This window comes from Hevea brasiliensis, chromosome 18 (genome assembly GCF_030052815.1).
Source record: "Hevea brasiliensis isolate MT/VB/25A 57/8 chromosome 18, ASM3005281v1, whole genome shotgun sequence".
Classification (NCBI taxonomy): domain Eukaryota; kingdom Viridiplantae; phylum Streptophyta; class Magnoliopsida; order Malpighiales; family Euphorbiaceae; genus Hevea; species Hevea brasiliensis.
Genome location: NC_079510.1, coordinates 46,790,881 through 46,922,735, shown reverse-complemented (window position 1 = coordinate 46,922,735; position 131,855 = coordinate 46,790,881). Strand labels below are relative to the sequence as shown.

At 32.8% G+C, this 131,855-nt stretch overlaps 17 protein-coding genes, 1 long non-coding RNA gene and 1 pseudogene across 26 annotated transcripts; 8 read left to right on the top strand and 11 right to left on the bottom strand.

Annotated features, from left to right (window-relative positions):
* Positions 1–7,524: 7,524 nt before the first annotated feature.
* Positions 7,525–15,240, top strand: LOC110635784 (probable leucine-rich repeat receptor-like serine/threonine-protein kinase At3g14840; annotated as a pseudogene).
* Positions 15,241–16,000: 760 nt separating this feature from the next.
* LOC110633293 (probable leucine-rich repeat receptor-like serine/threonine-protein kinase At3g14840) lies at positions 16,001–24,568 on the top strand. The gene is made up of 25 exons (XM_058140805.1): positions 16,001–16,109; positions 16,545–16,685; positions 16,810–16,987; positions 17,308–17,379; positions 17,485–17,553; positions 17,622–17,693; positions 17,794–17,865; positions 17,964–18,035; positions 18,155–18,226; positions 18,322–18,393; positions 18,511–18,582; positions 18,691–18,768; positions 18,983–19,054; positions 19,473–19,538; positions 20,339–20,404; positions 20,495–20,530; positions 20,700–20,740; positions 20,930–21,306; positions 21,374–21,569; positions 21,778–21,924; positions 22,622–22,740; positions 22,859–23,069; positions 23,203–23,440; positions 23,608–23,758; positions 23,981–24,568. The coding sequence occupies exons 2-25, from the start codon at positions 16,553–16,555 to the stop codon at positions 24,305–24,307; spliced, it is 3,009 nt and encodes a 1,002-aa protein (XP_057996788.1). The 5' UTR covers positions 16,001–16,109; positions 16,545–16,552; the 3' UTR covers positions 24,308–24,568.
* LOC131175950 (uncharacterized) lies at positions 24,546–27,627 on the bottom strand. Of its 9 annotated transcripts, XR_009146054.1 has the most exons (4): positions 26,381–27,612; positions 25,893–26,292; positions 25,749–25,796; positions 24,546–25,465 (listed from the first exon to the last, which is right to left on the bottom strand). It is a non-coding gene; the product is annotated as an uncharacterized LOC131175950 (long non-coding RNA). The 9 variants fall into 9 exon arrangements; XR_009146052.1 differs by having other exon boundaries at positions 24,546–26,292; positions 26,381–26,478; positions 27,289–27,627; XR_009146056.1 differs by having other exon boundaries at positions 24,546–26,292; positions 26,381–26,478; positions 27,434–27,627.
* Positions 27,628–31,513: 3,886 nt separating this feature from the next.
* On the bottom strand, positions 31,514–36,432 carry LOC110661134 (probable LRR receptor-like serine/threonine-protein kinase At1g53430). The gene is given in 11 exon segments (XM_058140809.1): positions 31,514–32,130; positions 32,406–32,556; positions 32,725–32,962; positions 33,050–33,272; positions 33,488–33,609; positions 33,751–33,888; positions 33,993–34,185; positions 34,259–34,629; positions 35,656–35,691; positions 35,810–35,872; positions 36,262–36,432. Coding segments are annotated over 8 exon segments (1,515 nt in total). The 5' UTR covers positions 34,487–34,629; positions 35,656–35,691; positions 35,810–35,872; positions 36,262–36,432; the 3' UTR covers positions 31,514–31,908.
* A 3,248-nt stretch (positions 36,433–39,680) lies between these two features.
* Positions 39,681–41,137, bottom strand: LOC131168995 (LRR receptor-like serine/threonine-protein kinase ER2). Its single transcript, XM_058140588.1, has 6 exons — positions 41,049–41,137; positions 40,436–40,507; positions 40,236–40,307; positions 40,070–40,141; positions 39,912–39,983; positions 39,681–39,756 (listed from the first exon to the last, which is right to left on the bottom strand). Exons 1-6 carry the CDS (start codon positions 41,135–41,137, stop codon positions 39,681–39,683), a joined length of 453 nt encoding a protein of 150 aa, XP_057996571.1.
* Positions 41,138–45,812: 4,675 nt separating this feature from the next.
* LOC110661135 (probable LRR receptor-like serine/threonine-protein kinase At1g53430) lies at positions 45,813–50,519 on the bottom strand. The gene is made up of 13 exons (XM_058140792.1): positions 50,261–50,519; positions 50,024–50,092; positions 49,569–49,631; positions 49,420–49,455; positions 49,276–49,328; positions 48,522–48,892; positions 48,256–48,448; positions 48,020–48,157; positions 47,764–47,885; positions 47,365–47,575; positions 47,026–47,263; positions 46,710–46,860; positions 45,813–46,401 (listed from the first exon to the last, which is right to left on the bottom strand). Exons 1-13 carry the CDS (start codon positions 50,377–50,379, stop codon positions 45,991–45,993), a joined length of 2,175 nt encoding a protein of 724 aa, XP_057996775.1. The 5' UTR covers positions 50,380–50,519; the 3' UTR covers positions 45,813–45,990.
* Positions 50,520–50,688: 169 nt separating this feature from the next.
* On the bottom strand, positions 50,689–54,380 carry LOC131175898 (probable leucine-rich repeat receptor-like protein kinase At1g35710). Its single transcript, XM_058140587.1, has 10 exons — positions 54,292–54,380; positions 53,679–53,750; positions 53,502–53,573; positions 53,332–53,403; positions 53,161–53,232; positions 52,755–52,826; positions 52,597–52,668; positions 52,444–52,512; positions 52,274–52,357; positions 50,689–50,761 (listed from the first exon to the last, which is right to left on the bottom strand). The coding sequence occupies exons 1-10, from the start codon at positions 54,378–54,380 to the stop codon at positions 50,689–50,691; spliced, it is 747 nt and encodes a 248-aa protein (XP_057996570.1).
* Positions 54,381–57,359: 2,979 nt separating this feature from the next.
* LOC110661136 (MACPF domain-containing protein CAD1) lies at positions 57,360–63,428 on the top strand. The gene is made up of 6 exons (XM_021819701.2): positions 57,360–57,951; positions 59,927–60,165; positions 60,594–60,789; positions 61,031–61,214; positions 61,657–61,811; positions 62,546–63,428. Exons 1-6 carry the CDS (start codon positions 57,691–57,693, stop codon positions 63,188–63,190), a joined length of 1,680 nt encoding a protein of 559 aa, XP_021675393.1. The 5' UTR covers positions 57,360–57,690; the 3' UTR covers positions 63,191–63,428.
* A 2,898-nt stretch (positions 63,429–66,326) lies between these two features.
* LOC110661150 (protein NRT1/ PTR FAMILY 4.5-like) lies at positions 66,327–68,597 on the top strand. The gene is made up of 5 exons (XM_058141004.1): positions 66,327–66,429; positions 66,556–66,773; positions 66,897–67,340; positions 67,471–67,598; positions 67,695–68,597. The coding sequence occupies exons 1-5, from the start codon at positions 66,327–66,329 to the stop codon at positions 68,578–68,580; spliced, it is 1,779 nt and encodes a 592-aa protein (XP_057996987.1). The 3' UTR covers positions 68,581–68,597.
* Positions 68,598–69,057: 460 nt separating this feature from the next.
* LOC110661091 (oil body-associated protein 2A-like) lies at positions 69,058–70,104 on the top strand. The gene is made up of 4 exons (XM_021819619.2): positions 69,058–69,427; positions 69,511–69,593; positions 69,680–69,794; positions 69,871–70,104. Exons 1-4 carry the CDS (start codon positions 69,100–69,102, stop codon positions 70,098–70,100), a joined length of 756 nt encoding a protein of 251 aa, XP_021675311.2. The 5' UTR covers positions 69,058–69,099; the 3' UTR covers positions 70,101–70,104.
* Positions 70,105–70,918: 814 nt separating this feature from the next.
* LOC110661138 (cyclic phosphodiesterase) lies at positions 70,919–73,152 on the top strand. Its single transcript, XM_021819703.2, has 3 exons — positions 70,919–71,609; positions 71,749–71,803; positions 72,779–73,152. Exons 1-3 carry the CDS (start codon positions 71,196–71,198, stop codon positions 72,982–72,984), a joined length of 675 nt encoding a protein of 224 aa, XP_021675395.2. The 5' UTR covers positions 70,919–71,195; the 3' UTR covers positions 72,985–73,152.
* A 1,020-nt stretch (positions 73,153–74,172) lies between these two features.
* On the top strand, positions 74,173–82,512 carry LOC110661137 (integrin-linked protein kinase 1). Its single transcript, XM_021819702.2, has 13 exons — positions 74,173–74,344; positions 74,969–75,279; positions 75,674–75,748; positions 75,855–75,950; positions 76,895–76,980; positions 77,071–77,191; positions 78,056–78,135; positions 78,884–78,943; positions 79,094–79,200; positions 79,355–79,440; positions 80,258–80,379; positions 81,581–81,692; positions 82,160–82,512. Exons 1-13 carry the CDS (start codon positions 74,311–74,313, stop codon positions 82,259–82,261), a joined length of 1,392 nt encoding a protein of 463 aa, XP_021675394.2. The 5' UTR covers positions 74,173–74,310; the 3' UTR covers positions 82,262–82,512.
* A 9,642-nt stretch (positions 82,513–92,154) lies between these two features.
* LOC110651606 (floral homeotic protein AGAMOUS) lies at positions 92,155–99,824 on the top strand. Its single transcript, XM_021806980.2, has 9 exons — positions 92,155–92,449; positions 92,850–93,094; positions 97,173–97,254; positions 98,337–98,398; positions 98,602–98,701; positions 98,834–98,875; positions 99,078–99,119; positions 99,219–99,385; positions 99,488–99,824. The coding sequence occupies exons 1-9, from the start codon at positions 92,255–92,257 to the stop codon at positions 99,489–99,491; spliced, it is 939 nt and encodes a 312-aa protein (XP_021662672.2). The 5' UTR covers positions 92,155–92,254; the 3' UTR covers positions 99,492–99,824.
* Positions 99,825–100,064: 240 nt separating this feature from the next.
* On the bottom strand, positions 100,065–101,832 carry LOC110651605 (GDSL esterase/lipase At1g29670-like). Its single transcript, XM_058140810.1, has 5 exons — positions 101,424–101,832; positions 101,186–101,310; positions 100,852–101,097; positions 100,423–100,669; positions 100,065–100,305 (listed from the first exon to the last, which is right to left on the bottom strand). Exons 1-5 carry the CDS (start codon positions 101,674–101,676, stop codon positions 100,127–100,129), a joined length of 1,050 nt encoding a protein of 349 aa, XP_057996793.1. The 5' UTR covers positions 101,677–101,832; the 3' UTR covers positions 100,065–100,126.
* A 1,024-nt stretch (positions 101,833–102,856) lies between these two features.
* LOC110651604 (GDSL esterase/lipase At5g45670-like) lies at positions 102,857–106,171 on the bottom strand. The gene is made up of 4 exons (XM_058140586.1): positions 105,853–106,171; positions 105,656–105,779; positions 104,649–104,928; positions 102,857–103,328 (listed from the first exon to the last, which is right to left on the bottom strand). The coding sequence occupies exons 1-4, from the start codon at positions 106,100–106,102 to the stop codon at positions 103,068–103,070; spliced, it is 915 nt and encodes a 304-aa protein (XP_057996569.1). The 5' UTR covers positions 106,103–106,171; the 3' UTR covers positions 102,857–103,067.
* Positions 106,172–110,670: 4,499 nt separating this feature from the next.
* LOC110646697 (GDSL esterase/lipase At5g45670-like) lies at positions 110,671–112,582 on the bottom strand. Its single transcript, XM_021800223.2, has 5 exons — positions 112,149–112,582; positions 111,809–111,933; positions 111,473–111,718; positions 111,123–111,369; positions 110,671–111,021 (listed from the first exon to the last, which is right to left on the bottom strand). Exons 1-5 carry the CDS (start codon positions 112,405–112,407, stop codon positions 110,783–110,785), a joined length of 1,116 nt encoding a protein of 371 aa, XP_021655915.2. The 5' UTR covers positions 112,408–112,582; the 3' UTR covers positions 110,671–110,782.
* Positions 112,583–114,834: 2,252 nt separating this feature from the next.
* LOC110646700 (GDSL esterase/lipase At5g45670-like) lies at positions 114,835–116,925 on the bottom strand. Its single transcript, XM_021800225.2, has 5 exons — positions 116,385–116,925; positions 116,149–116,276; positions 115,783–116,037; positions 115,357–115,597; positions 114,835–115,233 (listed from the first exon to the last, which is right to left on the bottom strand). The coding sequence occupies exons 1-5, from the start codon at positions 116,641–116,643 to the stop codon at positions 115,022–115,024; spliced, it is 1,095 nt and encodes a 364-aa protein (XP_021655917.2). The 5' UTR covers positions 116,644–116,925; the 3' UTR covers positions 114,835–115,021.
* Positions 116,926–118,223: 1,298 nt separating this feature from the next.
* LOC110646701 (GDSL esterase/lipase At1g29670) lies at positions 118,224–120,148 on the bottom strand. The gene is made up of 5 exons (XM_021800226.2): positions 119,774–120,148; positions 119,539–119,666; positions 119,202–119,450; positions 118,782–119,022; positions 118,224–118,654 (listed from the first exon to the last, which is right to left on the bottom strand). The coding sequence occupies exons 1-5, from the start codon at positions 120,033–120,035 to the stop codon at positions 118,443–118,445; spliced, it is 1,092 nt and encodes a 363-aa protein (XP_021655918.2). The 5' UTR covers positions 120,036–120,148; the 3' UTR covers positions 118,224–118,442.
* An 861-nt stretch (positions 120,149–121,009) lies between these two features.
* Positions 121,010–122,982, bottom strand: LOC110646698 (GDSL esterase/lipase At5g45670). The gene is made up of 5 exons (XM_058141257.1): positions 122,620–122,982; positions 122,399–122,523; positions 122,045–122,290; positions 121,698–121,953; positions 121,010–121,567 (listed from the first exon to the last, which is right to left on the bottom strand). Exons 1-5 carry the CDS (start codon positions 122,873–122,875, stop codon positions 121,344–121,346), a joined length of 1,107 nt encoding a protein of 368 aa, XP_057997240.1. The 5' UTR covers positions 122,876–122,982; the 3' UTR covers positions 121,010–121,343.
* Between the last annotated feature and the right edge of the window lie 8,873 nt (positions 122,983–131,855).

Genomic DNA, 131,855 nt, shown 5'->3' with positions numbered 1-131,855 from the left:
TTATGGCATCCGACAGTACAATGGATGGAGCTTGTATGAGTATTGGGAGATATTTAAAAAGTTGTGTGCAAGCTGTTCCCATCATCAAATAAGTGAGCAGCTTTTGATTCAGTATTTCTATGAGGGACTTCTACCAATGGACCGCAATATGATAGATGCTGCTAGTGGAGGAGCTTTGGTTGACAAGACACCAGAAGAGGTAAGGAGGCTGATTGCTAACATGGCAGCAAATTCTCAACAGTTTGGAATGAGAATGGATCAGACACCTATGAAGGTTAATGAGGTAAGTACATCTAACCTTGAGAAACAAATTTCTAATTTAACTTCTTTGGTGAGGCAGTTGGCTGTAGGGAATGTGCAACCTGTTAAGGCATGTGAAATTTGTTCGGGTTCGGGTAATGCTACTGATATGTGTCCTGCGTTACAAGAGGATGAATCAATGCAACATGTTAATGCAGTAGGAAATTATGGACAACCACAACACAGGTATGATCCCTTTTCCAATACTTATAATCCAGGATGGCGAGATCATCCCAATCTGAGTTATGGGAATCAACCGATGCAAAACCAATACCAGCAGCAGAGACAAGTGAATCTACCACCTCCACCTCCCTCAAATCAAGGTATGTCACTTGATGAAATTGTTAAGGCTTTGGCTAGTAATACCCAACAGTTTCAATAAGAGACCAGAAATAGCATTCAAAACATAGAGAGGCAGATTGGTTAGTTAGCCTCATCTGTGAGTAAGCTGGAAGCTCAAGGTTCTGGAAAGCTTCCATCACAAACAGTCATGAATCCTAGAGAAAATGCAAATGCGATACTGTTGCGGAGTGGGAAAGAAATTGATAATCAGACTCAACATAAGCCAATAAAAAAGAAAAAGCAAGGAGCAAAAGAGTCTGAAGTTCTTGAAGTTGAGGTAAATACTGAACCTAACTTGAATAAGGTTAATAATTCTGTTCTTCCTCCATTCCCATGCAGGTTGGCTAAAAATAAGAAAGAAGAACAAGAGAAAGAAATTTTGGAGACTTTCAGAAAGGTGGAGGTGAATATACCTTTACTTGATGCGATCAAACAAGTTCCCAAGTATGCTAAATTCCTTAAGGAACTATGCACTACAAAGCGCAAGTTGAGGAATAATGAGAAGATCAGAGTGGGGGAAAATGTGTCAACATTAATTCAGCAAAAATTACCCCCTAAGTGTAAGGATCTAGGTTCATTTTCTATTTCCTGCAGAATAGGTGATTCTAAATTTGAATATGCAATGACAGATTTAGGAGCATCTATTAATGTTATGTCAAATTCAGTTTTTCAAACTTTAAATTTAGGTCCTTTGAAAGAAACCAGTGTCATTATTCAATTAGCTGATTATTCTAATGCTTACCTGTTGGGAGTAGCGAGGATGTGTTGGTGCAGGTTGGAGGATTGATTTTTCCTGCAGATTTTTACATTCTGAATATGGAGGATGATAGTGCTCTCTCATCAAATTCAGCTTTGATTTTGTTTGGAAGACCTTTCCTAAAAACTGCCAAGATAAAAATTGATGTGGATGAGGGTACCTTAACTATGGAGTTTGATGGAGAGACTATCAAATTTAATATCTTTGATGTCATGAAGTATCCTGCTGATGATCATTCTATCTTTTCTATTAATATTGTTGATACATTTGTACAGGATGTTTTTGAGGATGAGTTAGAAAGAAAATCACATTTGCATGAATTAGAGAAAATTCGCCTTAAGGCTTATAAAAATTCTAGGATCTGTAAAGAAAAGACAAAGGCATTTCATGATAAAATAAGGAAGCAGTTTGTGGTTGGACAAAAAGTTTTATTGTATAATTCCAGATTGAAGCTGATGCATGGTAAGTTGCGTTCTCGTTGGATTGGACCCTTTGTTGTTACTAATGTGTTTCCTTATGGTATAGTTGAAATTCAAAGTTTAGGAACTAATAAGGTGTTCAAGGTCAACGGTCATAGACTCAAGCCATTTTTATGAAGGGTTTCAGGAGCATACAGTGGAGGAGCTCAAATTGAGTAACCCAATTTATGTGGACTAATGAGCTTTGCCATGTCGAGCTAACGACAATAAACAAAAGCGCTTCTTGGGAGGCAACCCATGGGTGGCTTGTTAGCCACAATCAGATTTGTTTTCTTTTCCTTATTTTATTTTATTTTTCTAGCATTTTTTTTCTTTTTTTTTTTTGCAATTGGGCTTTACATTGGGGACAATGTAAGTTTTAAGTGTGGGGGAGGAGAAATTTGTTGCTGCAATCTTTTTAATTGTTAAGAAAAAAAAATAATAAAAAATAATAATAATAAAAATAAATAAATAAATAAATTTGTTCTTAATAAGCTTGATTCATGATTCTATATTAACTCTCGGAGAGAAGTGCTTTGTCCTTGAAATGAATTTTCTATTTTAGATTGAATTTTTGAGATTTTAAGCAAGGTAATAGTAACTTTAATGATGAATTTTCCTTCTTCTCCATATCATAGAGCAAATTTTTTTTTCTGCATAAATCATTTAGGCTTGATTTAATGGTGAAATGATTAGTTATGTGAGCTTTAAACTAGTGTCATGCATATTTCAGAACTTTGTTTAATCTATCATAGCACTTTATAATATGTAGATGCATAAATTGGGGGAAATAAAATGTTAAACTTGAAAATTGCTCCGCTATTTTAGTTAAGCAAACTAACTAGGGATCTTCATGAACCCCATGTCGATTCTCAGGCCAAAAGCTAGCTAGGATATGAGCAAGGTACTTTTCTGAAGGTGACGGTTGAAAAAAAAGAAGTAACTGTGACAAGAGAGAAGTACCAAATTCAAATATATATATAAAAAAAGGGGCATTTCTATCTCCCCTAAGATTTGCAAAGAGCTATAATTATTGTGCCTTGATAAATTAGCCTTGTGTTTTGGTGTGTATTAACTTAAAATTTTATAGAACTTTAATTGTGTGAGCTTAATTGATTTCAAGCCTTTTGGTTTGTGTTGGAAAATTGTTGATATATTGGTATGGTGTTGATGGAATTTATTATGATGGTTATTACCTTACTTGCCTCTTCTTTCAAACTTTTAATATTTTAGAGAATGTTGTGATAGGGCGAAGTTAAGGAACTTCTAAGTGGAGTTGATTGAGAATTTAAGTCATACTTGAGGACAAGCATGGAATAAATGTGGGGGAATTTGATAAGTGCATAATTTATTAATTTTACTCCCATCACATTTAGTGTATTTAGTGTGTTTTTATGTTTAATTCAGTTGGTTAAAATATATTTATCATTTAGACATATTTTTAGATAGTTGTGGAATAATTGTGTTAAATGGAGAAATTTTCAGCATTTGACATTTGCTGTATTTTTTAGATGTTTCTAAAGTTGTAGGTCTCCAAATTGAGTGCTGTTTAATCCATTGAAAAGCTAAGATAGAGCACTTCAAATGATAAAGACGGACCAAAGCCCAAATCAGTCTCCAAGGTTGATAAAATGAGCTATGGATCTATTGCAAAAGCCCAGACTCGATGGGTCACAACTAGTTTCAGTATTTATTTTGTATCTGGAGTTTCAGACGTCCAAATAAAGCAAGGCTAAGCCCAATTGAACCTTAAGAGCCACCTCTACAACTTCTATGAAGGGCTGGATGAGAGATGAGGCCATTTTAATTGTCAAAAATGGCAATGAAGTCGTCATAATGGCCCGAACCGTCTGACTGAATCAGTCCCAGTTTTTGGACCATAACTTGGGCTGTAGACCTTGGATTTGGGTCCATGAGTACCCGTTGGAAAGCTAAGAAATAGGGCTACAACTTTCCCGAAGAGGGCAGAAGCAGATTCAGAAAGTAAGTCACTAAAAATCTGCCTTGATTCCAAAAACGTGAATGCAGGCTGAAAATCTGCATCTTGAATTTTAAAACTTTTCCTAGTTTGGTTTAGTTCCTATCTTTGGGATAAGGTTTTTTTAGTGTAAATATGTCTTTGGGCAGCAGCTAAGAGATCTCAATTCAGACCTTCGTTCTCTATTATTTTTTTAGATTTCTTTTTTATTTTTCTTTATTTTTCTGTAAGCCATGAACATGAGTGGCTAAGTTTTTAATTCAGTTCAAGGGATTCAAGTTTTTATGTTTGATTTGTGAGATCAGGTTCTTAATTTAATTTATGTCTTTTTGAATATCTATTGTTTTCTAATTTAATTGTTTTAATCTGTTGAATGATTTGCTAAAAAGGCCTATTAGTTAATTATTTGATTTGATCAATTGCTAGTTTATCTTCATAATCCGTAATTGTTGTGTAAGATTGAACATTAGTAGTAATTAGGTTTTATTGATTATGATCCAAGTTTTTGATAATAACCTAAGGAAACAATATGATAGATTAAATGATTTATGCTTCATAAATTGTTGTTCAGCTTAACTACTTCCTTTTCTTAAAGCAGTTATTAATTTGATGAGGATTGCTTAATACCAACGCAGTTAATAATTAGAGTCAATAAGAGTGCTGGGCTCGAATTGATGAGTATAGGGAAGTCAGAGGTTTACCTCGCTATTTGGTAAATCTACGTTAAGTATTCAATAAGAGATAATTGTATTTCTTTTGTCTATGATCAAATCAATGCATTGGAATGCGAATTACCTTGGACTGAAGTTTATTTAAATTGAGATTTTCATGTTTAGTTTTTTAATTTTTTATTTCTTCTGATTTTGTGTTACAAACCCCCCACCCTCCCCCCCCCCCCCAATCTTTGTTTCTTTCGTTTTCCATTACACACAAGTGCACGAAATTTAATAATTCAATCTCTAGGGTTCGACCTGGATTTACCATTTGCTGCAGAAAATATTTTATTACTGGTAATTTCAGTTAATTTTATTTCTGGTGAATTCGACACCCACCACTCCTTCATACATATTTTTCAACACTTTTATGTACCTAATAAATACTCTCTTTTATTCTAACACTCTCCATAAGACATCTCTTGGAACATTATCATAAGCATTCTCTAAATCGATAAAAATCATATGTAGATCTTTCTTCGCATCTCTATATTTCTCCATCAAGCTTCTAATGAGAAAGATCGCTTCTATAGTTGGACGACCGGGCATGAAACCAAATTGATTGAGAGAGATAGAAGTGTCATAACGTACTCGATGTTATACAACTCTCTCTCACAACTTCATAGTATGGCTCATGAGTTTAATTCTTCTATAGTTAGAGCAATTCTTTATGTCTCTCTTATTTTTAAAAATAGGTACTAAAATACTTCTTTTCCATTCATCAGACATTTTCTTTTAGTTTAGAATCTTATTAAACAATTTAGTTAACCATGCGACTCCCACATCTCTCAAACACTTATATACTTCGATTGGTATTTCATCGGGTCCACAAGCTTTACCCACTTTCATTCTCTTAAGTACTTCCTTTACTTTTGAAGATCTAATCCTTCGAGTATAATTCACATTATTTTCTATTGCTTTACAGTTTATATTCACGCTATTACCACTTTGACTATTATTAAAAAGATCATCAAAATAATTTTTTCATCATTCTTTAACGTCCTCATCTTTCACCAACACTTTTCCTTCTTCATCCTTAATGCACCCAACTTGATTGAAATATTGACATTTATTTTCTCTCCTCCTTGCTAATCTATAAATATTTTATTTCCTTCTTTAATTCCAAGTTTCTTATATAACTTTTTAAAGGCCTGTGCTCTTACTTGACTAATTACTTTTTTTGCCTCCTTCTTTGCTATCTTGTACTGTTCATAAATCTTATTATTATTACACTTAGGTAATTTCTTATACCATTCCCTCTTTCTCTTCAATGACTTTTGTACTTCCTTATTCTACCACCATCTCTCTTTTGAGAGAGGTCCATGTCCTCTAGACTCTCCAAGTATTTTTCTAGCTACTTCTCTAATCTTTGATGCCATCTGTATCCACATACCATTGGCCTCCACATCCAGCTTCCATGCTTTGGACTCAAAAAGGTCATTTTTGAAAGTCACTTGCTTTACTCCTTTGAACTCCCACCACTTTGTTCGAGCTATAATATTTCTTATAACCTTACTTGAATTGTTCCTAAACTTGACATCCAAAACCACTAACCAATGTTGACTTGTTAAAGCCTATCCCAGAATAACCTTGTTATCCTTACATATAGCTCTATTTGTCTTTCTGGTTAAGAGGAAGTCAATTTGGCTTCTATATTATCCATTTTTGAAAGTCACTAAATGCGACTCCCTTTTTACAAAATAGATATTTGCTAGTACTAAGTCCTACGTTTTGGCAAAATCTAGATGCTTTTCCTCTCCTTATTTCGGCTACTAAAATCAAAACCTCCATAAACATTCTCATAATTTTGCCTATCACTTCCTACATGTCCATTCAAATCTCCATCGATTAGAACATTCTCTTCATTCGGTATGCTTTGTATTAGATCATCCATATTTTTTCAAAACCTTTGTTTACTCTCACTATCTAATCCTATTTGTAGAGCATAAGCGCTAACTATATTTATTGTTTCTCTTTCTAGTATTAGCTTTACTAGTATAATTCTATCTACTACTTTTTTCACGGCTATTATGACATCTTTTAATATCCTGTCAATTATTATGTCCACTCCGTTTTTGTTCCTTTCCTTTTCTGTAAACCACAGTTTGTATCATGAATTACCCACTTCCTTACTTTTCTCTCCTACTAATTTAGTCTCCCGAATACAAGCAATATTCACCCTTCTTTTTTGCAAAGTATCCACAAGCTCTATTAATTTTTTTGCAAATGATCCAACATTCTAAATACTAACCCTGATTCTCCTCCTATCCCGTTCCTTCCTAATTGATCTCCTTCTATGATATCTTCTATTGTTCTTTATGCCTATCTTGTATTCTGTTTCATTATCTATTTTACTATCTGTTCTATGAATTAACTTCTTTATTTACACCCATCCATGATATAGAAATCGTTGCTCATTTAACACCACACCCGAGCGTCAGCATAGCGCGTCACTTTCGGTGAACGCTTTACACTCTTGTATATTTCTCATAACACTCTGATTCTGATGTAGCATGTTGTACGTAGAAGACGCCCTAATGTTTATATCTTAAGAATTCATATCATGAGACAAAATTTTTACATTGATTGTCACCTACCGCAACTCTTTTCTTTATCCGGGCTTGGGACTGTCTACTTAGGCGGAGTTATTAAAATTATTTTTAAAATTGTGAATATTTTAAATTTATATTTTAATAAATAAATTATATAAAAAAATAAAATTATTTTATTAATTTATTATATTTTCACCAATATTAATTAATTTTTAAAAATAATTTTCAAATTTATTTTAAAAAAAATTGCCACTCGGAATTGCAAGTCTGCTTTTGTATCGTTCTTGATTTAAGAATGGAGTGATAAATGAAAATGAGCTGCTGTGGGAGAATCTGTTTCCCTTTTCTCAAGGGAATTGAAAGTCGTCTTCTTGATCATTCTTAAGGGTTCCCTCTTGATCATTCATGGGTTCATCTTTGGTTCATGTACCGCGGACATGCAGTGGAAGCCCTGAAAAAGGTAGCCGAAGAGTTGGGCAAACAAGACTGGAACTTCAGTGTAGACCCTTGCAGTAATGACCCAAGCTGGAACACATCAGTGCCAGAGGAATCATTATACAGCAATACTCTCGTTTGCAATTGCTTTGATGGCAGTCTATGCCATGTTATTAGCATGTAAGTTGCCCTCTTTGCTTATCAACAACATTTGGAACTCAAATTCCTGTTTCATCATTTGCGAGAAAGCTTAGCACAAGTTAATTTGGAATTTAAAGGTCCTGGATTTCTTGTATTTCAGATTTCTCAAAGGGCAAGATCTTGCTGGAGTGCTGCCTAGGGCTATTGTGAAACTACCTTACCTCCAGAATCTGCAATGAGTGCTTCCAATTACTTTTTTCTTTTGCTATTCAATTTAGGTAAAAAATATTTCATGTGCTTTGCAGTGTTCTGACTTGTAATTAACTTACTGGAAGTATACCACCAGAATGGGCGTCTACAAAGTTGAAATATCTGTAAGAAACTTTTGTTGTTTCATATGGAGGGTTGCTTAGGAGATACTCTCTCTTAATTAATAATATGTATACTGGCAGGTCCGTTTCTGTGAACCGCTTGGCAGGAGGAATTCCAAGTTACTTGGGAAATATCACTACGCTTGTATTCTTGTAACCATGTTCTTCTGTCTGCCTATCTTTTCTTATACTTTTTATAAGAAAATAAAATTGCTTGAATTTTTTTGGATTAGTGATAACCCTGGGAGAGATTTTATATTCAGGAGCATTGAAAACAATATGTTTTATGGAACAGTTCCTTCTGAGCTTGGAAAATTAGTTAATTTGATGAATCTGTTAGCCCCTTAAACCTTCTCTTATAGAAATCATTCAATTATTGGAACAATAAAGTATGTGGCATTAATTTGTTCCTCTTCCTTTTGTGTGTGTGCTCTTGCTGATTACAGCAATCTTAATGCCAACAATCTCACCGGAGAGTTACCTTTGAATCTTACTGCTATGACCAAATTACAGTAACTGTAAGTCTTTGTAACATTCTGTTGTGCTGATAGTAATTCCTTTACCAAATTAATCCTTTTCATGCTTTGTGAATTTTGATCTTCTTTCTGTATTGGTTCATATGCAGTAGGATTAGCAGTAACAACTTCACTGGAAAGATGCCCAGTTTTATTCAGAGCTGGAAATACCTTAAGAGATTGTATACGCCTTTCCCTATCACAATTTTAATTTTTAAATCTACAGTACATTGAATTTCAGGAGGAACCTAAATCCATTTTCAATGATGTTGTTAACAGAGATATCCAAGGAAGTGGTCTTGAAGGGCCTATTCCTTCTAACATTTCCAGCTTGAATCACTTAGTTGAACTGCAAGTGCTATTTTAAGTCTTTAGTTCTTCCTTGCCAAGTATATTTATGTGCTTTTTTAGTTAATAATTGCATATCTGATAATTATGTGTCTATGATTATGTATTGTGTAGACGTATTAGTGACTTGTACGGAGAGGATTCAGAGTTTCCACAGTTAGCAAGCATGACAACCATTATGTATTCGTGAGTCATTCTCAGTATGATCCCTTAAAATCAGTAGACTTTGCACTGTAGAGTTGAGCTTACATTGAATATAATTTTTGTCACAGGATGTTGAGGAACTGCAATATATCTGGAACTCTCCCAGGCTATGTAACACAAATGTCAAAACTTAAAGTTTTGTAATCTGTTGTTCCCTTATCTCTCATTTCTTAAATTCCTCTGCTTCTACATGAATATATTAATTCCTGCGATATATGGTTGACCCACCCTCTGGTTGTATTATTATTAGCAATCTATATTCCTCCGAGACAACTTTTTGTCAATGATGACTTCTATGTTGTCCTTCTTAACCAATGACGATGCAGAGGTGTTCTTGCAGAATCTCAGTTTCAATAGGTTGGGTGGAAATCTTCCAAAAATTAATATTAAAAATCTACCAAAGTTGGAGAACATGTAAGCATTCTCAATTCATGATGATGGCTACCTAGTGTGTATCATTGTGCATATGGGGCCTTTTCAATGATATTGATTCTGTATATATTGCAAAGCAAACTGATTAAATATCTAATAGTTTGAGTCCTTGGTGTGAGATTACAAGCCGAATACTTAAGCTTAGCTACCCCTTTGGAGCCAATATGGTAAACCACACAGTTACAATTTGTAACTTAAGTTTACCATTAGATGGGCCAAACCCCTCCATTGCCATCAGCCTGAAACAACAAGCTATGACATTATCACATGTTAAAATTGCTTCCTACTCCTTACTGTATCCATACTAATTAAACATTCTTTTGCAATGCTATATGTATTTAATAAAAGATGCTGCTCATTGGTTATTTGGTTAGGTATCTGACAAGCAACTGGCTATCTGGACCCATCCCATACTGGATAAAAAGCAGAAATACTTGCATGTATGTTTGTTTTCTTATATCCTGCATCAATTTTGCACAAAAAATTTCCGTTGATTTATTATTTTGAAATTCTGTCTCATATATATATGTATAGCCAATTTGTGTGTACTGTGTAAGTCCCTGATTGGTTAGAGATTCATCTCTATTGACTTAGTTGCAAATTCCATTCCACCATCTGGAATGGTAGAACTGATCTCTTTGTGCTGATGACTTCAGTTTACTCTTGATCTATACATCGGGGGAAATAGATATAGGTGTTCTTAGTTTTAACTTATGAGTTCTTAGGCTTAACATTCATTATTTAACTCTTTTGTCTGATGTCAGTCACTAGTATGCTTCAACTGATTCATTTCAACTTGGCTGAAAATCCAGCAAGGCTTAGCTTGGACTAGATGTTGGATTACCTGTAATTAACCATTTTGTAGTTTCTGGGATGGTACAAACTTCAGAAAAATCATATTAGCACATTCTTGATAAATTAATAACTTTTGCCTTTTGAAAAATCATATTAACAGCATAGACAACTATTAAATTAACTTACAGTCCTAGATGAAGAAGATTTGTGTTTAGCTGTATCTGAAGTCTGAGCAATGATTCTTTCTTTGCAGTAGTAACATTTTTAGCAAAAATATTCTAACATATACTTGGATTTTGGTTTTCCAAGCTATAAAACACATTGGTTTTTTTATGCAGTGTGATAGATATTTCTTACAATAATTTTACTCAAAATTCTGTGGTACATACTTGTAGAGAAACGCTGTGAGAGCAACTCATTCTTTTTCCTCCCCCATCTTTCCTTTGCTGGAAGAATGTTGCTTCCCTCTTCTAAATTATAAAATTTGACTTCTTTGGTTGGTCAGGAACTTGTTCAAAAGCTCCTCAAGGGGGAGCAACTTGTGAGCTTCAATTTAACTAGATTTCTAGGATAGTCAACATATATTTTTAAATTTTTATTTTGTCTCTTTCCTTTACTTTGGCTTCACATAATTAAGCTGATATTGTTTCATGTAACAACTGTCCAGAAATGCCATGGAGTACCTGGAAAACTATGCTTGTTCAAAAGGTTGCTATACTTTTCATCAATCAAAGTTCATGATGTATGGCTGAATTATTTTCTAAGCTTCAAAGAAATGACAGGAAAAGAAAACTACAGTTTCATTAAGGATAATTAACAGCATATGCTACGGAAAATTTCATTTTTATCTTTTGTTATGTTCAGTCATATTTTGTCATCATTAACATATCAGTATTATTGTTCAGTCCGAACTTCGGTGTTTATAAATTGTGATGGAGAAGCAACTTCCATTGGAAGCATCACCTATGAAGAAGATGACATGATCGGAGGTGCAGCAAAATATTTCCCTGAGAGAGACAGCTGGCACGTTAGTACCATCAGACATTTTTGGGATGTTGACCATGAAGTACTGTCCGCAAATGACTACATAGCACAAAATGTATCGAATCTCACAAGTAACAAACTCCAAATTGTACATGAAAGCATGCCTCTCTCCTCTCTCACTCACATATCGTGTGTGTTGTCTAGTTAATGGGAATTACAATGTGAGGCTTCACTTTGCAGAGATAGTTATCAGGGACAACAGTTCCTTCCACAGTCTAGGCAGACAGATATTTGATGTTTATATTCAGGTAATCAACCTCATGTTATTTGCTCTGGTTGTAATAGAAGGTGTTTTCATTAAATGACTATGTTTTACGATAAACTCGAGTTGAAGGATTTTGAAATAAAAAAGGAAGCACAAGGGGTGAACAAGGTGTTCATTCGGGAATTTAAAGCATTTGTTAAGGATGGAACTTTAGAGATCCACTTTCGTTGGGCTGGGAAGGGGACGACTGCTGCCCCAAAGAAAGGAACATACGGTCCTCTCATATCTGCCATTGATGTGGAATCTGGCAAGTTATACCTCTTATATTTTTTATTTTTAAGTTGTCTTAAATGGTCTATAAAGTATATCCATATATCATATTAAGGTTAAGTGTTAATATTTAATAATCCACATACTCATGTCCACCTTTTCTTTTGGCGTATATAAGATCATATGCTGCAAGCTGACAATCACTGAACATTCCTCTTTTTTTTTTTTTCTAATTTTTCACAGAATTCAAGATCAGAAGGAAAAAATTTGTTTTGCCTGGAGTTGGAGCTGCAGTTTTTCTATTGTTCTTCCTTTTCTGTTTTGCAGGAACCATTTGGTGGAAAGGTTATACATGCGGAAAGATGTTAAAGGACCAAGGTACTCTATATTTTCTGCATCAATGTGCAAAAATGTCTGTAATTGATGACTATATTATAGCATGAGGTAGCAGCATCTTATTTTCATATGCCTAGAATGAATGAAACATAAATTTTTTCCTTGCTGTCTTGCAATTCTATGTTTTACATTGTCATGTGTTCCGAAATGGCTGCCACATTAGCAACTGTAGGAATGTAAAAAATGGGTTCCCATTTTTCCAATATATTTTTGGCCACTTCTAAATTACAATGGTGGCTCAAATGGCCATAATGCAATTGAGTTCATTGCCGGTATTGCTGTCATTGTTGGAAACATTTTTTTATTACTAAAGAATAAATTTTATTAAGGGAAGGAAGGAGATTATAAAATGTAAGAAGTTATCCTTGTAAGCTAAATGATGCACCAGAACAAAAACCAAAATCAAATAACAATTCCTTCTAGTCATGCTGAACAATACTTGAAGTCACCCATCCATAAGCCCCCAAAACTGCACTGTAAATTTTTAAATGGCTGAACCAAAGATTGCAGATATTTAACAAATGTCTAAAACCAATCCTCTAAGTCATCAGGAAGAATTGGACATATTTCATTTGTGAATTCTATGTAATGTTTTGTTTATTACTATTGCATGTGATGACACTACCAATAAGTCATATGACAAGAGATGGGCTTCAAAATCTTCAACCAAGATTAGGGTTCTTAAAGCTATTCAAGATTACAAGCTGTTTTTCTTTCTTCCTTTTCTCTTTTTCTATTACAAATCTTTGTTCCTTGTACAGAAGCAGAAGAGTTAGATCTGCAAACAGGTATTTTCTCCTTCAGACAAATTGAAACTGCCACTAACAACTTCAACAGCAAACAAGATTGGGGAAGGCAGTATTGGATTTGTATGCAAAGTACAGTACAATTTTTTTTTTTTCCATTTATTTAAAATTCTTTGTATACTTGTGAAAGATTGGGTAAGGCGGTTTTGGATTTGTATCTTCTTTTCTATTCTTTCCTCACATGTCCTAACCTAAGCAAGATTGAATTCGTTTGCGATTATGATTTGGTTGAGTTGAGTTCTGTTGCATTGTCCTAAATAATGAAATATTGAATTAACACATAGATTTACTTTATATTCTTATTGCAGGGAATATTATCAGATGGAACTATAGTTGCAGTTAAGCAGCGTTCTTCTGAATCAAATCAGGGAAATCGAGAATTTTTGAATGAAGTAGGCATGATTTCTGCTTTACAGCACCCAAATCTTGTTAGATTGTATGGTTGCTGTGTTGAAGGGAGTCCATTATTGTTGGTATATGAGTACATGGAAAACAATAGCCTTGCGCATGTCTTGTTTAGTAAGTCTCCTGTTAAGTCCTTCAAATACATCAAGAAGCCTAAGAAACATTATAAATGACATATAGTAAGAACTAGGGTGTTGATTGGGTTATTTGTATTTGACTATAGGTGAAAAAGAAGGCCAACTGACATTGGACTGGCCTACAAGGCACAAGATTTGTGTTGGCATAGCAAAAGGTCTGGCTTTCCTGCATGAAGAATCCCCTCTAAAAGTTGGTCATATAGACATCAAAACTACTAACATACTGCTTGATAAGGACATGAATCCTAAGATTTCTGATTTTGGTTTGGCTAAGCTTGATGAAAAGGAGAACACCCACATCAGCACAAGAGTTGCTGGAACCATGTGAGCTCACATTTCTTCTTTTTCTCTATTTAATTTTTGAGTTCTCTTCATTCTAGGTCAACTAACTTCTGTTGCATAATTTTGGTGGTAGATTCTCATTTTTTTCTCCTTTGCTTTTCAAATTTGTTTGTAGAGCACAAAATGCAATATCATATATGTGTTAGGCGTAACTCATAAGCTCTTGAAAGTGAGTCAGATCATTTCATTGTTCAAGTATTATCAGTTACCGTATTGAACAAAAGCACCTCTTTTCCTCTCATTCCCTGGTGTGTTGGACTTATTACTAGATTGTAGTCAATCTATGATGGCATATGCTAAAGTCTTCAAATTATTAAATCGTTGCAGTGGATATATGGCACCAGAATATGCATTATGGTTCTCTTAACCTAGAAGGCAGATGTTTACAGATTTGGAGTTGTTGCATTGGAAACTGTTGCTGGAAAGAACAATATGAAACATCGACCTGATGAAATTTTGTATGCCTTGTAGACTGGGTAAGATTTACAGTCACATTTTTCAGATGGATGTGAAGAAAGCTGCATTTTTGGAGAACATGCTTCTTCAAAATAAGTATCTGTTTGTTTCAATAAAAATCCAAATACTTTACTCATAATTTCGAGTCATGCTAAACATCTCCAAAAAGCTATTTGCTGATATCAATCTTTAAATAATCTAGATTTTATCTGTTAAGAAATGTGATGAAGCAATTGTATATGATGTTAAAATTCTAATAAAGTTTTTCTTGCTAGGTGACCAATTTCTTTTTTTATGGTTTCAGGCGCATGTTTTACAACACAATGGAAATCTACTAGAACTGATTGATCCAAGATTGGAGTCTAACTTTGACAAGGAAGAAGCAATTAGAATGATAAAGGTAGCATTGCTGTGCACTAATCCTTCATCTTCGCATAGGCCTACCATGTCTGCTGTAGTAAGTACGCTTGAAGGCCGGGCTGCTGTTGATGGATTGGTTATGGAGCCAAGTTTGTGCAGTGATGAAATGATGCTTAATTCCTTAACAAACCAACATGATCAAATTTTGCTCCACTATTCATGCGAAACTCAATCCCTCATTTATTCATCAGATAATATACAGATTGGTTCATCATCTACATCTGGATAGGATCTTTATCCATTCAAGTTGTGAAAACACAAAATGACAGGATGATTCTCAACTGTGTAAAAAAAGTAATCATCTTGCTATAAAACACATGATGTTGTTTCCGGTTGATTGTATTTATTCACTATATTTCAGTCTCAGGCTTTTTGAGGAAGAAAACTAAATGGAAGCTAATGTTTCATTGTTGTTATACATGATATGAGTAGATAAAACCCCTCTCCATAATCTTGCTTGAGGCTCAAAATTTTAACTTGCACCCTTGTTTCTTGATAGTTCTTGATGAAAATTCTGAAAGAGGTTTTCAATAGACTGAATTGAAGTTCAATATTTCATCAAAAGCATATTAGAAGGGGAACGAAAAGGAAAAGTTAACTTTGATGTAATCTGTTAAAAAAGAAAGTAAATAATTATTATTTAAAAAAAAAAACCTCTCGTAAGCATTAGTTAAACCACGACTTACCATTTGACCACGTGGAAAAATTCACCCTTAATTGGAAGATAAGTTAGCACTGTATCTGAACCGAACCTTGTTAATAGGAAAATTCACACGTTGTGCAGGTATTATTTAAATTTTTTAAATTATTATTATATAAAATTTTAAAGTTTATTTTAGTTTTTATTATAATTTTAATTATTTATATTTATTACTTAGTGTGAGTTATTATTTGAGAAAAATTAACTAAAATAACATTTTAGTTTGATATATAACGTAATATTAAATAATAGATAACTAAAAACTCATATTAATTATTGATAATGAGATTAATAATTTTTAATTAATATATAAATATTAATTATTATTAACAATAAAAATAAACTAAAAGTCCCTAATTTGGAAAAGGTTGATATTTTATTTTATAACTCATTTGATTCATCCAAATAGTAATAATATATTGGAATGTTTAGTATGTATTTGGACATCAATGAGATTTCCGCGTGTTTCGACTTTTACTTGAGCAGGAAAAGAGTCAGTATCTGAGGTGTTCGTTGTTGGTATTCGGTGGAAAAGCTACTGGCCCGGAGCTCCTTGTATCGCAGATGAAGCGACCTTGTTTTGAAAGGTCAAATTTCTACAGATTCTTGTTTCTTTAATTTAAAGTTTTATTAGGTGTTAAAGAAAACACAATGTTACTTGCAATGCGGATTGAATATATACATATAAAACGGATTGGCCCCATCTTACGGCTAAGCTCAAACTGGTTACGTAATATACATGCATGGGTCATGGGCCCATGGCCATGTGGTTGCAGGTTTTAAGCGTTGCTCTGCCAATTGTTTTTTGAGTTTTGAGGATAACGCAATGGGATTTTAGTCTGAAGAAGAGTAATTTTAAACGACTCTGGTAAGTAAATAAAGCATCACATGATGAATCCTAAAAGATACATACAGCTTTGTAATAAATAAATAAATAAATAAAAATCGTGAGCTCTTCCATGTACTCAAGAGTCGAGAAGAGTAGCCATAGCCCATTATAATACAGAGCCTTGGCATTGCAGCTAATTGAATGAAGAAGATGGCAGGAATTCGTCAACTTTTAGAGACCGTGAGTGGGTCAACTATAATTCTACTGCTGGTTCTCATGGCCACTGGATCAATCAAAGTTAAAGCACAAGCAGGGCATCTTCCTCCCGAGGAGGGTATCTCTCTCTTCTTCTTCTTCGTCTTCTTTTGCTTCTTCCCATTCCCTACGTACCCAGAAAAATGAAAAGATAATTTTGATCCTGAAAGTAAAGAAAGTAACGAGCTTGATGTGTGTTGTAGTGGAAGCTCTACGAGAAGTAGCAACTCAATTGGGCAAAAAGGATTGGAACTTTAAAGTAGATCCTTGTAGTAATGACACAAATTGGGTGACACCACAATCGAACGATATGCCTTATTACAGCAATAGTGTAATTTGCAATTGTTCCTATATAGGAGGTGAATGCCATGTTGAAAGCATGTAAGGTCCCTTCTTAGCTTGGACAATCCATTTTCTTATCGTTGTAAATAAACCAACGTCGTTTATTTCTATTTTATGATTTGAAAACTAGCTTAGCACAAGTTAATTTCAGAGCATTGGCTTAATAATTTGTAATAATATGGTATTTGATAGAAAGCTTGAAAGAGTATTCTGCAGCTGTTGTTAGATAAGTTATTTATTTATTTTGTTTGGGGGGAGGGGGGGGTGTCATTTCACTGTGCAATTGATAGACAATACTAAGTTTTGAAATTTCTTGCAATTAATTTTGGAATTCATAGACTTTGAAATCTTTGTGATAGACTTCTCAAAGCGCAAGATCTTGCTGGTGTGCTGCCTCGTGCCATTGTAAAATTACCTTACCTCAAGAAACTGTAAGAAAATTTTCCTAATTTCTTTCCCTTTGTATACATCATGTAACCACCTGAAAATGTACTGAAAGCTTCAATTCATTTACTAATATTTCATTTGTTTTACAGTGATCTCACTCGTAACTACCTTAGTGGTAATATACCAAGTGAATGGGCTTCTACAAAGTTGGAATTTCTGTAAGTCAATGTTAGGATAGCTCTTGAATGCCCATTCACACTGAATTAATAGAATGTGTAAGCTGCAGGTCCCTTTCTGTTAACCGCTTGACAGGACAAATCCCAAGCTATCTAGGAAACATTATTACACTTAAAGCCTTGTATGATAGCTCTATCCATTTCTCTTTTATCATTTTTTAGTGTAAATTTGTTTACTATATTTGATTAGCCTGTGATAATCTTGAGGGAGAATTTATTCAGGAGCATTGAGAACAATATGTTTTCAGGAACTGTTACCCCTCAGCTTGGAAACTTGGTTAACTTGGAGATTCTGTTAGTCCCCTTAACCTTTCCAGTCAGAAAAATTCTCTGATTTTAATTAAAAAAAAAATAGAGTGTATTGACATTGATTTTTTTCCCTTTTCTTGCAGTTATCTAAGTGCAAACAATCTGACTGGAAATTTACCTATGTCTCTCGCTAATTTGACCAAACTAACAGAGCTGTAAATCCTTGTAACATTTGACAATATTTCTTTGATCTTAGCTTTGGATTTTATTTGTCAAATTAATATCTGTAGGTTTGGTATTTTTTAATCTAGTTTTTGCGTTGGTTAAAATGCAGTAGGATTAGCAGCAACAACTTCAGCGGAAAAATACCAAGTTTTATTCAAAGCTGGAAAAATCTTCAAAAATTGTATGTACTTTTTCTGTCTCAAATTATTAATACATGCCTGCCCTTTTCCCCCTCCAAGGGGAAATCTAAATCAATTTTGAATGGTATGCTAACAGAGAGATCCAAGCTAGTGGTTTTGAAGGCCCTATTCCTTCTAGCATTTCTGCTTTGAACAATTTAACCGAACTGTAAGTTATGCCTTTCAAGTCAATTACTCTTACAGTCTTACTTAAACTCACTTCCTTGTGTGCACTTGAAAATTTGAAAATTGCATATCTGCCAATTATGTCTTATTCTGTATGTAGAAGAATTAGTGACTTACATGGAGAAGGTTCAGAGTTTCCACATTTAGAGAACATGACAGAGATTATGTTGCTGTAAGCCATTATTAGCATTGATGGATGATTTAAAATCATAATATTTTCCATTGCAGTTTATGTGTAATTTTTTTTTTTTTTTTGAGAATGATGTGAAGATAATTTAAGTTGCAGGATGTTGAGGAATTGTAGTATATATGGATCTATCCCACTGTATATTGGAGCAAGGCCAAACCTGAAAATTTTGTAATATTTTGTTCCCTTGCCTGTCTTCTTCTTCTTCTTTTTCTTCTTCTTTTTCTTCTCTTTTTTTCTTTTTTCTCTCTGCTTCTACTAGAAAATTGAAATATTGAGATAGTTGGAGTTATACATCCTTTAGATTACAATTAACTAATTATTTTCCCAGCAATTACTGTAATGGTGACATCTGCACTTTGTTTTTTTTTTTTTTTTAAATCAGAGATCTCAGCTTCAACAAATTGGAAGGAAATCTTTCAAGAGATCTTGAAGGTCTAACAGAATTGGAGAATGTGTAAGTATCTAGGTTAATGATGGTAGATGACATATCTTTTAGTGCATGGATATCCTTCTCTGTCGATAATTGCTTTAAACTCTGTGAAAACTATTTGAGTAGGCAGCCTTACAAGTTTCGCATCAAAATTTAATACTGTTAGATAGCCACCACACTTATCTAGCCCTTTGGAATTTTACTTTTCCAAAGATTTTGAAATAGTAATGATGCTTGAAGAGAAGTTGAGTAGCATTCTTCTTTTTCCTGATATAAGAGGAAAAAACCATATGATGCTAACACTTTGGAGAGCATGAGTTTCCATTTACTCCCTTGACAGTCAGCAATTGCCTTTTAAGCTGAATCTTAATCCTGCTTTCCAATCCTGCTTTCCACCAAATTGAAATGATAACAAAATGACATGATGCTGCTTAATGAACAGGTATCTGACAAGCAACTTGCTTTCTGGACCCATCCCAGACTGGCTCAAGAATGGAGATACTCATGCGTACGTGTGTTTATTTAAATCTGTTTTTTTTTTTTTGAAGATACTTGATTATGTTTTTTATTATTTTGTCCTATGGAAACATTTTTTTTTGTTATGCATGCATGGTTATAAAAATACAAGCACAAATGTGTGCGTGTGCAAATTTCTAATTTGAATAAAGATTTGCCTCTTTAGGCCCAGTTGCAGATTCCACTCTGCCATATAGAATATGGGGGAAATTATTTTATTTTACTTACAATTTCACTTTGCTTCTTGCTTTATTTTGGAAATTTAGATGTGTGTTCAAATTTGACTTTTGTTGCTTAGTTCTTTTTCTTTAATAGTAATGTCAAGCATTGAACTAACAATTGGCCTGGTGGTTCAAGTGCCTCAAGCCAAGTGCTTGAGAACCATGAAGTCTTGGGATCAAATCCCTTAGCTAGGGCCAGTAATTTCCTTATGGATGAGGGGGCTTTTTTCTTGTTGATCTAGCAAGATGGGGTTTAGGGAGTGGAAGGCTACCCCCCATGATGTGGCCTGTTTCTTAAATGCCACCCAAAGTTGAGGCAAGGTCTGGGTCAGATGTATGATTAGCCTGACTGATCACAATGGAATTGCAAGATTCAAAAAATCATACATATTGATGGGCTACTGATAATTAAATTTAATTCAAAGAAGTTAAGGATTTCTTCTTCTTCTGGTGATAGAAGAATGTAAAGATTTTTTGTACATAAGCATATGAACATAATAGTTGCTTATTGTAATTTTCTTTTAACTCTACATTGTAAAGGTATTAAAAGAAGTTTAATGTTTGTGTGCAGTGAAATAGACCTTTCTTGCAATAATTTTTCAGAAAGCTCATTGCCAACTACTTGTCGAGATACACTGTAAGAACATCTTTTTCCTGGTCTTTTCTTTGCTTAAAAATGTCAGTTTACTTCATACTTCTGAACTAAATCTTTTTGTTGATCCATTAGAAATTTGTTTAAAAGCACTTCAGGAGGGAACAACTCGTAAGATTCTGCTTTGCTAAACTTTTAAAGATAAAATCAAACCCCCCTCCCCCTCCTCTCCCCCACCCACCCACCCACCCCCCCCCCCCCCAACAAAACTACTCCTCCTCTTTACTTTTTCTTTCGCCTTTTAATAATAGCTGATAATTCTTTCTCATACAATTTTCAGAAAAGCTGTCGAGTGCCTGGAAAACTTTGCTTGTTCAGAAGGTAGTCATTTTTTAATCAAAATACATGGTACATCCTCCAATTATTTTTGAGGCCTTCCTCTTTGGATTTCACGTCGAAGAATGGAACCAAAAGAAAAAAATAATAACGTATTTTTGTTACTTCATCCTTATCACTTTTTTATAGTTGTTCATATCTAATCACTATTAATTTGTTGCAATCACTGTATAGACAGATATTCATTACATATAAATTGTGGTGGAGGTGCAACCACTGTTGGAGGCATCAGCTATGAAGCAGATGAAGAGTCAGGAGCCGCAGCAAAATATGTTCCCACTAGGGAGAGTTGGGAAATTAGTAATACAGGACATTTCTGGGATAAAAATAGATCTGCAAGTGACTATATGGCACAAAATTTTTCCATCCTCAGTATGAAGAATTCTGAATTGTACAAAAGAGCACGTCTCTCTCCTCTCTCCCTTAGATACTATGTGCGTTGTTTAGTGAATGGGAATTACAATGTGAAGCTTCACTTTGCAGAGATAGTACTCAGGGATAATAGCTCCTATTACAGTCTAGGGAGACGGATATTTGATGTTTATATCCAGGTAATCAATTTCATTTATGTGCTTTATCTGTAACAGAAGATGATATGATTAAATTTGTATATTGTAGGAAAATCTTGTGTTGAAGGATTTTGATATTGTAAAGGAAGCAGGAGGGGTAGATAAGGTGATCATTCCAAATTTTAAAGCAGTTGTTAAGGATGGAACCATAGAGATCCACTTTCATTGGGCTGGGAAGGGGACAACAGCTGTCCCAAGAAGAGGAACATATGGTCCTCTAATATCTGCAATCAGTGTGGAATCAGGCAAGTTGTACCTCTTATATTTAAGAATTTTGTGTTATCTTGTATGACACATCAGCTAGAATGACATACAGAACATGCATATAGATATATTGTAGGTAGTAAAACTTTTATTATTATTGCATTGTTTATATGCACATGGTTGTGTGGACTTGTGTACATATAGTGCAATCTGACTATCACTGTCTTGCTTTTCTCTAATTTTGCACAGAATTCAAGCCTCCCATTCCTGGTGGAGGCAAAAGGAAGAAATTCATTGTGGCTGGAGCTGTAGTTTTGCCTTTGTTCCTCATTCTCATTGTTGTAGGCATTCTTTGGTGGAAAGGTTTTTTGGGAGGCAAGGCAGTGAAAGAACAAGGTATTAAATATAAACTAAGTGAAGAATTTCATGTTCAATCACGATACATTGCAATAACTTATGACATTCTATTGCTATATAATCTTGAAATCGATACTACATTGTTGCTTCCCTAAAATTATTTGTAAAGAAAAGAAATGCATACCTTTTTTCTCCTGGTAAAGAATTGGGCTACTGGCAAACTGAAAGTACAACCACAAAAACAACTGTATTATGGTTAAAAATGGAAGCCCTTCTCTAATTTATTCTATTCATCATACCTGATCATAATGATGACCGTTTCAGCTGAATCAGTCATCAGGTGAATATCAGATCATTGCCAGCAACAGACCGCTTTAAAACTTTTAAATAAAATATGATGACAGAATTTTCAGAGATTGAGCAAATATCCAAAGAAGGTCCTCAAAACCATTTAAGTTTCAAGATTTTCCACATTCTAGCCATTTTGAAGTTGCAAAATTGTACTTATATTGAAGTGTTGAGAAAAAGAAAATCCGAATCCAAATCCTATCCTTTTTGTTTGCTGTTTCTCTGTTTCACATGATATGATTTTCAAGAAGAGATATGGTAAGAAATGAATAGAAAATCTTGTAGCAAGTCATGTTTTTGTCTCTTACTTCCCTTCCATTATTTTACTTCTATTTCCTAATTCTTAAAGAAATTACTGTTCAACTCGGTAGCCTTGTTATTTGTACAGAACTTTTAGGTTTAGATCTGCAAACTGGTATCTTCACCTTCAGACAAATTAAAGCTGCTACTAACAACTTTGATCCTGCTAACAAGATTGGACAAGGTGGCTTTGGATGTGTCTACAAAGTAGAGTACAACTCTTCAAAAATTATTATCTTTATATTTTACTTTTCTTTTATTTTGTATATGTTCTTAAAAAGTGAAATATAAACTGAAACAGTACTATTCTTTTTTCTTACTGCAGGGAACACTATCAGATGGTACTATAGTTGCTGTTAAGCAGCTTTCTTCCAAATCAAAGCAGGGACATCGAGAATTTTTGAATGAAATAGGCATGATTTCTGCTTTGCAACACCCAAATCTTGTTAGATTGTATGGATCTTGTGTTGAAGGGAATCAGTTATTGTTGGTATATGAATACATGGAAAATAATAGCCTTGCACATGCTTTGTTCGGTAAGCTCACTGTTCCAATCTTCAATATGTAGTTTGTCCAACTTAATCAAGAAACAAAAGGAACACTTTAAATACCATGTGGTAAGGATTAAGGCAGTGTGTTTTATTGATAGCTTATGTACATTGGTCATAGGCAAAGAGGAAAGCCAGTTGAAATTGGACTGGCCTACAAGGCAAAGGGTTTGTGTTGGCATAGCAAAAGGTTTGGCTTTTCTGCATGAAGAATCTGCTTTGAAAATTGTTCATAGAGACATCAAAGCTGCTAACATACTCCTTGATAGGGACCTAAACCCTAAGATTTCTGATTTTGGTTTGGCCAAGCTTGATGAAGAAGAGAATACTCACATCAGCACCAGAGTTGCAGGAACTATGTGAGCTGCCGTTTGTTATTTCTATTTTTTTTTTCATCCATTTACTAATCTTTGTTATGTACCAATGTCTTAGTAATACTTCCTACCCACTTGAGAGAGAAGGAGATTGGCCTCAGGGTTTTATTTTTATTGCTTTTTTTTTATACAAATTACATTTTATTGTGCAGAGGTTACATGGCACCAGAATATGCACTATGGGGCTACTTAACCCATAAGGCAGATGTATACAGTTTTGGGATTGTTGCATTGGAAATTGTTGTGGGGAAAAGCAACATGAAATACCGACCAGATGAAAATTTTGTTTGTCTCCTTGATTGGGTAAGATCTCTGGCATGTTATTTTGATTTTGATGCATGCAATAGAAAACCATACTTGCAGCTGCTGTAAAATAAATCTGTTTTCTTCAAAAGAATATGAATAACTTTATTATACATGTGTCATTCTTTCCATAACCTAAATCTTTCCTCCAAAAACAAGAGAGAAGTTTTTTTGAACTTTTTCTTGTCAGGTGTGCTAATTTATTCTTTCTGGTTATTTCAGGCTCTTGTTTTACAACAAAAGGGAGACCTAATGGAGCTGGTTGATCCAAGATTGGGGTCCAAGTTCAACAAGGAAGAAGCAGTCAGAATGATAAAAGTGGCATTATCATGCACTATTACTTCACCTGCACTTAGGCCTACAATGTCTGAAGTAGCAAACATGCTTGAAGGCCGAGCTCCTGTTCCTGAATTGGTTGTGACTCCAGGTATGTACGGTGAACAATTGGAATTTGGAGGCATAAGGAGCAAGTTTGATCCAAATTCGCTTCATAGTTCAAGCAAAACTCAGTCTCTCATTCATTCATCAGATGCACCATGGACTGCCTAATCTTCTACATCTGGCCAGGATCTTAATCCATTTAATCCTGATTCGCAGTAATTTTTAACTTCATCCTGCTGTCAACTTTCATGGTGCGTAAGATTTTGGATTTCATATGAATACTATAATTTATGTAAGTGGATAATTTACAATCTAACACGTGCTATCTGACGTCAATTTGTATAACCACCCAACAGTCAAATGTTAGTAATAACACTGATGCTTGTCTTTGTATACTCAATAAAAATAAAGATTATAAATTTCTGAGAATATTCCATTGAAATAAGTTTATATGCGAAGTAAAATCAGACATTTGTACATGATAAGGTTTGGCAAAATTTATACATAAAAATAAGAATTTAAAAACCTAGAGGTAGTATACTTGTATAGAAAGGAAACGTAAAACATTTTGGGGCAGATTCTAGAACATGAAGTGGGCAGCTAAAGTTCCTTAGCTGGTGAACTCTCAGCCTTGTCAGTAATAATCTCGGGAGAGTAATCAGCAGAGATATTATGCACTTCTCACAGGGTTTGATGCCTCTTCTCTGGAGAAGCTCCCAGTAGAGCGCATGGAAAATGAGCAGCTAGCAACGGCCTAGGCAAGGGCAAAACCATCAGTTGAATAAGGAGCATGGATTGGAGCAGAATTTAGTTGACTTCGCCCTGGATAATCTTTTCAACTTCAGACATGGTAGTCCTCAGTGTAGGAGATGGGCTAGGAAAGTATTAGCAGTTTTAAGTGAAAGCAGCTCAATTGTGCTCACCAAATCAGGTGGGTAAACAAAGGTTCATTACGTGGTTCTTGCTATTCTGGTGATGACTTGTGTTTTCTCTCCTTCATAAAGCTTAGCAAATCCAAAATCAGATCTCTTTGCATTGAAATCCTTGTCAAGAAGAATGTTAGTTGTCTTGATATCCCTATGAACAACTTTTAGCATGCAATCCTCATGAAGATAAACCAATCCCTTCGCCATTCCATGGCAAATTTTAACTCTAGTTGTCCAATTAAGTTTACATCTCAGCTCCTCCGAACCTGTTCATTGTACAACATGAGTTACCATTTTGTTATTAGTTTCAAAGAATTTTCATGCAGAAGCCAAGTGAAGGTAGCTTTTATATGCCGGAAACTGAAAAACCCTCCAGGCAATGACTCAATATCTTTCCGTTCTGCATCAAAACATAAATGAAACAAGTAAGGAATGTGTCAAAATAATGAAGTATGTCAGCGGATCATGAGCTGAGATATTTTGCAGGATCAATTTCATCTCTGTTAGGTACAAGATTTACTGATCCAACAAGAGCAACTTTACCCAAAGTCGACAATATCTTGAAAGGCTTTCTAGGTTTAGGAACAGAACCAAAAGAAACAAAACAATGCATGGCGTCAATATATGTGGACATGAGGAGAGGAACACTAGCTGTAACACGATAAAGGAGGGAGAGAAACTACCAGGATGTACTGATATAAGAGGACCAGTTCAACTTTGTGTCCTTATTCCTATAGTAACAATCAGGCTATAAGCATATATAAGTACAGCCACTGAGCAACTTTTTCTTTCCTTTTTTGTTTTTGGGTGGACGCAGAGGCAATTACCTGAATGATCACATCAAAAAGTCGCTTCCCTCTGATTCTGTGACCTGCTTCTTCCTTCATCGCTATTTCAGCAAAATGAAGGGTTAAGGATATTGAAGCAACGTGTGCTGTCCTATACAAAACAGGAGCTTCAAATGGTATATTGACTGTATTAGTTCGTGAACTTTTGTATCCAGTCATTACGCTGTCATACTATTGTATCCCCAATTGCTTTCATCATTTATATGGAAAGTTGAAGTTCCTTCTTCATGTGTATCAGGCTCATAAGTATCTCATTGTATTTCTATCCTTTTACCACCATAATTTATGAACAGATCTGCAATTAAATTTGTTATCAATAGTGTCTCGTGGCTTACCCTTTTATTGACCATCGTCACAACTGAAATCATAAGCAAAAGCCCTTTTGAAAGAGAAATTAGGTTATCGATATAATACTTGAATCCTAAAAAAGTAATATAAGATAAAGGTTAATAAAAAAGAACACATACAGAGAAATTGAGCTACGACTTCTTTAGGTTTGCCTTACAATCTGGATGTGGGGTTCAGTTGTGAGGGTAATTCTGTGAAATTATTCTTGGAGAAATCTCTGAGCAAAAACACAGTGGAAACCATCAAAGTAGTTAATATCATTAGTCAAATTAACGAGAAAAACCATCTGTCTTAAATTCTGGAAACATTTTCCACTCTTGAGATTTGTAGAACTCTAATCAATAAATATTGTAAAAATACTTCATCTATTAAAAACTGACATGATTATGAAAATTCCAATGAGAATTCATATGCAATCATGGGATAAAATATGCAGTTTAAGAAGAACAAAGCAATCTTACCGGTTGCAACCACACTGGTTTAGGATTAAGACTATTTTGGGTCCAAAGCAACATAGTAATGGATGAGCATTTGGAAAGAACAATGTAAGCAAGTTTTGGGGCAGCAAAGAGGCAAAAGCTGCTAATACTCATGATGCCACATAATATGTAAAAATTTGTGAAGTTCTGGTATGAGAACTGCTCCCAAGAAACTTACTTGACTCTAACCCACTAACCCGAATGACAAAGAAATAAAGAAACAGAGGAAGGAAAAGAGACTAGCACATTAGCTTCTGTTAAGTCTGCAACCCATACAAGAAGCAATCCATTAAGCTTATTTCCTGTCAGATATCTGAATGGGTAAATTTAAAAAAAATCAGCAGCATGTATAAATTGATCATTTGAAAAAAAAAAGTATTTAATGTTTTTCAGGTGCATATAAACCAAAAAATTAAAATTAAACAAAATATTGGCTCTAAAATGTCTGGCTGAAATTATTCTATGGAAAGCATTTTGAGCTGAAAGGAGTAGATGCTTAGCATGAAATTTTCAGTGATGTATATATGAAGAAAGTCGACTTCTCTTACAGGTTTTTAAGGTTGTTGCAATGATGGAACAATGGGAATAAGAAACCTTCTCCTCTATGGATTCCTAGCAAATCAGCAATAATTGCTAGCCAGTCAATACAATTGGAAATCATGGGTTAGAAAAAGAAATTCTTCATTTTAATACCTGAAGTTGAGAAATATGTGCTTCATAAAGGTTAGGAAAATATTAAAATTCCTCAAGGTTTACTAAGAAGGCGATAGTATCAGGAACAGGCCCTTCAAATTTGTTCTCATTGGGTTTGCTGCAGACGTCAAAATTTCTGTGTGAATTTTTCAGATTAGAGTAATAACTATTGAGTAAGTTTTTAGAGAACAATTCAAAAAGAAAAGGAACAAAGGCTTGTAAGGTATCTGTAATTGCTTCCACTGTCCAATAAATGGGTCCCACTTTATTGAAAAGGAACAATTCAATAATTTTTTTTTACCACGTTATTTATTGTTTTAAAAAAATTTTTTTTATTTATCCTTATTTATTGTTATTTTTAATGTATTTATGTCTTTGTAATATCTTTTTATATTCTAATGATACTATAATATTAGAAGCATTTTAGTTAATTATTAATATTTTTTATAAAAATAATACTATTCAATCATTTTTTTTAATTTTTATGTAAAATTTTAATATTAATTACTAATAATAATAATAATAAGACTAATAAATTTTATTTAAAAAATTTATTCTCCTACCTAAAAAGTCACATATTAATTAGTAGTAACAATAAAATTAATAAATTTTATTTAATATATACATATTAATGTTATTAATAATAAATAAGTAATTATTTATTTATTATATACATATTAATTATTATTATTGATAAAATTGTATTTTTTTTATAATTATAATTAATAAATATAGATATATATTAATTTCATTTAAATTTTAATAACAATAAGTACAACTAATAAATTTTATTTTATATGTTAATTATAATTAATATATTAATAAATTTTATTTATTAGAAATGATAAAAATGTATTTTTTTTCCAATTATAATTCATAAATGTAGATATATATTAATTTTATTTAAATGTTTAAGTTAAGTATTAAGAAACTAAAAAGTCACACATTAATTAGTGATAATACTAACACTAATAAATTTTATTTAATATATGCATATTAATTCTTATTAATAATAAAAATAAATAAAAATATTAAACATCAAGAAATTAAAAAGTCATATTAAATAATTGCAATAATAAAATAAGAGTAAAATTAACAAATGAAAAAAAAAATTGAGTTCTGCTTGTTATCTTTAGATTAAGTTATTTTGGAGATCAATTTTATTATATTTATTAAATGGTCATAGATTATGTACTAGAATACTTGGGCTAGAAAATTGTTGAACCAACAAATAGAAGAACTTATTGATATAAGAAAATGGTAATATGTGATGGAAAATAAGTAAATTACTATAGGCTCATTGATCCCCAAAAAATTGTCAATCCCCAAAAAAATACACATAAACATATAACTAAATAACATAAAATTGATAATGCTGCATGGACAAGAAACATAGAACTAATTAACAAAAACATTTGCAAAGAACACTTTAATGAGCAATAAACTTACAATTATTAAATAAATATTATAAAATTAATAATAATGTTTTATTATAATTAATATTTTATATATGTTATGAATAATTATTAAAAAAAATTTTAAAAAATTATTTATTAAAAATTTAGTTAATTTTTATTATGTAAATACTTTTTTCAAAAATAATTTAGATTTTTCATTAAACTTTTAATAATGATATTTAATTATTTGTAATAAAAAATACATAAAACTAACATTTTACAATAATAAATTTATTCGTACCAATGGTAAATAAATGTTAATATGTTAAATTATATAACACAATAATTTTATATATATATATATATATATATATATATATATATATATATATATATATATATATATATATATATATATACTTCTTATTGTCTAATAATAATAACAATATTATCATCAAAAGACAATTTAATAATTAAGTTAACATATCAATATAATAAACTATTAATATCATTAATTATTCATATTCAAAATGAAAGCGGCTGAAGTCAAGAATTTTTAATTTTTTTCAAATTAATATAATCTAATCTAAATTAATAAAATAAATAATTTTGAATGGTTAATTGTATATATATATATATATATATATATATATATATATATAAAAGAATTGCTCAATAAGATATTGGCTTGCTGGCACAAATTAAAAGTCTTGGTCCCAGCACCTCATATCACAATTGTCTTTTTTAATTAAAGCAACTCAGTTGGAAAATTGGTTTAGATAAAGCCAGGCTGACTTGTTAGTCGATTATTTAGCCGGATCCACCAGTTCAACTCCGATTTGCAGCAACAAGGATTTCATATAAAAACTGAATTGATCACTGATCCCATTCCGATTAAACCGATTGAATCAACTGGTCTAATTCGGTTTTCACAACAATGAATTGTACATTTCAGTTACTCTGCAAAGTGTATGGCTTTGGAAAGTACAGTTACACCCCAAGATTTTCTCTAATTGCAGCCCTTACTAGAGAATTCATCACTTCCATCATTGTCCAAGTTCAAGCACAGACCATGAGCAATGATGTTGAGGGTTCCCACTGATGAAACGCAATATTTATGTAAAAAGGTAAATATACGAAGAAACAAGATTAATAAAAAGAAATATGCATGCTTTTCAATGAGGAAGTGTTGGAAATATTACCATTATCCTGGTGAAGATATGAAACTTGAGTTGTGTAGGCACATATTAGCTCAGGAACCAAAGCCAAAATAAGCAGCAACAAGACGATATAAGCCAACCTTTCTAAACATTTGTGTTCCCCCATATCTCTCTCCTTTTACGTTTGAACTCTTTGCAAATTGCAATCGTTTAGCATTCTTATATCTGAGCCATGCATATATCTATATACGCATTTAGTGACGGTTTCAAGAGAGCTTTTTACATTGCTTAAAATGGGATTGGTGTGATTAACCAATTGAATGATGAAGAGAGCCGTAAGTGTGATTAAGAATTAAAATAACTATGTATGTCTTTATGTAATTGAGGCTATAAGGTCATATTTCTAATCAATGTCCTGCTACTCAATTTGGCAACCAACACAGGATTTGGAGTTTAGAGTAAGGGTGGCCACGGTTCAGGAACTGTCGGTTACGGTTTCTGAACCGCCGGTTTAGGTTCAATGAAATCATGAACCTGAACCAAACCGTCAGGGGACGGTTTGGAAGACGGTTCCTGAATCGCCGGTTCCGGTTTGAGCTTCGGTTTAAAATGGTTTGAAGGACAATTCGAAAAAGAACGGTTCAAAACAGTTTGGAGGACGATTTGAAAGCGATTTAGGGATGGTTTAAGGGTAGTTTAGACAAAAAAAAATTAGAGAAAAATTTTATTAATTCAAAATTTAAGTTACATTTGTAAAAATATTTTAATTTTTCTTAGAAATCTTTCAATGAAAATAAAATAAGAAAAAAAATAAAGAAAATAATTTATCTTTAAGAAAAATTTAATAAATAAAAACTTGACCATGATTAAAAAGTTAGAGATGAAATTAATTTTTTTTAAAAAAATTAACAAAAAGTGTATGAACTTAATTTTTCGTATATATCCCTTTAGGATTTAGAGGAATAAAAATTTCTAGTTCTATTACTTGCCTTTTTTTAAAAATTATATAATAATTGATAATTAAAATTATAAAAGAGAAAAAAAAAATTAAAATAAAGGGTATTGAAAATTTTATTGAGGATTTAAAGTAATAACAAAGTAATTGAGTTAGTATTAAAAATTTCAGTAAGTATATAAAATAATAAAGTAAGAAAATTGAGAGAGTATTGGAAATAAAAATGAGTGTAGAAAATAATTATTTAGAGAATTTGTAAAAAATTGAAAAAATATTAAGAATTAAAGAAAATGCAGAGAATAATTGTGTAGAGAATTAATGATATATATAAATGAATTAGGAGTGATTGAATTTTTTTATATTTAAATCGCCGCTTCGAAATCGTCGATTCAATCCGGTTCGGAACTGCCGGTTCACGATTCTTAAAAAATATAAGCCTGATCCAAACCGCATAAGGACAGTTTTGGTCCGGTTCAAAACCAGTTTCAGTTTTGACAGGTTTTGGTCCGATTTTGACCGAACCGGTTCCGGTTCGGCTCCGATTTAAAACCAGACCGTGGCCGCCCCTAGTTTAGAGGACTTCACTTCTACTCGATTCTTCAACAACAGCTGCATTTTTTGTTTGGTTTTTATTTCAGCAACCATGTGAATACACATTAAGAAAATCCAGGAAATGGAAATACATATTAAAGCAAGCCAACAACAGCGATCTCACAATGAAGCTGGCAAGTGCAGTAGTTCAAACACCACGAGCCTGACAACCTTGGAGACTAAGACGATAACTTAACCAGTCTATCTGTCTTCTCTAACATCCCTGAAGAACAATCTTCATAAATTCCGTACTCATCTCCATCTCTGCTCACAACATCATAAGTGACAGCATTTGATGTCTTTCATGTAGAATTGTTGCCGGATCCAATGCGGGGAGTGAGGCTAGATACAGCCTTAGCCATTGCAAAATCATCAGTCGAAGCATCGAACTCGGAATGAAGGAGCGTTAATTATCTTGCTTTGGCCTTCAAGAACTTTTACCACTTCAGACATGGTTGGCCTCAGTGTAGGGGATGGATTAGTGCACAGCATTGCCAGGTCTAAGATGATCATTGCTTGTTTCACTGAGTAATCATACCCCAAGACTGGATCAACTAGCGACAATAGTTCACCCTTTTCTTGCAAAACATAAGCCTGAATTAAAAATAAAAATAAAAAAGTGTTTAGTTATTGCTTTGGCAATGCAGAGGCAGTCAAATCAAGAGTCTAACATCTAATCAATAAACTGACATTCTACATGTATCTTTTGAATTGATTCAAAATAAATGAAAGGAAACAGTCAGACTAGAAGCAATTCAGACGCAGAAAACAAGTTATACATAACAGTATGCTTTTACATCCACGTTTATGCTATAATCTTCAGTTGTTCCTCAATGCCAGATGCTACAGAATTTGCAAAGATTACTTACCAAATCAAGTAGATAGACACTCTCATCGTTTGGCCTGTAACTGGTGCTATTCCTCCCACTCATAACCTCAAGTGCAACCACTCCGAAGCTGTAAACATCTGTTTTATTTGTTAAATAGCCCCACATGGCATACTCTGGAGCCATGTATCCTCTGCAGAAATAGCAGATGCAATTGAGAAAAATTATCCATACAATCCCAGAATTCATATTCTCAAGGGGGAAAAACTTTCTAAAATTGGAAAAGAAAGAGCCTCACAACCAATGCATAATTTTCCTATCAAGTAACATTTAATTTAAATAAGGAACAAGGATCTTTTACGTCGTTCCAGCAATTCTAGTGATAACATGTGTCTTCTCTGCTTCATAGAGTTTAGCAAGTCCAAAGTCTGATATTTTTGCATTGAGATCCTTGTCAAGCAGCACATTTGTGGGTTTGATATCTCTATGGACAACCTTCAGCTTAGATTCTTCATGGAGAAAAGCCAGTCCCTTAGCTATACCAAGGCAGATTTTGAACCTAATTGGCCAGTTGAGTTTCAACCTTAGCTCCTCTGAACCTGCACATATGACAACCGATTCTTTGAATCTTTTATATTCAACTTAAGGATATAAGAGTTATTTATTTTCTGCGTGGCATTCAAAGCCTTATTATACTTACCAAATAACACGTGCAAGGGAATTATTTTCCATGTACTCATAGACGAGCAAGAGTTGGTTATCTTCTGCGCAACAACCCAATAGCTTAACAAGATTTGGATGTTGCAATGCAAAAATAGTTCCCACTTCATTTACAAACTCACGAGTGCCTTGCTTTGATTTTGATGACAGTTGTTTGACTGCTATTGCCGTCCCATTTGGAAGTACACCCTGCAATTCGATAGTACACAACATTTAAAAGGAAGCCATCATCAAATGCATGATCAATTTGTCCATCTATTGGTGCAAGTAATTTGGAGGTGATTATATGTAAACAATATAATAGATAGTAGTAAAAGCATTAGTAATTTCAAAACAAGCATACCTAGCACCTAAGATCGCACAAAGGCAAATAGTAGTAAAGGCATATATGTAATAACAAAGACCTTATATACAGATCCAAAACCTCCTTCACCAATCTTGTTCACAGGATTGAAGTTCTGGGTGGCAGCTTTTATTTGCCGGAAGTTCAAAGAAACTCCTGGTTGTAGTTCAAGACCTTTTAGTTCTGTGTCATAATATCAACCATCAAACACAAATTCATCATTAAAATGATGTCATAACTCATAACTAATAGGAAGGAAATCACTGAGGCCTACAGATATCATGACAAGCAAAACCAACTCCATCTATAATTGGATGTTCTCACCTTTGCTATGCAAATCTTTTCCACCAAGAAAGCCTTGTTTACGCATGAAAACTAAAATTAATAGTGGGAGAAGCAATGCAGATCCTATGAGAGCAGCAATAATCATTGGGGATAATTTTGTCCTGGGTTTTCTAGGAACTAAACAAGAGATTTAGCATGATGTCAGACAGAAAGAGAGAACAAAATCAAACCATAGTTGGTAGCATAAAGAAATATCAAATATATCGAGGCACCTATCGTACCAGGAAAAACAGAAATAGCAGATATAAGAGGACCACAATATTCCGTTGGAGTACGAATTGAGCCCTTGCCAGTCCAATACAAGTGGATCTCCAGTCGATGGTTCCTCACAGTAGCAATGAAGTCCAAAGTTACATTTTTATTCACACCCATAGCAGATTCTCTAATATTGAAACTTTCAAATACCTTCTTGCCCTATCAAATTTTCAGGTTCCATTAATGCAGTTCTATGTTACTAGCACATTAAACATATGAATATGATGCTCACCTGAATTGCCACATCAAACAAACGCTTCCCCTTGCTACTAGGATCTTTATTTTCTCCATACATAATCTCTGCAAAGTGAAGTTTCACTATGTATTTGTCATTTTTCATACAAAAACCATAATACTTCAGGGAGATAGGTGAAACACGAGCTGTCTTATATAGAGGTGCATAATCACTGGGAATTCCACATGATTTTTTCAGAATGTACTGTTCATGGCCTGTGTCCATAAAAATCCCTTCACTACTGTAACCCCAACTTGTATCATCACTTAAAAAGAACGTTGATCCTCCATCAGGTTGTGTATCAGCTTGATAATGAACTCCATTAATTAGCACCCCCTCACCGCCACAGTTTATATACAAGTGATCATCTGCATGCACTTCTTTTAGTTAAAAACTTAAGATATAATCTCAGATGACAGATCTTCATCTTAATACAACTCAACTCAACTCAACTAAGCCTTTATCCCAAAAATTTGGGGTCAGCTATATGGATTCGTTTTTTCCACTCTGAACGATTTTGGGTTAAATCCTCAGAAATGTGTAATGCTTCTAAGTCATGCTGTACTACTCTCCTCCAAGTCAATTTAGGTCTACCCCTTTTTTTCTTTCTATCCTCTAGCCTAATGTGCTCTACTTGTCTAACTGGAGCCTCCGTATGTCTACGCTTCACATGACCAAACCACCTCAATCTCCCTTCTCTCAACTTATCTTCAATTGGCACCACTCCTACCTTTTCTCTAATACTTTCATTACGGACTTTATCTAGTCTAGTATGGCCACTCATCCACCTTAACATTCTCATCTCTGCAACTCTTATCTTAGATGCATACGACTCTTTCAGTGCCCAACACTCACTACCATATAGCATAGCCGGTCGTATGGCTGTACGGTAAAATTTTCCTTTTAATTTATTGGGAATCTTACGATCACAGATCTTCATCTTAATAATGAAACAAAATCATGAAAATAAAGCAGGTTACTAAAGAACCCCTCAACATCATGGCTTAAAGTATTGAGAAGATTTCCTCTTTCAATATCAATGAAACAAAAGATGCTAGGTTCTCCAGTGTCAAAACTGAGAAAGAATATATAAAAATATTGATACAAAATTAATATGATCATTTATAAGTTGTAGTCCTTTCTGAATTAGAGCACTGCTTTTTTCTTTTTTAGATTTGAAGGGGTGAATGTCACATGAAGCTAGAACAAGGAGTGAACCTGACAAAACAAACAATCCAGCAGATAAATAATGAACTCACTCAATGAATTTTCAGTGGGGCAATAGTAGTCAACTCTCTGCCATGCCGTGCTCCTAGAGAAAAACAATGGCACCGAAAATAATTAAACATTTTATAGGAATGAAATCAATTGGTAGAGTTAGAGGAAAAACTTACAGATTTGCTGTTTCAGCACAGCATGCAAAAGAGTTCCTGACAAACATATGAACTACAACACGTCATTATGTAACTAATACAAGAATAAAGTTAAATTAGTGATAGAGGTGAAGATATAGCACAAAGGGTAGCGTCATTGACATGTGTCTCTTACACATTTGGGGCTATGCCTTCTGGTTGTATGGATACGCTTGTAAAATTATTTTCTGAGATGTCCCTGAAATATAATCATAAAATTGGCAAGAAATATTTCAAACAGTAACCCTGAAAATTTTGAAGGTATGAAAGTTTCATTAAAAAAACGAAGTTGGAAATCAATTCTTAGTCATCTTTGTCTGAAATTATGGTCCTTGCCTCCTTGGTATTCATTATTGATGATTTAAGAAGTGTCTTCCCAAAAATTTTCACATTATTCAAGGCGTAATGGGTCATATTAGGAAATGTAGCTCTTGTAACCATTCCATAATAGCAAGGCATATTATTTTCTCAAAACCCTTCTGAAAACATTAAGAAATTGTAAAATCAATGGAGTACTAGTGTAGTGGTGTACAACACTCCACATTAAGAAACAGTAGCTACGAGAAAAGTATGAATACGAAGACATACGCATGTAAGGTTTTTGAACCAGCGAGCCATGTGGGGATTGATCCATTAAGCTTATTTCCTTTAAGGTACCTGAACACAAACACACAAAGATAATGTAAAAACTCATCAGTCGAACCAGGCTTCCCGAGTATTTGTTAAGTGGGGGGGGGGAGGGGGTGGGGGTTTCCACCAACGTAATGAAGACAAATTTGAGGTCTCTTCTAAAAATTAGATAAGAAATTATAGCTGCCTTGCGTAAACAGAAAAATTCCAGCATCATCAGCCACTGGCACTTCGCCTGCGCCACCACTTCCAGTATCACGCTCACAGTCACATCACCTCTTATCTACATTATCCATTCCATTAGCCTTCAAATCGCACCACTGTTGTCTCATCTCAAACACCACATTTTCCGCCACCACGGACGGCACCGACCACCCGCCTCCACCATACACAGGGTGATAGCGAGCTGGATTGGGTTCATTTGTTTTCCTTATTTATGTAACAATTTAAGCTACAATGAAGCAACGTCGTTGAACTTAGCAACTTAAAAATGAAATCCGTCCCTTGTTTTCTAATTTGTTGTATGGAACCGCTTATTATTCAAGGGGTGTTTGGTTTGCTTGTTAGGTTCAGTTGATAGTTAATAGACACTTAAATAGATAAATTATGGTGTTTGATAAGCTTAAAAAATAGAAATGACGGTGATGCAAGAATCGATATAATACCCATCAATTGCAGTTTGTATCATTTCTATCTTTAGAAATGTTTCATCACCGATAGCTGATCTGGTTTTATTTTTTATTTTGATCATATTATCCTTTTTTATTTAACTTGAAAATTAATATTATTAATATTTTTATTTTTTTATTTATAATTTTAATATTTTAATTAATATATTTTAATTTGTTAAAATATTTTTTTATTAATAACATAAAATATAAAATATTTATTTATATCTAAAAATTTAAAATTAATTATAAATTTTTCTATTAACAATAATAATTATTTTATTATTTTATCTATATTTTTAAAATTATTTAATTATCTTAAAAAAATAATTATTTTTTTATTTCAATAATAAAATAAATGATATAATATAAAAGATTAATAATTATATATTTATTTAAATAATATAATATATTAATTTAATAATTATATATTTAATTTAATAATAAAATAAATAATATAATGTAATAAATTTATAATTTTATATTTATTTAAATAATAAAATAAATTATATGATATATACCCTTATTAGTCATTTCACGTGTCAACAGCAACAGCTAAATATAATTTTACCAAACACTTAATATAAAACAGCTATCATCAGCTATCAGCTAACCGCTATCAGTTATATTCAATAGTTAATTCAAACAGGCCCTTAATCTTCTACGCTATAATTTAATCTCTAAAATTTATTTAAATTTATAATTTAAATTTTATAAATTTTAAATTAAATAATATAATTTTTCATTTTTTAATAAATTTATAAGTTAATCTTTTAATCATAATTTCAATTAAATTATTTTTAATTTTAATAAAAATAATTAAAATATCATTAACTCTAATTTTAATTTAAAAATATTTTAGACTATAATTTTTACTTTATAAACAATTTATTTTAAAAAATTTAGTGAAACATACAACTTAATTCCTAAAATTTTAATACTTAATAATTTAATTTTTAACATTTAATAGTTGCCATTAAAATTATTATTAATTCTTTATTAAATTAAAAAAATAATCAAAATATTTTTAACTTTATTTTTAGTTAAAAAATAATTTAGTTCTGATTCTTTTTTATTAACAATTTGTGTCCAAATTTATTTTTATTTTTCATTTTTCATTTTTTATATGTAAATTTATAACATAATATAATATATGAAAATATAACAAAAATAAAATTTTATAAAATTATAAATACTTATTTATAAATAATTGTAATATTTAAACATTAAATTGTAAAATATGTGGATGATTTTATATTTAATCTAAAATTTTAATATCCTTAAAATAATTAATATATAATTTTAATAATTATAATCGACATTTAAAATTTTTTAATTTAATGACACACATATTTTAAAAATATAAGAACTAAATCATTAGTAAAATAAAATCCTAGATACTAAATTATCTATAAAAAAAATTTTAATGACTAAATTATTTTCATATTTAAAATAGAGTATTTTGATAATTTTTATTAAAATTAAAAATAACTAACAAAAATTCTAATGGCAAAGAGTAACTTGTAGGTTTATTAAAATATTAGATATTAAATTATTTAATTTTAAAATTATAAATACTAAATTATAATTTACCTTTTTTCTTTGTTTTATTCCATCAAACAATCAATCAAAATTGGAGTACATGAGGAACAGCTTCCTTACAAGTATTGTAGGCTTCGACAGTCTATCAAGGTTGGGATTTCACCACTCAAATTGTTGAAACTCAAGTCCCTATTAACATAAACAAGAACTAAATTCAAAGGGATGGAAATTTAAAACAAAAAATAGAAAATTATGCAAGATAATGTTATAAGCGTAGAGCATATTCATAAATTTATGTTTGACCAGCAGAAGACTAAAATTAAAAGTTTTATTTTTTATTTCTGAAATTGAGGGTTGGAGATCAAACTGAAGGTTATTATTTTTTTTAAGAAAATGCAGTTCTGAATCAGACCAGTTTAAAAAGAGAGAAACAAAAATTTGGTCAAATAATTTTTACAAATATGTAGTGTGCACTTTTGTTGATAGAAGCAGAGGTAAACAAGGTTAAGTACTGTGGGAATTGATCTTACATATAATATAGGGATTTCATTTGACTAAGAAATTTAGGGATTGGACCGATCAGTGAACAATTCCTCAACGTCCTGTGGCAAGAAATTATACTTGGGATGAAGGCATTGTATGTTGACAACGATAAGGATATGGGAATGCATGTCAGAACACTCACATCCATTCCAAATATGTCATTCCTGATATATCTGGGAATGGGAATCCTCTTCCTTCACTGCTTCCTGTTAAGTCAGAAACATGCCTGGACCAAACCAAAATAATGAGACATATAGCCTGAGATATGGCTTGCTATGCAGGAAGAATGGGAGGCAGGTAAAAATTTTACAGCACAGAAAGGTTTAAAGATGAGAGTGCCTCAGGGAAAGGCCCTTCAAAACTGTTTCCTATCAGTCCCCTGCAAATCACCAATACTCCCAAGCAATTAGCACAGCAGTTAGATCTTTATGTTGTTTAGAAAGCTAGAATTATAGCTGCTTACAGATACTTGAGATTCTCCCACTTAGCAATGTAATCAGGTATCCTGCCGGAGAAGTTGTTTCCGAAAATGAATCTGCAAGAAGAAAGTTCAATCTCAAGTAATTAGAATTTGGAGAAATAATATCTCTGTGGCAAAAAAAAAAAAAAAAAGAAATCTGCAACTTACAGGTTGACCATCTTCCTTAAAGCTGCTAAGCTTTGAGGCAATTCACCAATGAAATTGTTGTTAATCAACCACCTAAAAATTATTCACAACCACTCCGGGTTATTACTAAATAAAGCTTGTGATGAAAGAAATGCAATATTAAACGTTGGAGTTTTTTTTTTTTTTTTTTTTTTTTTTCCATACGTCTTCCCTAAAGTTGGTCCACGATCATCTTGGAGAAGACTTACAAGTATTCAAGGTTTATAAGGTGTCCTAGCTCGTAGGGGAGAACACCTGAGAGCTGATTGTCAGACAAATCCCTGCAGAAAAATAAATCAACTTTTATTACAATATAATCAAGCTTATCTGTATATACTTATACATAGATATAAAAAAATATATATACAGTTGGACCAGGCTTGTAAGGTTCCCAAGTTGTGGTGGAATTCCTCCTGATAGCAAGTTGTTGTTCAGGAACCTAGAAAAGAAACTTGTTAAAAACACTGGAAATTAAATATTACTCTTTTTATTTCTTGTAAACAAGACGAATTTTGGTTAATCTGAGACTTAACAGAAGTTGGAGAGATGGAAGGGAATCCAATGCTGTTGGAATTGAGCCATTGAACCAGTTGCCTGAAAGATCTCTGCGGAAGGTGGAAAAAAAAAAAAAAACTGTGCATAAATTCTTCTAATTGGAAAAAAAAAATGTACACAATTAAGTAGGAAATTAGAATAGTTGATGACATAAGATATTGAATGGTTTTAGACTTACAATTCGCTTAAAGACTTCATTTCACCAAGAAAAGTTGGTATTGGTCCTTCCAGTTTGTTGTCGTTGATGTAACTGTATCAAATACTAATTATTATTAACATAATTATATACTAATTAATGCCATTGAATCATATATATTTAACATGATAATATATTTTTTAAAATACTTTTAATCAAACAAAAATTATAGCTAAATCTTTATAACATATTGACAATAATAACATTATTTAATAAAACAAAATTTTAAAAGTGACTTTATCAATATAAATTGAAATTGTATGATCATATATATATATGATGAAATTTAATTATGAGTGAAATTAACTGAAAGAAATGCTTACAAATATAAAAGCCGAGATAGGTTTCTCAATGAAGTGGGAATGTTACCATGAAGCTCATTTTTGCTTAGGTCTCTGCAGATGAATTTCCAAAAAAATACATATATTAATTATGTATCATGATTAACTATTATATATAATTAACAATCTAATCTTGTTATTTAATTTTCCATCAAAGCAAATCTGTGAGTGTGCGTAATATTCAGAATTATGTTTTTTTTTAAGGGAAAAAATACAAAGAAAAGATAATTAAAATGATAAAAAAAAGTCCTTACAGTGTTGTTAAGTACTGAAGATTGGCTGTTTCAGGTGGGATTCCGCCCCTCAAACGCTGACCAGAAAAATCACTGCAGCTCAAAGCCATTGTTCATCAGAATAAGACTAGTCCCTTCTTTTTTTAAAAAAAAAATGGCTAATAATATACATACACACTTTGCATAAAGAATACACATTTTTTTTTTATATAAAATCACCATAATTTTATTAAAATATATTAAATTTTATATCTCATAGTAAGATTTGTTCTTAGTTTTTTCTTTAAATCTGATATTGATTTTCTTCAAGAGGAGAGAGTCAAAGAATTTTTTTTTTTTTTACAGCATATTAATTTGTTAAAATCCTCTCTTCAAATTAAGGCAATTTAACTAATATTAGAGTAATTTTGAATTATGAAGACTCAATTCAATTTACCCAATTAATCATAAAAAGAAAAAAAAAGAAAAAACCCCTCCCCAATTCTAAAAATATGTAGCTTTAATTAATGTAACTTAAATTGTAATAATAAGGTTAAAAAGATAATATATTTCTGTCACACGACACACAGTTTGATAGCATCTGCATTTAACTTCATTTGAGCGTTGGCTTAGTGGATTGAAGCAGCTTGTGCGTGAGAAACCTTGATTTGCCATGCGTAGACCACGAGCCATCCACTGCCACAAATACAAACACACTTTATTATACACCTTTTATATATATATATAAATATATAGAAAATTATTTTTTTAAATATACTAATTAGAGAGTGTTAAAAAATAATTAAAAATTAAATTTGATCAGTTTTAGTTATAAGAACACTAAAATAACAAAACAATTTTTTCTAAATTGTTTTTCTCAACAGCATCAAAAATAGTACTTTTATTCAAAAAAACAGTTTCAGACTCTGAAACTCAATACCAAAGATAGCAAAATTAGAAAATCTCTTTTTCTTCAAATAAGAGAATTTCTCTTTTTGTGGTTGGAATTTTGGGGCTGGGAAAGAGTGCAGAAACTGATTATTACCATCACTCTGGAGCAAAAAACTAGTTGGTGCTTGACCAAATGAGAACACAGAATTATGAATCCAAAGCAGCAAGAAAGAAAGAAAGATAAATAGCATCCCCATCACTACAACTTTTTCAACCTATCTCCTAAGATCTCTACTGTTAGTTCTCAGGATTTCTAATCTTTCATCCTTATAAAGGTGAAAAAATTTGACAGGAATTTAATAAAATATGTACCTTCAATGGGACAAAATCTTTAAATATGAATAAATTGGTAATGTGATTGGGTCTTAGTGTATTATATGGGTCTAGCAACAAATCAGATTACTGCAATTTGCTCTCATGCTCATTAAAACAGTCTATTTCCATTATATTAATTGGGGGTGAATAAAATTCGATTATAATAAAAAAAATTAAATTGATTTAATTTAATATATACATATTAAAATTAATTATTATTAATGGTAAAATGTATCTTTTTTGCAATTATAATTTGTATATATATATATATATATATATATATATATATATATATATATATATATATATATATATATAGTTAACGATAAATAAGCCATTAAAATGAAAATAAGAAAATTATTCTCCTAAAAATCACATATTAATTAATAGTAATAATAAGACTCATAAATTTTATTTAATATATATATATATTAAAATTAATATAAATAATAAAAATGTTAAATATTAAAAATTAAAAAATTATATTAAAAAGTGATAATAATAATAATAATAATAAATAAATTTAATAAATTAAAATTTTAATAAAATATCACTTGTTACCTTTAAATAAACTTTTTTTTAGAGCAACAAATATAGATATATAGATGTTCTCAAGGCATAAATTCCTTTCTTCTCGCGAGTCGCTCATCTCCATGATCCTCGCAAAAAATACGGGTCGAAGATAAATTCCGTAACAATTATCAATGGCATGTAATTTTTGAATTAAGGATCTTGTATTTCTTTAATTTCAATTGAATTTTTCCAAAAAAACAAAAAAAAAAACCAAATGATCGATTGCCACTTCAAATTTCTTCTGTTTGCTATTTTATTTATTTGAGCATGTTTTTATATTGAGTGTTACTAAAATGATTAATTATACTTTAAAAATTTAAGTATGTGGAATGAGTTATATGCCTTTAGATAATCTATTATACAATTTTTAACAAAACCCTTTTCTCTAACTTTTTTTTTTATAAGCAAAAACAAGGATTGGTGAATGGCTAAGTGATTCAAATGCGCGAGCCATATTACCCATTAGTGGACATCTGAAACCGACGCCACCTCCAACCCATTATATCTCTAATTAACTATTATTATTGTTTTCTTTATAATTAAAAGATCCTATTATCAAACTGTAATGAATTGATATATGAAATTATGTATCATCCATAGATAATATCTAATCTTAATAGTAATATCACTTCATTCACATATAGAAAACAAATCTTAATGGGTAACACCAAAACTTGGCTAATGATTCCAAGGAGGAATAAAGATTGGCCAATACTTCATCAACTACATATGTCTGTTTGAGATTGTTGTTCTAATATAATTTTTAGAAAAATATTATTTTAGATATTATTAATAAAAATATTTCCAAAATTAGATAATTAATGTTGTATTTAGTGATGATTAGTTAAGTCTGAATAAACTCATTTCACACTTCAGGAACTCTTATCTCACCCATTTATTTCAAGTTTGTGATAGGGATAAATAATAACAAGAAACATAAGGGGCAGCAGAGTCTTCCACTTACACACATTTTATAGTGCTGCATCATCATTTCCCTATTTCCCATCCAGAGTCTACTATTCATATCTTGTATGTGGAAAATATTTTATCATTTTGCTTCAAGTTTAGTGAATTTTTGACCTCCTGTCTACTTAGGTGAGATAAAGGTGAGCATTATTCATTTTGAATTGAATAAATTAAATCGAATTGCTTTAATTTAGTAATTTAATTCGATTTTTAAGTTAATTCAGTTCGGTTTTATATTATAAAAATTTCATTTATTTCGGTTCGATTTGATTTTAAAGAGAAAAAATCAATTAAACCGAACCGAATTGAATAGTTTTATTGATTTTTGAATTGATTTATTTTTATAGAGAATTTATAAATTATATGTAATTATATATATATAAATTGCTTAATTTTATTGATTAATGGTTATTAGGTACAAACTAAGGTCAAAATCATACCAAATAACTTGAAAATCAAGTCTAAATTAAAAAATAATAAAAAATCAAAACTGATCTATTTGAACCGAGCTGAACCGAAATAGAGGGATTCAGTTCGATTCAATTTTTCATCCATTTTGGTTCGGTTCGATTTCTAAAATATGCAATTCGTCTTAATTTTATTAGGTTCGGTTCGATTTGAACCGAATACTCACCCTGGTAAGATCCATTTCAGAACCCAATATCCTCAATGAGGTTTAATTCTGAAGTAGACCCAAGAATCTAATGTTCCAATTCGATCAGGTTGGGCTCTGCCTATACAGCTTTGAGCCCCCGAAAGAACATAGCTATTTTCCCCTTCTTCAATAACTGGTTGAATGTGCAGAATTTAGTGAGAAATAGAAGGAAATGGAGCGAACCCAATAGTGGAAATTCAACCTCTTCATCTATAGCACACTATTAAGATAATACTCTTGAGTAGGGATGGCTACTAGGCCTGTTTGGACTCGACATTAGTGGTGTCTGTTCAAGGTTGAAGGGGATACACACCGGACCACAAGGTTTCATCTGTTCAAATATTGTAGTCTGATTTTGATTCGATTTAGTTTTAGTTAAATCTAATGACTGAATTTTATTCAAAACTTTTTAATTTTTGAAAAAGAAAAAATCTAGTTTTTGATTGAAACCAAACCAAAATGAATCGGATGGCTTTGATCTGATTCAAGACTGGTCAATTTGATTGGTTTCAATCTGAATTAGACCAGTCTAGTTTTGAACCAAACAATGGCCAGGTCTACTCCCAAGTAATCATGGCCACAATCTGACTTGAAATTGAAATAAAATCGAGTCAGCCAAAAATTAAATTGAATTTGATCAAAATCGAGATTGGAATGAACTCCTTGGTCTGACCTCAACTAACCCAAACTTTTAAATCAAAATCAGACCAGAGGGACCAGACATGATAAATTCTTCTTGTTCGGCGTTTGGTGCACGCTCGGGATAGGACAAGAGGGGTGTTCTTGTCTCTCGTGTCCCAAAAGAAATTAGTGGTGGGTAAAAATAGCAACGAGTCAGATTTTTGTGGATGCTTGATCTGTTTGAATTTTAATAGGATGGGTTTGGGTGGTATTAATTGAGTTTAGGATAGGTTCAGATTTAAAATTTAGCACCTGTGACAGATTCGGATTGGATTCGAGTTTTACATATTGAGTATCTGCTATCCAAATTCATTAATATAAATATTTAATTAAATATAAAATATATATTTTTATAGTAATATTTATAAATTTTTATATATTTTATTTCATATAAAATAAAATTAAAATATTTTATAAAATTATTAAATTTTAAAATATAAATTATTAATAAAAATTATTTTTTGATTATTAATTAAAAATTATAAAATTAATCATGTTCAGATATTTACTAAGTAATAATAATCACGTTTGAAATAAATTCGAATTTTGAGAATATTAATCAGATTCGGATAAGGTAATTTTAACAGGCGGACAAGCTTGTCCCCCGTTTCTCTTTGGCAACCAACACAGTATTTGGAGTTCAGACGACTTCTTCTACTCGAGTCTTCAACAACAGCGGCATTTTTTGTTTGATTTATTGCAACAATTATGTCGGTACACATTAAGAAAATCCAGGAAATTGAAAAACATACTAAACCAAGCCAACAACATCGATTTCACACGTCCTATGCGAAGCTAGCAAGTGCAGTAGTTCAAACACCAAGAGCCTGATAACCTTGGAGACTAAGATGATAACTTAACCAGGCTATCTGTCTTCTCTAACATCTCTGAAGAACAATCTTCATAAATTCCGTACTCATCTTCATCTCTGCTCACAACATCATAAGTGACAGCATTTGATGTCTTCCCTGTAGAATTGCTGCCTGATCGAATGCGGGGAATGAGGCTAGCCACAGCCTTAGCCATTGCAAAATCATCAGTCGAGTATGGAACATGGAATGAGGGAGCCTTTATCTTGCTCTTGCCTTCGAGAACCTTTACCACTTCAGACATGGTCGGCCTCAGTGTAGGGGATGGATTAGTGCATACCATTGCTAGGTCTAAGATCATCAACGCTTGTTTCACTGAGTAGTCATAGCCCAACATTGGATCAACTAGTGATAATAGTTCACCCTTTTCTTGCAAAACATAAGCCTGAATTTAAAAAGAAAAGTTTAGTTGATTAATTTGGCAATGCAGAGGCAGTCAAATCAAGTGTCTAATATCTAATCAGTAAACTGACGTTCTACATGTAACTTTTGAATTGATTCAAAATAAACGCAAGGAAACTGTTGGTCTAGAAGCATTTCAGAAGCAGAAGACGAGTTATGTATAACACTGTTTTTTCATACTCGTTATGCTATAATCTTCAGTTGCTCCTCAATACCGATGCTACAGAATTTGTAAAGATTTTTTTTTTTTTTTTTTTTTTTGATAAGAGAGAATTTGCAAAGATTACTTACCAAATCAAGTAGATAGACACTCTCATCGTTTGGCCTGTAACTGGTGCCATTTTTCCCACTCACAATCTCTAGTGCAACCACCCCAAAACTATAAACATCTGCTTTATTTGTTAAATAGCCCCGCATGGCATACTCTGGAGCCATGTATCCTCTGTAAAAATAGCAGATGTTATTGAGAAAAATTATCCATACAATCCCAGCATTCATATTCTCAAGGGGAAAAAACTTTCTAAAAACTGGAAAAGAAATTGACTCATAACCAAAGCATAATTTTCCTATCAAGTAACATTTATTTTAAGGAAAAAGGATCCTTTACGTTGTTCCAGCAATTCTAGTGATAACATGTGTCTTCTCTGCTTCGTAGAGTTTAGCAAGTCCGAAGTCCGATATTTTTGCGTTAAGATCTTTGTCAAGCAGCACATTTGTGGGCTTGATATCTCTATGGACAACCTTCAGCTTAGATTCTTCATGAAGAAAAGCCAGACCCTTGGCTATACCAAGGCAGATTTTGAACCTAATTGGCCAGTTGAGTTTCAACCTTATCTTCTCTGAACCTGCACGTATGACATAACCATTTCTTTTAATAATTTATATTCAACTTAAGGATATGTAACAGTTATTTTATGATTGGCATTGAAAGGCTCATTCTAATTACCAAATAACGCATGTGCAAGGGAATTATTTTCCATGTACTCATAGACCAGCAAGAGTTGGTTATCTTCTGTGCAACATCCCAATAGCTTTACAAGATTTGGATGTTGCAATGCAAAAATAGTTCCCACTTCATTTACAAACTCACGAGTGCCTTGCTTTGATTTTGATGACAGTTGTTTCACTGCTATTGCTGTCCCATTTGGAAGCACACCCTGCAATTCAATAGTGCAAGACATTTAAATGGAAGCCATCATTCAATACACACTCAAATTTGTCCGTATGTTGATGCAAGTAATTTGCAGGTGATCATATGCAAATACCGTAATAGATAGCAGCAAAAGCATCACTATTTCAAAACTAGCATATCTAGCGCCTAAGATCCCACAAAGGTTTGTATTACCTTATATACAGATCCAAAACCTCCTTCACCAATCTTGTTCACAGGATTGAAGTTCCGGGTGGCAGCTTTTATTTGCCGGAAGTTGAAAGAACCTCCTGGCTGTAGTTCAAGACCTTTTAGTTCTGTGTCACAATATCAACCATAAAACAGAAATTCATCATTAAAATGACGTCATAACTAGTGGGAAAGCAATCACTGAGGCTTACAGATATCATGACAAGCCAAACCAACTCCATCTATAATTGGATGTTCTCACCTTTGTTATGCAATTCTTTTCCGCCAAGAATGCCTAGTTTACATATGAAAACTAAAAGCAATAGTGGGAGAAGGAATGCAGATCCTACGAGCGCAGCAATACTCATTGGTGATAATTTTGTGCTGGGTTTCCTAGGAACTAAAGAAAGATTTAGCATGATGTCAGAGAGAAAAATAGAGAATAAAATCAAACCATAGTTGGTAGCACAAGGAAATATATCGAGACACCTATTGTACCAGGAAAAACTGAAATAGCAGATATAAGAGGACCATAATATTCCATTGGGTTACGAATTGAGCCCTTGCCAGTCCAATAAAAGTGGATCTCCAGTTGATGGTTCCTCACAGTAGCAATGAAGTCCAAAGATACACTTTTATTCACACCCATAGCAGCTTCTCTAATATTGAAATTTTCAAGTACCTTCTTGCCCTATCAAATTTTGAGGTTCCATTAATGCAATTCTATGTTAGTAGCACATTAAATATATGAATATGAAGCTCACCTGAATTGCCACATCAAACAAACGCTTCCCCTTGCTGCTGGGATCTTTATTTTCTGAATACATAATCTCTGCAAAGTGAAGTTTCACTATGTATTTGTCATTTTTCATACAAAAACCATAATACTTCAGGGAGATAGGTGAAACACGAGCTGTCTTATATAACGGTGCATCATCACTGGGAATTCCACATGATTTTTCCACAGTGTACTGGTCATGGTTTGCATCAATAAAAATCCCCTGACTACTGTAACCCCAACTTTTATCATCACTTAAAAAGAAGGTTGATCCTCCATCAGGTTGTGTATCAGCTTGATACTGAACTCCATTAATTAGCACCCTCTCACCGCCACAGTTAATATACAATTGATCATCTGCAATGCACTTCTTTTAGTTAAAAATTTAAGATATAATCTCAGATCTTCATCTTAATAAGGAAACAAAATCATGAAAATAATGCAGGTTACTGAAGAACCCCTCCACATAATAGCTTAAAGTATTGTGAAGACTTCCTTTTTAAATCTTTATATCAATGAAACAAAAGATGCTAGATTCTCCCCCTCAAGTGTCAAAACTGAGACAGAATTCAAATATTGATACAAAAATAATATGACCATTTATATGTTGCAACCCTTGCTGAATTAGAGCACTTCTTCTTTGCCTTTTAGATTTAAAAGGGTGAATATGTCACATGAAGCTATAATAGGGGGTGAAGATGACAAAACAAACACTCCCAGCAGATAGCTAATGAACTCACTCAATGATTTATCAGTGGGGCAATAGTAGTCACTTCTCTGCCATGCCATGCTCCTAGAGAAAAACAATGGCAACCAAAATAACTAAACATTTTATAGGAATGAATCAATTGATAAAGGTAGAGGAAGCAAACTGAAAGGCTTACAGATTTGCTGTTTCAGCACAGCATGCAAAAGAGTTCCTGACAAACAAACGAACTACAACAAGTCATTATGTAACTAATAGAAGATCTTAGTTAAATTAATGATAGAGGTGATAGCACAATGGCTAGTATCATTGACATGTTTCTCTTACACATTTAGGGCTTTGCCTCCCAGTTGTACAGGTACAGTTGTAAAATTATTTTCTGAAATATCCCTGAAATAAATTCATAAAATTGAGAAGAAATATTTCAAACAATAACCCTGAAAGTTTCAAGGTATCAAATGCTTTGCTTCCTCTAGCCTTTAATGGAAAAAGTAGGAAATCAATTTTTAGTCATCTTGATATAAAATATGGTCCTTGCCTCCTTGGTAACAACAATAAGAGAATAATAATCCTTTAATATCTATTATTGGTCATTTAAGAAGTGAACTGCCTAAACTTAAAATTTTCACATTATTCAAGGAGTATATGAGTCATATTAGGAAGTGCAGCTTATTTTCTCATAACCTGTTTGATAAAATCAATGGAGCACTAGTGCAGTGGCGTACAACAGTGCACATTAAGAACCAGTAGCCCCGAAGAAAAAGTATAATACGAAGACATACGCATATGAGGTTTTTGAACCAGCAAGCCATCCGGGGACTGATCCATTAAGCTTATTTGCTTTAAGGTACCTGAACACAAACACACATACAGAGAGATAATGTATAAACTCATTAGTCTAACCAGGCTTCCCAAGAATTTGTGGTGGAAAAATAACTTTTTTTCACCAATCTAACAGCGATGAAGACGAATTTGAGGTCTCTTCTAAAAATTAGATAAGAAATTTATAGCAGCCTTGCCTAAACTGAAAAATTCCATCATCATCAGCCACTGGAAGCCACTGGAACTTCGCCTGCGCCACCGCTTCCAATATCACGCTCACAGTCACATCACCTCTTATATACATTATCCATTCCATTAGCCCTCAAATCGCACCACTTTTGTTTCATCTCAAACATCACATCTTCCGCCACCACGGATGGCACTGACCACCCGCCTCCACCATACACAGGGTGAAAGCGAGCTCAAATGGGTTCATTTGTTTTCGTTATTTTTCTAACAATTTAAGCTACAGTGCAGCGACGTCGGTTCACTTGCCATCTTAAAAATAAACCCGTCCTTTGTTTTCTATTTTGTTGTATTATTTCAGCAGTTTTTTTTCTTTAATTTATTCCATCAAACGATCAATCAAAATTGAAGTATTAGGAATATATGAGGAGCAGCTTCCTTACAAGTATTGTAGGTTTCGAGAGTCCATGAAGGCTGGAATTTCACCACTCAAATTGTTGAAACTCAAGTCCCTGTTAACATAAACAAGAATCAAGATCAATAGGATGAAATCATTGAAGTCATATTAAACTCCGCACAATTTGAAAAAAAAAAAAAAACAAGTCTTTTGACGATAGAACCACCAAATATAAGTTAATATATCTATATAAAGTATGAAAATATTGCAAAGAGAATACTATGTTATATTTTATCACATGGTTAACCTGTGATATTATATTATCACGGAATATTATATATTATATATAAATTATAAATTATTTAATAATTATTTTATTAAACTATTATTATAAAGTAACTTATAATATATTAATATATATTAATTATATATATTTACATCTATATTATATATGGATGAATTGTATTTATTTTTATTTTGAAACCTTTATTAAAAAGTTTGAGAAATAAAAGTAATAAAAATAAAATTTAATATAATTAATAAAAATTTAAAATATTATATTATTTTTATATATCAAAATTAAAAAAATATATATAAATTAAAATTATTAATAACTATGTGCATTAGTAAGGGCAATTATCGTCTGACATATGATATTCTCTTTTATAGTATTATCACGTAGCATTTTTTATTATATATAAGTTATAAATTTTTTTAATAATTATTTTATTAATATTATAATAAGTAGTCATTATTATTATTATTATTATTAGATAACTTATAATATATTAACATATTATAATATATTAACATATATTAATTACATATATTTATATTTATATTTATATCGATAGATTTTAATTATTTCTATATTATGAAATCTTTACTAAAAAGTTTGAGAGATAAAAGTAATAAAAATAAAATTTAAAATAGTTAATAAAAAAATTTTTAAATATTATATTATTTTTATATTAAAATTAAAAATATATAAATTAAAATCATTAATAGCCACGTATATTAGTATAAACAATTCTTTAATAATATTATATACATAGAGTATACTCATAAAGTTATATTTTGCTAGCAGTCGACTTGAGTCGAAACAATTGATTCTGATCTCTGAAATTGAAGGTTTGAGATCAAACTGTTGAATTTCTCGAATTTTGATTGAGTTTGGGTTCCAATTTGATTTAAGTCAATATGGTTTTTTTTTTTTTTTTTTAAATACAGATTTGAATCAGACCAATTTAAAAGAGAGAATAATTTTGGTCGAATTGGGTCATAGAACTCCAATTTCAATTCCAAATTAAACTTGATCGATTTCAGTCTGAATCGAAACTAGACCGGTTAGTCTACATAAACCCATCTAATAATTTTTACAAATACAAAGAGCGTATGTATATATGTAGTGTGCACTTGTGTCGCTAGAAGTAGAGGTAAACAAGGTTAAGTAGTGTACGAATTGATCTTACATATAATACAGGGATTTCATTTGACTAAGAAATTTAGGGATTGGACCGATCAGTGAACAATTCCTCAACGTCCTGTAGCAAGAAATTATATTTGCGATGAAGGCATTGTATGTTAACAACGATATGGATATGGAAATGCACGTATGAACACTCACATCCATTCCAAAGATGTCATTCCTGATATATCTGGGAATAGGAAACCTCCTCCTTCACTGCTTCCTGTTAAGTCAGAAACATGCCTGGACCAAACCAAAATAATGAGACATATAGCCTGAGATATGACTTGCTATATGCAAGAACAATGGGAGGAAGGTAAAAATTTTACAGCTCAGAAAGGTTTAAAGATGAGAGTGCATCAGGGAAAGGCCCTTCAAAACTGTTTCCTATCAGTCCCCTGCAAATCACCAATACTTCCAAGCAATTAGCCCAGCAGTTAGATCTTTATGTTGTTTAGAAAGCTAGAATTATAGCTGCTTACAGATACTTGAGATTCTCCCACTTAGCAATGTAATCAGGTATCCTGCCAGAGAAGCTGTTTCCGAAAATGAATCTGCAAGAAGAAAGTTCAATCTCAAGTAACTAGAATTTGGAGAAATAATATCTCTCTGGCAAAAAAAGATGAAATTTGAAACTTACAGGTTGACCATCTTCCTTAAAGCTGCTAAGCTTTGTGGCAATTCACCAATGAAATTATTGTTAATCAACCACCTAAAAATAATTCGCAACCACTCTTGAGTTAACACAATCACAATGTCACTTCAATTGTCTAAACTGCACATATAGATTTATATAATCAAATGATATTCAGCAAGTTCAAGTTCAATGCAGTTGATTAATTCGAAGACTCTACGGTTAACATTTTTTTAATTGAAATTCAAGTTTAAGTTCAATTCTAAAACGACTTAAATATCATCAAATAATGTTTAAAGGTAAAGATATGAAATTGGTAAAACAATATTGGAGATCTATTCCCATTTCTCTCTTCTCTCTTTGGTTTTTTTGTCCCTAAAGTTTGTCCATGATCGTCTTCAGAAGGACTTACAAGTATTTAAGGTTTTTAAGGTGTCCTAGCTCTTGGGGGAGAACACCTGAGAGCTGATTGTCAGACAAATCCCTACGTAAGACAAAATCAATTTTTATTACAATATAATCAAACTTATCTACATATATTTATATTTATGATATATTGGCAAGTTAAAAAAAAAAAATATACAGTTGGACAAGGCTTGTAAGGTTCCCAAGTTGTGGTGGAATTCCTCCTGATAATAAGTTGTTGTGCAGGAACCTAGAAAACAACTTGTTAAAAACACTGGAAATTAAATATTACTTTTTTTTTTAAATTTCTGGTAAACAAAACGAATTTAGGTTAATTTGAGACTTAACAGAAGTTGGAGAGATGGAAGGGAACCCAATGCTGGCGGAATTGAGCCAGTGAACCAGTTACCTCCAAGATCTCTGTGGAAAGTGGCGAAAAATGAAAAGGAAATTAAAGCAGAGATAAGAAACTGAAAAAAAAAAAATGTGCAGTAACACATAAGATATTGAATGGTTTAGACTTACAGTTCGTTTAAAGACTTCATTTCACCAAGAAAAGTTGGTATTGGTCCTTCCAGTTTGTTGTCGTTGATGTAACTGTATCAAATACTAATTATTATTAACATAATTATATACTAATTAATGCCATTGAATCATATATATTTAACATGATAATATATTTTTTAAAAATACTTTTAATCAAACAAAAATTATAGCTAAATCTTTATAACATATTGACAATAATAACATTATTTAATAAAACAAAATTTTGAAAGTAATTTTATCAATATAAATTGAAATTCTATGATCATATGTACATGATGAAATTTAATTATGAGTGAAATTAATTAAAAGAAAATGCTTACAAATATAAAAGCCGAGATAGATTTCTCAATGAAGTGGGAATGTTACCATGAAGCTCATTTTTGCTTAGGTCTCTGCAGATGAATGTCCAAAAAAATACATATATTAATTATGTATCATGATTAACTATTATATATAATTAACAATCTAATCTTGTTATTTAATTTTCCATCAAAGCAACTCTGTGAGTGTGTGTAATATTCAGAATTATGTTTTTTTTTTAAGGGAAAAAATACAAAGAAACGATAATTAAAATGATTAAAAAAGTCCTTACAGTTTTGTTAAGTACTGAAGATTGGCTGTTTCAGGTGGGATTCCGCCCCTCAAATGCTGATCAGAAAAATCACTGCAGCTCAAAACCATTGTTTATAAGAATAAATAAAACATTTATTAAGAATTCATTATTTATATTTAATAAGGGATTGAAAAAATAGAATTCAAATTAACTCTAATAAATAAATAATATGTTTTTAATCACTGAATTAAGTTATTAATATTACTTAAATTGTAATAATAAGGTTAAAAGAATAATACATTTGTGTCACACGACACACAGTTTCATTGCATGTGCAATTAATTTTAGCTGAAGAGCGTTGGTTTGGCGGCTTGAAGCAGCTTGCGCGCGAGAAAACTTGATTTACCATGCGCAGACCACGAGCCATGGCATTGAGAGCATCCACTGCCACAAATACAAACACACTTTATTATATATATATATATATATGCCAAAATTAATAATTCGCTAAACGATTAAAAAAAAAAATCAGAATTCAATTCTAATATCTTCATATGAAAACTTTAACGGTAAGTACTAATTTAAAATTAGTAATTTATGAGAAGATAACAAGTAGCTTAATAAAAGAAAATAAATGAATTAAGAGATTTGACATCGTAATAATTCAATTAATGGATATAAGTCGATCTTTTGTTCATGTAGCTCAAATAGTCTTTATTGGTATTATAAGTTTATCTTTTAAAATAGTGAGTTTCTTAGTTTGAGTAATAGACTTAAGTAAGGAATTTAAAATCGAAATAATTCTATTTAAAACTAACATTGGTTTAAAATCGATTAAGATCAAATTAACTAAAATTATCTTTAAACAAACTAAAAATATGACTAAAATCGATCAATTCAACTCTACCTCAAAACTTGGTTAAAATAAATTTTAAAAATCAATTATTTTATTTAATCAAAATTGAAATGAATTGGAATTGAACCGAAATTAGAGATCCTATACTCTAATTAACTAAGTTTACCTTCAAAGTCATATATATTCAATTAAGTTACATAACAAAATTAACATGCATAAGATAACAACAATATTGTGTTTTTTTTCCTTATAATATAGAAATTTCTCTTCTTTTGTGGTTGGAATTTTGGGGCAGGGAAAGAGAGTGTAGAAATTGATTATTACCATCACTCTGGGATAAAAAACTAGTTGGTGCTTGACCAAATGAGAACACAGAATTATGAATCCCAAGCAGCAAGAAAGAAAGAAAGACAAGTAACATCCCCATCACAACTTTGCCACCTATCTTCCAAGATCCGTACTGTTAATTCTAGGATTTCTAATCTTTCATCCTTATAAAGGTGAAAAAATTGACAGGAATTTAATAAAATATGAACCAATTGGTAATGTGAATTGGGTACTAGTGTGTTGACTGTAATTTGGGTCAAGCAACAAATCAGATTAATGGAATTAGCTCTAATGATGATCAAAACAACTTGTTTCACTTGCATCATATTGATAAAGATTGGATTAGCCATAATGACTCTGCAGAAAACCCTTTTCTCTGACATTTTCTTTGCAAGAACAAGATTGATGAAGGGCTAAGTGATTCAATGTGTGAGACACATTACCCCTTAGTGGACATCTAAAGTGGCAACCACCACCAACCCTTTCTTTCCCACTTTAGATATGAGTGGACTTCTAAAGTGGAAGCCGCCACACTTTAGACATTAATATAATATGCCTTTTTTAAATCCTCCACCTTAACACTACCCTAATTAAAATTTTGCTATCCAATGAATTCCCTTTACTACATTTCATTGGTTTCCACTTCACGTTTACACAAAATTCATAGTGCTGCATCATCATTACCAATTTCACATCCAAAGTCCAAAGTTTTTATCTTGTTTATGGAGAATATTGCACCATTTTGCTTCAAGTTTGATGACTTTCCAATTACCATGTCAATGTTTTGACCTTAGGTGAGATTTCGGAACTCAATATCCTTTAATTCTGAAGTAGACCCAAGAGTCTCTGGTTCTTTATGGGCCTGGCTCTGTAATGTTCCAATTTGACGAGATTGGGCGCTGTCTATACAGCTTTGAGCCCCCAAAAGAACATAGCTATTTTCCCCTTCTTCAATAACAAGACCGTGTTGTGCTATCTTCCAGGCCAATGCCCATGTCCATTTCAGGCAAACTAAAGAAAGTGGAGCTTTGTAGTTTGTTGGGAGTTCAATTAGCCCAACCCAAATGGCTTTGAATCCTGTACAACTGTGCATCCAGCATGGGATCCCTTTTTTGACACTATTACCAAAGTGTCCAGGGCTCTCCAAATAATAATAACATTTTTTTCTTTTATATAATTTTTATATTTATTATGGTTTTAAAAGTTACAACTCCAACTCTCGTAATGCAGTAATTCATTACGATTCAAGCATTATGAGTCGAAAGAATCTAAATAGTATATTGACCTACTAAATTATTTATCTATATATATATATATAGAAATTTCATTAATTCATGTACCATGAAATTTATATTTATAATTTATAAGTTACTTCAGCCTATTCTTTCACATACACGTGATATTTTAAAAATTTTAATTGATTTTAAAGTGTTTTTAAGTAAAATTAAATTTTAATTAATAAGAAAATAAATTTATTATTTTTACCAATTCGACTGATCATATTAAGTCTTATATAAATAATTAACTAATAAATTGTTGAATTTAATTTTATAACTTGCACACCAAAGACCAATTAAAAAGAAAAATCTATTTATCAATTAAATTTAATCTAATTTGAATTAAAAAAAATTAAGAGGCTTTTCTTTTTTCTTTTTTTTTTGGTTTATGATAGAAGTTACAAAAGAAATTATTTATTTATTTATTTATGTATTTAAATTTAATTAAAATTCATATTAAAGATTTAAAGTTGTAGTGATGATTTCAACACAACCAGCTTATTGATAAGAGGGAGAGAAATTTAAAGTTGCAGTGATGATTTCAAACTTTGTAACTTTAAACGACTTCGTACTACAGGTAAAAGGGATGAATTTTAAAAGAGGGAGAGAAAGTAGTGGGAAAGGGTTGGATGGATGGATTGGAAGGATGACCAGTCAACTTAGAATCGTCTCTCTCTTACACCAACATTACACACAGAATAAGCAACGCGCTTTTGGAACATTATTAGAGTCAAACTACAAGAACAAGAACACCATCGGCTCTACAACAATATTAAGAACAAACCTCACCAACTCCAAAGTCCAAATTGCCCTACCGGTGAGCCATTGAATCAAATTATTACCAAAAGCAAGAATCACCAATCAGGAAAAATAGAGAAATTTCTCATTTCTTTTTCCTCTTAACTTCCTGGAAACAAATCACAGAAATGAGATACTAGAAAACCCTCCTGGATTATTGAAGAAAGAAAGAGGAGCAAGATGAGCTTCAGCTCTGATGCTTTGACCACTACTCTCTCCAACTCAATCCAGGCTTTGGGTCGTGGGTTTGATGTCACATCTGATATACGGCTTTTGTATTGCAAGGGAGCTCCTGGGTCCAGGTTGGTGCATATTGATGAAGAGCATACCAGGGATCTAGTTGTCTCTGATGGGTTTTTGCTGCCCAATGTTTCTGTTGATATTGATTGCTCTAAAGGCCATAGGCACATTGAAAGAATTCCTGTTTGCAGCTTCCATGAGGTAGTTCTTATTTTCTCAATCTGTTTCCTTTAAAATCATTATCTAGGTATGCTTTTTTTTTTTTTTTTTTTTTTTTGGTGTATTGGGTTTGTTTGGCTGTTTCTTCTCTTCGTTGGTCGGTCGCTAATATAATTATGCTCCGGGTTGTGAAGATTCATTCCTAAGTTGTTTGTCTCGGATGCTCTTGAAGGCGGATTTTCCTTCTGTTAATTATAGGGATTTTCTTTTTTCTAAAACTGCAGCAATAAGCTGTTCTATATTTTGCTAGTTGGCAATTTCGATGCGGCAAATGAAGGACGGGAATTAATGAAAAAAATATATTTGTTATATTGAATTTCTTTTTATTTATTTTTCTTGTCCTTTAAGCTCCCTGCTGTATTGAACTTAATTGGATAGTGTTAAATGCATACTGAAAGATAAAATTTTTAGAGCATTTGGCAATTGAAGTTTTATCATTTTAACATGGATGGTCCTACCGTAATGGACCAAAGCAGCAGCACCTTAAGTTTCTTTGGATGCAATTAAATCTCTATATTTTAACAGGGATTTGTTATAACATCTTCAATTTAGTTTGGTGAACTGATTTTTAGAAGAAAATAATTGCTGAGTGTGTTTGATGTTGCCATTTCTATATGGTGGAACCTAATGGCTGACTACATCGGTGAAGCAAAGAAGTGCTATGGCTAAATTTGAGCCTCCCACATTACATTGTTATTTGTGTGAATTACGTTTCATTCTGAAACAGAAACAAAGTAAATGACGCAAAGCATCTGATAGGTGCATTTTTGTTATACGAAACCATAAGACCTTAAGATTAATTGGACTTAAAGATGAAGGCTTTGGCTGAGGATAATAAGTGGAGATGGATTTATTGTTTGAGAAAGACAGATTAGGGATTAAGGCAACCCAGGGTGATTCTTTAGAGTGTTAAAATGTTTATATTTTCTGTTTCTTTAGTATCATCTATTTCCAGTCTGAGTCTGGCTTTAATCTTCTCAGGTTTTATCATCTGTTGGAATTTCTGGTAGTATAATACCTGAAAATTTGTGGGTAACAGCACTAGTTATGAGTTATCCTCGTGTGCACTATTGGGAGTTTGTTCCTAGTACTACTTTAGTAGGATCCAAATAAATCCTTCCCGTGAAGAGATTTTGAGTTTGGGAGTAATGCTTTGTTGAGTTGAAGATTGAAGAATTTCAAGTTTAAAATTAGAAGCAGACAGCAATGTGTATTAATCAGTATAACTGTGTTGTCTAACCAAAAATTCTGATTTGGCTATTAGAAATGATCAAGCCAGGCAAGAATATAGATAATACAACTGCATAAATATAATAGACATATGTATGGATGATGCATCTCTATAGAGAATTGCTTCCTCATTAGTTGGCCATTGTCTCTGTTTTTATTTATTTATTTATTTTTTGGGGTGGGGCGTAGAGGAGCCATTAATGTTAGTATCAGTATAACAGTGTTGTCTAACCAAAAATTCTGATTTGGCTACTACAAATGATCAAGCCAGGCAAGAATATAGATAATACAACTGCATAAATTTAATGGACATATGTATGGATGACACATCTATATAGAGAATTGTTTCCTCATGGTTGGCCATTGTCTCTGTTTTCATTTATTTATTTATTTATTTTTTGTGGTGGGGCGTAGAGGAGCCATTTATCACAAAATGGGTGAATGTTAGTATTTGTTTCTAGATTTTTCCCTTAGCGAACCCTACTCTGGGGGAACCAAAACTTTGTTGTAGAAGTTGGACTTCTGTCTCAGTGTCTCTACTTATCTATAAATAAATTTCTTTTATTTTCTGGATCAAATAGCATGTTCTTTTTTACATTGTTTTATATGTTATATTGGCTTACTTTCTTCTATTTGCAGCAAAGATTTCTGGTTTTCTGCTATTTGTAGTTAAATTATTATTACATCGATTTTAGTGTTAACAGAAGCTTATTTCTTGAAATTTCAGATGGCAGGAAGATTCAATGAGAAATCAGGTATATCAGGACATATTCCACTTGGAAGCTTTAATGGCATGTTCAATTTCACTGGTTCTTGGCAAGTTGATGCAGCAGCAACAAAATCCCTTGCAATGGTTGGGCATTTCATTCCTCTATATAAAGTTCAATTAGCAAAATTGAATTTAGTTTTGCATGAGGAAATCAAGCGGGCTGTTCCATACTCCTGGGATCCTGCATCCTTGGCAAGGTAAACACGTTATCGAGCCACAAATTCTATAATGCATAGTTGTAACTTGGAGCCATTTATAGTTTCTTTTGATGTTTCTTCATTTGAATTAGAAATCAAGAAGCTCCATAGTATATTTGCGTCAAAAATCATTAATATTTGGAGAAAAAGTCACCCTGCTTTTGAAGTTGCCAAATTATGATATCTTTTACTTTCTTATTAATTGATATTAAACAGAATGAAATACAAATTGGGTAGGTTTGTATGGGTGGTTTTTGTGGTGCTCAAATAAATGTTGAGTTCTTGATTCCAGTATAGAGTGTCCCTATGACTTGTGTCCATATGCATGTCAAGGAATTTTCTGATAAAATTCCTAGAGAAACTTGAAGATTTTGACAGCATCACCTTTCTGATTGACAATTGCATTTTTTTTTTTGCCTCCCTTTCAGTTTCATTGAAAGCTATGGTACACATATTGTCACATCTGCAACAATTGGTGGAAGAGATGTTGTCTACATAAGGCAGCACCAGTCATCTTCTTTGCTAGTGTCAGACATTGAGAGCTATGTAAAAGACATCACAGATCAAAGGTTTCAGGACTCAAGAAGTCAACCAAGTGCTGGCCCCTTAAAATACAAGGACAAGGTTATTATCATGGCATTGCTTATTTAATTTTGTTCAATCAAGAATTCAAGATACTATTTTTTCTAACGCTTGAAAATTTTTGTTGGTTTTTAAAAAAATTTTTTTTGATAGAATGCAATATTATTGCATTTTTCCTTGTTAAATGTTTTCTCTTTCATTTGCTTCCTGTTTCCTTTGATAAATAAATAATTTTCTGTTCTAAATTGTGAGAAATCAGTAAAAATTGAATTCACTGTTGTAGGATGTAACAGTCATTTTTAGAAGGAGAGGAGGTGATGATCTTGAGCAGAGTCATGCCAAGTGGGCAGAAACTGTGCAGTTGGCGCCAGATGTTATTAATATGACTTTTACACCAATCATTTCTCTGCTTGAAGGAGTGCCTGGCTTAAAGCATTTAGCAAGAGCAATTGACTTGTACTTGGAGTGTAAGTTCTCATTTAAAATTTTGGTTTTGTCTCTATGCTAATGAATTTGATTCAATTTGTAATCTACTGTTTCAGTCAAGGATCACAGAAACTGTGATGCAGTTTTTCAGTAGTATTCTGGATATAAAATGTTTATTTTTCTTACAAACAAGCGATGAGCATGAAAAATTACTTCACAAAAAATATTTTTTTACTTTCATGAGATATCTGTAATTTTTCATAAAGTCAGATTCAAGTACTTCATGCCTATGGCTGCCTTGTTGCTGTTGCCAGCATCTCTTAATCAAGTGATTTGTGAGGAAAGTTTGAACAAGGCCTAACATTATTTCAGCTATAGATGGCTTATTGTAAATAACTTTTTATATGGAATCTTTTACAATTTATTTTCATTTTAAATTTGACTATATTGGTTATTGAATTATCATATATTTTTTTTTGCCAGACAAGCCACCCATAGAGGATTTGCAATATTTCTTGGATTTCCAAATTGCTCGGGTTTGGGCTCCAGAGCAGAACAACCTTCAAAGAAAGGAGCCTGTTTGCCAATCCCTTCAGTTCAGCTTGATGGGCCCCAAGCTCTATATCAGCCCAGATCAGGTAATTTTTTGCAGTTGTAAAACCTTCATAGATGCTGATAGAAATTAATGCCTAAAGATTTGTCTCCCTTATGTTTCTAAAAGGAAATAAATGATGGAAATGTAAAAATTGAAAGAGAAAATAAAGAGTTGGTGCACGATGAATTGAAAGCAGCAGCAAAATGGGATGCAAATTTAGTTCTTTTCACCTTCACATTCTTATTCTGGGAAATGTTGCTTTCATAAAAAAGGTACTTGAATTTGTATGCTAGTAAGAGTAACGTTCGTATTCAAACAAAAAATGACCACCAGAAGGAAACCATGGTGAATAACTTACATAGGAAGGCAGATTTTAAAAACAGTAATTTCAACTTGTATGTCTTTTGAAATGTACATAAGAATGAAGAATTATCACTTGAATGATGACAATCAGAGTGAAAAGCCTTAAAGTGAAAGCTTCAACTATTGTACGAGTCACCTCTTATGCCAGTACTTGACAAGTAGCATTGATGGAGTAACATCATCTAGCAACTGTTTCAGGATTTGAGTTAAAATGTGAAAAATGTGTATCCTGTGAATAATTTTTCATAAAAAAATTCCTCAGTGTACATCATATTCCTTCCTATCTAGTGGAAATTTCTCGTTTGAAGCTTCCATGAATTCCTTTTGCTAGAACCTGTCAGCAAAAACATAACATCACATCAATCTCTCTTAATGGGGTTATAAGCCTAATTCATATCATGTATGGTATTGCAGGTAACTGTTGGCCGTAAGCCAGTTACTGGCCTTAGACTTAGCCTAGAAGGCATTAAGCAAAACAGACTCTCCATCCATTTGCAACATCTTGTGTCTCTTCCCAAAATTCTTCAGCCACATTGGGATGCACACATAGCTATAGGTGCACCCAAGTGGAAAGGTCCTGAGGAGCAAGACAGCCGTTGGTTTGAACCCATCAAGTGGAAGAACTTCTCCCATGTAAGCACTGCACCAATAGAGTACACTGATACTTCCATTGGAGATCTCTCTGGTGTTCACATTGTCACTGGTGCTCAGCTTGGTGTTTGGGATTTTGGAGCCAAAAATGTGTTGCATCTCAAACTCCTCTTCTCAAAAGTTCCAGGTTGTACAATAAGGCGCTCTGTATGGGACCATAGTCCTTCCAATCCTTATGCACAACAACCCAATGGGGCATCATCATCAGTTTCAAATGAGAAGGCATCCAGTGATAAGAAGGAAGATGGTTCAAGCCATGTTGGGAAACTGGCAAAAATAGTTGATGTAAGCGAAATGTCAAAGGGACCACAAGATATTCCAGGCCATTGGTTGGTAACAGGAGCGAAGCTTGGGGTGGACAAGGGGAGGATTGTTTTGCGTGTGAAGTATTCCTTATTGAATTATTGACAGATTGTTTCTATATTTTTAGGGTTACCCTTTTTCTACATGTAAGCATAGTCAGGCATTCTTTGCACAGGCATCCTAGTTCTTTTGTTTCTCTGTACATTATGTTCTTTTTGTTTGTTGGTTTTAGTCCTTATAGCTGATAGTCACATCATCAAGTATTTTCTGGATTTTTTTGATATATTTATTTATTAAAAGAGAGGGTTTTGTTGTTCAATAATAATACTCATTTTAGTCTGCATGTAAGCGATTTTCCGAACTGTTTCATGAATGATGGATTCCATCTCCAGCAAGTTTATACCAGTTTCAACTTTTCCAATAGCCAACTTCAAACCGTGGGAAACTGTTATCCAATGACGAGTATATTTGTCTCTTACAGGAGGGTTGAGGAGGAATTTAAGTTTGGAATCTAGAAATTGTAGTTTGTTTGTCTAAAAGTATTCTATATAAATATAATTTTTTTTCTGCAGTGCTAAGCAAGGGGAAAGAGAAGTCCTAATTAACCAATTTCAGTTGTCATATAATCACTTGAGCCGGCCACACAGGCCAGTGGACAAACTGTTCCCTCAATCCTCAACAGAAACTAGTAAAACACTTCACTGACCTAGGAGCAGTAACAAAAGTGGGGTTTGTTTCCCCACAGTGCGAATGTTCGCTATATGCAGGAATTAACAACCGTCTGATCTAGTACATCTGCCTTGATCGGATGGTTTTCAATTCGTGCGGCCATGCCGAATAAGCTTCCTTTAAAGTATTAACCATCCAAATGCAGAGTAGTGCACTTAAATGTGAACCCTTTGCACGTCTAAATCAAGGGTTCTGACTGCATTCCATCTTATTTTTCCTTAACAACAGCTAGAAGTATTCATTATAACTCAATATTTCCTTAACAACAGCTAGAAGTATTCATTATAACTCAATATTGGAGCCTGGATGGAATGTGCAAGTTGCACTTTTTTAGTGGCAAAATAATGTCTTTGACATGACATTTGCATAATAATAAAGGAGGTTGTGACTCTTTCCTTCATTCCATGAGCATTTACCTTGCATATAAACACTCGTTGCTAACATGTCTACCGGTGGCCGAAGAAACAGGCAAATACTCTTGTCCAAGAAAGTAAAGACAGGATTAACTATTGGCGCCGTTTTGGACTATTTTCCAATTTTTTGGTGATTGTTTTAGTGCTCTTTTTATAAAGGTCTCTAATAAAAAAGAAGTTCAACTTAACTCTACTTCTGTTGATTATATGCATAATTCTCTGATGTCTCAAAATATGTCCAAAAGGGGGATGAATTGGACTTTAAAATAATTTTTCGGTTCTTGTTCAAAATCTTTAAAAAATTACAACTTGGTTCAACCTAATTTTCTACTATAAAATATGTGCAATATTACTCAATTGATAAGTTGATACAAAGTTGGCTCATAAGCATCAGTATATTGATCTAACAGGATATATTGACATTCAATAAGAATTTCAGTAATCTGAATAAAATCACAGCACAACAAACAGAGCAGTAAATAAATATATCAGTTGACAGCAGATTTAGCAGTAGTCAAATTATATCAGATATCAGCAGATTCAACAGTAAACAGAATTTCTCAGTTTGTAGCAGTGTTGACAAAAAATAATATTAATTTTTAACTCAGCAAAAAATACTTCAATCCAGAAATAAAAATGCATAAATTTAAAGAGTAAGAGTTGAGAGAATTGAGCACTGAATTTTTATAGTGGTTCGGTTCAACTAGCTTACATCCACTCTCTCAAAGATTCCACTTTGAGTCTTCATTCCACTATTCTTCTCTTTTAAAGGTAAGAGACAAAAGCCCTTTACAAATCTTCTCACTAAAGCTTTTACAACTAGCTTTACACTTCTATTAAGTGTTATCCCAAACACTTTTCACAATCAAACTTCAATAAATGCTTGAATGACCTCTCATAAATGCTAAGAAGTGTTTAAAACTCAATCTCACTCAGTACAATAGAATCTATAAAGAAGAGATGAGTAGGTAAGCCAATGATGAGCAATAAAACCAATTTAGAGCACTTTGAATGAAAGCTTTAATGATCTTAAAAGGTTAGGAACAGTAGAGAGATTTTTATTAAGTGCAAAATGGTCAAGAGTAAGTGTATTTATAGCTTTGGATCATTTCTGACCGTTTAAGAACTTATTTGAATGTTACAATTTCAAGTTTTAAGAAAATAACCGTTATTTTGTCATTTCTGCGATATTGTGCAGAGTTGAGTCAGTTAGCAAATCAGTTAGCATACCAGACTTAGTAGCAAACTAGTTAGCATATCAGGAAAGTTTTTTTGCATAACTTTGAAAACTTTAAGACTTTACACTAAATCATAATCAAATACTTTTAGGCCATTGATGATATTTTGAAAACTTAGGATAAACAAAAATTGAGAGATTAAAAATAAGTACTCCTCAATTCTTTTCACAAGCAATCCTAAAAGTTAAAACTAACTTCTATACTAACTTCTATACTGCATGTACTTTCAAATTTGATCTTCAATGCAGCTTTGGAAGGTAAAATTTTCTTCCTTTATCTCCTTTGATTCATCCTGTGTTATAAAAAATTTCATTCTTTCTTTAAAAGCATAAATCCATCATGAATTCCTTGAGTTTTTTTCTTTGTTCTTTGAGAAGCACAATACTTAAAACAAGATTAGTTTGATTCTAGTTGAGTTTTGTTATCATCAAAATCTATACTCCTTTGAGCTCATGGGGTCAACATTCTCATCTCATTATAGTCATTTTGACATTGTCTTCAGTATCTAGATTTGTATCAGTCGGCAATAATCAAAAGAAAATGGAGTCACAATCAAACAAGTAGAGGCTGTCACTGTAGTTCCCAAGAAGTGGTCAAAAACCACTTTTTAGGTAACATATGCAATTTAATACCTTCTATATATTGTACACATATCTACTGATGAATATGGTTCTACCTATTGGGTTATATACCAATCTATTCTCCATTGCTACTCGTGTAAAAGGCAACCAGAGCAAACAGAGAAAGCACCCGTGTATCCAGCCATGGTAATTGGCTCTTTGATATCATGTATCTTGCAACTTTGCTTCATGTGCATTTTTTTTCTCATTACTTATTATCATTATTATTGTTATTATTGGTATGCAGGAGAAACTTGAGCTTTCTGATGGAAAATTGGATTGGAAGGGAAGACAAGCTACAAAGTATAAGCATGGAGGAATGAAGACTTCTTTCCTCATACTTGGCATGTATCTAGGCTTTGTTAACTATGAGTTTTTACTATCTAATAGAATTTTAAATTTCTTTAGAAAACTAATCACCTAAGTAAGTGAGAAACTGAGAATTTGGTTTGGATTGGTTTGGTTTGCAGGCACGTTTTGTTTCGAACAGATGGCAACTGTTGCACTTGCAGTGAACTTGGTAACATACTTCAATGGAGTAATGCACTTTGAAATAGCAGATGCAGCCAATCAGCTGACCAACTTAATGGGAGCTAGCTACATCCTCTCTATTCTGGTGGCTTTTTTTGCGGACACTTATATTGGCAGATGGAAGGCTGTTATGATTTCAGGATGCATTGAGTTCATGGTAAACATGTTACTAATTAATTCATTATCAAAGAATCAACAGTGAAAAGCAAAATTTTGACACTAACTAAATGGAATAAACAAATAGAAAAATTATTAATTAAAAGAAAATGTTATCATCCAGGGACTAGTTCTGCTAGCAATTCAAGCTCATTTTCCCAAGCTCAAACCACCCCTATGTAATGTCTTCGAGCAAAATTCTCACTGCGAGAAAATTGGAGGTAGCAATGCTTTGCTTCTCTTTGTAGCTCTCTACTTGCTTGCTCTTGGAACTTCAGGGTTCAAAGCTGCTTTGCCATCGCATGGCGCTGATCAATTCGATGAAAAAGACCCGAAAGAGGCCAGGCAAATGTCCAGCTTCTTCAACTTTCTCTTGCTTTCAGTGTGCATTGGTGCTGCAATTAGCATAACACTTCTCGTGTGGGTTCAAGACAAGAGAGGATGGGATTGGGGCTTTGGAATCAGTGCTCTTGTTTTATTCTTGGCATTGGTCTTATTTTTCGCTGGATTGCCAATGTATCGTATACAAGTCGTCCAAGGATCTAGTGCCATCACTGAAATTATACAGGTTTGCACCAATTGCTAATTATCAGCCATCAATGGGTAGTACCGCAATGCAGACTTTCTGCAATTTTGAGCTCTGAGGAAGCTATAGTTTAAATAAATGAACAATATTTCCTGGCTTAATTTTCTTGCAGGTGTATGTTGCAGCCATCCTTAATCGAAAACTTCAACTTCCTGAGGACTCTTCAGAACTCCATGAGATTGACAACGACAAGGAAGCTGCTTTAGAAGCAGAATTTCAACCTCACACAGATACTTTCAGGTCAAATATAATTGTTCACTACTGAATATATTTGATCAGTGGGCAAAGAAGTAGAAGCATATTTATCTGAAAAGTGAATATCTATTTTGCGTTCAGGTTCCTTGACAAAGCAGCCATAATCCAAACAACATCTACAGGGAAGGATGGGAGAGCAGAAGCTCCAAGTCCCTGGAAACTCTGCAGGGTCACCCAAGTAGAAAATTCAAAAACCATTCTTGGAATGCTACCAGTCTTCTGTTGCACCATTATTATGACTCTTTGCCTAGCTCAGCTCCAAACCTTCTCCATCCAACAAGGTCTATCCATGGACACTGGCATCACCAAGTCTTTTGACATTCCACCAGCTTCATTACCAATCATTCCATTTATTTTCATGATCGTCTTAATCCCATTGTACGATCGCATATTCGTACCATTTGCACGTAAGATCACAGGACATCCCACAGGCATAACTCACCTTCAACGTATAGGGGTTGGCCTAATCCTCTCTTCTTTATCCATGGCAGCCGCAGCAATTATGGAAGGGAAACGAAAAAAAGTGGCCAGAGACCACAACATGTTAGATGCAATCCCTGTGATGCAGCCATTGCCCATTAGTACCTTCTGGTTGTCAATTCAATATCTCATTTTTGGCATTGCAGACATGTTCACCTACGTTGGGCTTCTTGAATTTTTCTACTCACAGGCACCAAAAGGGATTAAGTCTATCTCTACTTGCTTTCTTTGGAGTTCCATGGCACTTGGATATTTTTTCAGCACCATGTTGGTTAAGATAGTGAACATTGCAACCGAGGGAAGTACTAATAGTGGAGGCTGGTTGGCAGGCAATAATATTAACCGGAATCATTTGAATCTCTTTTACTGGTTGTTATCTGCTTTGAGCTTGATCAATTTCTGTAGTTATTTAATTGTTGCTAAGAGGTACAAGTACAGGCCTCAGAACTCTGCGCATGTGGGTTCAGGTGAGAACAGTGAGGGCTAAGAATTACCTCAATTGTAACTAGCCACTCAATTAAGCATGTATTTTGTTTAAAATTAAAAGAAATTATATATTTCTGTAGTTTTTTTTAATTCCATGGAGGTTCAACACATCTACAATAATTAATACGTTATAGAACGAGAAATAATGACTGATCTTAAAAGAGCTCATTTGAAAATTGTGAGAAAGTCGAATTCTAGAGTATAAAATTTCTAATCAATTCTAAAAAGAAAAGAAGATATATAAATATAGATGAAGTAAATTTTTATAGATCATCTCGTCTGATAAAAATTAATTAAATTAGCTCTAATTAGTAATAAAAATTAATTTTAATGTGGTCTGACTAACTATGTAGCTCAACCTAAGCCTTGAAAATTCTGATGCTATTGCTAGCCCATCTGTCTATGAACTTCACCGGTCACAGCCAAGGCACCCTACCGTGCATGCCAACGTGCTCTGCCCACGAACCCTCCACGCCTCTCCTTCCTTCTGTCTTGCCTTTTTTAAGGACCACACCACCGCATGTCATACAAATCCATACCACAAATTTGCACAATTTTGATGGCTTCCAGCTACAAATCACCGGCCCCAACACCTATCCATGGCGGGAATCAGTCGATCCCGCCAGCGAAGCCAATGTCGATAGAGCAGCACATTCTGGACAAGGGCGCACAGATATTGCAGTCTTTGAAGCCAATAAAGCAGATGAGCCAGCATGTTTGCACCTTCGCTACATATAGCCATGACATGTCTCGCCAGATAGAGACCCACCACTATGTCGCTAGGATCAACCAGGATTTCCTTCAGTGTGCTGTTTATTATACTGATGACTCTAATGGCCGTCTTATAGGTATCTTAATTTTTCACTTTGTTTTCTTTAAGTATAGTACTGTGGTTATGTTTTGTGTTTCATCCCCCTCAGCCCATATGCAGGAGTGGAATATATAGTGTCAGATAAGGCATTTGAAAGCTTGCCACCTGAAGAGCAGAAACTCTGGTACTACCATGCTTATGAGGTTCAACCTCCTCCTTCTTCTTCTTGTTGATGGGTTGCTAAGTTAAAAATAAGCTACCTTTTTAAAAAATGGGATGCATGGTGCAGGTCAAATCAGGCCTCTTAGTTCATCCCAAGTTTCCAGAAATGTTGGTGAAACCAGAACTCGAAAATTTGGCCAAGACCTACGGAAAGTTTTGGTGCACATGGCAGATTGATAGAGGTAAGCACTTCTATTGAAATAGTTGGGAGTATCTTCTTTTTTTTTTTCTGAAAAAAAGGAAAAATCGTTGTTGCAGGTGATATGCTTCCATTGGGTGCACCTGCACTGATGATGTCTCCTCAAGATGTGAACATGGGCATGGTGTCCCAGGAGCTAGTTGAAAAAAGGGCTACAAAGCAATCGATGGTTGAAATTGCAGAGCCAGGCTGGATAAATCCTCAGGCTGACTACTGGAAGCAGCATGGGATAGGTTTTGCCATTGACATTGAGAAGACTGAAATAAAATTGATGGCACCTTCTCCCTGATATAGCTCGTCTGGTAAACAGAAATTATAAATACAGCTTCTTTGTTATTAAATTTTAAATGCTGAAATAAAAGTACTATTTTAAATATTATTAAAAAAATAATTTAAAAAAATAATTTTATTATTTTAATTTTTTTATAATTAAAATTTATTAAATTTAATTTTTTAATTATTTTTTAATACTTTTAACTAGTATATTTAAAAAATAATTTTTTCAATAACAATGCTAAAAGCATAGGTAGTGCTCTTACAATATATTTGAAATGGTGAAAAATATAGAAAAAATTATGATAAAAAAAAAGTTGAAAAATATAATGTAAGATCCACGAATAATTTTCTCTCTCATTCAGAGAAAAATGAGTGAAAATGAATAAAACTATATTTATAACTGTAATTATAAATTTTAATTGCAAATGATAAGGATAAAATACTTTTTTCTCTTTTATTTTTATTTGTAATATCTAAATAAATAAAGGAAAATAATTTTTTTCTTTACTTTTTTTATTTTTTTCTTTATTTTTTTTTTATTTTTTTACTATAAAATTTAGTCATTAAGCCTCTATTGAATTTAAAAATAAATCATAGACAAATTAATAGTTATTCATTTTCCATTCCAATGACAGGAATGAATATTGAGATTTCTGGCGTAATCACTTGATGCTAAATAATTACGGCCAACAGGAGATTCAATTATTATATATAATAGATATATTCTATTTTTAATTATTAATATAAAATTTTCAAATTAATAATTATAATATGATTTTTTTTTTCAAATAATTATACTATGATTATATTACAAAGTTTATCCAACGACAGGATCATGTGCGCCTCACTCACACTTTAGTAAATTCCCTATCTTAACAGTAAGCAGTCCAGCATATGCCTTTGCATGTGCCATATGCGATCTTCTCGATTGATCCTCAAGAACACTCGATCTCTTATCTGTAACCCATCATCTTCAACTCCATAATTGCATCCCATCTCCAAAAACTTCATTAAAAAAATCCCACCCCCTTTGTTTTGAATATTTTAACTCTTCACCAAACAATGGAGTCTTTATTTCCTCCCATGATTTCTTTTCCCATCTCCATGAATGTTTCTGTCCATCAGTTTCATTAAATTCTTGGCCTTTCTGGGACTCCTAGGTTTCTCTCTCTTCCTCTGCTCTATTCTCATGGAAATCCCCGAGGGAACGGGAACCGTACCGGCAACAACTGAGGTTCAACTTGCCCAAAAGCACGTTTATTCGTTGTGGGCGGTTCCACCGGATGACGTTGCGGAGAGGCTCAAGAAATTAATGGACGGTCTGAGATCGGAGTTCGGTGGTCCCCAGTTCGAGCCCCATGTAACTGTTGTGGGGGCCATTAGTTTAACGGAGCATGATGCTTTGGAGAAGTTTCGATCTGCTTGTGATGGGCTTAAGGCTTATACTGCCACGGTCGATCGAGTGGCCACTGGGACTTTCTTTTATCAGTGCGTTTATTTGCTCATCCATCCAGCGTCCGAGGTCATCTTCTTGAAAAAGAATTCGTGTAGCTTTAATGGGTTTCCATTAGATTCTTGCAGTTTTTGAAAAAAATTGGTCTTTCGATGAAAAAGTTTGAATACCCATATGTTAAATTGGAGTGGATTTCGTGTTATTTCAGGTCGTGGGAGCTAGTGCACACTGTACTGGGCATTTTGGGTACAAGAGTTCTGCTCGTAAGTTTGTCTTCTCTCTGTTTCAAATATTTTGTCTTTTTCTTTTTCTTTTTCTTCTGCTCAAAAATATTTGTGTCTTCATCCATGACAATTATTCACTCACTAGAGGGGATATGCTTGGGCGTTTCTGAGATTGAGCATATATTCATTGATTTTTCGAATAGCATCTTTGTTAATTATTGACAATAGGCCTAAATTTTCAAGCTTTGATGTTAAAACACTATTCTGTATGAAGACAATTATGTAAGAATATGCAGTGATCTGTGAAGTTTCTTGATAATTGTGAAGCTATGGAGTATGTTGAGTAATTCTTCCAAGCTCGGTAAAGGGCTTGTAAGTTGTAGACAAAAAAAAGTACTAATTGGCATTTAGGATTTAGCTGTGAATTGCTCTGTAATTCTAAAATCCTTCAATATATTCAATAGATTGAGCCTCTGCATGCTTAAATTGGAGAGAGTGCTTATAATTTAAAACTTATTCGTTAAGTAAGGAGCATGGGTTAAAGATATGAAGGCCATAATAAATCATGTTTCTTGAAATGCAGTAATGGTGAAACTGTTGGGATATTTTAAATGGGCAACCTTTTTCTTGTCTGTTGGTTGACTCTTGATTTTTGTTTACAATTTGACAGCAATTACACAGCTGCTGTAATAGAAGGAATATAAATACTCTAAACTCAGAACTCTGTTTTTAGCTCATTTACTAGAGTGCCATGAACATTTGTAGAGATCCTGTCATATTGAGTTTGCTTAGTATTTGGAGAACTGTAGTTGGTAAAGTTGCTCCTTTAATTTATAAAATTTATGCAGAAGTTGGTCCCAATTGCTGGGAACTATGATCCCTCGTTGATAATTAAAATTTGGTTTCCATTTTGAATTTTTGACTTGTTGCGGTTAACTTGAACCAATTAGTTTCATTTTAATATGTCTGGAATTCTCCAAGTTTTCGTAATGCATATCTTGTATAATATTGCAGCCTACATGCCTCATCTTAGTCTCCTATATGGAGATCTAACAGCTGATGATAAGAAAAAGGCTCAAGAAAAGGCCAATATTCTTGACGAGAGCATCAATGGCCTGAGCTTCCGGATAAGCCGCCTTGCACTGTGGAAAACAGACACTGAGGACAATTCCTTGAAGTCGTGGGAGAAGATTACAGAATGTACCCTCAGTCCCAACTAGTTCCCCTTCTATTTTAATGATTTTAATTTGCAATGCTCAATCCGTATTTTATGTTCGACGGTATACCAGTAATTGTTAGTGTTATTATTGCAAAAAATACAACCATATGCACTTGCAGAGGTTTGTAATTAAATTCACATAAAGGAATTCTCTGTTTAGACTTTAGAATGTGGTTTGCCATAGGCAGCTTCTGGTGAAGTACAACCTTAAAATACAACCATATGCACTTGCAGAGGTTTGTAATTAAATTCACATAAAGGAATTCTCTGTTTAGACTTTAGAATGTGGTTTGCCATAGGCAGCTTCTGGTGAAGTACAACCTTATGTTTCTGTGGTTGCAGTGTTGTGACCCTAAGTACCATCTAAACCTAGATATGTTACAAGCGCGGTGATGTCCTTTGTGGTACATGGGTTGGGGTTCTGTTCCAAGTTCTCGAGTCCCCTGCCAATGCCAGTTTGATGATTTTAACAAGATCAGTCTTGGATGTTCCCTGCAATGAGCCAAAGAGCGCCAGTGACTTTCCTTGCCGGACATGGGGAGGGATTCAGTTCTGAGTGCCCTGCCACTGCCAATATGGTGGTTTTCACCGAATCAGTGTTGGATGGAGTTAGGGCGCCCTTCCGGACTTGTTTAGAGCCGGACTGTGCAGTTAGAGATGGATTGTTGTGAAATGTAATTATACTTATATTATGATCCCATCATTGACAACAGACATGGACAAATCAACATTGAAGAAAATGGATGCCAACATTGACCAAATCAAAAATGAGCGAAGGGTTCATTAACCTTGCTACAATTGACACATTCTTGATGTGCTCATCCAATTTGGTTTCCCTAGCCGTTCCTCTCTGACATGCAAGTGGATAAGGACATTGAGGGAAAGGTGGCTGTAAACTCTCAAATCTAGCTGGCATTATTATACCGAAAAACGTGAGTTAAAATTTTCCATCCATCATGATTGAAATAGCCTGCGTTTACTAGTCTTACCTCAATAAATAATGACTAAGCTGGGGGCCTGCTGCTAATCTCATGCAAAGTCAATTTCTCATAATAAACCATATTTAGTTCTCGATACACCATAATTTCTATTTTCTCCTCGGTGCATAAATTGCCACACAGATTAAAAATCGGCGTCGTTTTCCTTCTCCACCTTACCTTCTACTTGCTGACATGGACCCCACTTAACAGATCACCCATCCTGGAAGATCTGCATCGTTAAAAAAGCTTACTACAGCTTTTCCATCTCTCTTACAACCGAAGGAAGAGGAAAAAAAAATCCTCGCGTGCCGCTGTTTAATGCTGCTGCGCACGTTAGTCAACCTCCAATGAGTCCTGGGTCCTGGCCTTCCGCACGCGCTTGTATGGAACTTGTGATTTCTACATTCTGAAACCAAAAATTTTCAACGTCTGCCATGCCATGACCTGTTAGCCAATATGAAAATTGAAACTTCAGAAACACACTCCCCTTCCCGTGGAATTTTCGTTTCAATTCCTTTATCTCTCTCTCTCTCTCTCTTCTTGTATCAATCTCTGTTTAGATATTAAATTTGAGGGTTTCTTGATTCTGAATTCAGTGTTTTCAGTTCTAAAGTTTTCAGCTTTGAACTTTCAAATGCAAAAACAAGTCTTTCCTAAATAACCGTACGAGTTTCTAGCCCAACCAAAAAAAATCTCCTTCAAGTATCAATTTGGGGTTTTAGGCGTTAATTACATTTCGTTTGAATCATTTACAGGGTTTAAGCTTCTCATTTTGCTGCATATTCTCGATTCTCTTGAGACGTTTGCAAATCAAGAATCCAAAGACCAAAAAGTTCCTTTTTTTTTTTTTAAGAAAGAAAAAGGACGAGTTCATGGTTCTGGTTTTTTTAGATTGCGATCGTATATTCTGATCGAAGATTTTTATCATTTTGGCTGAAAAAACAAGAAATTGGAAATAAAAAATTTTCTTTTTTTTAATCTTTTGGTGGATTTTTGAAATGGAAGGGAAGAGCTCAGTGAGGTTCACTCTTGGGAAGCAATCATCTTTAGCGCCAGACAGCCACCAGAAGGATTCAGGCACAGAACCGGAAGAATTGGAAGAGATCGAACCTGGTGTGCGGCTAATGTATTCGGCCAATGAGGGCAATTTGGATGGGATTCGTGAACTCTTGGATTCGGGCATTGATGTTAATTTCCGTGACATCGATAACCGGACTGCGCTTCATGTTGCTGCTTGCCAAGGCAATGCGGACGTGGTTGCTCTGTTGCTCGATAACGGGGCCCAGGTTGACACCAAAGACCGATGGGGGAGCACGGTAAGAACTCGTAACCTAAAAGTTTGCTTCTTCCACGATACATTATGGTAGTATTTTAGTATCGTTCTGGATTGAGTTATTTGAGTTTGATGATGGCATTTTGAGTAATATTTTCTACCATCTTGTATTGTTGGTACTTGTACTTTTAGGATTTCTTGGAGGAGGATTTTTTTTTTTTTTATAGTAGTTTCTAGAACTCTGAAAAGAAGGGAAAAAGTGAAGCAATGTTCTGAAGAATTTTGTGTCTATTATATTTTGAGGAAGTCTGTGTCTGGTGCCCTCTGCTGCACAATATGCACAAACATATAATGTCACATTTAGTGATATCTGTTTTACTTGGCAAACATTGCAGTCTTTATTCATTTTCATAACAATCTCATATTTGCTTAAACAGCCTCTCGCTGATGCTATATACTATAAAAACCATGAAGTGATCAAACTTTTGGAGAAACATGGTGCAAAGCGTCCGGTATGTCTTGAATTTTGTTTCTAACATTTCATGCATCAGTATACATACTGACCTTCTGTGTCTATGTGTCTAACTGTCAATGCCATGCCTTTGTTAATTTACTCAGATGGCTCCCATGCACGTCAATCATGCCCGTGAAGTCCCAGAATATGAAATTAATCCTGCTGAGCTTGATTTTACTAACAGTGTAGAAATAACTAAGGTAATTTATCGTCTGTTTTTCTTTTGGCAGAGCTAGTGCCTCTTTATATTTAATCCTATTTAATTCCTATAAGGCAAGTGTTCTAGTTCGACAAGAATAAATGTAATGTTAAATCACTAAGACGAATACGAGATTTCTGATAGTTTTGCTAAATATGAATCATATTTAGCAAAAGTAACAAAACAGATATATCATGGTAATATCCTTCCTACGGTTAAGTTGCACTGGCTCTGTTTTGTAAATAGTAAATCATGGTTTTGCAAACATATGTTGTGTTCAACCACAGAAAAGATGTATTCTCTCTTCTTCAAAATTTTCATGTCTTCTCTTGTTTTCCATTGTGCACAGGACTCTTTAGTATGATCAGATTACAACTGTAGGTTAATGGGTTTTGGCAAATTAATATCTGATCTTTTTCTGGGATGTTCAAATGAATGAATTTATAAGTTTAGGACTCTTAAAGTTGAGGCTTCTAAAGGCTTAAATTATGAGATCTTTTTTCTTCTGCTTCTTTCTTTCCCCTTTTTTTTTCTTTATTAAACTTACTATTGGTGGTGGAAGCAGTGGCTTTGAACTTGGTAGTAGTTAACTAGCAGCAACAGGGATCTGGTTTTGGTATTGGTGATTATGGCAGAGGTAATGTTGTTGGTGGTGTACTTCTGCTGCTGGTGATGGTTCAGCAGTGATTGTGATGATGACAGCAGCAGTTAATCTGGCATATCAAGCATCTATCTCCCCCATTTTAAGAACTGGGAGTCCTAATTTAAGTTTTAATGCTTTAGAATTCCATATTATCTGATATGTGAAACCCTGCGGATATTATTAACACTTTAACATCTTTCCTTGTGAAACCTCCTTTAATTTGATGAATATGCTACTTCGGCTTTTCTAGTCATGTTGGGTGCATTTTGTCTCATTTCAAGTGAAACGCATAAACGTTATAGGGAACCTTTCGTATAGCATCATGGCGTGGAATTCAAGTTGCTGTTAAAAGGCTTGGGGAGGATGTGATTTCTGATGAGGAGAAAGTGTGAGTTATATATAGACTGCATTTTTGTACTCTCATTATTTTCTTTTTGTACTTTTGTGCTCTTAATTAAAGTTTTTAACTTCTTCTCAGGAAAGCATTCGGAGATGAGCTTGCTTTGCTTCAGAAGATACGACATCCAAATGTGGTCCAATTTCTGGGAGCTGTTACCCAAAGTAGTCCTATGATGATTGTGACAGAATATCTACCCAAGGTTTTTTTTTTTTTTTTTTTTTTTTTTTGTCCTTGCTTCACTATCACTGTTTGTTGGAGCTATGATGTTGCTACTGTTAAACTGTTCTCATATAGTGCTTTCTGTTTGTGGTTAGTTATCACTTCAATACCTGTTAATGTGGTTTGGGTTGGTATCATTTCTTGTCTTTCCATTCTTACCGTTATTTTTTAGTATGGGGGAGGGGGAATACATTAGTGAGATTTGAACCCTGGCGCCCACTGTTACTTTTATTAGTTGATGATGATAGATCTGTTCTCCTGAGGAGTTGTTCTATAAAGTCCAATTGTCTTTCCCTGGATGAATACAATTTCTTAAATTTAAATAAAAGCATCAATTGTCCATCTTTTTGAAAATATTCGTGTCCTGTGTGATAGAAGATTTCTTACTCTGATTTTCTTTATAACAAAGGGTGCCAATATAAATTCTAGTCTGGTTTGAATTAGAAGCTTTAGAGATTATGTAACATAAAGCATAGGCACTTCCTATCCAACCTGGATGAATATGATTTTCTTAAACATAATAAAAAGCATTAACTGTCTGTCTTTCGGAAAATATCTACATCCTATTTGACAGAAAGTGGCTTACACTGTTTTCTTTGTAACAAAGGATACCAATATGCTTCTGCTTGAAAATTTGTTGTCACAATTTGTTCTTTTGCATGGTTAATGATGAAACTAATTTCCTGAAATCATAGGGTCAGCTGTACCTGTTGCATTATTCTTCATGCCATTTGTACCGAGAGGATCTTTGGAATAAAAATACCATTTTTTTTTAAATTTACTTGATGCTTGCTGAGTAAATTTCGGCATTTGAAAACTCTTTGTTTTTCTATTAATGTTACAGGGAGATCTTTGTGCATTCTTGAAAAGAAAAGGAGCATTGAGAATAGGAACAGCTGTGAGGTTTGCACTTGATATCGCAAGGTATTCAGTTGTATTTGTTTCAAAATTGGGTATTTTATTTCTAGTTGTGTATTAGTTAGTTCTAAGTACTTTTCAAAAATACAATTTAATTGCCTTTCTTTCCTCCTTTTCCTTTTGAAACTTGGATATTTTGTAGGAAATTTCTATTAATTTAATGATGCTGTGAGAAGCACTAGGCTTTGAATTACATCTCGCCTTTCAGCCAAATGTTAGGGAAAATGGATGCTATATTCAAGTTTAAAATTCTTGAATGTGTCTTTTATAGTGGTTGAGAGATGGTACAACACTCAACCTACAAGAAATTATTAGTTACTTTATACATGATTCAGTTGATGGGTATGAACATGTACCTGAAAGATCTTATATTGTGCCAATCTGGTTTTAGCTTGGTTGTCTGCTTGTATCCTTTAAAGGTTGGTGAGTCTTAGATTTGAGTCCCCCATGAGTCCCCCATCTAGCAATATGGTGAGAGTTTTCACCTTTTTGGTGAGAGTTATGAAAGGGGACGTTTACCTCAAGTTATATAGCCCATAGGCCCCATACCATGTTATGGCCCACCATTAGGTCTCCTTCTGGCTGAAGAAAAAGAAAGATCTTATATGGTAGTTCATATATTTTCAGAACACTATCTGCAAGAAAAAGGAGATCATTCTTCAGTTCATGGACCTGAACATGTTTTATCTTATATTAGTTGCTTGAAACCCAGTCTAGCTTGAAAGACCATTAATATGTCTGGAGTTTTTTGCAGGGGATTGAATTATTTACATGAGAACAAACCACCAATAATTCACCGTGATCTCGAGCCTTCGTGAGTTTCCTTGTTCATTTTTTGTTTGTTTTATCTGATTTGTGCTTATATATACATATGCTAAGACTACAGTTAAGTTCCAGTCAAAAATCATTGGCTTCCTCAATTTTCTGAAATTGTCTTTTATGTTGATTACGAGCAAGATAACAGAAATATATTGCGGGATGATTCTGGACATCTCAAAGTTGCAGATTTTGGAGTTAGTAAGTTGCTTACAGTAAAAGAAGACAAGCCTCTACTTTGTCAAGATGCTTCTTGTGAGTGCTCCTTATCATTATAGTCCTCATATTGCCATTAAGTTGAGGTCTTTTTCCAATATTTGTGGTATCCTGCTGTTTATCCTTGCTTCTGTTGATTGATATGCAATGTGATAAAATATTGTAATTAATTTCTTTGGTTTGTCATTGACAGGTCGATATGTGGCCCCAGAGGTTTTCCGAAATGAAGAATATGACACCAAAGTTGATGTCTTTTCCTTTGCTTTAATTTTACAAGAGGTAATGGTTTCTCCTTCTTCAATACCAAGAATAACTCTGAAATGGTTGGCTAGTACATCTAGGGGTGAGCATTTGGTTCAAACCGAACCGAATCGAATTAAATTATGAAAATTGAATTATATATTTTAGAAATCAAACCGAACCGAAATGGATGAAAAACTGAATCGAACAGAACCAATTTGTTTCGGTTCGGTTCGGTTCAAACCGATCAGTTTTGATTTTTGATTGATTTTTTAATTTAGACTTGATTTTCAAGTTATTTGGTCTAATTTTGATTTTGGTTTGAACCTAATAACCATTAATCAATGAAATTAAACAATTTATATATATATATATATATATATATATAATTAAATATAATTCATAAATTCCCCATAAAAATAAATCAATTTAAAAATCGATTCGGTTCGATTTGAATATATAAAATTACTATTCGGTTTGGTTTAACTGATTTTTTTTAAAACCGAACCGAACCGAAATAACTGAAATTTTTATAATATAAAACCGAACCGAACCGAACCAAACCAACCAATTGAATTTTAAAACCGAATCGATTGAACCGAATTGATTCGGTTCGGTTTGGTTTTTCGGTTTGAACCAAAATTTGCTCACCCCTAAGTACATCTTAGGACATGCATCTCCTCTTATGAAAAGTGTGCTTGCTTAGTTTTATTGAAATAGGATAGCAAAATGTCTTGTGTCTAAGAATAACTCAGAAGCATTTAGATGGAACCTGACTTGGTTTTATAGACCTACTTGGATTCATAGTTTTTATCCCACGACTGTTGAGTGGTATTTTTAACATACTTTATATCAGTTGATTGAAGGCTGTCCGCCATTTTCTGCAAAGCAAGCAGCTGAAGTTCCAAAATCATATGCTGCAAAAGAGCGCCCGCCATTTAGAGCTCCAACAAAGCACTATTCCCATGGACTGAAAGAGTATGTCCTCTGCCTATCTTGGTAGTTTATTTTGTTTGAGATTTTATATTTTCTTTTTTTTTTTAATATCCAGAAATGATACTTGAAAATGGTAAAAGCTGCTTGTGTTCTATGTGCACTTGATAGCATTGACGCTCTAAATAACTTTAAGCGACAGCTTTTTTACTTGTAGAGCAAGGGGAGCAGTTAGCATATGACAGGTCCTTGGATGTTGCAATTCCTCTCCCTTTCTCAACTGCTTTATAATTAATCAGGAAAGGAAGCACATAAATAGCAACTAGTATCCAAAGCAATTGAAAAGGAACCTACTTAGTTTTTCCATTGCTTTCAACATTTGTGAAGAAACAAAGGAAAAATGGAAATTACTCTTTTGACCACCTAAGATTGGATCTTCAGTTAATGTCGCTTTGGCAACAAAAGGGTTGTGGTGGAAAGTAATTGAGTCCATATTGGTTAAATCAAATGGATTAATCTTAATTTTACAGTTTGTCTTAGCCTTGTTCATGGTTATTGAACTTATCAATTACTTCCAATGTGGTTATTGAACTTCAATTTTTATCATAAAATCACTCAACTGGGACCTTTGTTTCATTAAGGTCACTATTACCGAAATGTTATAAAGTTAACCAACTTTTTTTTATGCACCAAGTGAGAAAGTCCTTCAGTCTACTCTTAATTGCAAAAGTATTTAAATGAAAAAATAGAAAAAGCATTCATTCTGTTATCATCATATCATATACAAAATTCTACCAAAATTTAGCGATAGTGACCTCATTGAAACTAAATTAAAAATTATTTTTATTGATAAAATTTGAAGTTTATTGACTGCTAAAACTAGAGATAAATTCAAGGACCATGGGTGAAATTAAGCCCTTGAAATTATTTTGATGGTCTCACATGCACTGAACTGACTTAAAATTAGGGATAGTTTAACTCATGATTTTCATGAATCAAACCAAACCCTAAGCAAACAATTCAAACCCGTAAATGTATCATTCATCAAAGTAATCCACCACAAAAATATACACTATCCGGTTTATCAAATATCACAAACCTTGTTTGCTTTTGTCACTGGTCTCTTGTCAGAAAATTAAATGGTTAGCAGTTTCCCAATTTCATTGATTCTTGGTTCATCTGTCAAATTCACAATGATTTTGGGAATTATAGAGAAGTATAATCTTTAATTTGTCTATGTTCGCAGGTTGATTCAGGAGTGCTGGAATGAGAATCCAGCTAAGCGACCAACTTTCAGGCAAATAATAACAAGACTGGAGTCTATTTATAACAGTGTTGGTCATAAGAGGCGTTGGAAGGTCTCTCTCTCTCTCTCTCTCTCTCTCTCTCTCTCTCTCTCTCTATAATGTGTGAGGGTGTGTGAGTGACATTATACTTAACTGAGTCATTCTATTTTTCATGTTCAACTTCGAACCTTTTCTTTCTCCCTGCTTCTGAGTATCTTCTTGGCATGCACACACATCCATATCTGAGATGATATGTTGATCATCCTAACTGTGTTTGGATTTGTTCACGTGATGAACCCAATCTGTTGTTTGCATTGAAACAATCCGTAATGTCTTGAACTGATTTCTTTGGAGTCAACAGATGGCCATTCTCATCATTCATTCATGTTTTTTCTTCAGTTGTGTTTCCTGGTTCAATGATGAATGAATTCCTTGAAATGATAACTTGGACCTTCCGTTGTTCAAACTTTCATTCTTTGGATATTATTTGGCCCTTTTAAAATGATTTATTTTCTCTCTGTGCATTGTAACTTGTGCAGGTCAGACCATTAAAATGCTTTCAGAATCTGGAGGCCATGTTGAAGAAAGATCTTAGTTTGAGTGGCCACAGTCGTTCTTCACGATCGACCAACAATGCATGAGGCAAGGATTAGTTTTTCTAGTTAGCTTATCTGCATGAAGAGATTGTTCCTTCCTGTATGGTAGTAAAAAAGGATTCTTCTTTAGTTCAGATCATAGCTTTCTTCTGTGTAATTCCACCTGTTATCGAATGTGAATTCTTCCAAGTACGTTAACTTTCCCATTTAATTTATGGGTTAGGAATCATGTTGCATACGAGATGTGTATCTTCAATAACATTATGCGTGTAATAAGAATCTGTATTGTTCTATCAGTCAGGTCTGCTAAGTTCTTTCTGGCATGGTTCAGCAGAGTGATGGTTTGTACTATTTTTTTTTTCGTTGAGAAAAAGAAAGAAATTCGCTCGATTTTTCTTTTTAGTTTTGGAAATTCTACTGGGATTTGAGTTTATATTAATATTATTGGTAGGCATTTGCTCAATGGGCTACTAGCCTAACATAGTGAGAAATCTACAGCTGAAATCTGCTCTTTCCATGCTATCAAAAAGCAGTAATAATGGCAAGTCTTTGCTTTGGCCGACATTTTGATGGAAAATGACAATTCAAGCTCTGAATTGCTCTAGAGATTTGACGATTCATGGTATATCTCACATTAACCATATCTTATTTTCTCAATGAACATTTTTATCTTATGTGCATTTACATGATGACCATAAAGCATAAAAAAAAATAATAAAAAAAAAAACCATTGATATCTAACAAAATAGTGGAATTATGTGGGAGAACATTTTCTTGTATGTGGATTATTCCATCCAATATAATGATAAACAATACAAATTGAACTTAATTAAAACCATTTGTGTAAAATAAACATTGCATCCTTTTAGCAGAAGAAAGAAACCTTTTCCAAACAACTTCTAATATCTTTATGGTATATAAAAAAGTTATGATGTAGCAACTGGCATAATGCAGTGACAGCTGCATATACGTTAAAATCAAGAGGTTTGGTGGTTAATTTGGTGAGATGACTTTGTTTCATTCTGGTTTTGTCTTTGCTTATGAGTGCAATGTGAGGAGGCAATGGGTTATCCAATGATTCTTCTCTTAAAGTGCCACCTCGAGTTCAGTATTAGGTCCCTTTCTATGGGGTTGAGTTAAATTGATGAAGTTAATCGGTGACCCTAGACTTTAGGCCTAAAAGACTATAACCATCATACTCAGAAAACTCTATTTTTTATAAATAAAATAAAAATTAAAAAATTATATTATTTTCCTCTGTAATAAAAAAAATAATAATAAATAAGGTAATGATATTGTATTTATGTGGACCCTACTAATATAATATGTGAGGTGCTATAAGTAGGAAGAAATCAAAGGCTCTCAATACCTTAAAAACAAAGTAGAACATCAAATAAGAAACTGCAAATGATAATGAAGAAACCTTATAAGCCTAGAAAGTGAAACTTTGATAGAAAAGAAGAGCCGATATTTGATGGTTTTGGGCCAGGCATGGTCTGGTAAAAAAGATAAATGTGGAGGATAGGAGGTGGTTTGTTTTAGCAGTAATTGCCAGGGCCTACATAGCAATAGCGTTGACGCATTTTGAGTTAAATACATAACTGTAGGACGCCAGAAATATTAGGACCTTTGTTAGGATCTTGTTTGGCTCAAATGAATCACTTTTTTGGAAACTTTACTTCTTAGAAATAAGTTATCTGGTTTAGAGTAAATAACTTATTTCTTAGGAATTGAAAAAAAATTTAATATTTAACTTTTTAGGAAGTCAATACTCTTTCGATCAAATAAATAATTTTTTTTTTTTTACATTTTAGGAATTTGAAATTCTCTCACTCATACTCAACCAAACAAGGCCTAGGAATTTGCCTTAAAAGTTAGCACTAGGCGGCCCTTATTCAAGTAGGACTAGTACTTGCTTATGGGATTTTTGTTAAGGTACACTTTGTGCTTGTTTCGCATTGCGTTTAAATAGTTAAAACTGTTTTTCTGAATAAAAGTACTATTTTAGATACTTTAAAAAAAATTAATTTAGAAAAAATTATTTTATTATTTTATTATTCTTATAATTAAAATTTATTAAATTTAATTTTAAATTATTTTTTAATACTTTTTAATTATTATATTAAAAAAATAATTTTTTCAACAGCAGTTTCAACAATAATGTCAAATTGACTATTTATTACTCAAATTCATCTAAAATAAATGTTTCTTTTATAACAATAATAATTCAATTGATTACTTTTAGATGTTCTAGAATTGGCAAATTTATATTTATTTTTTTAATAGAAATGATAATTTCAAAAAAGTGTAACTTTTATGAGTTTAACTTTATATAAGAATGAGAATGGTAGCTTTTAGGTTAAATATTTGCATCGTATTCAATATTTCAATTATATGTAAATCTTAATTAATTATGTATTACTTAATCTCGATATAAATATTTATCGTTAAGTTTATTTTATATAAGATTGAACTTATATTATAAGTGAAACACTACATTAGCTAAAAAGTTTAAGCAAGTAGATCTTTATTTTTTTTATTTCCTCCATGAATGGACCTTCAATCTTTCTATAAATAGATGCTCACAATTTGGTTACACCTTTTCCTGTTAAGATAAGTTAAAGTCAACTATTATCTAATTCTCACTTTGATCACATAAAGGTTGCCTGAGATTTAGTGAAAATTTGAACAAAGTTGATTGTATTTTAATTGAGATTTGAACTTAAAACCACAAAATTAAAGAAAATCTCAATATTACTTGTTTCAATAACCCACTTACACATTAGCATCCAAGTGGTGGAAGAGATGGAGAGAAAGGGGTTAGTGAAGGTTAGACTCCTTGCTTCTATGTCCATGTCCACACCATATGTGACAAGCTACTTGCATCGTATTTGCTATCCAAGCAAGTTAGAGTTCTAAAAATTTACAAGAAAAAAAAAACCATGAAGAATTATTATATGGCCATCTAAAATAGTGGAATCCAGCTCCATCCATGTAAAGAGAAAGAACATATCAGTGAAATTCCCAATTTAGAAAGTTCCAAATGTGCAAGGAAAATTTGCTGCCTTGTTATTTTGTGTAGACATAAAGGGAAGGCAGATGAGACAAGGCAATGCACAAATTCTACCAAAAAAATTAAGAAAAAACATATCAAATTAAAGTCTCCTCCCCATCAACCTAAAATGTAATTACAAAGGAGTTCCCAACTTGTATATGATCATGTTCATTAGAAGCTCATACGTAAACCATATTTATGTATCATATTTGGAATTTTTGGATCAAAGTAGAATATCCAAGGTTAGGCACTTGCAGCCTTTTATTGATTAAATATAGAAATTTTTTAAAATTCAATCATTATATGTATAACGATTTTATTATGACCATTGATAATAGTGAATTCATGTGAGTCTCATCATAATAATCAATAATCAGAGTGTTTATTTTCAAAATTTGAAAATCCCTGTGAAATACGCTTAAGTTTGTATTCTAGTTTTAACCTTAGATTATTGGCAACGTTAATTAAAAATGGAAGCATACACATGCGGATTTGGGACATGTCACACGTGCACATATACTTAATTTAGACTAAAATTTAAACTTTAATTGGTCTCTATTTGTGCATCAAAATAAAGTGTTATTCTTGTAACTGCCAATGTTGTGTCATTTTGTTTCATCTATTTGCTTTTACTTTTGTTGCATATGCTTAGGTTGTAAAGTTTACTTATTATTGCAAAACCATGAAGCTAGTGCGTATAGCTGCCTCTAAAACATATAATTTACTACTTTTTTTTTTCTAAAGTTAGTGATGCATTTCATTAAACAACAAAGGCCAGAGCCCTACATACATAAGAATGTCCATGGCCAAAACAGAACAAACCTAGCTAAAAAAAAAATTAGCCCAAACCCATTACAAGGAAAACCCTACCCCTGACCCAAATCTAAACTTGAAGCCTCTGACCCAGTAGAAGCCTCGCCACCAAGAAACACGCTAGAGGAAACTTAGGCGAGAAACAGAGCAACCATTAGGCTAATGCCAACGGGAAAAAATGCCGATTGAAGCATTGCTAGAGGACCATTTATGATTGACAAAGCCTTAGAGGAGGTCCCCCAGAACTAGAACCCCAGAACTTCAAGAAAGAGCCAGAACCCAACCAAAACAAAGCACAACCATGGAAACCACAACCATCAAACTACTGGAACCAAAGGAAACAAAGGATCCCTTTCTTGGAAGGCCAGGAAAGAAACTTGACTAAAAAATACTCCCAAGCTCCAGTAGTATTTTGGATTTGTTTTCGATGATACAAGAAGAGAAGAGAGCAGAGCTCTTAGATGTGGGTTAGTAAACACACAAGGTGTCAATAGGGACCCTGAGTTACCATCTTCTCCTAACATGTAACAAATAAGTTCGCACCCATAAGACAGATCTACCAATCCTACATGCAAAGCCACAAAACCAAAGAACCAAAGAAAATCGGGAACACTGGAGCTCCAGCGAAACCCTCTTCCATTTTTCACCGGCTATGCTCCAACCAAAACACTATTTATAGACTACTTGGAGTGGAGAGGGAACCCATGAACGGGGTAGAAGGAGGAATGGCCCCCCCCGGGCCTGGAGGGGCAAGGGCAAATCGCCTACTGCGGCGAAAAACGAGGGTCAAGTACCCTAGGAGAAAAAAAAAAAACCAGAGAACTCTTCTTGAACCACGCTTCCTCTAAGATCAGAAACGTTTGTTTGTGTGAAAATGGGAGTTTCATATGAAGCTCAAGTGCATAGTTGTATTTTATTGATAGACATAAACCCAACTTGCCGTTAAGGGCTTTAATCAACTACAAAAGCATTAATGAAAGCTTAAACACTTCTTCACGTTCTTTAATCTTTAGTCAATTCACCCAATTAAACTTTGGATTCTCTCTTTGTTTTGTTGCTCATAATCTGCAAATTAAATCAGTGGATGCAAAAAAAAAAAAAAAATGGAGAATTAAGAAAAAAAATTTTTTTTTGTATTAATTTGAAAAGAATACATTATGGATTCATATATGGAAAATTAGTTACAACAGTTTGATGATTTTTTATTTGAAAAATATATAAATGATATGAATATTATTATTTTTTTCTTCATGTGTATATGATTGAATTTCTGATTTACCGCATTGTAATAAGGAATTATATTAGCCAATTGGGCAGGAAAACATCAATTTTACTATGATTCCATCTGGGCTTGGTCTACATGTAATAATTACTTGTAGTTAGCATGAACCAAATCTTGTCGATCGAATGCTGCCACTCCTGTGGACCAATCAATTGCAGTAGACTTCAAAACTGCATAGTTGGAAAAACAAAATGCATTACTATATCAACTACACTACCTTCCACATAAATCACCGAAAATTCTTCTGAATTCATTGCATGTTTTTATATAATAAGTCTATTTGATGTTGTTTCACATAAAACACCGAAAATTCTTCTGAATTCATTACATTTATTTGTAAAATAAGTCTATTTGATATTCTTTCACTTTTAAAATGTAAGAAGTATGAAGATTTTAAGTTCGAATTTTTTCATTTACCTATTCTAAGATTATTCACTTTTATGATGATAAATAGAAATGATTACCTCACATTGTGTAGTCTATTTGTTATATCCAGATCATGGTATTTTTATTGAATTAAAAAAAAAATAATAAATACCCATTAATAAAAATCCAACTAATTAGTTGGCAAATAAAATTAAGAAAATCATTGCGAAAAGTAGTGAAAATTATACAAGAACATAAAATTTAAACTTCAGTTAAAAAAGAAAAAGATGATATATACATATACAGTCCAGTAGTCATTAATTAATTCCGTCTCTTCAATTTTGTTGAAAAAAAAAAACTATTATTAGATCTATAAACCTAGAAAAAAAAATTGTTTGATCTCTCAATTCAAATCCTTAGCTTCCAAAAATGAAATTATTAGAAATTCAAGTCCAACCTTATAAAACTCATGAATAACAAGTCACAAAATATATCTCAAAATTTGTTAGTATGCAATGTAAGATAAGAACTCAAGAAGAATTTTTGTTAGTAGAAATAAGAGTGAAAGGTGAAAAGTAATAAATGAGTGGGTTTAGAGGAGGGGATAAAAAAATGAAGTGATGGGAAGGTTAGATTGCGACCTTATATAATGGCATTTATTGCATTAGGTCTTGCATTGAAGACAAGCAGCTTTCAGAAGGTCCAATAGGAAAATGAATAATGTTGGCCTTATGTATACAAAGTGGTCCCAAAGACAAAGAATATCATATGTACTTGCGTTCAGATTTTCTGGGAGATCAATCAGCTATGAGTTTCAATTAATATTCTCCCGTAAGAAAATTTTGTTTTACCTTCTTAGTGCATATTAACTTGATAAGTAAGTTGATAATTACCTGAGATAACCCTAAGTAATTAATCAAAGAACCTAATTTCCTCATTTAGCTAAACACAAGGAAGCTGTTGTTTTGGACTTTCAAATGGTTGAGTTTATTCTAGCGAAATGCAACCAAATTAAGCATCATTATAAGGTTGAAAACATTGTGCATCTAAATTTAGAGCAATGATTCCAATCAAATTCATTAATATTTTTTTTTTTCCAATTTTTAGAAATTCTTAAAAATGAATAGGATTGTTTGTCATCTACTACGTACAAAGCAGACACTCGACTATTAGATTATCAACCTAATAGCAATCGAATTTACTTGTCTTCACCACAAGATGAATGCTCAGAATTCATTTCTTGTTCATGATTTAGGTTACATAATAATTCAAAGCTTCTCAATTTACAAGACTCAAAGTGCAAGCTAATGATCACAAAGCAACTTCCTTGGCATACGTATGTGCTGAAATTGGAGCAATATATATGCATATGTATAAGATGATGATGATAATGATAACTAGTTGCTCTCAATGTGGTCCTTGTAATTGATATGGAGAAGATTTTCTGATAGTGTGAACTGTGAAAAGACTTTGACCTAAATAATTACCAGGGCCTCCCTATTTTAAAAGCAAGCTTTATTTTAGACTGAAGCCATGAATAGAAGAGCATTCAATAGTTTCCAAAAAGGTCCATGCTTACAATTATAGGGGAAGAAAGGAAGTATGAAAATCACCTATAGAGATTGAAATTTCATTGAAAGCTCTGAAAAGATCCGTGTTTCTAAGCCAGAGGGGATTGAAAGAAACACGCATGAACACAAGAAAAATGGCCCAACCATAGAAATTGAAATTTCCAAGAAAGTTGATGATAAAGAATTTTGAGTAACAAGAATTAGAAAATTTGTGCTTGCTAGCTTTTTCAAACTGCATTAAGTTTATTACATAAAATTAAGATGAAATTGATGTCATTAAGGGACGTTAATCAGTTTAATTAGCCATCTAATTTGAACACATTTACTACAATGTCATATTCATCAAGATCTTTCCATCATCAGAGAAATAATAAAGTTGGACTGAGCTGGTAAAACTAGACATAGTAATTAATTAACTATAATGTTATAATGGAAAGATACACTAGCTAATAATTAACCCTAATTAAGTGTTTCTGTGACTTTTCAATACCTAATTTTCTTTTCTCCTTCGTATTGTGATTTTGCGTTTTAGCGACTCATGTACTCAGTTGTCAAACTCAGAAAGGATTAATTGCAATTTGTCCCTTTTCAACAGAAAAAAAAATGATTTTATTCAATTAATTAGAATTTGACTCTAAATATTTAACTCAAAATAACTGATTTAAATTATTTTTAATAGTTGAGTCTAGTTTATAAATTCTTTTAATTTTTCCCTTGGGATATATAATAGTCACAAAATAATATATAAAATAAATTATTTTATTAAAAAAAATACTTTTCATAGACAAATTATTTCTTACAAAATAATTTATAAAATGATTGAGTATTTGCACCATAGTATATAAATAATATTAGGGCTTAAAATTATTGCGCATCGCATTAGAAAGCTCCTCTAAATCAATGTGATTAACTATTTGCACCATACTAAATACATAATATTAGGGGGTTAAAAATTATTAAGCTGTTTTGAGGTGGATGTTTCGATTTGGGTTTTTTTTTTTTTTTTTTTTTGGGCTTTTCTCCTCTTGTTCCTTTTCCCTGTATCTTTTCCTCTTATTCAGCAATAAAACTCTTCCTAAAAGCAAATAATAATAATAATAATAATAATAATAATAATAATAATAATAATAATAATAATAATAAATTGCATGAAATAGAATAAAAAAAAAAGGAAATAGAATCGAAGGCGAGATTAATTTGCATGAATGAATTAAGTGAACCAAGGGATGAAAAGGGTAATTTGCGAGCAAATAGAGGATAGGTAGTGGCAGGAGAACATGGAAGATGCCGTTGGGTGTCCATACAAAGACACTATACATTTTGAGGGGTAAAGAATGACTTGTCAAGGCAGAGTAGGAATTGGACAATTGACACATGTCCTCTACAATGAAAAGAAACGTATTCTTAGGTGCAACTAGGTAAGGTAAACCACACTTAATGTCTTTCTTGATCATCATTTCGGAGTTAAGAAGAGATCGATCGATTGACGAGTTCATTAATTCGAAGAAGAATGCTCAAATATGAGCAGAAGCACTGTTTGTGTCAAATCATGTCAAAGAAAAGAGGTTAAGAGTGGGATTGGCATTTGCAGAGATGGAGGGTTAGATATCACATGCTAGTCACCCTCACCTTTTCTCATAACCCTATCTGGAAACAGATAATAGTTGAATAATGTGAAAAAGCTACCCCTCCAAATCTTGTAAAGGAATATATATATGAAATCAATTAAATTATATATTCAAGGGTTAGAATTGGGGATGGGCGGATAGCATTTAATCTGTAATTTGTGGGTAATGGCATATGATAATTAATTAATATCAATTGTTGCATTATTCTAATCAAATTTAGGCCGGATACTTATGGAATGACATCTAAATAATAATGGGTCTCATAAAATTTAATTTTTTCTATATATTAAAAATAATTTTTTTCTTTTTAAATTATAATTGCCTTTTTATACTCAGTCATCATTTTAAGATTAGTTTCTCATTTCATGTATTAATCTAATACGAAACAATTAAGGCAGAATATAATTTCTCGATTGGATCAATTTGAATTAACTTATTGTTGGCATGATTTTACGATTATAGACTAATCATAATTATAAATGTTCAATACAAATTTATGCATATTTTATGTCAAAAGCAAAATATTTGATTAGCCATTCTAATGAATTAATGCTTTCGAAATAACTACATTTTCAAAAAAAAAAATCAGAGAAAAAAAATCTATTTAATTTATCAAATAAAGACAATATATATTCTCTTGGCTATTAAACATTGACAAATTTTTGTAATTTAAATTAATGAAAATATATAATGATCCCATCTATGTGTGGAAATATTAAAAAAACTTAAAGGAAAAAAAATAAAAAAATTAATAAAAAAAAGGAAAGAAAGAGAAAATTCTTACCTACATTTAGAGATATAACTTAATTTATACATTTAATTAATAAAAGATCAACACATTCCAAATTTAAATAAGAATTATCATAATTTTTTTAGAAAAATTATGATAATTATAAATAATATGCTAATTACTTATTAGATGAATGTAACCAAGAACAAAAAAGAAAGACTTGAAAAGAAAAATGAGAAACTTTCTAATTAATCACCTTTCATTTATAATAAAATTTGTGTTTTTTTTATTAGCGATAATAAAAATTGCGTTGCCCGTTCAACTCCCTTTCTGCTTTCTCTCTCTCTCTTGTGAGAAAGAGATGGAGAAAAAATATAATGGATGGTTATTGCTTGGAATTTGATTCCCAAATTTAGCCTCCTCTCTTTTATTTCTTCTTCAATATATATACACCACTCAACAAAAAAAATAAATAAAATAAATAAATAAAAATAAAAATTAAACAAGACAAGAAAAAATTGAAAGAGAGAGAGATACACAGAGATATAGTAAAGTAGCTAGGAAGAAGTATATATTGTGGTAGATAATAATGGATGAAGGGTCGTTTTTTCCTTTATAAATGCCCACCTCCTAGCACCCGCTTGCTTCCATTTTGTGCATCTCTCCAACTCAGATTTTTAGAAACTAAGAACAGAGAAACCCACAAGCCAAAAGAAACAAAGAACCCTTTGTTTCTCTCCTCAATTAGCATCTCTACCCATCACTTCATTTATTTAATTCCTCCCAAGGTTAGTTTTTCAAAACATTGAGACACAACTCTCATAATCTCTCTGCTTTGCTTCACTTCTTTGGGATCATATATATAAAAATATTTTTTTCACATTTCAAAACCCGGGATTCAACCATTGTAATTAATTGAATGCTTTGTACTTCATCACTCACAAGTTACAAGAAATGAAATTTGAACATTTTTCTTTGCTTCTTTCACTAGCTCTTCTCAAACCCTAGGTTGAACAAAACAGCAAATGAAGTTTCTGATCACTGAAAATCCACAAGAAATTTGTGCTATTTCTTGAACTTCACAGTGATCAAAAGAATATATATGTGCGTGTGTGTGTTAAATATTTTATCGATTATAGTTATTATTTTTGCTTCATTTTGTATCAGTAATTTTTGATTCTGTGTTAGGATCAGCTAGCAGCTGCCATGGCATACCAGAGCGAGTCCAGGGAGACTTCACCCCAGAGGAAAATGGGTAGGGGTAAGATCGAGATCAAGCGGATCGAAAACACCACAAATCGTCAAGTTACTTTCTGCAAAAGGCGCAACGGTCTGCTCAAGAAAGCTTATGAATTATCTGTTCTTTGTGATGCTGAGGTTGCTCTTATCGTCTTCTCTAGCCGTGGCCGCCTCTATGAGTATGCCAACAATAGGTATATACAGCTTCATACACCTTAATCTCTCGATCTTAATTTCTTAAAGGGAGTTCATTGTGTTTTTCTTTAATTACTATCTTTGTTCCAAAAAAAATTTTCCTTTTTCTTTCTTTATTTTTTTATTCTTTATATATATATATATATATATATATATATATATATATATATATATATATAATTAATTGGTTTTTTAAATGAGTTGGAATTTTTTAAGGAGGAAAAATGGATAACTGATGTTAAGAATTTTCATTTTTCTTCTGAACTAGATCTTTGGATGGATTTCAAGTAAAAGAACATAATCATTGTTTGTGTTGCAGTTGTTGATTGAGTTTCTCTATAATTAATCAAGATTCAATTGTCTTTCTTTCTTCTGTTTTAGTTTTTTTTCCCATTCTATGAAATTTATATTTTTTATTAAAAATTTTTCCTTTTTATGATATAAACTTTTAATTTTTGTGATCTTGGTATGGTAGATTCATAGATCTGGGGCAATAGATAGAAATAGAAGAATTGTAAAAGTGTGGTAATGGGAGTAGAAACAAGTATAGGTTTGGAATGTAAGCAGGTCTGTGAGATCAGCATCTTCTCTCCTCCATTGTTGTTAAATTCTGTTTCATTTCTCTTTTCTTCTTCCATTATTCCTCTTGCGCTTTCCCTCTATCTATTGAGTGTCATCTACAAGGCTAAAGAGAAGGCCTATGCCAAAAGCTGTTATCTTCCCATTAGTCCAAAACCTTCTAAATCCCTTGACACATCCTTAATAACACGTCAGCTGCACATCAAGCAAGCAGAAGTACAATGTCAAAGTTAATGAAAGAAAATTGTCAAGGAAACCAAACAAACAATAAGCAGGTTAGGGTTTCAAAACCCAAATGGGTTTCTTCTGAAAACATGTTAAACGTCCCTTTTCAAACCAATCACAACCAAATCAGGTGATCCCCAAGCACTCCCAAATTAGGGTTTTTTATTTTTCCCCAATCCACACGAAATTTCCCCAAATCGGAGTTTGCACCCGCGTGGGAAAAGCGAAAAAAGAAAAAGAAAAAAAAAGCCTCATCATAGTCAAACGTAGGGCTTTAAGCTACTATGCAGGACTATCAAAATTGTACCTAGGCATTAGCGTAAATCCTTTAATCAAACAAGAAGATCACTCCGCAACTAATCTAAAGTCATTTAAATCTCACATGGGTTTTTCACCTATCGTGTTTTCAACTTGGTTACTGGTATAGTAACTGGTTAGGGTTTATGTTAATCAAGATCAATACTTGTTGCTGCTGTGCAGTTTTGTCCTAACCACAGAATCTTTGGTCGCGTCACACACGATTTTTCTGTTCTTGAATACTGACAAAAGGGTTTGTGTGTCATGATTCCCTGCTACTGAACCCTAATATTTATCTTCAAATGGATCAAAAATGAAATAATCACATGCCCATTTCTTCATCGTCTTCTTCTTAGATCTCTCTCTCTCTCTCTCTCTCTCTCCCCCCATTTCTCACTGATCTTGGTTAAATTCTTTCACATAGTGAAAGATATAGACGGGCCAATGAGAATGGGTAAACTTAAGTCATGATGATGCCACTGTTGGAAACTTGGGATTTTAGTGAGTGCTTTGCATTTGTTCAAGATCTTTGCATAGATATAATTATGCAACTTCTTTTGAAGAGAGAGAGAGAGAGAGAGAGAGAGAGAGAGAGAGAGACTGTTCTGAAGGACAACGTACGACGACTGGGAGCCAATGGGAGAGTTCTTACATTCTATCTTCTTTCATGCAATGGGAAGCGTACATCTATAGCTCCTGCCATTGGCCGGCTCTGCTGCTCAGTTTCAGAAAGAAAAAGTCTGATTAATCAATATTAGATAAATATGAAACAGAATTCCACGCTTCTTCTCTTTTTTGTTTTCACTTAATCGAGGTGGGCAATAGACTTATCGTTTAGGGTATTATCCATTGTGTAATGGATTTGTGACACGTGGTAGATATTTGACCCTAAAAGTGGCCTAGCCAATCGCATTATAGGACACAATGCCAGCGTGGCAGAGACGGCCAATCAGTAGCTCGAGGAAGTTAAGGTATCAGCAAAACAAAAGAAAAATGGGTCTTGTTGTATGACTTGACATTGACATATTATATGGGCATTCACTGCTACTATTATGGCAATATTTTATTTTATCAATTAAGACTGAGTAATCAATCAGTCTGGTTCCCTCATTTTGCTTTTAGGTTTAGCGTTTCGTGTGAGGATGAGTTTTTGTTTTTTTTCTTTTTCTTTTTCTTTTCTTTCTTTATAAGCGTGTGAGGATGAGTTAGCTAGAGAGTTGGATTGATTTGACTGTTTAAACAGTTAATTTTAGCTTGAAACTAGTTGAATTTATGTTTTTTTTTTTATTTGGATTGGGCTTATAACAAATTCAAAATATAAAATTTATAGTGAAAATTACTTATTAAATATATAAATCTCACATATTTGTATTTTAAATTCACGATGAATTAAATTTAAATAAAAATTTCTCGTCACTATAACGCAACCGGTTATATTATCTTAATTATTTATAGAAGAATTATTAAGCCTAAGAGCTAGACTTTCCACAAGTTTCTTAAGTTTCTCTTTAATCAATCTCTATACATCCTAAAAGATTGAAAAAATTGAGTTATTAATTATTGAGGATTACTATATAACCGAAAAAAAAAAGTACTTAGATATAGTTTATTATGACTTGAGATATAAATATATGAATGTTCTTTATTTTACATATGGTGTTTTACTATGTATATTGTGCATTGAATTCACGATGAAGTAGATTTATACAAGAATTTTTCATAGTAATTTTACAATAATTATTGCTTACTAATGGAGAGATAAATTAATTAAGGTTCACCATTTTTTTTTCTCTTTTTTCTTTTTTTTTTTAAAAATTTGAATGAATATATTGAATTTTTCACTAGCTCAAATTAGGGGCAATCTCTCCATTTAAGAGTTATTATAAAGGATATGAATTCATTTTTTGAGATAAAAGAACCATATATAAAGCAGTAATTTAATAAGTGAGATGACAAGTATTATTAGGATCATGTTGCTTAATATGTATTAAACAAAGATTCAGATCAAAGAAGCAAAATAAACAAAAATAGAAATCCACCACTTGTGGATTGGTAATAATACTTTAATGGGAAAAAACAAACATCAAATATAAACTAGAATAAAAAAAAAATTATCATTATGCTTTAAAAAAATGAATATTGGGAGGTTCAATGGGTTTAAGCTACACAATAGGATAAACTTTTCCCCATCTTCCAATCCTATTAAACTTTAATAATTCTATCAATTTTTAAGCAAACTGAATTTTATTTAAAGAAAGAGAGAAACAAGGAACAAGGGTGGTAGATGTTATATTCAAACTAAAATTTTCAACTCCTCACAAAATGTAGGTTAAAACTAAACTATATGCTTAATTGGTAAAAAATAAAATTCTGCACAATTTCTATATAAAATATAAGCTTGATTTCATAAGAAATTTATATAATGCTATGACCAGTTTGGTATAAAAATTAACTATACTATAAATAATTTTTGGGCAAATTTAAGAAGAAAATTTTTTGTTTTTTAAAAAAGTATTAGCAATGAAATGAGAAAAAAAAAAAGAGAGAAATATATTTATCATTGACTAATGGCAATTTGATGGAAATTCTATTTTAGGACTAATGATATGTAAGCATTTAAAAAATTATAAGAACCTAATTGTAAAAGGAAAAAAATTTTAGGATTTCTCCACTCCCCCTCCCCCCTCCTTTTTTTTTTTTTTTTTTTTTTTATAAGCACATATCCCTTCTTTTAATGCAAAAACACTGAAAAAAATTAATTATTGGAAATTTATAAAATGGAAACCAGGTTAGTAATCTTCTAATTTTCTATTACTAAAATATATCATGCAAGTGCTTTCCCCATTTTGCACAATTTTGTGATGAAGTTATAAATCATGCAATTTAGTAGTGTTTAGCATTTTCACTTACATATGCTTCCCCAACATGAAAATGGACATTTCATGACATTTTATGATTTTCATATTCTGATTGCAGTGTTAAATCTACAATTGAGAAGTACAAGAAGGCATGTGCAGATTCATCCAATACTGGATCTGTTTCTGAAGCTAATGCTCAGGTACAATTAGATCATTTTTTATGTTCATGAGGTTGTTATCTATTTTCTTATTTTAAGCTTCACTTCTAGCAATGAAAATTATCCCATTGGAATTTTTCTAAAGCATTATATTTCTCCACTGAGCCTTCAGAATGGCATCCGTACATAGCTCTCCTAATTAAGTGCGCCATTTTAGGAAAACGTTCAGTTTGTTAGTGATATGGAATACATATTATTAAGCAGAAGAAGATTAAGTTGTTCCTCAAACCAAATTTTTACTTAACATCTCTAGTCCTAGTTTTCGTTGTATTAATTAGGTTTATTGATCTTGGATTAATACTGTGCTTAAAAAGCTTAATGAAATGTTAGCTTAAATGTATTAATACTATATTGCAAAAGGTTTACAGTAAGTCTCATGTTGTTTGATGGAAGAGTGAAGCAAAATTTAATTGATTAAGAAGGCTAGAATAAATAAATTCCAACCATGGAGGATGCTATATTTCCAAATATTATCCATTACTAGAAAGAAATATTAAAAAAATAACAAAATACATTTTGTTGGATTCCTAATTCATACTTTGTAATGATAGTAGCTGTTATTTTACAAGGCTTAAATTTTTGAATATATTTTCATAGACCCGAATTATAATCCAATCAGAAAGTTTCACCTTGTGACCTAATTGAAATAAAAAGTATGCTCTATAGTAGCGGAGAGCGCAATATGAACTAGTATAAACTAATATTATTTTGTCCTTTGTGGTATATTTGGAAAACACATTAGGGTAAGAGTTTGATAGTTTTGAGTGATTATATTTTACTCACTCTTTCTCTGGTCTTATCTGTGAGCGTAAATCTTACGGTCGAATTACATAAATATTGTATTATTCTCTTTCTCCTTTCAATATTGTGTGATTGTGCGATTGAGTGTGCCTTAAATTTGTATTCCTGCTATAACAATATCTTCAAATTATGATCTTGTGAAGGTGTGAATCATTATATACTATTTACCAATGCAACTATATTCTCATATGGTTTTATGAATCTCTTTTCTTAATTATTAATGGGATATTTAACGTGCCATTGGTTTTGGAGTTATATTTCAGTACTATCAGCAAGAAGCTGCCAAGCTGCGTGGGCAAATAAGCAATTTGCAGAAGTCAAACAGGTAAATTTAAATTTTCTTAACCAATAATTGTTTCCTTGTATGTACATTGAAATAATTGTTAAGCGCCTAGTGAGATTTGAACTTGACCTCTTGATGGTGATATCCAACTTTTTCTCTTGAATTGTTCCTTGGGAATTCTTAAGCAATAATTTCTTTATTTGGACTTCTGCTTTATTATATTCTTTGAACAATTATATTTTCAGGCATATGCTGGGTGAGTCGCTAGGAGCCTTAACAGTGAAAGAACTTAAGAGCTTGGAGATACGACTAGAAAAAGGAATCAGTAGAATTCGGTCCAAAAAGGTACTTAATTCATCCACTATTGATATGATACATGTTTGATGAAGAAAAAATATATTCGCTCTTTGTTGCTATCTCTTGTATAACCAGTAACCCAAATTTTTCTCTTTTTTCCCTCTTTAAAATATCTTCCAGAATGAGCTGCTGTTTGCAGAAATCGAGTATATGCAGAAAAGGGTATACTCCTTCTGTTCTTATTCCGTTGAATATCTATGATCAAGATATTTTTTTTTTAGTTGGGATGGCTATTGTGGATATGGAGTTTCCCAACAAAATTGCTCTTTATCAACCAAAATTGCACCAGAAAACTTTTTGGTTTGTAATTTATATGTACATTCTTTGCAATTGATTCTTCAAATAAAAAAAATCCCAAATGCAGGAAATTGATTTGCACAACAATAACCAGATTCTCCGAGCCAAGGTCGAACTGTACCTCTCTCTCTCTCTTCTTTATTATCATTTGTTTTTTGTGGGTCAAGTTGTCGAATGGCTATTAAATGGATTCTTACAAATGCTGCAGATTGCTGAGAACGAAAGGAAGCAGCAGAACATGAATTTGATGCCAGGTGGAGGTAACTATGAGATCATGCAATCTCAACCATTCGATAACAGGAACTATTTTCAAGTGAATGCATTACAACCCGCTAATCATTATCCACACCAAGACCAGATGTCCCTTCAGTTAGTGTGAGAATTAATCATCCTTGTATATTATCATCAATCAATATTTACTTCCTTCACCTAAGCAAATGTAATGATATATAATATATCACCTATGTTTATGTGCAGTTAATATGCTTCCAGGGGATCCTTTAATTCTATTTTTCTATGGAGATATCAGGTATATATTTCACCTGCTGAAAGCTGCAATTATGCCCAAATTTTCTATCAGAAATCAACTTTGTTGGCTAATTAGCACTATATATCCCACCATGCATAATTGGCCTTGTGTAATCCAACTCAAAACCTATTAGTATTGTTGTAAGAGAAGGATTTAATTTCTTTTCTGCATGTTTAAAACTTAGATTCTATGACTAGTTTCATTAACTTATTTTAATTTCTTGTCTCTTATGCAATATATATATATCTGGTATCTTCTTCTTGTAATATTAATTCATTTGTGGTACCATTTGTGTTGTGTCATATTTCAATTAGCTAGAAAGTGAAGTTAAAGAAGGACAACAAGAAAATGATAGTTAAATAATTCATCATATATATATATATATATATATATATATATATATATATATATATATATATATATATGGACTAGAGTGGCAGACAACTTTGAATATGAAATGAACCAATGAAGTAAATAATTGAAAATGTGATGTGTGTGTATATATATATATATATAATTTGTGAAGTTCTTTCCCACGGCAACAGCTGAAATAGGTGTTGAACATCTATAGAGCTGGTTCATACGCTTCAAAGGATTTTCTTCAGAGCTAGATATGATATTTCTGCAGTGAACTTGTTTGCGATTTCACTAGGGTGGAAAGCATCCCAGAACAAGTGCAAGTTCCTTAGTTCACATGGAGCTTCGTAAGGAACGCACAGACCATACTCATTGACCTTACAGCAACCGTCGATTTTAATCTGGAAAGCTGAAACACAGAGAAAAATAAAAAACAAAAATAGTTAACTCAACAATTCCATAGCCATTAAAACCCAAATGTACTTTAAAGATATATATAGAGAATTTTTATGCACAGTTGCTCTACCAGGAGAAGCAGCATATTCTGACACAATTCCATAAGTGTTCAAGTAGACAAATTTTGCCCCAGTTAGATTACTGTTGAGCTGATCTACCAGTAATTTAAGCCGATTATTGAAGAGATTAACTGCCTGGTTCATCGAGTCCACGCATAAGGAACCGTCTGTGTCATAAGAAGCAGTAGCTCCTGGTGTGCAGCCTATAGGACCAATTCCAGTCAAGGCCGCCTTTCTTGCTCCAGAATCGTACAAAGTCTAAACACGTAACAATACACATATATAAATAAATTATATATAGAAATATATTTGGGACACGCGTGCTAAAGTAATTTGTAAAGTTGTGATATCTAAAATCAAATCCTATTAGAGCTCAATTAACCAAAAAAAAAAGATATATATAAGAAGCAATTTATACAGATAATTATATTACTACTAACCATGATTTGTTGAGAATACTGTTCCATAAGAACTTCTGCATATTGCTCCGGAGTGTATTGGCTGCTTGTATTGTAAAACTGGGGCAAGAAATAGTTATTAATGTAGTCGTTACTTCCAATTACAACCGAATAGAAGCACTTGTTTAGGTACTCTGTAGCTGAATCTTTGCTTCCTAGCAAGTCAACTATGTGGGATATGGTGACTTGGTGATTCTGCAACTGGGTGTTCAAGTCGATGTTTACACCCTACACAACAGAAACATGTATATTTTTCAGTTGCAAGTGTAAACGGATATACAAATGCATCTATATATCAATAAAACAAAAATTTTACCAATTGCTTGCCAGTTTCGCTTCGAATTCCTGCTGAACCGGATGCATAGTTTACACCTTTGAGTATTTCTGAGCCCTTAGCACTTAGAAATGATGGAATGAAGTTATCAAAGCCCAAAAGTTCACCTGCACATGCACGTAAGTAGCAAGAAAAATTTTCATTTAATTAGCTACACTTGGAATTTGGATCAAAATTAAACATAGATGACGAGAAATTGTTCAAGAACTACTTGTTTTACCAATTACATCAGCAGTGGTTCTGCCATTACAAAACCTTCCGGTCGGACCCTCCGGGAAGTCAATCCCGTACGGTGGATAATTGACTTTAGCGTTGGTTGCAAGATTGTTATTATTGCCACTATCCACCAAGGAGTCTCCAAAAATGAAATAACAAGGCACCTGTGGTTCTCCATTAGCACAATATTGCTTCAAGCTTGCTACAGCAAACAGAAAAATGCCCAACAAATGGAGAGAAGTCCTATGTCTGGCCATCGAGAAAAATAAAATTTTAACACCAAAAAAGGAAAAGGTAGGTGAAAAAGCAAATATGAGCAAAATAGAAATGGTTATTGGTGGCTTGAGCAAGCTGAAACTATATATAAGAAAAAAAAATAATTAATCGAAGCTAAAAGAGGAAAGAGGGTATAGAAAAAGAAGATGGTTGATAATGCAAATATAAAATTGTTGTTGACATTCATCAAAGATTTATAAAGAGAATGATGAGATCTGACCAGGAGATATTAAAATTATTAATAATTAATTGTTCTTTGCGTGTATGCTCTTTGATCAACAAAGTATATGCATTGACCAAACAATAAATTTATATTTTTACATTTTCTTTTTGTTACGAATTCCTATGGACCAATTCATCGCAAAAAGGCTTAATTACCAAATAATTAATAAGGCAATGCCCATGTTGAGCACGGGATTGTTATTAATTGTTATTAGAATTAATTTAAAAAAAAAAAAGCAAGCTTCTTTTCAAACTCAGAAGGCCCCTTTATTCAGATTAATTTTAAAGCAAAATAATTTAGGTCGGTGGGAGAAAAGGCAAGTTCAATTCAAAGCTTTTGATCATGATCAATTTGCAGGTTATGAGTATGAATATATATATATATATATGTGTGTGTGCAATTAAATTATTTAAAAACTATATTTTGACTGAAGCCAATTAGGACATATTCCAAATGATTTACTTAACTAATTATAATTTAGTTTACTTGGCCACTAACTAGCATTATCCTAGGCGACAAGCTGGGCAGTGACAAATATTTATGTTATAATAATAGATTTTTTAAGAGCAATATTATATACATCCATGTTCCATTAACCCAAGTAAGCGTACGTTGTTGGCTGCCGTGTATGTGTATCTCTAGGGTTCTCTCTATGATGACCACCTGCTTTGCTCTGATAATCTTTGCAATCAATGAGAATGAATAAAATTAAATACACGTTATTCTCATTTCCTTGAGAGGTACCGATATCTTATTCTATGTTATAGCTGTGAGAAACAGTGCATGCGTATCAAATGCACTGCTCGGAACGTATTGAATAGAATATAATTATCTAACTGACTCATTTGTAAAAGAAAATTACTGCATAAATGATAAATTAGAACCCAAATGCATTATTAAACCAATATATGAAATACATTATTACAAAGCTTCTCTGCTTATTCCCACTTTCTCTTACAATTAGATGATGAGATCCACTAATCATAACAGCAAACATCAAACACATAAAACATCAGATAAAATAAAAAATAAATAAATAAAACACTTAAAACATGAACCGGTGAGAAATCCTGGAATAACGATGACAACAGAAACAGAGTACTTTCCAGCAATTCTTGAAGTAAATTTCCTTCACTTGGAGGCTTCAACTTATAGATTAAGCAGGACTAAATTGTGGATATCAAATGGATAAGCATCGGAAGGTTCCAATGCACTATAAGAGCTTTCCGCGATGAATTTGTTGACAGCTTCTGTTGGATGGAAAGAATCCCAGAATGCATACTCTGTTCTGTTCTTGCATGGAATTTGGTTTGCAATACACTGACCGTCACTTGCAACTGTGCAACACCCAGAACTCGTATCCTTAAAATCTGCACCGAAACTCAAAATATGATATAGGGTGTAAACATAATTTTTATTTTAATTAATTTTATTAGTTTTTATCAATTTTGAGCCATTTATATTTAATTTTTATCTTTATTAGTAATCATATTAATGTTTTAGTTTTAAGTTTGACTTTATTGATTTTATTGTCCTAGATAAAAAATGGCCCATAATTAAAGAAAATTTTGCAAGGAAATAATTGAGGTTATTTGGTGAATTTCTAAAGTTGAATTTTTATGTTCAAGCTGTGAAAGAGGAGTCAAATCACACCAGGAGCATGAGACTCACGGCTGATTGAAGAAAAATGAAGGAAAATGCATGGTTATTAGATCATATGAGGATTCACACCCTTGGCATGAAATGCAACTTCACGCACACCGCGTGAATCATGGAAAATATCTCATAACGAGCTAGAATGCGTTTTGGAGAGAGAGGGACAAATAAGAACCGTTTCTTGGAGGTCTCTAACAGTTGGACACACCATTTTTCACCCCCCAAAAGCCCCAAATACTCTCTATAATCCATCTTGGAGGAGAAAATCAAGCTTTGGAGTGGTTTTCTTGAAGATTTGGCTTTTGAAGGGGGAATTCCACCATCTAGAGTTTCTCCTTTTCTCTGCTTTTTCTTTTGATAGAAACCCATTTTTGTTTGATGATATTTGATTTAGATTTTATAGAGTTTGATTTTGTTTTTGTTAATATGAGTGGCTAAATATTTTAGCTAGAGTTTTTTATGTAACTTGACCAAGTGATTTATCAATTTTGGTTTATTTTCTCTATTTTAGCAATTAATGGTTGTTTTTATTTTAATGCTTTTGAGTGTTTGATATTATGTTTGAATGATCTTTGATCCATGACTTGGCTAGGAAGCATTTTATGAATCTTGTTAGAACAACCATTAACATAGTTATTTAGCTAAGAGCGGAAACTAAGGCTAATTACTATGAGGTATTTTGATAACTTGGGTTTTTAATGCTTTAGCTAATTAAATAATTCTTATTGGTTAATTAAGTAAAATTGCTTAATGGGTCAAGTGAAGTCAAAATCTCTAACCCTCTTTTAATTAATTTTAAAATTTTATCTTTTTCTTATTTGTTAATTTTTCATTAAGATTAATTTTAGTTTAATTGTAGTTAATCTTAGCTTAAGTTATTATAATTTCTTTCAATTAAATTATTCGATCATTTAGATATTAGTAAAATTGACATAAATTTTGATAATTAAAAATGATCCCTGCGAGTTGATACTGATCAACTCACTCTTTATTGCTTATAGGAATCCATACACTTGCAAACTAATATCAAAATATAAGAGTCAAGAGAGGCATGAGTATTGCCTATGTGATGTGATTATAATTAAAGTTAACATAATTTAAAGGTGGCTTACCAAGAAGAGAAGAATCTGCACCAACTGCATAGTAGTTTATGTATATGAATTTCGCATCTGTTAGATTAGAATTCAGCTCCTCAACAACCGATTTCAGCTTCTTATTGAAAAGCAGGGATGCTTCCTCCATAATTTCCACACAAATAGACCCATTTGTGCCATATTTTTCAACTGCATTCGGTGTACATCCTATTAGCCCCAGCCCAAACAATGCAATTTTTCGTGCTCCATAATCGTGCAAACTCTAAAATTTCGTTGAAAAGAAATTCACTGCAAATTAAAAGAAAGGCCAAATCAAAATGTGCATAATTAAAACTTGAAGCTAACGGGCAAATTTATGGTGAATTTAAAATATAATATGTACAATAAAATACATATATTTCAGAATAAATCAGGTATAAATTTTTTAGAAATTTAAAATACCCATTACCCTACATTAAAATTTTTCCTTCTTGAAGAAAAGAAAAGCGCAATTGTAACCATTAGTTGCTGCGCGCACTGTTGAATAAGAGGTTGAGCGAACTGTTCCAGGGTACACTCTTGACTTGTATTGTAATACTCAGGCAAGAAGTAGATGTTAATATAATCGTTGTTGCAATTCCAACAGTTCATAAGCACCGGCTCAGATACCACTCAGTTGCCCACTTTGTTCCCAATATGTCAGCCAAACGCAAGATAGTGGTTTGGTGATTTTCTAACGGCTTCTCTAAGGGTATACGCTCACCTTGCATTCAGTACACCATTTTTTCAGTTGGTTTAGCAGGAAATTGGCCTTGTTTACTTTCTAGGAAGTCACTTCCAAGTAACTTACTTACTGGGAAGTGAAGGAAATTGCTTCCTTCACTTCCCAGAAAGTTGAGATAAAATGCGAGATAGATTTTCACATTTCAGAACTTGAAATTCCCTGAAAGTTACCCCAGCCAAACAAGACTTGAGAGTTTAGATAAGTGAAAAAAAAAAAATGATTACCAACTGCTCCCAGTCTCATTTCGAATTCCTGCTGACCCTGATGCATAATTCACTCCAAAGAGTATATCTGTGCCATAGGCAGTTGCAAAAGATGGAATAAAGTTTTCGAAGCCCAAAAGTTCAGCTGTACCAATAAGAAAATATGGCTATTCAGTGATATTGGAGTCGTGGTTGATATATAGGGATGAGATTATTACCAATTACATCGATAGTGGCGCGACCATTGGTGAACCTTCCTGTCGGGCCATAAAGATAATCAATCCCATATGGTGAATAATTGACTTTAGCTAGGGTATCAAGGAAATTATTATTGCCATTGTCCGCCAACGAGTCTCCAAAAATGAAATGGCAATGCACCTGTTGATTCCCATCTGCAATTTGTTGCAAAACCTGCACCATGAACAAAGCTACCACCCACCACAATGACTTACTAATCTCAACCCCCATTGGGCATAGAATTATATGACCTACTAGGCAGAAACAGATGATTGTAAGTGATGAGGTTATTATGATCACTCGAGAGGTTTTGGTGGGTTGTTTTAGGTGATAGAATGTAAGTGTGCACACACACACACATATATATATATATATATATATATATATATATATATATATATATATAGTGATGGCTAGCTAGGGACCTAGTGTTAGAGATAGCAATTGTTTTTTATTTTAACACAACTTGTCTCGTCCCTAATCAATTTTTTTTGATCCCGAGTTGGTTCTTATATAGTGCGAGAGGTAGAGATAGGGAGAGGGTCTTTTTGTCTCAAACCTCTAAAATTAATATATTATTATTTTTATTAAAAAATTAATTTATTTTTATATATTGACATACTTAAATATTGTATTTATATATATATATTTGTCAAGCTTACATTCATGGTTGGAACCAGAAATTTATGATTGGGGACAAAAATAAATATTAAAAAGAAACTGAATGAAATCTTGGGATTTAAAATAAAATAAAACATATTATAAGATATTAAAATTAAATAATATAAAAAAATAAATAAAATTTACATAAAAATGCATATACAAAAATAAAAATAAAAATATTGAAGGATAAATAGTAATTTTTTTAAAAAAAAAGACACTAAAAACTTATAAATAAAATATTAAATTTTAAAAATTTTAGAAGCAAATAATAATTTTTTTTAAGATGTATTAAATTTTGTAGGAAAATTTTTAATTTCAAAAACTTGGGTTGGGGCCGGGGCGGGGCATGATGACTCCTCAAACACACATATTGTTGCATCCCTATTTATATCTCTAACTTATAATTTATTTTTTTAATAAATAAATTTAAATTGTATCATGATAAGTTGAAATTAAAAATAAAAAGAAAAAATAAAATTCTCGAAGAAAACGTGCCCACCCCAATTTCGATCTACAGAATAAAAGGTGAGGAGTCATATCCCTGTTCCCAACCACCCCAATCAGTAGCCAGCTATTTTAGCAAGAGAGAAAGTGGTGATGGTTGAGTTCACTCATATACCAAGTGGGACACCTCGTGTGAATTCAGATGAATGAGTTGCAGTGATGATGGTGGGGCAGATGGCAACAAGGTACACGTATGTAAAGATCTGTCCTAATCTAGCTTGAAATCAAAATAGAACAGTTTCAATTTAGAATTAAAATTGAATCAAAACTATTTAAAATTAAATTGATTAAATTTGATCCTAAATTGCATTAAATCAATTGGTTCGGTATCGGGCTAAAACTAAATTTAAAAAATAAAAAATTAAGAATAGTGTATTGGTTGATTTTGGCTGGACAATTATGGCATGGCCATCCTTTTCTAACAAAATCAAAAGAGAATAGTGTATTTTTGTAAGTTGGGAAATTATTTAATGGACTTCTTGCATATCAAAATATGAAGATTAATTACACCAATATGAATGGAAAGAGGCATTTCCTTCTTTTTTTTAAAAAAAAATTAAACATAAAAAAAAAATTTTAATCTTGAAATTAAATTTAATGTCAAATAGGCTTTAATGATAAAAAGAATGATGATAGTAATTTTGAATATCTTATATGATTTAATTTTATTAGAATGATTTTAAGTAATGTATAATAAAATTTAAGATAGATTTAAATTTAAAAAATAATATTTATATCAAATTTGAGTATTACATATTAAATATTTATTATTTAAAATTTTTTATATAAATAATTAATTTTATAATAATATTTATAAAAAACATGTATATGATATTTTAAATAAACAAAATTTAAACATTTTATAGAAATATTAATTTTAAAATATAAAATATTATAACAAAATATTTTTTATAAAAATATTAATTAAAATATATAAAATTAAATAAATTAAATATTAAGTAAATATAATTTGAAATAAATTTTAATAAGTTAGGATATTAAAAATATTAACTTACTCTACCGGACACTACCGATCACCGTCTCAATAATTAAGAACCGTACGCTCCATTATCGAAACCTTAATTTCAACATGGGAAGTGGGCAGATGAAAAGGGCTGGCTATTACAGTTATTATTGAAAAAATTATTTTTAGATATATTAATTTAACGGTATTAAAAAATTATTTAAAATTAAATTTAATAAATTTTAAATATAAAAATATAAAAATAATAATATAATTTTTTAAAATTATTTTTTTAATAATACTTAAAATAATATTTTCATTTAAAAAAATAATTTTTCACCTTCAAAAGCCAGGCAGTGGCGCCTGACAGGCAGTCTCTGATTCTGGTAGTCTAATCTTTAGGTCAGGTTTGCTGGCAAGCGAGCTGTGGCTCTGTGGGCTGCGCTGTTTTTAATTATTTTGGATCTTTTTGAGCCTAATAAAGGGCGCTTTCATCAAATTAGGCACAGAAATCCATGAAAAAAAAACAGTGAAATTTGCCGCCAATATGAAAGCCAGCCTTACCAAATACTATAAATCTACGTATTTTTGTTGGCAGTAATTAGGGTGGTAATAATTTGAATATTTACAGGTATTTGATACATTTTGATAAGGTATATTTTGAATTGATTTAAATTTAAAAATTAATATCTATAATAAATTTAAATTTTATATATTAAATATCTGTTATTTTAAGTAATTTATATAAATAATTAATTAAATATAAAATATATATTTTTATAAGAATATTTATAAATTTAAATATTTATATATTAAATAAATAAAATTTAAATGTTTAATATAATTATTAAATTTTAAAATATAAATTATTAAAAAATATTTTTTATATAAAATATTAATTAAAACATATAAAATTAAATAGATTTGAGTATCTTTCACAGAATAATAATCAAGTTTAAATGAATTTAAATAATTAAAAATGAATTTTAATTAAATTTAAAATAAAATAAAATAATAAAAATATTAATTGAGTTTAAATTTAAGTAAAATAATTTTTATAAGTATCTATTCTCATATCTAATTTAACATAAATTCAAAATTAATATGTATAATAGGATATATTTATTAAATATATTAATATTATATATTTATATTTTAAATTCATAATAAATAAACCTAATTAAAAATTTTTAACAAACCTACCTGCTAAGGCATGACCGTAAATTTAAAGAGCAAGAATAGTAAGAAACTGTAAACGAATGACAACTATATATGCACAGTAAAAAACGTACTTCATCACCGTGCCTTTTAATTGAACTCAGCTCATTAAAATTGAATCAAAATTAAATTAAAATTAATGAAATTAGAATTTAATAGAATCATATTTAATCAGATTAAAATCAAATTGATTTTGATAATTCAGTTAGATTTCATATAAAAAAGGAAATTTTCTCTTCATATTAATATATATATATATATATATATATATATTGAATTCGATTGGGCTAAATTAAAATAATTAAATTTAAACTGAAATAAAATTAAAACTAAATCAAAATTAAAACTGAAATCAAAAGGAATCACATTAGATCTCGAATCTCCCATTTTTATGACCTAAACCACACCCGTGTATACTCAAGTTTCATCTCACTTATTTTTATCATTTCCCCTTTCATTTATTCCTAATAAATTAAATTTAGTTTTTAGCGAGAAAAAAAAAAATCAATCTTTTTACATCATTTTCCATCTTTTAGAAAATGCTTCCATAGGCATAAGTATTTTTGTTTTCATATATTAAAATCAAATTTAAACCAATGAGATTAGAGTAATCTCCAAACTGTAATGATTTCAATTCGTTTTTGATAGATTTGATATCAGTTTGAAAACAGTTTTTGGTCCACATGATACTTTCTAGAATTGTCAATTGTTTCTTTTAAAAAATAAAATATATTTATTTAAATTAGACTAAAACTAATGATTCAATTTGTCAATTTCAATTTAATTCAATAAGGTTGGATCATCTCCATATTGTAATGATTTCGATTTAGTTTTTGATAGATTTGATATTGAAAATGGTTTGGTCCACATGATACTTTCTAAAATTGTCACTTATTTTTTTTAGAAAAAAAGAAAATATTCTTGTTTGAATTAGACTGAAATTAATGGTTCAAATTATCAATTTTAATTTGATTTCAATTCACAATTAAGAGAAAAATTGAAATTAACCCTTCCATAATTTCAATTTAAACCCTTAAGCCATTGATCCAAACGAATTACAAATTTATTTTGACCTAGCTCAGAATCTGAACGGGTCCCTGACCTCAATAGGGGATGATTAAGTATTTATTTTATGTCGGGGCAACAACAAAGGTCTTCAAATCATCGAGTGTGACATATATATTTATCACCTGCCAAAGCCAAAATCATGGTAGCATAGTCTGTGTGTTACATTTCTCTGTGGGGCTTAAAATGCTATAATGGGAATCACATGATATTTGATGAACTGGATTGCCCTGGCTGTAGGTCAAAAATGATTTTTCATGTTTCTGCATGAAGAAATAAAATCTTTTACACATTTATAGTAGTATCAGCCACACAAGAAATCCATCTTGTCGAATGCATTCCTGCATCGTTTTAACAAAGAGACAAATTGAAAACTTCCAATCACTAAAAGGTTGATCGTCTTAGTTATTTGGTAATTAATATAAAATGAAATAAATACAAGTATTGTGAAATTCTGATGGACAAAAATTTACAATTATTAAAGGAAAAACCATCATTTAAATGGCTTTAGCAGTTGCGAGATCAAGCAGAGCTAAACTGCGGACATCAATTGGATAACAGTCAGAACGAGCCTCAGCAATGTAAGTTCTGGTTGCAGTAATTACGTTCATAGATTCAGTGGGATGGAAGTTGTCCCAGAAAATATATTCTGACCTTGTGGCACAGGGTTTTGATTGTGGAACACATTGACCATTTTCTGTTACTTCACAGCAGCCTTGATAGAAGTACCTGAAACCTACATATTTCACGCACATTAATTAATTAAATCTAATTTAACAAAGCTATATACATGGAGAAGGAAAAAATAAATTGACAGGAGCTTGAAACTACATGTACCAGCTGCAATAGGGTCCTGAATTATCATCCCAGTGCTATTGACATATACGAATTTCCCATCAGTTAGGTTTTTATTGAATCGATCTACCAGAGCTACAAGCTCATTGTTGAAGAAATTAATTGCTTTGTTCATGTCGACTACACAAACTGTGGCATTGGTGCTATATAAACGAATTGCTTGTGGGACGCAGCCTATGTTCCCCAATCCAGGCAAGATAAATTTTCTTGCTCCATTTTTGTACAAAGTCTGAAATATACATAATTAAAAAAAAAAAATGAAAGATTGAACTCATGGGCACGTCTGCTCTATTTTCCAAGGGGAAAATACATTTAAAAATTTTCAAACTAACCATTATTTGCTCGGAATACTGGGCCACAAGAGCTTGGGCATATGCCTGAGGAGTAAAGGATTTGCTTGTTGGGTAACGTTCAGGCAAGAAATAATTGTTAAGATAATCATTACTGCCCATTCCAACGTAATATAAGCACTGGTTTAATCGGGTTTGAGTCGTTTTATTATCCCCTATTATGCCAGCCATGCGTGAGATTGTTAACTGGTGATGTTGTAATTGCTTGTTCATGGGGATATTCTCACCCTGCAAATTAAGAACGTTTAATTTATACTTTAATTAAAACTTTAGATGCCTCTCAATTTTTTAAACTTGTGCATATAGAAGAATCGTTACCAGATGACTACCCGTCTCGTCGCGAATCCCTGCTGATCCTGATGCATAATTCACACCTTGGAGAAGGATCGGACCACTAGCAGTTGCGTAGGGTGGAATGTGATGATCAAAACTCAGTTTTTCAGCTGTTATATATATTAATTAGCATCATAATTATAAGACTGCTATCTAAACCTAACATATTTATTTTTTAATTATTTTTTTAGTACTCTTTAACTGACATATTTAATAAAATATTTTTTAAACAACAATTCTAATAGCAATATTAAACAGAATTAAAGCATGAATCAAATAATTGTGGACTAATGTAAGAATTAAGAAGAAGGAAATAGTATGATACCTAGGACATCCACAGCGTATTTACCATTGGAGAACCTTCCAGTGGCGCCTTGGGGATAATCAACACCATAAGGTGGGTAATTCGTTTTAGCCCCCGTTGGAAGCATGTTGTTGTTGCCGGGGTCTGCTAAGGAGTCACCAAAAATGAAAAAACAAGGCACCTGTGGTTCTCCATGAGCCCACTGTAGCTTGCAAGCCGCCACCAAGAGAAAGATCACAACCCACCTTTGTTTTATCTCTCCCATCATTTTCATCATCATCAACACTAGAATTCAAAACCAGAATGAAAGAAAATAACAGATAGATGAAGCAGAGATAGAAAATTCAAATTTGGTCCTTTTGGGCACTAGAATAGCCCCGTAAGTTTCTCCTGGCTAGCCTTTATTCGCGCAAGCTTGTCAGAATTTAGGCCAAATGTTTGGCAAAACTCTTCTATTTTCTTCTTCTTTCCTTTTTAAAGAAAATTCAGTATTTTAGGTCTAATGCCAGATGAGTGAATTCTAATTACGCATGACAGAAGAGAATACCATAGACAATGATCTAATGTATGAAAAGAGGGATCCATGGAGCTTTTTTTTTTTTTTAAATATTTTTATAATCTTTATATATTGATTCCCATATATTTAATTATTGAATTTTTTTTAATAAAATTTAAAATTAATTGAGACATGCAAATATATTACACATTCAAAAGTTTATTTACTTTTAAAATTCTATTGTTACCTTTTTAGAAATAAATTTTATCAATATAAAATAATATAATTATACACATGATAAATTGATAAATGACTTCTAATTAAATTTTTTAATAATATTTTATTATTTAAATTTTATAAGTTAATCATTTGAGTTTTTTTAAATGTTACTAAATATAATAGATATAATGATACGATTGGACTGTAAAATATATAATGCAAGAAATGACGCAAAGCGTATTCTGGTACACGGAATAGAACCAGCCCGGCGCGTATGTACAAACCAGAAATGCGCCGGCCAAGGGCATGTTCCTTACTGGTCCAGTACAGGAAGAAAGGCCAATACACGTCCAAGTTGTTCCACCCTTTTCCAACCCGTTTTGACTTCCTACCTTAATAGACTTAGCTGATTTTTTTTTTTCGATGATTTAGCTGAAATTTCAGTTTTGGATGCTTACAATTTTTTATGATAAGCAAAGATTTTTATTAAAAAAAAAAAAAAGGAAACTAGTGAAAATTAGAATGGACGTTGCATGCCAACTCAATAGGTTATCTCATTTTGGCAATTGAATAAAAAATTATTTTCTATTATAATTAGATTAATTTAATTTTTCTATTCTATTTAAGATTTAATTTATTTTCCTATTTTAGTTAAGATTTATATTTTCTTAATTAGGAAGTCTATAAACACTATTATGCTTATGTAAATTGAATTTAATCTCCAGCAAAAATTCTCTTAACATTTGTGTATTGTATTTATTTGAGTTTCATTTTCCACCAAGATACGAGAGAATAAACCTAATATAATTCCATTGTCAAAAAAACTTGCGTCCCACATTAATGGACTTAGACTCTTTAATCTTAATAACTAACTTTTTTAAGATGTGGCTCTTCTAAATTCATATAAAATTATTATAGCAAAACCAAGGCTACCTCCAGCCAGGACGAACAGAGGGAGAAAGCTAAAATTCTGCGAAGGAGCATGTGCAATTAATTGGCTACTTGGAAGATACATATGGTTTCTATACTCTAAACTGGGTTTTATCAAATTGTGGTTCGGCAGTGTTGGGTATTAAAATGTCAATTGACCTAACCCAATCCATCATAATTCATGATATTTCACTTAATTTTTTATTTATTTTTTTTTTCAGAAATAAAACACATACACATACAAATTAATAATGAAAATGAACTACTGTTTTAATTATAAGTGTAACATCTAGCGTGGCAAGGGGAAATAATCTGCTACTGGAGGCGGGGCCTCGCTTGAGGCCTTGACCAAATGGAGGGCAATAATGAACCGAATCATACATTGAAATGGGGAAACTAATTACTAGAGGCACCTTTTGATGGAATGGCCTGAAAAGTTGGAAGAATTTCAGGGTTAAGCACGCTCGCTTGAGAGAAGTTCTCCATTCTACATATGGGACAAAACCATAAGGCTCAGAATGGGATGGGCCAAAACGGACAATTCCTCTAGTCGGAGAGTAGGGCATTATATTAACGATAATGTACGCAAAGTAACACATTCGTTCTATTAATTTACACCATAAAACCAAAGAATAATATTTGTTGATCTATGTGCGCATGTTGATCAGCAAATTACATATAAGATTGATAATTGCTTTTTTTCATTGCATAATGGGTTAATTAGAGTAAAATGTCAGTTACTAGGAATCAAGTAATCATAATTTTTTCCAACTAATGCTTGTAATTTTGATGAATGTTATTAGCTCTTCTAATTTCTTGGGATTGCATTATCATATTTTCAGGAGAAATCTATCCATTGCCAACCAAAATTAGCTCGATACATTATTTAAGACTGTGGGATCATGTTCAATAGTACTTTTTTGACATCTAGCAATGTGTTTTTCTATGAGAGAGTGTCATGTAATCATCAAAATGTTTTTAATATTGATTATAGTTTTTGCCCGTGCTCAATGTTTCAGGCTTAATAAGAGAGAAAAACACAAGTCACCATTGGATTGAAAGGATAGTTTAAGCTCTGGCTATTTGATTCATTAGTAGAATAATTAATGCAGAATCATACACAATTGTATAAGTGAACAATATGCCGCAGCAACAGAGTAACGCAACATTGATCAAAAGGGTACATTGAGACTTAATTTCCATCACCAATTTGCATAATATAAATTGATTAATGTGCCTTGCTGGTGGTCTATGCAATCAACTGTTGGATATTGTAAGGGTGAGCATTCTCTGGAACAGAGGCATTATATGCTAGATTTGCCAGGATTATATTTGCTGCCTCGGTCGGCCGGTACCCATCCCAGTAAAAGTAATCATTTACGTTCTGGCATCTGGTTGTTTTAGGATAACACGCTCCATCGTAGTCTGTTTCGCAGCAAGGAACTTGTGTCTGCTTGAAACCTGTGAGATAGAATCATTATTTTCCATTCAGAAAACTCCACGGCCGGGAGGGGGTCAAGTCTAGGTCCTGTAAAACTGGCCCGAACACGGCCAGACTATAACTACAAAAAAGTAGAACTTTACCTGGAAGAACGTTCGTTGAAGTTAGATCATAGATGTTTATATAGGTGAACTTTGCATTCTTGTAGTTCTTGTTAAACCTGTCAACTACCATACTAATCCTGCTGTTGAAGATATGGATATCTGTGTCAATCACAGATATACAATGTTGATTTGTAGCATAAATTTTCACTACAGCTGGGCTGCATCCCAACGGCCCTAGCCCAAATATAGCAATTTTCCTGGCTCCAGATCTGTACAGATTCTGAATACAAATCATAGGAGAAAGAAACATATTAGAGGTGAAGTCAGGATACACAAATAATAGAATTTCAGTGGTACTGGATTCGACCAGGACCTTAAGGGCTCAAACAGATCTCCAGTTTGAGTCTTGGTTGAAACCAAATGAACCGAAAAAAAGAATTTTAGTTAGTGATGATAAATACTAACATTCAAGTGATTGAACAAGTAACCATCTACAAGTTCCTCTGCGTATGCCTCTGATGGAAATTTTCGGGTTGGTTCTGACCCGTTGTTCAAGGGGGTGTAGTAGTCTACCAAATAATCATTGCTGCCTATCCCAACACTATATAAGCATTTCTGGAGGTAATCGTTAGTCTTGTTTTTGCTGCCTAATATATTGCCAATGCGTCGGACTATTTTCCTGTGGAATTTTATTTGTTGGCTGATGCTAATGGAAGTGACCTACAGATTTCATCGCCCCATAAAAGAAAATGATAAGCTATCAAAATTTAAAAAAAAAAAAAAAATAACAAATGGATACAATTTGTGTCTATGCAACAATAAAAATTGTACCTTGCTTCCCGCAGTTTCCTGTTGCATAATTGCTCCACCAGATGCATAATTTACACCTTTGAGAATTTCTGAGCCATTACCAACTTTTCTGAAAGGTGGGATGTAATCCTTCAACCCAACTTTCTCAGCTGAGATGATAACAAAGATGTTCAATCAACATGAGAACTGCGTAATTAGAGGAATTAACTGTAAATTCATTAGCTAATAATTAAGGGATAAGAGGAAGATTATCAGACCAAGTACATCAACCATGGTTTTGCCATTGCTGAACCTTCCTGTAGGACCAGCAGGAAAATCAATCCCATATGGCAAGTAATTGGCTTTATAAGCATCAAGGCCATTATCATTGCCATTAACTGCGAACGAGTCTCCAAAAATGAAATAACAAGGAACATTTTCTTGTTGCTGCTGCTGCTTTCCAAAAACACAACATTGCAGGTTTGTAACAGCTAATAGAACAAACACCAACCAGCGTACTTCTAATTGCTTGGCCATCACAGCAGAAATGAAATATCAAGAATCTGCAAGAATTTGATGATTAAAAAATAAAAATAAAATAAAATAAAGGGTGAGCAAGAAGGTACTTTAAAAAGGGCCAAAGGTGATGGCCAGAGGCAAAGAACTCCATAATTGAGATGTGTTTATATAGGCTAGTTATGAAGCCAAAAAGGGCTATATATCTTGAGAGCAACTAATTCGCTGGAAAGAATAGTAAATTAGCTGTTATGCATAGAAAATGAACAAACTATGAACACGTTTGCGGTGCAAATGCAAGGTTAATTCCAAGTTGTTTAACTATATATTCTTAGAAATCCAAGTCATATGCATATAGCTGTGATTATGACAAAAGTCTTAGTTTTCATTATCTAGGAACATTTCCTTCCGACGAAGTGTTTAAAATAGCAGCCCAATTGGACAGGCAATGTTAGCAATTATTCTCTGATACCGGTTGTTTGCTGAATCAAAATAGACAGATAGATGAAAGGGAAGGATAGGAATAATATATATAAGCTAGCAACATCGTAATCATTCACTTCATCTCCATAACTAGAATTTTTCCCATAACCATTCATTTCATCTTCATTACCTTTTCGATTCCCTTTCCATACATAATATAATAACTAGGTACATATATAGCCTATACTAACAGTTAATGCGTCTAATGTATATATCTCTATTGCTTTTCTTCATATAAATATTTATCCCTTTCCAACATTATTAATTTGAGGTGTGTGTATTGTGTTTATAAAAGCTGTCTGTTTGCCAGTTTATCCTCGACTTGTGAGTCGGCTCCATAATATTGCTGGGATCCATTGATGCATTTTCACGTCCAAATCAAGAACCCAGTTGGTGTTCACAACAAATATATCAAAATGAGAACTTGGTATACTTGACCAAATCCACCCCAACTTTATTGTAGTTGGCAATACATAAAAGAACATTATTTTCGGTTTTAATAAGTAAATCACAGAAGTGATTTAAGAGGGACGATTTAATTGATGATAAGTTATTTTGCGTTTATCGTCCGCATAATTTATATGAGAAACATTTTAATAGAAATTGATTTCAATAATAAAAAACTTGACTTCATTTACTACAAAATAAAAATTTTACTTTTATCATCTTTTATATTTAAATAATTTGAAATTTTGATGAAAATAATGTAAAGTTTAAAGTTATTATTAAATCATATCTAATTATAAAAAAATAAAGATGAAATTCAAATTTTAAATAACTTCAGATTATGGAATTCACTGTATATTTGCTGATAATTTTTATTAATAACATATTTTAAATTTTTAATAGCATATAAAACATGTTAAAGCCTATTTTTATTATAGTACTTTTTGTTAAAAATAATTAAAATAAAATATTTTATGAATTAATTTAAGGGATATGTCAAAATATATAAATTGGTACTTATATTTTTTAAACTGAATGATTACATCTCTAAAATCCATTAGTTTCAAGATTTTATTTTGCTAAGTGAAGAACAGAACTGTTATTTTTGATAGGTCAATTTAATTTTTGATTCTTTGAATTTTTGTTGTAACTAAAATGGTTTTAAAATGAAATGCGAAGCAATGAAAGTGCTTGATTTGATTTGGAATGAAGAAGAAAAAAATACAAAGTTGTGCAATGGAGTCTGTGTAATTTGAGGGGATTAAGATTATTTTTTGTTTGATTTAGTAAGGAATTTTTTTTTTTTTTTACATAAAAAATTATTAAAAGTAATGAGAGTCCTGCACTATAAAGCAGACTTAGTTTCCATCATCAAGTGCCTTCGTGGTGGTCTATGCAATCAACTGTTGGAGATTGTAAGGGTAAGCATTGTCTGGAACAGAGGCATTATATGCTAAATTTGCCAGGACTACATTTGCTGCCTCGGTCGGCCGGTACCCGTCCCAGTAAAAGTAATCATTCACGTTCTGGCATTTGGCTGTGTTAGGAGCACACAATCCATTGCGGTCTGTTTCGCAACAAGGAACTTGTGTCTGCTTGAAACCTGCGAGAGAGACTCATTATTTTCCATTCAGAAAACTGCAAGGCCGCAAGGGCGATAAGTTTAGGTGCCTGTAAAACTGGCCTGAACACGATCAGGCTATAACTGCCCAATAAAAGTTGAAGCATACCTGGGAAAACGTTCGCTGATGTTAGATCATAGATGTTGATATATGTGAACTTTGCATTCTTGTAGTTCTTGTTGAACCTGTCGACTACCATACTAATCCTGCTGTTGAAGATATGGATATCTGTGTCCATCACAGATATACAATGTTGATTTGTGGCATAAAATTTCACTGCAGTTGGGCTGCAACCCAATGGCCCAAGCCCAAATATAGCAATTTTCCTGGCTCCAGAGTTGTACAGATTCTGAATACATATCACATGGGATAAAATAACATTAATAAGTCACCAGCGATTCATAAATAATAGAATTTCAGTGGTACTGGATTCATCCAGGACCTAAGGGGCTCAAACAAGTCCTGAATTCGAATTTCAGTTGAAACTAAATGAACCGAAAAAAATAGTATGTGATGATAAATACTAACGTTCAAGTGATTGAACAAGTAACCATCAACAAGTTTCTCCGCGTATTCCTCTGATGGAATTTTTCGGGTTGGTTCTGACCCGTTGTTCGATGGGGTATAGTAGCCTACCAAATAATCATTGCTGCCAATCCCAACACTATATAGGCATTGCTGGAGATAATAGTTAGACTTGAATTTGCTGCCAAATATGTTGTCAATGCGTCGGACTATTGTCCTGTGGAAATTTATCTGTTGGCTAATGGAAGTGACCTGCAGATTCCATCACCCCATAAAAGAAAATGATGAGGTATCAAAATTCAAAACTAACTAATGGATACAATTGTGTCACAAATTATACCTTGCTTCCTGCAGTTTCCACTTGCATAATTGCAGCACCAGATGCATAATTTACACCTTTGAGAATTTCTGTGCCATTACCAACTTTTCTGAAAGGTGGGATGTAATCCTTCAACCCAACTTTCTCAGCTGAGATGATAATAAAAATGTTCAATCAACATGAGAACTGCCCAATTAGAGGAATTAACTACGAATTTATTAGGTAATAATAAGGGATAAGGAGAAGATTATCAGACCAAGTACATCAACCATGGTCTTGCCATTGCTGAACCTTCCTGTAGGACCAGCAGGAAAATCACTCCCATATGGCAAGTAATTGGCTTTGTAAGTATCAAGGTCATTATCATTGCCATTAACTGCGAACGAGTCTCCAAAAATGAAATAACAAGGAACTTGCTCTTGTTGCTGTTGCTGCTTTCCAAAAACACAACATTGCAGGTTTGAAACAGTTAACAGAACAAACACCAACCAGCGTAAATCTGATTGCTTGGCAATCATTGCTGAAATGAAATATCAAGAATCTGCAAGAATTTGATAAAAAAAAAATGAAAGGGAGAGGAAGAAGGTATTTTAAAAAAGATCAAAGGCGATGACAAGAACTCCAATTGAGATGTGTTTATATAGGCTAGTTATGGAGCGAAAAATGGCAATCTTGAGAGCACCTAATTCGCTGTAAAGAAATGTAAATTAGCTGTTATACATTGAAAGTGAACAAACTATGAACGCGTTTACAGTGTAAGTGCAAGTAAATTCCAAGCTGTTTATCTATATATTCTTCGAATTCCAATTCATGTATAGCTGTGAATGTGATTATGACATAAGCCTTTAGTTTTCATTATCCAGGAAGATTTCCAAGAAAGTGCTTAACATAGAAATCCAATTGAATGGAGATATGGAGAACTTTTTTGGATGATATGGAGTTGCTGGGGCTCACAATTAGATTTTAGATAAAATTATGTCAAGTCTGAGAGAATAATGAACTTTTGTACATGTTAATTATAGAATAAATTCCAGCTAATATTTATAGCTGTATAAGCATTAGTCAAACTATCATTATCCTAATTCTGTAGGATTACGAGATAAAATTAAGAGATTACAAGGAAAGTAGACAAATGTAAACAGAGAATATTTTCTAAGCTTGACAAATAACTTAAAATAAAGATAAAACCGTAGGCAGAGTGTAATTGAAGATGAGCAAAATCAATTGTATTGTACTGTTCATTTTACTGTTTAATTTGAGAACCCACCCTTAGTGTATTTATTTATATTATATTATTAACTTAATGACAATATTATATCAAAAAATTTGAAATAAAAATAATATAAATCAGGCTAGGGATTGAATGGACAGAATAAAAATAAAAATTGAGATAGTAAAAATATGCTATCAACTGTATATTAATCAATTTAGGTAGCAATGTTAATTATCAAATTTTCACATGATAATCACGAAAATTTTTCTTCCGGGGAACTTGAAATAACTGTGATTGTTATTGCATTGCTTGCTTAATACAACTCTATTCCAATATAACTAGACAGGACTCAATATATAGTGCACTTCTTAGCACACAAAAAGCCACATTTCAGACCTAGTCTGAGTTGATTCAGTGGTGAAAGTATATCACTCACTTAGCAAACTCAGGTTATAGTTCTCACTTTCCAAATTCTCCTATTAAAAAAAAAATCCACATCCCAGGAAACAATGACTAACAATACAACAAAAACATAAACTATATGAAGCAACACAGAAAAATATTGGATATATTATTCATTTTATCGTGCCATCCATAACCGCTTTCTCCATCTTCAGAGCTGGGCAAGCCGGCGGATATCAATTGGGTAAGCGTCTGATGCAGATTGAGCTCTGTAAGATCTCCTTCCAAGTATGGTGTTCGCTGCTTCAGTTGGGTGAAATGCATCCCAAAACAAGTACTCGTTCCTATTTGGGCATGGGGTTTGCGCAGGTAGGCATGTAACTTGACCATTGTTCCTCCCCACACCACAGCACCCAGCATTTGTAACCCTAAAACCTGAAATTAATAGAAACAATGATAAGAAAATTTTACAACATATTCATTTTTGGGTGTACAATAGAATTTTATCTAAAGTGGAGACATGCAACTGTTATCAGGCTGAGCCTGCAGGTGAAAGGGTACTTACCATATCTTGCAGGATTGCTTATAATATCTTGAGAAATACCATAAACGTTGATATAGATAAATCTTGCATTAGATGTATTGCCATTGAATTGATCAACGAGAGATCTGAGCTTGTTATTGAAGATCTGGTTGGCAGAGTTGATTCTCTGAACACAAGTCCTGCCATCTGGACTATTTTGGGCCAATTCACTTGGGCTGCACCCAATTGGACCCAGTCCAATCAACACAAATTTCCTGGCTCCATTGTTGTACAAAATCTGGACCACAGCACAAATTAGAACCTTTATTTTTTTTTTTCCCCTTATTTTTAAGTGGCAAGTATTGAATAAAGAAAATTGAAGCACTGACCCTAAGTTGTTGAGTATACTGTTGGATAAGAATATTAGCCCATTGCTCTGGTGTATATTGCCTACTGGATGAATAGAACAGAGGCATGAAATAATTATTAAGGTAATCATTGCTCCCTAATCCAATGGAAAATATGCACTTGCTTAAATAATTTGCTGTTGCGTTCCGATCTCCCAGCAAGTTCACCATTTGAGACACTGTATTTTGGTAGTTCCTTACTTGACCACTAAAAGAAACGCGACCTCCCTTCAACACAACAAAAGAAAATGGAAATTTCACAAAATAAACAATTAAATAAAATAAAATAGAGCATTAATTAACAGGAAGGAAAACATCATCAGTTAAATTAGTTACAAGTTGCTGTCCAGTTTCCTCTCTGATTCCAGCGGCCGCCGATGCGTAATTTAACCCTCCGAGTATGGCTCGACCCCTGGCGGTTGCATAGGGAGGAATGTAACCATTGAAACCCAAGAGCTGAGCTGTTACATAGATAATCAACTTCAGACTACGAAAATGCTCTTAACTTATAGCATATGAGGAATTAATTTCGCTTTAATGTAGGGAGAGGAACTTACAAATGATATCAACGGTGGTTTTACCATTGGAAAATCTGCCAGTAGGTCCACGAGGGACGAAGTCAATCCCATAAGGCAAATAATCAGCTCTAGCTAAAGAAGAAAGTTGATTATTATTCCCATTATCCACCAATGAATCCCCAAAAATAAAGTAGCAAGGTACTTGTTGAGCTGAAGTAGCCTCATGCAAGAACAAAAACACCACACAGTACACCACCCACCACCATTTCCATTTGTTCACCACAAAACCCTCCATCGATCTCTCTCAACCCTAAACAATGTTATATGATCAAGAAAATAGGAAGCTGTTGGTGATGAATGCGTAGTTCAAATGGTAGATATATATATAGAGGGAGAGGAAAAGAAGAAGATGGAGGAAATCAAATAGCTAGAAACTGAGAAGAAGTACGTAGCAGCAGTAGTGGCTTAGCTTTTACAGTTGAGGAGTTGGTAAGTTGCATTTATTTCACGCGGATATAATGTTAGAGACGGGAACTGATTAGAGTGGCTCACGGCCAAGCTCCACCGCTCTTTTTTTATTTCTGCATTCCAGCATTAATTTGCATAAAATTTCTTGTGAATTTTATAAATACAAATAAAAGAAATGCTTTGTGAAGTGAGTGACAATTTTCGCTGGTTGATTTATGTGACTTTACATTAATTATTTAATCGTATTAATCACGTTTCCTACAACCGACATTAACACTTCTCCAGTAGTAAACAAACCAGAATATTTATCAGACACACTACTTCATAATCATTGTCATCATAATTAATGTTCAATTGTGATTACTATGTGATTCACCTGCTAATTTAATTATATGATCATAACATAATATATACCGCTAATTGGCCTTATAGGTGTATGCATGATGACCTAACTTCAAGGTTAATTTGATGCTGAAAAGGGATCCAAGCATGAGAAATGTAGCCGTCAGGCAAATCATACTAAGTTTGATTGCCGACCATGTTATTAATTATTAATTAGTTAACAACTATAAAACCATACTGTATAATTCCAGATTCAAATTCACCCACATCTCTATCTTTTAACTAAGTGAGAAAATTTCTAGGTAATAATTGTGATGCATGCAATTGAGTCCCACTTCATTTTGTCTTAAACTGCTAGCTAAATATAATTAATCAATTATTTTTCAAATTTATTTTATATATAATATTAGCCACCTTAATGACTTGGTCCTGTCTCCTCTTTCAGAAGCTCCAAATTTTTTTTCAAGGGAGAAAATATGTGATGAATACAAATTCAACTCTCAAAATGAGGAGCCCTCACTCAGCGAAGGTAATGGCCTCACATATGGGGCACTATCCTACCTAGCTCATACCTTTTTCAATTTATTCAACGTTATCCCTGATCAATGTTAATGCCTTAAATCGAAGAAGCAACAGGTTCTCCTTGAAAGGGAAAGCTGTAGACTTTTTTACACAAATGAGAGGCATTGACCATGGGAAATTTTACATGTTCAAGCATATATCAACAGTTGAGAATGAATGCAGGGAAAGATCCAACGGTGGATACACATCCTATGAAATGCAACAGCCGGACCATTAATGGGAGTAGGTTGAAAAATTTAATGGCAGAGGCCTTGGTGTCGTAGGGAGTAACATGGTGTCTTCATGACTGGTGTTGGATGCAATTAAGGCTAATTTTAATACATCTCTATTCCCTTTCTTCGTATATATATTTATCCCTTTCCAACATGATTGATTTGTCAATAAGCTGTCTGTTTGACAACTTCTCCTTGACTTGTGAGTCGGTAGCCACCACATTGCTGGGATCCATTGATGCATTTCCATGTCCAAGTCAAGAACCCAGTTGGCGTTCACTACAGATAATATCAAAACGAGAACTTGGTAAAATGAAACAGCTTGGTATACTTGACCAAATCCACCCCCAACTTGTAGTTGGCAATTTAGCTAAAAATTGGAATTTGGGTCAATGAAAAGGTACTACGATTTAATAAGTAAATCATGAGAGTGTTTTAAGATAGGGACGATTTAATTAATGATAAGCTAATTTGTGTTTTCCTTGCGGATAATTTATATGAGAAACATTTCAATAGAAATCCATTTCAATAATAATAATTTTGACTTTATTTATTATTATCTGTACCATAATTAACTTTTAGTCCTACCTTTAATTAAGGAAAATTTACATTTTTGTCCTTGGATTTTACCTTATATTATAATTTATTCTCTAAATTTTAAAAAATTAATTATTTAGTTTCTAAGTTACACTATATTACTATTTAGCCTCTAAATTTTAAAAAATAAATATTTTATTTATTAAATTTTTATATTATATAATACTTTAGTTCCTATAATTTAATATATAAAATAATTTAATTATTTTATTACTAGATGAAACTGCTATAAATAATAAAATTATAAAAGTTAAATTATTTTATATATTAAAATTAAATGAACTAAATAATTCATTTCTCATAATTTAAAAACTAAATAACTAATTTTTAAAAATTCAAGAATTAAAATGTATTATAAAGCAAAACTTAAAAAATTAAAATGTAAACTCTCCTTTAATTAATTAATGAAACTGTATAAAAGCCCATGTGTAGTCTAAATCAAAACCCAAATCAATTACTCATCTGTTTAAAGCCATAGATACATGCCTAGAAATAAGAGTAACAGTCAAGAAAAGATATAAACATGTCAAACTAATTAAAAAAAATAAATAAATTGACATATTATTTTAATTTTATTTTCTTGTTGAAAATAATCAAAATATGATATTTTTGTAAATTAATCTTTCAAATATGTCAAAGCACGTAAGTTGTCCTTATAAAATTGAATGATTGTGATTGCATCTCTAAGGGTTTTCCTATTAGTTTAATTTTTCTTTTAATTTAAATTTTATATTTAAATAAAACGAACTTTCATATCTCTGTGAGAGCCTGATAGGAAAATTTTATGTATATGATATTTTAAAAGTTTAATATATTATAAAATAATTTAATCTCATATTAAAATAAATTAATAAAAGCAAGGTCCCTGCCTTAATTAATTATCCTTCAAACTTTTCAGAATACAGAAGACTAATGGAAACGTAGACTTGGGAGTGTTGTATTGGGCTTCAACTATGGGCTCAATTTATTGCTAAAATGGCTTAAGCCATTTTAATTTATTAGGCTCCCACAATTTATGTTTCTTATTTTTTTTTTTTCAATGTGAAACTTCACCAATTTTTTAATAAAATAAAAAATATAAAAAAATAGAGATATGTTTATATTTATATAAAAATATGAAGATATTTATAATTTTAATATAACTTTTTATATAAAATTATTAATATGTATTTATAATTTATATATATTTTTTTTTGTAAAGAGAAGTTATACTCATAATTGTAAAAAAAAAAAAAGAAATACATTTCAATGCATTTTGCTTTCTATCAAGTCAATTATCAAGAATGTTTTGTGTTTCATCGATAGGGATAGCAACGGGTAGAGTATCTGCAAAATCATCATACCCAAATTCGAATCTGATTAATATTACAAAAATTTGAACTCGTCCCAAATCTGTTTAAAATTTATTCTTACCTAACCGAACCCATCCAAAACCTGAATATTATTATCGGAAAAAAAATTATTTTAATTAATATTTTGTATAAAAAATTACTTTAATTAATAATTTATATTTTAAAAATTTAATAATTTAATAAAATATTTAAATTATATTTTATATAAAATGAAATATATAAAAATTTATAAATATTATTATAAAAATATATATTTTATATTTAATTAAGTATTTATGTAAACATATTTTGATAATGGATACCCAACATATAAAACCCGAATCCGCCACGGTATTATTTTTCAAACTCAAACCTGCTCCGAATCTGATTATATAATACCCAAACATATCCTATTAGGATTCAATTGAATAACATACCCGTAAAATCTAACTCGTTGTCATCCCTACTCACTAGTTTTGTTTGAATCAATCTCTTCTGCTAAATGTCATTTTTAGTGGTTTATCAAACATAAACACAATTTTCATAGCGTGTATGTTATTTTTATTATAAAAAATACAAAATTAAGAATACTTTTATAAATTATATAAAACATTTAAAGATTTAAAAACGTGATCAATAAATAAATTTATGTTTAGATTAAAAAAAAAATCAAAGATTTACACATTGATAATTTTTTAAGCTTGTTATTAAGTCATTTGGCTTAATTTTATAAGCAAATTTTGAAATTTCGGGTGCGTTGAATAGAGTGTATAATTTCTTTTTTTTTTTTTTAAGTAAAGTAAGGTGGATAATAAATGGTAAAATATCAACAGTAGAATGAAAAAATAATGATTTAATAGTTTTAAAATATTCAAAAACCTTACCTCCTTTAAAATGCTTTTCTTCTAAACAAGTATGTTTTTTTACAATTTTACACCTTACATTCAAAAATTTCTTCCCACGTAAGTTTTTAGTAGCATCTGATATACAATTAATAATTATTATCATTATAATTTTTAATATTTCATTAATGTTGTTTGGATGCTATAAAAGAATAAATTAACTTTTAATCTTTTCAACATTTCATCCTCTTAGGTGTAACACCCCAAAATTTTAAACTTTATTATTTTATGAATATTATTGATATTTTAATTTTATTAAATTTTAAGAAATTATTTGAGATTTTTCGGATTTTAAAAATCGGGTTCGATTTTCCGAAAATATAAACTTTGATGATTTTTAAAAATTTATTTAAAGACCACGTGGCAAAACTAAAAGCATATTCGGAGTCTACGAATTTTTCTGAGTTTTCTGAAAATTTTTCAGCATTTTTGGACCTCGTTTTCGGTCCCGAGGCAAAGTAAAAATTCAAAATTTTGTATTCTGAATTGAACCGGACCGGATCGGAACGGCCTTCTTCTTCCTTTTCTTCCTCTCCCGCGCGCGTTTCTCCTCCTCCCCTTCTCTCTCCTCCCTCCTCCCCTTGCTGCGCCGCCACCTCCCCTGCCACCCCACTTTGTCGGCGCGCCGCCTCAGCCCTCCCCCACGGTCGGCCACCGCCTGGAAGGCCGAAAAACGGCTCCAGAAGCAACGCGTAGTGCGCGCGCGACCTTTCGTCTTCCCGGCCAAAATCAGGCCGATCAGGCCACCAATCGGACCGGGTCTTGTGTCTAAACTCATCTACTCGTCGAGAGCTTTCCATAGACACCAAGAACACCGAAATCCATCTAGCGGTTTGTTCAAATTTTGCCCGGGAAGTTTTAGCCCATTTTGACTTTTGGGCTAGATTTCTCGCAAACCGTGAACCCCACGAAAAAATCGAAAGTACTAGAGCGCTCCACTCGTCGAGAGCTTCGCGGCGATATAAATTTTGAATTTTTCCGACACCGTTTTTCGATGGGTCCCACGGAACTTCGCAGTGTTTTTCCGAGCATTAAATGAGCTTAGAAAATTCTGTAAAATTTATGTACTAACCCCCGTATTGTGGGCTTCGTGTAGGTATCCTCAATTCACGGAAATTCGACAGTTGTTCGGGTCTGTGAATTTCCAGCCAGACAAACCCGCTACCGGAAAAGTCTCCGAACTGTATTGAGGTTTTGGCTACCTCACCATTGTCAGACATCCCGAGCGCGTTCCCGAAGTCGGAATCGGCAAAGGTAAACCCGAACCTTGCTTTTTCGTAATTTTCTAGTGCTTAAATAGGATTAAAAATCCATAAAATATTCGTGGTAGCTCAGAAAATTATGATTCTTTTTGCAATAGCCTAGTAATATTGCTAAGGACCGCGGGGCAAAGTTTTAGAATTTTTAGAGCTTATTTGGACAGTTTTTGCAAAAATGATCAATTATAAGGACTAAATTGAAATTTTACATATTGTGATGGATGATTGATTTGATGGACCCAGGAGGGGCTGTGTAATGAGATTGAGTTGTGGATATATGGGTTGTGAATATAGAAGTGTGTTTTGAGCCCTTTTGCAGGTTAGGTAGGTCCTAGGTATAGGGAAGACTCTGCCGGATTTTCGACACGACTTAGGACATATTTGGTCTTTTCTTGAATTGTATTGAGTCATTTGTATTAAATATTGTAATGTAATTGTCAGGTGAGCCGGGACAGCCTTCTTCCTCCGCCCAGCCGCTATAGTGACCGTTGTCAAGTCTGTGAGTAAAATATTAATTTTAATTGTAATTTCACTATTATTATATGTTCAAGCATGCCCATGCATCACTTATATGCATATATCTATGTAGATAAACTTTAGGCACGATTTATGTTGCATTCATAATTATGAAAGTGCCATGTATGTTGTTGTGGTAATTTGGAGCAGTGTGCGTGCGTTGGCGTGCGTGTGATGTGGTGTGGACTATGGATAGGACGGGTAGACACGGCTTGAGATCTTCGCTGGGACCCGGTCCTTCGGGGTAGACACGGCTTGAGTTCTTCGCTGGGACCCCAATTTGGTTATTAAGTGGAAGTCCGAGCTGAGTTCTTATTTGCACGATTGGAATTAAGAGAGTGTATAGGGATCGGCTCCCATATATATATGATTGATATTCTTTGAGTGCGTGAGTGCTACAAAATAACTTTATTATTTTATGATTTGAAATTATTTATGGTATTTCATTTCACTCTCTGAGGTGCATTAGTTTTAGATAGTTATAGAGATTATGGTTAAAATTGATATTTTACTCTTTGAGTTGAACGCCGATCTGTTCAATATTTTTGAACTCTGAGGAGTATTTTATTGTGGTTAACCTGCTTTTCTCCTTCGCAAGTTGTTTATCAATATTTGTGTAATTTTATTTACTCCTAGAATTTCCGCATGTGTTAGAAGTATTTATTTAATTTTGGTCTGTAATATTATTACCATGTTGGACCTGTAAACATATAATGACATGCATGTTTGATGGACTGGATGAGGGAGCTGAGCTCCCATATGTTTTTATGATGATATGAGTATGTAGAGGGTGAGCTGAGCTCCCCAATTGAGTATTTATTGTGTTTACAGGTCGGGTGAGTCAAAAACTCCTCGTTAAAAGGTCCATTTTATGGCCGGACTCTGTCCGGTTGATTTCTTGAAATTGGGCCCAAATGGGCCTTAGAGTTGGGTTAAGTGAATAGTTAGGCTTACTACGGGCCTCGGGGGCTTTAGGCTGGCCCAGGTCCTAGTGCCGGTCCGGCCCATAGGTTGGGTCGTGACAAATGTGGTATTAGAGCTTAGGCTCCAGATTCATAGGGGAAAATTGTCTAAGTGTTGGGAATAGTCTACTAGGAGTCACATGCGAAAAAAATAGGGTCCACATTCGTCTTGCATTGTCATCTTTGCTTCTAGTTTCTGCTTTATATATTGTGTGTGAATATGAGTCATAGAGCTGTGTAACGTGCAGTTTGAATTTTGTGGGCTAATGCTGCTGAATTTCAGGAAAATGCGTAGAAGCAGGAGAGCTGCCACTGCACCAGAACCAGATGTGCCTGACGAGGTGTCGACAGGGATGAGGCGCTGCCAGGAGGCGGGGTAGAGGCCTAGAGCCGCTCAAGTAGAAGCGATTGCCAACAATTCAGATCAATCTTTCATGGCACAGGTCCCATGGACCCCATGGCGCCTACTCTAGGGTTGCGAGAGAACCATCGATATGATGGCGTAATATATGGTCCACCCTCCACAGCAGCAGTCCACCGCACCAAGAGGGGAACCTTACAAACAGATCATAAATTTCAAGAAGTTGGTGCCTGGTACTTATGATGTGTCAGATGATGCATATCGGTTTTTGGATTTCTGCTGACAGGCAGGAACAGAGTTGCAGTTGACTGATAGAAGACTTGTAGAGTGTATGCAGCATGTCATGGGGCCTATGCCTAGACAGTGGATGAATGACTACATATTACCTCGGATAGAGGGTTTGTCGTGGACTCAGTTTGTGGAACTGTTCATCAATCGGTTTGTGCGTAAAGCTTGAGGATCAAAAGCGGTGGGCCTTTGAGGCCTTAAGGCAGATGGTAGGTGCAGTAGATGAATATGCTCTGAAATTTCTTGAGTTGGCAGTATGCCCCTACGGTTGATACAGAAATTATGAAGGTGAAGAGGTTCCTAAAGGGGCTGGACAGGAGGTATGCAAACATGGCCATGATGTCGGATCAGTCGTTTGATGTGGTAGTTGATCGAGCCAGACAGATAGAGATTAGCTATGCTGCGGATGACAGCGGAAGAGCAAAGAAAAACAGAGCAGAGGGTTTTTCAGGTGTTCCCCATATGGGTGCTCCAGAAAGTGGTGGCCAGAGTAATTTCAGAGGAAGAAGTAGGAACAAGAAGAGTGGTTTTAGACACAAATCTCGAGGGTTGAACCGGAGATACGTATCAGCGGTGGTCACGATTCAAGTACGGTAGTTCAGGTGCAGTTCATGATCCTCTTTAGCACCTTGTGCACAGTTCAGGTATGGCCAATTAGGTCACTTTGCTAGGGAATGCCCCGTGTTCAGTGAGCCACAGATGGGGTCACAGGGTTCTGTTGCAAATGTTCCTCGTCAGTTGTTTCCGGGTGCTTCCAGCATGGCGGTGATCGATTCGATGGCCATGAGGACAAGGGGGCGTGGATTTGGAGGTAGATCGGAGGTAGAAGTCGATGTCGTGGTTACGCCACTCGGGTAGGGGTCAAGCTCGGGTTTTCACACTAACCCACCAGGATGCTCAAGCTTCAAATACAGTTGTGGCAGGTATTCTTCTAGTCTGTTCCTATGAGGCTCGTGTTTTGATAGATCCGGGTGCTACGCACTCATTTGTCTCCCCTGTGTTTGCCATGAGGTTGGGTAGAAACCCTACAACTTTAGAATGCCCTTTGTCGGTAGCTACCCCACTTAGTGACAACATAGATGTAGATATGGTTTTTCCGGGTAGCTCAGTAGTAGTGGATGGAAAGATCCTCCCAGCAGACTTGGTTCCTCTACCAGTGATGGATTTCGATGTAATCTTGGGGATGGATTGGTTGGCAACTCATTATGTCACTTTAGACTGCAGGAACAAAAAGGTGTATTTCCACATACCTGGTGTGGAAGAGTTTAGCTTTGATGGTGACAGTAGCGTGGCTCCATATAACTTGGTGTCAGCAATTAGTGCCAGAAAAATGTTGAGGCATGGATGCCAAGGGTATTTGGCATTGGTGAGAGATACATATGTAGAAGGTGTCAACATGGAAAATGTTCCTGTTGTCAGAGAATTCATGGATGTCTTCCCTGAAGAGCTTCCTGG

Coding starts and splice junctions, on each gene's coding strand:
- LOC110661137 (XM_021819702.2), top strand. CDS start 74,311: ATGAGTCCTGGGTCCTGGCCTTCCGCACGCGCTT. Junction 74,345..74,968: donor CTGGCCTTCCGCACGCGCTT/GTATGGAACTTG, acceptor TTGAAATGGAAG/GGAAGAGCTCAGTGAGGTTC. Junction 75,749..75,854: donor AACATGGTGCAAAGCGTCCG/GTATGTCTTGAA, acceptor TAATTTACTCAG/ATGGCTCCCATGCACGTCAA.
- LOC110651606 (XM_021806980.2), top strand. CDS start 92,255: ATGAAGGGTCGTTTTTTCCTTTATAAATGCCCACCTCCTAGCACCCGC. Junction 92,450..92,849: donor TTTATTTAATTCCTCCCAAG/GTTAGTTTTTCA, acceptor ATTCTGTGTTAG/GATCAGCTAGCAGCTGCCAT. Junction 98,702..98,833: donor GTAGAATTCGGTCCAAAAAG/GTACTTAATTCA, acceptor AATATCTTCCAG/AATGAGCTGCTGTTTGCAGA.
- LOC110661138 (XM_021819703.2), top strand. CDS start 71,196: ATGTTTCTGTCCATCAGTTTCATTAAATTCTTGGCCTTTCTGGGACTC. Junction 71,610..71,748: donor TCATCCATCCAGCGTCCGAG/GTCATCTTCTTG, acceptor GTGTTATTTCAG/GTCGTGGGAGCTAGTGCACA. Junction 71,804..72,778: donor TGGGTACAAGAGTTCTGCTC/GTAAGTTTGTCT, acceptor ATAATATTGCAG/CCTACATGCCTCATCTTAGT.
- LOC110661135 (XM_058140792.1), bottom strand. CDS start 50,379: ATGGAATGGATAATGTATATAAGAGGTGATGTGACTGTGAGCGTGATA. Junction 48,893..49,275: donor CCCCACTGATAAATCATTGA/GTGAGTTCATTA, acceptor AGTGCATTGCAG/ATGATCAATTGTATATTAAC. Junction 47,886..48,019: donor AAAAGAATTGCATAACAAAG/GTGAGAACATCC, acceptor ATTGTGACACAG/AACTAAAAGGTCTTGAACTA.
- LOC110646698 (XM_058141257.1), bottom strand. CDS start 122,875: ATGGAGGGTTTTGTGGTGAACAAATGGAAATGGTGGTGGGTGGTGTAC. Junction 122,524..122,619: donor AACCACCGTTGATATCATTT/GTAAGTTCCTCT, acceptor TCTATGTAACAG/CTCAGCTCTTGGGTTTCAAT. Junction 122,291..122,398: donor AGGAAACTGGACAGCAACTT/GTAACTAATTTA, acceptor GTTGTGTTGAAG/GGAGGTCGCGTTTCTTTTAG.
- LOC110661136 (XM_021819701.2), top strand. CDS start 57,691: ATGAGCTTCAGCTCTGATGCTTTGACCACTACTCTCTCCAACTCAATC. Junction 60,166..60,593: donor GATCCTGCATCCTTGGCAAG/GTAAACACGTTA, acceptor CCTCCCTTTCAG/TTTCATTGAAAGCTATGGTA. Junction 61,812..62,545: donor TCTATATCAGCCCAGATCAG/GTAATTTTTTGC, acceptor ATGGTATTGCAG/GTAACTGTTGGCCGTAAGCC.
- LOC110633293 (XM_058140805.1), top strand. CDS start 16,553: ATGAAGAAGATGGCAGGAATTCGTCAACTTTTAGAGACCGTGAGTGGG. Junction 21,307..21,373: donor TATTTGATGTTTATATCCAG/GTAATCAATTTC, acceptor TGTATATTGTAG/GAAAATCTTGTGTTGAAGGA. Junction 22,741..22,858: donor GCTTTGGATGTGTCTACAAA/GTAGAGTACAAC, acceptor TTCTTACTGCAG/GGAACACTATCAGATGGTAC.
- LOC110646701 (XM_021800226.2), bottom strand. CDS start 120,035: ATGATTGCCAAGCAATCAGATTTACGCTGGTTGGTGTTTGTTCTGTTA. Junction 119,667..119,773: donor GACCATGGTTGATGTACTTG/GTCTGATAATCT, acceptor TTATCATCTCAG/CTGAGAAAGTTGGGTTGAAG. Junction 119,451..119,538: donor TGGAAACTGCAGGAAGCAAG/GTATAATTTGTG, acceptor TGGAATCTGCAG/GTCACTTCCATTAGCCAACA.
- LOC110651605 (XM_058140810.1), bottom strand. CDS start 101,676: ATGGCCAGACATAGGACTTCTCTCCATTTGTTGGGCATTTTTCTGTTT. Junction 101,098..101,185: donor GCGAAACTGGCAAGCAATTG/GTAAAATTTTTG, acceptor TCTGTTGTGTAG/GGTGTAAACATCGACTTGAA. Junction 100,670..100,851: donor AGTATTCTCAACAAATCATG/GTTAGTAGTAAT, acceptor TTACGTGTTTAG/ACTTTGTACGATTCTGGAGC.
- LOC110646700 (XM_021800225.2), bottom strand. CDS start 116,643: ATGGCCAAGCAATTAGAAGTACGCTGGTTGGTGTTTGTTCTATTAGCT. Junction 116,038..116,148: donor AGGAAACTGCGGGAAGCAAG/GTACAATTTTTA, acceptor TGAAATCTGTAG/GTCACTTCCATTAGCATCAG. Junction 115,234..115,356: donor TTCAACGAACGTTCTTCCAG/GTAAAGTTCTAC, acceptor TCTATCTCACAG/GTTTCAAGCAGACACAAGTT.
- LOC131175898 (XM_058140587.1), bottom strand. CDS start 54,380: ATGGTTTTGAGCTGCAGTGATTTTTCTGATCAGCATTTGAGGGGCGGA. Junction 53,233..53,331: donor CTTACAAGCCTTGTCCAACT/GTATATTTTTTT, acceptor TGTCTTACGTAG/GGATTTGTCTGACAATCAGC. Junction 52,358..52,443: donor TCTTTAAACCTTTCTGAGCT/GTAAAATTTTTA, acceptor GGTTTGGTCCAG/GCATGTTTCTGACTTAACAG.
- LOC110646697 (XM_021800223.2), bottom strand. CDS start 112,407: ATGATGATGAAAATGATGGGAGAGATAAAACAAAGGTGGGTTGTGATC. Junction 111,370..111,472: donor AGTATTCCGAGCAAATAATG/GTTAGTTTGAAA, acceptor TGTATATTTCAG/ACTTTGTACAAAAATGGAGC. Junction 111,022..111,122: donor TCAGGACCCTATTGCAGCTG/GTACATGTAGTT, acceptor TGAAATATGTAG/GTTTCAGGTACTTCTATCAA.
- LOC110661091 (XM_021819619.2), top strand. CDS start 69,100: ATGTCATACAAATCCATACCACAAATTTGCACAATTTTGATGGCTTCC. Junction 69,428..69,510: donor CTCTAATGGCCGTCTTATAG/GTATCTTAATTT, acceptor GCCCATATGCAG/GAGTGGAATATATAGTGTCA. Junction 69,795..69,870: donor CACATGGCAGATTGATAGAG/GTAAGCACTTCT, acceptor TCGTTGTTGCAG/GTGATATGCTTCCATTGGGT.
- LOC110661150 (XM_058141004.1), top strand. CDS start 66,327: ATGCAGGAGAAACTTGAGCTTTCTGATGGAAAATTGGATTGGAAGGGA. Junction 66,774..66,896: donor CAGGATGCATTGAGTTCATG/GTAAACATGTTA, acceptor GTTATCATCCAG/GGACTAGTTCTGCTAGCAAT. Junction 67,599..67,694: donor CCTCACACAGATACTTTCAG/GTCAAATATAAT, acceptor TTTTGCGTTCAG/GTTCCTTGACAAAGCAGCCA.
- LOC110651604 (XM_058140586.1), bottom strand. CDS start 106,102: ATGGGGGTTGAGATTAGTAAGTCATTGTGGTGGGTGGTAGCTTTGTTC. Junction 104,929..105,655: donor AATGAGACTGGGAGCAGTTG/GTAATCATTTTT, acceptor GAAATTTTAGAG/TTTGCACGATTATGGAGCAC. Junction 103,329..104,648: donor ATGTTAACTTTAATTATAAT/CACATCACATAG, acceptor TAAAATAAAAAT/TATGTTTACACCCTATATCA.
- LOC131168995 (XM_058140588.1), bottom strand. CDS start 41,137: ATGGCTTTGAGCTGCAGTGATTTTTCTGGTCAGCGTTTGAGGGGCGGA. Junction 40,308..40,435: donor ATGAAGTCTTTAAGCGAATT/GTAAGTCTAAAA, acceptor CACCTTCCGCAG/AGATCTTTCAGGCAACTGGT. Junction 39,757..39,911: donor CTTATAAACCTTGAATACTT/GTAAGTCTTCTC, acceptor AATAATTTTTAG/GTGGTTGATTAACAACAATT.